The 144,179-nt window shown below is 36.6% G+C and overlaps 6 protein-coding genes, 1 long non-coding RNA gene and 1 pseudogene across 12 annotated transcripts; 4 read left to right on the top strand and 4 right to left on the bottom strand.

The window, feature by feature from the left end:
• The first annotated feature begins 50,084 nt into the window (after positions 1 to 50,084).
• Positions 50,085 to 67,162, top strand: LOC141672459 (uncharacterized). Of its 4 annotated transcripts, none has more exons than XM_074479066.1 (23): positions 50,085 to 51,201; positions 54,703 to 54,818; positions 55,502 to 55,710; positions 56,575 to 56,694; positions 57,776 to 57,904; positions 57,990 to 58,115; positions 58,728 to 58,783; positions 58,877 to 58,976; positions 59,070 to 59,187; positions 59,401 to 59,607; positions 60,049 to 60,385; positions 60,841 to 60,934; positions 61,106 to 61,214; positions 61,530 to 61,801; positions 61,953 to 62,080; positions 62,277 to 62,511; positions 64,029 to 64,217; positions 64,320 to 64,606; positions 65,574 to 65,790; positions 65,935 to 66,177; positions 66,533 to 66,612; positions 66,695 to 66,860; positions 66,957 to 67,162. In XM_074479066.1, exons 1-22 carry the CDS (start codon positions 50,384 to 50,386, stop codon positions 66,840 to 66,842), a joined length of 4,338 nt encoding a protein of 1,445 aa, XP_074335167.1. In that variant the 5' UTR covers positions 50,085 to 50,383; the 3' UTR covers positions 66,843 to 66,860; positions 66,957 to 67,162. The 4 variants fall into 4 exon arrangements, with proteins under 4 accessions (XP_074335167.1, XP_074335168.1, XP_074335169.1 ...); XM_074479067.1 differs by having other exon boundaries at positions 66,954 to 67,162; XM_074479068.1 differs by having other exon boundaries at positions 65,595 to 65,790; positions 66,695 to 67,162.
• A 1,845-nt stretch (positions 67,163 to 69,007) lies between these two features.
• Positions 69,008 to 73,752, bottom strand: LOC141674553 (2-succinylbenzoate--CoA ligase, chloroplastic/peroxisomal-like; annotated as a pseudogene).
• On the bottom strand, positions 69,405 to 70,055 carry LOC141674554 (secreted RxLR effector protein 161-like). The gene has a single exon (XM_074481263.1). It carries the CDS (start codon positions 70,053 to 70,055, stop codon positions 69,405 to 69,407), a length of 651 nt encoding a protein of 216 aa, XP_074337364.1.
• A 7,787-nt stretch (positions 73,753 to 81,539) lies between the features above and the next one.
• Positions 81,540 to 93,912, bottom strand: LOC141671281 (glutamyl-tRNA(Gln) amidotransferase subunit C, chloroplastic/mitochondrial). Its single transcript, XM_074477470.1, has 6 exons — positions 93,658 to 93,912; positions 93,508 to 93,548; positions 84,144 to 84,199; positions 83,336 to 83,387; positions 83,158 to 83,237; positions 81,540 to 81,836 (listed from the first exon to the last, which is right to left on the bottom strand). Exons 1-5 carry the CDS (start codon positions 93,880 to 93,882, stop codon positions 83,162 to 83,164), a joined length of 450 nt encoding a protein of 149 aa, XP_074333571.1. The 5' UTR covers positions 93,883 to 93,912; the 3' UTR covers positions 81,540 to 81,836; positions 83,158 to 83,161.
• A 1,021-nt stretch (positions 93,913 to 94,933) lies between these two features.
• On the top strand, positions 94,934 to 97,994 carry LOC141672123 (transcription elongation factor 1 homolog). Its single transcript, XM_074478617.1, has 5 exons — positions 94,934 to 94,999; positions 96,337 to 96,476; positions 97,236 to 97,306; positions 97,570 to 97,591; positions 97,684 to 97,994. Exons 2-5 carry the CDS (start codon positions 96,364 to 96,366, stop codon positions 97,784 to 97,786), a joined length of 309 nt encoding a protein of 102 aa, XP_074334718.1. The 5' UTR covers positions 94,934 to 94,999; positions 96,337 to 96,363; the 3' UTR covers positions 97,787 to 97,994.
• A 1,756-nt stretch (positions 97,995 to 99,750) lies between these two features.
• LOC141671476 (uncharacterized) lies at positions 99,751 to 111,011 on the top strand. Its single transcript, XR_012555145.1, has 5 exons — positions 99,751 to 99,940; positions 106,681 to 106,840; positions 108,464 to 108,553; positions 110,492 to 110,615; positions 110,711 to 111,011. It is a non-coding gene; the product is annotated as an uncharacterized LOC141671476 (long non-coding RNA).
• On the top strand, positions 99,947 to 104,548 carry LOC141671475 (uncharacterized). 3 transcript variants are annotated; one of them, XM_074477749.1, is made up of 3 exons: positions 99,947 to 101,934; positions 102,022 to 103,923; positions 104,028 to 104,548. In XM_074477749.1, the coding sequence occupies exons 1-3, from the start codon at positions 101,199 to 101,201 to the stop codon at positions 104,417 to 104,419; spliced, it is 3,030 nt and encodes a 1,009-aa protein (XP_074333850.1). In that variant the 5' UTR covers positions 99,947 to 101,198; the 3' UTR covers positions 104,420 to 104,548. The 3 variants fall into 3 exon arrangements, with proteins under 3 accessions (XP_074333850.1, XP_074333848.1, XP_074333851.1); XM_074477747.1 differs by having other exon boundaries at positions 99,947 to 103,923; XM_074477750.1 differs by having other exon boundaries at positions 99,947 to 103,923; positions 104,020 to 104,226.
• Positions 111,012 to 124,264: 13,253 nt separating the features above from the next.
• LOC141674552 (uncharacterized) lies at positions 124,265 to 124,651 on the bottom strand. The gene has a single exon (XM_074481261.1). It carries the CDS (start codon positions 124,649 to 124,651, stop codon positions 124,265 to 124,267), a length of 387 nt encoding a protein of 128 aa, XP_074337362.1.
• Positions 124,652 to 144,179: the final 19,528 nt, after the last annotated feature.

Here is a 144,179-nt window from a genome sequence, read left to right as displayed (position 1 = left end):
GAACTTACAGAATCAGTATCCTCTGATAAAATAACAGTGTGAGTAGCAATGGAGGTTTCAGCATCCTCGAATTGCTGATCTGGTTCTAAGTTCTGATCAACAGCCAAATCCTGATGCTCACCTAAAGTCTGATCATCAGCATCATGATGCAGAGAAGGTGTTGTTGATAACTCTGGAGTTTGAACAGCATCAGTAACAGGTGTTGTGGAAGGATTATTTGCTGTTGGAGCTTCTAAGAGAATTACTTCAGGCACAACCAAGTTTTGAACATCAATATCAGCACTTGTGCCTGGATCAACAGGAGACACAGATGGTGTGGTAGCCTTTTCAGAAACAGCTTCCTTAGATGGAGTTGATGGAGAAGAAGTGACTGGAGCAAATTCCTTGTCTTGTGAGATCCGAGATTCCTGATCCCCTTCCTTAGCTGCTTCCTCTTCATCATCTGAAACTGGCCTTTTTGCCCTCTGTTTCTTGTATCTCTTTGTTGATTTAGATTCCTTGGGAGTTTCAGGAACTGTCATTCTTCTAAGCCTTTTGAGAAGCCTAGATCCCCCAATTCCAGAATCCTTCTGAGAAATCTCTTTCTCAGCTTCACCTACAACAGGTTTCGAAGAAGGAACCTGTTCCTCAGTATCAGATTCATCTCTCAAGGCAATCCTTCTTCTCTTTTGAGGTGTTTGAGGAACAGTCTTTGTCCTCTTTGGCTTGGAGGATGAAGGCTTCACAGTAGATGCTGAGGATGAGGGTTGAACAGTCTGTGAAGTGGAGAGATAGGATTTGAGATATGTCCTGAGGGTAGGTTGAATAGAATGAGTGGTAGGTGCTGAGGATGATGGTTTTTGGGTGTTTGTTGTTGGTTGGACATCAGAGTAAACAGATCTATAAGTATCAGGATTAGCATTTACTAGGATCTGTTTTACAGACTGAGGAATCTGTAATGGTCTAACCACTGATTTCTTAGTGTCAGCATTTACCAGGTCATTAAAGTAGCGTTTTGCAACTTTAAAAGGTGGGGTTGAGGAACTGACTAATTGAGGTTCATCAGTACAAAAAGTATAAATAAGTTGACAGAATCTAGCAAAATAGACAACATTCCTATCCTCTGTCATCCTATCCCCAATAAAACCAATTATACCAGTTGCAAAATCAAAATGAGTTTGATTTATAATAGCATACCCTATGTGCTGACTCAGAATTGGGATAGCATCAAAATTTGAACATTTGTTCCCAAAAGCTTTGGTGATGCAGTCGAAGAAGAAGCTCCACTCTCTTCTGATATGAGCCCGTTTCAACTGCCCAAGTTTTGCCAAACTTTGTTCATACCCCAAATTTGCCATTAACTCCTGAAGAGCTGATTCTTCTGGAATTGAAAAAGTACACTCTTCTGGGAGATGTAGAGCCCTGCGTATTGTACCAGGAGTAACTGCATAAAATGAATCACCCACTTCGAAAACAATACTGGGAGTCCCATGTTTACCACCATCATCATAGTGCCCAGTCCGCCAAAACGTCAGAACTTGTTGGCTCGAAAAGACTGAAGGCTGGGTCAGTGCATACCCAATTTCACTGTGTACAAGAAGATCTTGCACAAAATGCAATTCACATGGAGCTTCAGCATGATCAAGAATTGCAGCATAGTTGTTTGGAACAAACTTAGCTCCATCAATGATTAAATCCTTAGGTGCCATGTGAAAAATTGAGATTTAAAAGTGCCTGTTAGGTGTTTGATAAAATGTCTGTATGAAAAATCAACGTCAGAGAAAGAGAGAGTAAAAGCAAGTAGAGAGAAAAAGTATGAAGGAAATAAAAGATTAAAGAAATCCTTTCTCTGTCGTACTTATACTCTGAAAAAAAATGTTATTGTTGGACACCTGTCAGACATGCAGTAATAACGGATAGTTACTGGGCGCGAGAAAACAGTAATCATTACTTGCCCACTTGCCTGTTTTCAAGGAAAAAACGTTCCATTTACCCAGATATTCCATTAATCAAGGTGAAACAGTTTTAATTCAAAATTGAAACTGTTCCCACTGATTTAATTATTTTTCACTGCATCATTAATATTCTGAAAAGAAATCAAGTGAAAATGACCAAGATAAATCATATGAGTAAGTACTGATAAAGGAAAGTCAGAACTTAAATTAAAACAGAATTTATATGGTCATCAGAATATCAATCAGGATTTATCAATGCATTACAAAATAACTTAGAGACAAAATCTTGAAACAAAAACAAATTTCATTAATATATCAAGAGAATACATTCATGAAATGGAAATTACATCAGTACTTATACAAGATTTCCCTAAGCTACTAAACCTAACATCAACAGCCTTAGTCCTAGCTAAGAAGCCTGACAAAGCTGATGATGAAGAAAAACAGGAAGAAGACGAGATTAAATCATTTCTTCTTCCTACTCTCGACAAACAGAATGGCGAGTCGGATGATTCACTCTTGCTGGCGGAGAGCTTCCAGCCTTTCCTCCTCCAATCGCTCCAGATGGCGATGGTAGTCCATATAGAAGAACAGGAGGTGGGTCAGTACCTCCTGTGGGACAGAGTCCCATATCTCCTCAGGAATGGCCGTGACGTGCCATTCCTGCTGCTAGTCGGCACAGCTTAGCTCCATATTGAAGTTTTGGTAGTTCAAAAACATGTTGTATCTGACCATTGTGTTTTTGAAAGAAAAAGTATGAAGGTAAGTTTGTGAGAAAGAGTTTGATGGGAAGGTGTTAGGAATATATGTGCATTAGTTTGATGATATGTTTAACAAAACACTTAAGTAGAAGTTTAGTGTTTGTAGCCTCAACGGATAAGACCACCTTGGCTATCTGTTGATGGTGCAGCTTTACTTAGAAATAAGTCTAGTGTTGTAGCACATTTCAGTCTCTGTATTTAAGATATAATTCTTAGAAGTTGAGAGAAAATATAAGTCATGTTGACTACTAGAAGATATGCAAATAGGAAGGCCAATTGTAAATATTTCATGCCTTGTAATTTTGTATAAATGAAGTGGTATCAACGGATGTCTTAAAGACCTTCAACGGATGAGAAACAAAGCTTCAACGGATGTCTCTAAAGCTTCAACGGATAGAGCTTCAACTGCTAACACATCAACGGATAAAGCCATCAACGGATGTTCTGTTAAATAGCAGTTGATAAGTGGTAGTTGTAACAGCAGACAGAGGCACATGGGTCGACAGAGATAACTGAAATGTGGAAGCCTAATTTCAGGAACATCAGAAAAAGCAGCCGTTCTACTCTAGTACAAAGAGGCAATAGTCAACAAAGTACTTGAGTGATATGGAGAAGAAACAAGTGGAGAACTTATTTTATTATTGTATTTTTATCTGTGTCTTCACTTGTACACTTGGTGATATATAAACCAAGTAGCAGCTAGTAATTAGATAAGAATTTTTCCAGTGCTGTTTAGAAAAATCTTGAGAGAAAAATTATCTAGTTTGTACTAGGATGCAGCTGTGATCAACATCTTGAATCACAGATTTTCTGAAATACCATCTCTGGTGGAACAACAATCCACCAGAAAAGTTTTTAAGGTCTGTTGTGTTCTTTACATTAGTGCTTGAATATATATCTGTCTGTATTAGCTTAAAGCAATTCACACACTTGTTTATCTTGAACACAAAGCCTTTAAAACTGCTCAAAATTTGAAAAAGTTTTGAGATTTACATTCAACCCCCCTTCTGTAAATCTCATTGTTAGTCCACTAGGAATAACAATTGGTATCAGAGCAAGCTCTTGACACACAAAGAGTTTAAAGGTCTTGGAAACTAACAAAGATGAGTAAGAAGGATATTGGAGTAAAAATCCCAGTTCTTGACAAAGACAGTTATCACCATTGGAAGGTGAAAATGCACCTTCATCTACTCTCCCAAGATGAAGGTTATGTAAACTGCATTGAGAATGGTCCTCACATTCCCCACAAAGTAGCCACAGTTGCTACGGCCACAATTGCTGTTGGTCAATCCATTCCAAAACCTAGAGCAGAATGGACAATGGAAGACACAGAAGAAGTCCAAAAGGATAAGAAGGCTATGAACATTTTGTTTAATGGTCTTGACAAGGATATGTTTGATAATGTGATAAATTGCACAACTGCCAAAGAGGTTTGGGACACAGTTCAGCTACTGTGTGAAGGTACAGAACAAGTAAAAGAAAACAAAATGCAGCTTCTCATTCAACAGTATGAGTATTTTCATTTTGAAGAAAATGAATCTTTAAATGACACATTCAATAGATTCCAAAAGCTGTTGAATGGACTGAAGCTGTATGGTAGAGTGTACCAGGTGAAGGATTCAAATCTTAAATTTTTAAGATCCTTGCCAAAGGAATGGAAACCCATGACTGTCTCCTTGAAAAACTCTCAAGATTATAAGGACTTCACTCTTGAAAGATTATATGGAATCTTGAAGACTTATGAACTAGAGCTGGAACAGGATGAGGTATTGGAGAAGGGAAGAAAGAAAGGAGGTTCAGTTGCCTTGGTAGCTGAAAACGAGAAAGAATGCAGACAAGAAACTGTGAGATCTACATCAAACTCCAAAGATGGCACAAGCAAATCAGAATCAAGCAAGGGTAAGGAGTAAGTTGCTGAAAATGAAGACAACTCCAGCCAAGATGACTCTGATGGTATTGATGAGCATCTTGCATTTCTGTCCAGGAGATTTGCAAAGATGAAATTTAGGAAAAACACTAGAGCCATTAAACCTCATAAGAACATGGTGGACAAATCCAAGTTCAAGTGTTTCAATTGTGGTATAAGTGAACACTTTGCAAGTGAGTGCAGAAAGCCAACTTCTGAAAAGAAGAAATTTGACCAAGTAGATTACAAAAAGAAATATTTTGATCTGCTCAAGCAAAAGGAGAGGGCTTTCATTACTCAAGAAAAAGACTGGGCAGCTGATGGAGAAGAAGAGCATGAAGATGTGGAATATGTCAACTTGGCTCTCATGGCTGATTCTGAGGAAAATGAAGTTAGTTCATCAAGCAACCAGATAATCACTACTGATTTAACACAGCTTACTAAAGAAGAGTGCAATGATGCTTTTAATGACATGTCTACTGAATTGTATCATTTGCGTGTGTCTCTTAAATCTCTTGCTAAAGAAAATAGTAGGATTAAAGAGAACAATCTGTTTTTAAGTAATAGAAATGCTGTGTTAGAAGATAAGTTGATTGATCTAGAGAAAACTAAGCTACATTGTGTATCTGTTGAAAATGAACTAGCTGAATCTGTTAAGAAAGTAGAAATACTTTCCAATCAATTAGAGAGAGAGCAAGAGGTGATTAAAGCCTGGAAGACATCTAGGGATGTTAGTGCTCAAATTTCCAAGGTCCAAGGAATTGAATCATTTTGTGAGACTGCCTGGGATAAAAACAAAAAGAAACTGGAATTAATTGATGGGCTGTCAACGGATGTGGAATCAACGGATGATGAAAGTTATCCGTTGAAGGAAGAAAAGGAGCATCCGTTGAAGGTTCCTCAATTAAAACAGGCAGATGTTTCTAAAAGTGAAAATCTAAAGAAACTCAACAAAAAGTTTGGTTCAACTTCCAAGAACTTTGTCAAAGGAGAAGCAAGCACATCCAAAGAATTCAGTAAGGTGAATATAGGACACATGACCTTAGAACAGTTAAAGAATAGGCTCAAAGTGGTTGAGGATAAAAAGGAAACTAAAAGGAAATCTAATAGAAACGGGAAGGTAGGGGTTAACAAACATAACAATTACACACCTGACAAGTATGCTCCTAGAAAAAGCTGTGTGCATTGTAGTAGTGTTAATCATCTATCTGCTAATTGCAAATCTATTAAGAAAACTCCCATACCTGTACCCTCTTCCATGTCTAATATGTCTGCATCACCTCTGCATGCTATGCCTGTTATGTCTCAACAGAATCCTTATGCACATTTTGCAAACATGCCATATTTTAACAATCCTTATCTTGCTGCATTTAGTATGCCTCAAATGCCATACAATATGCCAATATGGAATAACATGCTTGCACAATCCATGTCTTATCAAATTCCAAATGTGCTAAATGATTCTGTGACTAACCCTACACATCAACCAACTACATCTAAGATCAAGGTTGACTCAAAGTTACCTAAGTCTAAAGATGCAGGAGGAATGAAGTCTAGGAGAAAGGCTAACAAGAATGGACCCAAGGAAACTTGGGTACCAAAATCAACTTGATTGATTTTATGGTGTGCAGGGAAAAAGAAGAAATCTATGGTACTTGGACAGTGGCTGTTCAAGACACATGACAGGAGATTTCTCCCTGCTCACTGAGTTTAAGGAGAGAGCTGGCCCTAGCATAACCTTTGGAGATGACAGCAAAGGGTTTACTATGGGATATGGCTTGATTTCAACAAGGAATGTCATCATTGATGAAGTTGCATTAGTTGATAGTCTCAAGCACAACTTACTGAGTATCAGTCAACTATGTGATAGAGGGAATACAATTTCCTTCAATTCAGAAGCCTGTGTTGTCACCAGCAAGAAAGACAACAAAGTGGTTCTAACTGGAGTTAGAAAAGGGAATGTGTACTTAGCTGACTTCAACTCTACAGATGCAGAATCTATTACTTGTCTCTTCAGCAAAGCGAGTCCAGTTGAAAGTTGGCTATGGCACAAGAAGCTATCCCATTTGAATTTCAAGACAATGAATGATCTAGTCAAAAAGGACTTAGTCAGAGGAATTCCTCTTGTTGAATTCTCAAGAGATGGTTTGTGTGATGCTTGTCAGAAAGGCAAACAAAGGAAAGCATCATTCAAAAAGAAGCTTGAAACAACAATTGATGAACCATTACAGCTGCTGCATATGGATTTGTTTGGACCAGTCAATGTATTGTCAATTGCAAGAAAAAGATATTGCTTAGTGATTGTAGATGATTTCTCAAAGTTTTCATGGGTCTATTTTCTTGGATCAAAGGATGAAGCAAGTGAAATCATTATCAATCACATCAGGCAAGTCAATAATCATCCTGACTTGAAGGTTAGGAATATCAGGAGTGACAATGGAACTGAGTTCAAGAATTTGTCAATAAGGCTGTTCTGTGAAGAAAATGGAATCATGCATGAGTTCTCAGCTCCAAGAACACCTCAGCAAAATGGGGTAGTTGAAAGAAAGAACAGATCTTTGATTGAGGCTGCCAGAACAATGCTTGAAGAATCAAAGTTACCCACATATTTCTGGGCTGAAGCTGTTAATTGTGCCTGCTACACTCAGAATATTTCTTTGATCAATCAAGCTAAAGGCATGACTCCTTATCAGTTGTTCAAGAGAAGAAAACCAACTCTAAACTTTCTTCATGTCTTTGGATGTAAATGCTTTATACTGAGGAATCAATCTGACCATAAAGGAAAGTTTGATGCAAAGGCTGATGAAGGGATATTTGTTGGTTACTCAGCTGGAAAATCTTATAGGGTCTACAATCTAAGAACCAACATTATTATGGAATCTGTGCATGTTGTGTTTGATGATAAAAAGATTGATGGACTAACAGATGAGGGACACCATGAGAGACTCAAATTTGACAACATTGAGATATATTGTGATGATAGTGAAGAGGAGATTGATGGAGATGACATTTCAAAAGGGATTCAAAATATGCCCTTGGATAATGCACAAAATTCTGCATCCGTTGATAGAGGCAATGCAGTATCCATTGAAAGACATAGTGCATCATCCGTTGAAGTACAAAATGAAGCATCCGTTGATCATAGTTCATCAACGGATAATCGATTTACATCATCAGTTGATAGAACTCCAAATTCCCTGCAAAAGAACCAACAACTCAGGGGGAGTTTCAACTAATCAACACTCTGTCTCACATCATGACAATACTGAGGCCACCTCATCTAGAGCAAATCTTCCACCTCAAAGGAAATGGACCAAGAATCATCCCTTTGAACTGATCATTGGTGATGCATCATCTAAAGTGCAAACAAGAAAAGCTACTCAAGATGAATGTCTGTATAGTAGTTTTCTATCTCAGGAGGAACCTAAGAAAGTGGAAGAAGCTTTATTGGATCCAGATTGGATATTAGCTATGCAGGAAGAGCTGAACCAATTTGAGAGAAATAAAGTTTGGAAGCTGGTACCCAAACCAAAGAACAAGAGTCCTATTGACACAAAATGGGTATTCAGAAACAAGATGGATGAAAATGGCACTGTCATAAGGAATAAAGCCAGATTGGTTGCTAAAGGCTATTCTCAATAAGAGGGAATAGATTTTGATGAAACATATGCTCCTGTTGCAAGACTTGAAGCCATCAGAATTTTTCTAGCCTATGCAGCCCATGCCAATTTCAAAGTCTATCAAATGGATGTCAAGAGTGCATTTCTAAATGGGAAATTGGAGGAAGAAGTCTATGTAAGTCAACCTCCAGGGTTTGAAGATCCAAATTTTTCAGACTATGTGTATTATCTGTTGAAAGCACTCTATGGACTGAAGCAAGCACCTAGAGCCTGGTATGAAACCCTATCAAAATTCCTTTTGGAGAATCACTTCACTAGAGGTACTGTTGATAAAACTCTCTTCTTTAGAAATGTTAATGGCTCTAGTATACTTGTTCAAATTTATGTAGATGACATAATATTTGGTTCTAAAGATAATAAACTTTGCAAAAAGTTTGTTAAGCTAATGCAAAGTAAGTATGAAATGAGCCTGATGGGAGAACTAACCTATTTTCTTGGTTTACAAGTTAAACAAGTTAGTGATGGAATTTTCATTAGTCAAACTAAATATATTCATGATCTTCTAAAAAGGTTTGACTTAATGGAATGTTCATCTGCAAAAACTCCCATGGCCACTGCCACCAAACTTGAATTGAATAAGACTGAAAGGTCTGTGGACATTACAAGTTATAGAGGCATGGTTGGTTCAATTTTATATTTAACTGCCAGTAGACCAGATATAATGTTTGCTACATGTCTGTGTGCTAGATTTCAAGCTAATCCTAGGGAGTCTCACTTAATTGCTATCAAGAGGATTTTCAGATATCTCAAGGGTACACCAAATTTAGGTATTTGGTATCCTAGAGAATCTGGCTTTGATCTAATTGGTTATTCAGATGCAAACTATGCAGGTTGCAAAATAGACAGGAAAAGTACAACAGGCTCCTGCCAATTCCTGGGAAACAAGCTTGTATCATGGTTTAGCAAAAAGCAAAATTCAGTCTCTACTTCTACAGCTGAGGCTGAATACATTGCTGCTGGAAGTTGCTGCTCTCAAGTGTTATGGATGAGGAATCAACTCCTTGATTATGGACTTCACATTGATAGAATTCCTATCTTTTGTGATAACACAAGTGCCATAGCCATAACAGAGAATCCTGTGCAGCACTCAAGGACCAAGCACATTGATATCAAGTACCACTTCATCAGAGAGCATGTCATGAATGGTACAGTGGAACTACATTTTGTTCCAAGTGAACAACAAATTACAGACATATTTACCAAGCCACTTGATGAATCAACATTCATAAGATTGGTAAGTGAGCTAGGTATGCTTAATTACTCATAAAATTCATGTCCTAATTGCAATTTGAATTGAAGCCTGAAATGCATTAGTTGCTAGAACAAATTTGACTTCTTAACACAGATTATTCCATCAACGGATATCTCCTATCCGTTGAAAGTCAAAATTGTTCCATCAACGGATGTTCATTATCCGTTGAAAGACATATACATTTCTGGAATTTTTATCTGTCAACGGATAAAACTGTAGTACTTTTCAACGGATGACAATTTACCTTATCCGTTGAAATGTCACATCAGTCGATTCAGGTGTTTCACAGCCGTTGATTCTATTTTCTTAACCGTTGATACTCATACATACAGCTGTATGTATTTGTTTTAAAGGTAGTTTTTAGAATACTTACAGTTTATTCTTAAACGGCTGAAATTCACTAACATATATTTATTGTTTAATCTTTTATTTATACCTTTTAATTTGAGAAAGTATACAAGCCCTTCTGATTTTTCATTTTTACTTTACGCTTTCTTGAAATTTCAAAGCTTTTACCATTTTCTCTCTGCAAATCCTTCAAGTTATTCTCTGCAACCTCTACTTACAACAATGGCACATGTAGTAAAAATTATGTCTCAATCTGGGTTCATCTATGAGAAGAACAATTTCATAGCTTTGGTAGCAAAGAATGAAGCCCACTCAGATTATCACAAAATGATGGACTTCATCAAAAACTGTAAACTTAGCTATGCAATGCTGGAAGCCCCAACGATTTACTGTGAAGTAGTTGAGGAGATTTGGACAACTGCTGAGTTCAACTCCATAGATATGACCATCTCTTTCACTCTCAAAGGTAAAAATCACTGTGTTAACTGTGATGATTTACTAGCGTGTTTTAAATTGCCTGAGAACAATGCCATGACACCACACACTGATAATGATGTATCCAGCATGTTAAATTCCATAGGTTATTCTCTTAACTCTGCTAGTTTAGGGAGTATTAAAAGAAAAGGCCTTAGGAAAGAATAGAGTTTTCTTGGGGATGCCTTTATCAAGGTTTTCTCTGGGAAAATTAGTAATTTTGATGCCATAACTTCATCTCTTGTTAATATGCTCTATATGCTTGTTTCTGATAGGTATTTTAACTTTAGCAATTATGTTATGCTAGAATTGGGTACTAGATTAGGTAACAAAGCTAATAGACCTAATAACATCTATTATGCTAGATTCTTTATGTTATTGGCTAACCATGTTGTTGAAGGTTTGGTCATAACCAATGAGAATAATAAACTCAAGTGCTGGGCATAAGAGAAAAGAGTTCTTGCAGATTTATTGAGAATGGATCTCAACAGCAGTGTACCATTGGTATATTTACCAATCATGGATGCACCTCAGGTAAATGAGGTAATTGTTTCTACAATTCCTACTTCTTCCAACCCCTCTATGTCTTTATCTTCTAGTGTGCCCATGGAATCTGTGACAATGCCCCAACAGATTCCTATCAAGGTCACCAAAACTAAAATTCAAAATCAAAGACAAAGAAAACCACCTCTGTTGTTTCTCAAAAGACAACAGTTGTAAAACCTACCCTTAACCCTGAGGGGAGTGAACAGGGTGTGAGTGGTGAGGGGAGGGGTGAACATCAAAGAAACCCCCAGGATAAGGAAGGAGAGATAAGTGCTTCCCAAGCTAGCCAAGCCACAGTTTCTCAAAAAGCTGTGGTGGTTGAAAAGGTCTCTAGCATATCCCTAGTTACATCCTCCCAAAAGGATGTAACTATTGAAAATAGTTCCCAACCAGGAACACAGAACAAACGAGGGAGGGACACTGAAGCCAAACACTCGCCAACAAAAGCTTTTATTAGAAGAAAGAGGGCTAGAACCCAATCTTCTACACAGGGTGCACACACTGCACAGATACATCCATCTGTATCTATGCCTTCTCAAACTCAGTTTGATGTGGCTCCAACAAATGTGGAGTCACAGCCCCATTCTCTCACAATTCACACACATCAATCACCACACACTTCATCACCATCTCTGGATGTGGATATGTTATTCCCATCAATTCCTGATTCTCCCTCTTTACAACTCAGGGAGGAGCCCCACTCAAATACAGGTGATCATCATCTTTTAGATGATTTGTTGGATCACCCGCAAATTCTTTCAGATGTAATTGAAGGATCTGTGTCACCAAAACTCAAATCAATCCACACAAATTCAACAGTTATATCACTTTCAATTTCTACTTCTTTTCCTTCTTCAACGGATATCACTCATCCGTTGACAAGTGGTTGTTCTTCAACGGATAAGCTTAACAGCAGTTATCCGTTGATACCATCAGTGTCACCTTCAACGGCTATTCCATATCCGTTGATAGTCTCTACACACTCAACTGAAACAATTCCAAGTGTAGAAGACATGATTACTGTACAATCACTTTTAGGACTGAGGGAAGGGAGTGACAATTTGAGTGAGAGGCTGGGTTGCACCCAGGCAAAAGGAGAGATTGAGAGCTCAAATATGCATGCTATTTCTTCCAGCATGGCAAAAGTAAGTGAGAGGAGTACCACCTTAGTAGGTGAAGGTGAGGAAGTGAGGAGTGTGAGCCAGGGGGAGCCTCTGATGCAAGAATATAGAGAAAAAGAGAGAAAGGCAGGTACAGCAGATATAAGGGTGGATCCAGCCATTGCTAGTGAGTCAATGATTGTGGATGATGCTGAAAAGGAAAGACAATTTCAGCAACATTATAAAGCTGTAATTGATAACATTTCCTTGGATGCTGACACTTTTACTCATCTTGTGTCAGCCTATCAGTTGTTGGCTGCTCAGGGCAATGAGGAGGCAGAAAAGACACTACATCTAGTACATACAACAGAATCTCTTCAAAGGGATAAAGTTGCTATTAACAAGATGCCTTCTACAGCTGGTGAGTCATCTGAGGAATTTGGAGTAAATTCTGATGATGATGACTCTGTTTCTTTTGATGGAAGCATGAACTTAGGGGGAGATGAAGGCCCTAGTTCTATTCCAAATTTACCTGAATGGGCCTTGACAAAGGAGTCTACATCAGGGCAATTCAATGTCTCCTTAGTCAAACAAATCAGTACTATCCAACAAGCCATTCAGAAAACTTCACATGCTGGTACCAAGGCAATCCTTACAGCTCACCTGGACTTACTGCATCTCATGAAGTTGCAGCAAGTAAGACAGAATCTGAGTGTGGATGAACTCAAGAAGGATATTGCTGACTTAAAATCCTACAATTCTGAAAAATTGGATTCAGTCATGCCCTATGGTACAATGAAGGACTTATTGTTGAGATTGAAAAAGGATTCAAATACTGAAAAGAGGCTGGCTAAGTTAGAAGACAGAGTCCAAGTTATTGAAAATTCTGTGGCCAGCATTCTTCACAACCAACAATCTCAAACAAGTCTACTTATGCAGCTGGCAAAGGCACAAGGCTTGACCCCTCTCCTTGATGATAACAAAAAGGGGGAGAGAAAAAGGGAAGGGGAAGGAGAGCCATCTACAAAAACCCAGATATCTAAAGTGCTAGTTCCTGCCATCACTACTTCTCCAATTATGCAAATCAAAGGAAAGCCTGATGGAATTGACCTAATCCAGCTAGCAGCAGCTGAAATTCAAGTGAAAGAGCAAAGGAGGAGAATTGATGAAAGGGTGCAACAAGTGTTTGGCTCAACACAAGATAAATCAATATATGTGAAACATAGCACAAAGGTTGAACCAATCATTATGGAGCACAAGCCAGAAAGGAGGAATAAGGTTGGAGAGACTTCTTTCAAGAATCTAAAACCTATGGTTCTCAAGCCCAACACTAGATCCAGCAAGGACTCCACAAAGAACCCCTAGACTTTGCTCAGATGAAAGAAGTGGACTTTCCTCTTCCAAAGCCTGATGAAGACAAAGTTTTGTGTGCTAGCATCATAAAGTACAAGGAGACCAAGGACATAGTTGAAAGAATGAAAATGGCCATTATCTTTAGAGAGGGAAAGAGTATCTGTGTGATGCAAGGACATCCCAAATTTCCAAAGGCCAAGAGGGAAGAAACCAAAAGGTTGAAGAAAGAAGCTGAAAAACTCAAGGCTGACAAAAGAGCACAAGCAAAGCTTGAACAACAGCTAAAGTCAAGTCAAGTTGAAGGAGAGAAAGGAATTGAAGTCAGGGGTGAAGACAAAATTGCAAACCTAGATGAGGTTTTTGGGAGTATATTTGGTGAGAGTATGGAGGAAAGAGAGGAATGGCAGAAGGGAAACAGAAGAAAGGCCAAGGCACATAGAAGGAGTGAAGATAACACTGAAGAAACTAAATCAATATCTAAACCACTACCTTCCATACCCGAACCTTGTGTTGCTGATCCCACTATAAACATCCATGGTGAACTAATCATCCCAAAAGAGGAACCTATTGATTGGGACACCATCAAATTGCCTACCTTTTTAACCACTCTTCCACTACCAAAGAAACAGAAAAGAAAATCCAAATATACACCTCCCCTAACCTCTAAGAAATTCACTCAAAAACAAAAACCTAAGCCTAAGCCACCCATTTCTAAAGATGATTATGTTCACATCTGTGACATAAAAGAAATTTCAGACATTGAACTCTATCTGGATGAGCTGGAGGATGTAAGGGGAATAGCTGCCTACAGACAGCTACCAGAGAGATTGGTGTTCAGATACAAAGGAGTTGGGGAAAGAACATGGCCTCTCTACAGGATTCTGAATGAAGGCTACTCTACCTTGATCAGAGTCTTTTCAGCCATACAAAAGGATTCTGGCTTTACCAGGACTGCCAAGACTGAAATTCTCAACAAGATTGCCAACATAAGGAAAACTTGGAGGGAGCCCAATGCTTTGCCCAGAACTTTACTTATTCAAGAAAGGGGAATTACAATCCACAAATCACCTCATTGGTTGATGGAATTTAGAGATGATAAAGGAGTCAGAAGATTTTTCAGACTTGAAGACCAACTCAAGATTGCCAGCAATGAAACTCTCAAGGAAATGCAATCTAAGTTGGATATCAGTGATGAAGATGAAGCTGAATTCTACAGACAACTCCAACTCCAAATTGAGGAAAATGACAAAGGGCTAGGAAAGAAAACAAGGGAACAAAGAAGAAAAAGATGATTTGCTCAGACTAAAGGAGCACCCTTGGAAATTCTGTAAATCTTCAATTACCTCCTAGTACATACACTTTTGCAGCACTTTTAAATTTCTACTTAGTTTCAATTCATATATTTGTTAAGTGTTTTGTTATCATCAAGTTAACCCTGAATTTATGTCTACAATTCTTATAGACATAAATAGGGGGAGATTGTTAGGAATATATGTGCATTAGTTTGATGATATGTTTAACAAAACACTTAAGTAGAAGTTTAGTGTTTGCAGCCTCAACGGATAAGACCACCTTGGCTATTTGTTGATGGTGCAGCTTTACTTAGAAATAAGTCTAGTGTTGTAGCACATTTTAGTCTCTGTATTTAAGATATAATTCTTAGAAGTTGAGAGAAAATATAAGTCATGTTGACTACTAGAAGATATGCAAATAGGAAGGCCAATTGTAAATATTTCGTGCCTTGTAATTTTGTATAAATGAAGTGGTATCAACGGATGTCTTAAAGACCTTCAACGGATGAGAAACAAAGCTTCAACGGATGTCTCTAAAGCTTCAACGGATAGAGCTTCAACTGCTAACACATCAACGGATAAAGCCATCAACGGATGAATGCTTCAACGGATGTTCTGTTAAATAGCAGTTGATAAGTGGTAGTTGTAACAGCAGACAGAGGCACATGGGTTGACAGAGATAACTGAAATGTGGAAGCCTAATTTCAGGAACATCAGAAAAAGCAGTCGTTCTACTCTAGTACAAAGAGGCAATAGTCTACAAAGTACTTGAGTGATATGGAGAAGAAACAAGTGGAGAACTTATTTTATTATTGTATTTTTATCTTTGTATTCACTTGTACACTTGGTGATATATAAACCAAGTAGCAGCTAGTAATTAGATAAGAATTTTTCCAGTGCTGTTTAGAAAAATCTTGAGAGAAAAATTATCTAGTTTGTACTAGGATGCAGCTGTGATCAACATCTTGAATCACAGATTTTCTGAAATACCATCTCTGGTGGAACAACAATCCACCAGAAAATTTTTTAAGGTCTGTTGTGTTCTTTACATTAGTGCTTGAATATATATATCTGTCTGTATTAGCTTAAAGCAATTCACACACTTGTTTATCTTGAACACAAAGCCTTTAAAACTGCTCAAAACTTGAAAAAGTTTTGAGATTTACATTCAACCCCCCTTCTGTAAATCTCATTGTTAGTCCACTAGGAATAACAGAAGGCTGATGTGAAGTGGCTGCTTATATAGGCAAGAGAATGTCAGGAGATGTAAAAGTATTTAATGCTGACAGGTAGAATTAATTCTACCTCGTTTCCCAAATTTGGAAAAAAAATAACATTCATTGGAAGGAGAAAACATGGTTTAATGCGCACAAGTAACAAGTAAAAGTAGACTGTTCAAGTACGAATACCATTAACCCTAACCATAGTGACTATTAATCCTCCATTTCAACATATTCTAGTGTGAACCGAGACTGTTATCAAATTTTATCCACAGATAAGCCAAGTAAAGAATTAGACTGTAATATCAGAACTTAGACTTATATCAGAACTTAACAGTCATCAGAACATAATTTCTTAACTCGAAAAAGGAATGCCTATCTGAGTAAATCCTCATACAAGTTCTGAGTTATACTCTTCAGAACTTAATCGTCAGAATGTGCAACCAGAACTTGTCCTCAGAATTAGTGCAAAATGACACAATGACTGTTTGTCTAAAACAACATAGACCACCACAGTAATTTTCATCATTCAGATGGAGTGATTAGTGTGTGCATTAAGCTAAATTTCAGACAAGGAGTAAAGTTTGATTCACTTCAGTACATCTTAGAGATAAGGCATAACTAAAATTTTGCTAAAGAGCTGTCATTATCCTGAAACCTACTGATGAATGAGTTCATGCTTGAGTCCACCTCAACTGTTTTGTGCTAATTTTATGCATCTTTTTAAATTCTATTTTACAGTGGCTTCTCAGTGTAAGTGAGTCACGACTGCTTATCAGAATTTATGCTATTATCAGAGTATTTCTCCAGTAATCATAGAGTGTGAAAAGTTACCAAGAAAATATTTTGCTTTTCTAATGCATATTTACTTAATACCAGCAATGCACTTGGGTCTTCCCTTCCACATTTTTACTCTAGATCTCAAAGGAGTACCTGATTTTATTCTTTGATCCTTTTGATTTTTCTTGTTATAAGTGAGGTTTATCAGTACTTAGTACATTCAGCAGTTTTACTAGTATCAGAACTTAACAGATGAGTAGCATTATTCTAATTTGTGACTTAGTAATAAGATAAACAAAGTAAACTCCACTAAGCTCAATTATCAGAATTTGCTTGTGTCATAAAAATTCCACAGAAATAACTACTTCTTACATGGGATCATTTGTTTATTGAAGACTACTAGGTCAGTATCTAACACAATTATCCTCATAGGATTGAATGGTTACTTAGACAGACAGATCACTCATCAGAGTTTAGAAACATATATCAGACAACAGTCAGTACTTAAAAAACATTTATCAATTAATCACAGAATACACAAAGAGATTAAATTCTGTAAATACTGATCATAAAGTCTGATAATACAGAACAAGACTAAGCAGATTTAGAGAAAGAACCTGAAATCATTCCAAGTTCATTTACCAATCTTGTAAAAGTGGCTTCACAAAGTGGTTTTGTGAAGATATCTGCTAGTTGTTGATCTGTTGGAACAAAGTACAATTCCACTGTACCTTCATCTACATGTTCCCTTATGAAGTGATACCTGATGCTGATGTGCTTTGTCATAGAGTGTTGAACTGGATTACCTGTCATAGCAATAGCACTTTGATTATCACAGTAAATAGGGATTTTGAAATATGTTAACCCATAATCCAGTAACTGATTCTTCATCCAAAGAATCTGTGCACAACAGCTTCCTGCAGCAATATACTCTGCTTCTGCAGTTGATGTGGAAATTGACTTTTGTTTCTTGCTGAACCAAGAAACTAATCTGCCTCCAAGGAATTGGCAGCTTCCAGTTGTGCTTTTCCTGTCAATTTTGCAACCTGCAAAATCTGTATCTGAGTAACCTATTAGTTTAAAATCTGATTCTCTAGGATACCACAATCCCAGATCAGATGTTCCTTTAAGATACTTAAAAATTCTTTTCACAGCTGTTAAGTGAGGTTCTCTTGGATCTGCTTGAAATCTTGCACAAAGACAGGTAGCATACATGATATCAGGTCTACTAGCAGTTCGATAGAGTAGAGAGCCAATCATACCTCTGTAATCAGTAATATCTACTGATTTACCAGTATTCTTATCCAGTTTTGTTGCAGTGGCCATGAGAGTGGATGCACTTGAACAATCTTGCATTCCAAATTTCTTCAGCAAGTTTTTGGTGTACTTAGTTTGACAAATAAAAGTGCCTTCTTCATTCTGCTTGACTTGAAGGCCCAGAAAATAGCTAAGTTCCCCCATCATACTCATCTGATATTTTGACTGCATTAGTTTGGCAAACTTCTTGCAAAGTCTGTCATTTGTAGACCCAAAAATGATATCATCAACATAAATCTGGACGAGAAGTAAGTCCTTTCCATGGTTGAGGTAGAACAGTGTTTTGTCTATTGTTCCTCTATTGAATCCACTTTCCAGAAAAAACTGAGCTAAAGTCTCATACCATGCCCTAGGAGCTTGCTTAAGTCCATAAAGTGCTTTGTCAAGCCTGTAGACATAATCTGGATGTTTGGAATCTACAAAGCCGGGAGGTTGTTCAACATATACTTCCTCCTCCAATTCTCCATTGAGAAAAGCACTTTTCACATCCATTTGAAAGACAGTAAACTTTTTGTGAGCAGCATAAGCCAAAAATATCCTTATGGCTTCTAACCTAGCAACTGGTGCAAATGTTTCATCATAATCAATTCCCTCATGTTGAGAATATCCTTTTGCAACCAGCCTTGCCTTATTCCTTGTAATTATGCCATCACTATCAGTTTTGTTTCTGAACACCCATTTTGTACCAACGACAGATCTATTTTTTAGTCTTGGCACTAGGGTCCAGACTTTGTTTCTTTCAAATTCATTTAACTCTTCCTGCATTGCTTGCACCCAATCAGCATCTTGAAGAGCTTCTTCCACTTTCTTTGGCTCAGTCTGAGAGAGAAAAGAATTGTAAAGACATTCATTTGAAGTACCTGTTCTAGTTCTGACACCTGCATCAGGATTTCCAATTATCAAATCAGGTGTATGTGATTTTGTCCACTTCCTTGCAGATCGAAGGTTTTCTCTAGAACTGGATGCTCCCCCATGATCCATGTTGTCTTCATTTTCATATTCTGATGCTCCCCCTGAAACTATGCTCTCTGAGTTGGATTCTTCAGAATTTAGATTTTCAGCACTGGCAGAACTTGGCTTATCAGAACTTGACGAATCAGAACTTGAAGAGCCAGATGTATGTTCTGATATTTCTTGAGATGTGGTAAGATCTTGAGTATGCCCCCCCTGCATAGGTGCATCTTCCTTTGACGTAGTCACCACAGTTTCAATAACATCAGAGTTTAATCCATCAGAGTTTACAGTATCAGGACTTAGACTGTCAGGATGTTCAGTATCAGAATTTGAGTCTTCATTTTCAAATCTCAGCTGATCATGGTCAATGAAATCTTCAAGACCATTAATCTTCTTGTCATCAAAAGAGACATTGATAGATTGCATGACCACTTTTGTTCTCAAATTATAGACTCTGAAGGCTTTTGTGGAAAGTGGATATCCAACAAAGATTCATTCATCAGCTTTTAGATCAAACTTGGATAGCTGTTCAGGATGAGTCTTGAGAACAAAACACTTGCATCCAAATACATGAAAGTATTTCAGATTTGGCTTCTTTTTCTTCACCATCTCATATGGTGTTTTTCAATGCTTGTTAATGAGTGTTGCATTTTGAGTAAAACAAGCAGTCTGCACAGCTTCAACCCAGAAATAGGTTGGAAGCTTTGCTTCTTCAAGCATTGTACGTGCAGCTTCAATGAGAGTTCTATTCTTCCTTTCAACAACTCCATTTTGTTGTGGAGTTCCAGGAGCAGAAAATTCCTGCTTTATTCCATAGTTTTTGCAGAACTCTTCCATTATCAAATTCTTGAACTCAGTGCCATTATCACTCCTTAAAATTTTCACAGAATCTTTGACCAATTTATCCAGATGTTTGACATGATCAATCAAGATAGATGCAGTTTCACTTTTTGTGTGCAAGAAATACACCCATGTGTATCTGGTGAACTCATCCACTATAACCAACGCATATTTCTTCTTTGCAATAGACATGACATTCACTGGACCAAATAGATCAACATGTAGTAGATGATAAGGATCAAGAATTGATGATTCAGTCTTGCTCTTAAAAGAAGATTTTCTTTATTTGGCTTTCTGACAGGAATCACAAAGGCCATCAGGAGCAAATACTGACTTTGGCAGTCCTCTCACAAGATTTTTCTTGACCAGTTCATTTATATTGTTGAAATTTAAAAGAGAGAGCTTCTTGTGCCAATTCCAGCTTTCTTCAATTGATGCTCTACTCATCAGACAAATTGCAGAACCGTCAGTACTTGTTGAAAGCTTAGCTTCATAAATGTTACCATACCTGTATCCTTTCAGAACAACTTTGCCTTTAGATTTACTCACAATTTCACAGTGTTCTGCAAAGAAATCAACATGATAACCTCTGTCACAGATTTGACTTATACTCAGGAGATTGTGTTTAAGTCCTGAGACCAGAGCTACTTCTTTAATTATGACATTTCCAAGATTGATATTGCCATATCCCAATGTTTTTCCAATGTTGCCATCTCCATAAGAAACACTTGGGCCAGCTTTCTCCACAAAGTCTGATAGCAGGGCCTTATTTCCAGTCATATGTCCTGAACATCCACTGTCCAGGACTAGAATATTTTTCCTGTTGCCCTGCAATCACAAAGACCACTAATTATTAGTTTTAAGGACCCAGACTTGCTTGGATCCTTTGGCCTTATTAAGTTTGTTAACATTTGCAGCGGATTTAGCATCATAGTTTATGTTAACATTTTTCTTATCAGAACTTACACTATCAGACTTTGAATCAGAATTTACACTAGAAGGAACAATGGAAACTTTCTTCAAAGAAGGTTTTATTTGATAATAATCATAGTACAAACTATGATATTCCTTACAAGTATAAATGGAATGCCATAAACTACCACAATGAAAACAAGGATTTTGTGGTTTGTATCTAACAGACTGACTCTTAACTCTTGATTTTGAAGGTAAGGAGTTAATATTCTTATTCTTCCTGCAAAAAGAAGCCAGATGGTTAGAACTTCCACAGTTATGACATATTTTCCTAGAAGCATCAGGAACAGGTTTATAATCATTGCTTTTATTCATACCTTCCTTTCCATTCCTATTTTTCCTAGGTGATTTTACCTTGTTTGCATTCTTAACATCTTTCAGCTTATGCTTAAGCTGCTTCTTTGTCATTAAGCCTATGTTCACTTCAGCTGTCTTTTCCTGTTTTAGTTTGTCAGAAGTTAATTCCTCTTTAACTTCTGATTTCTCATTTTCAGACTTTACAGTTACAAACTTAACAGGTTTTAACTTTGGCTTTTGTTTAACAACAGGCTTAATTTCTTCAGTTCCTTTATCATTCTTATCTTCTCCATAACCTAAGCCCTCTTTCCAGTTTCCACTACTTAACAAATTTTGAGTTGTTTTGCCAGAGTTAGTCCAAGTCCTGATAATCTCTCTTTCCTTTTCTAACTTAGTTTTTAGAGATTTATTCATTTTTAGCACTTCAACCCTAACATAAAAAGCATCATCTTTATCCTTCTGAGTTTGATGGAACATGACTAACTCTTTTTCTAAGAAATCATTTCTTTTCTTAAAAGCAAGATTTTCAGAAGTTAATCTTTCACATGTTAAAGTTTGATCTCTATAACTGACAAACATGGTTTTAAGATATCTTCTCAACTCATTAATATCATCAGTATGAAAAGCATAAGTGGTCTGAGGTACTTTTGTTTCAGCAGCTTCAGAACTGCTCTCAGCACTTTTTTTATCAGCATTTGCCATCAATGCATAGTTCTCCTCACTTTCAGAGTCTGAGGTGTCTGTCCAGCTTTTCTGCTTTGTGACAAGAGCCTTGCCTTTGTCACCCTTTGCCTTCTTGCAATCAGGAGATATGTGGCCTTTCTCACCACAGTTATAGCATTTAACATTGGTATAATCTCCTCTGTCAGACTTTCCTCCTCTGCCTTCAGATCTTCTGAAATTCTTCTTATCAGAACTTATGCCTTTCCTGGAAAACTTCTTTCCCTTCCTGAACTTCCTGTATGCAATCTTTGTGATTCCTTTCACCATAAGAGCACACAGCTTCATCATCTCCTCATCAGCATCAGTCTCAGGCAAGCTTTCAGAATCTGAGTCATCATCACTTTCAGAACTTGATGACTCAGTTTCAAACTTTATAACAAGAGCTTTACCCTTGTCTTTCCTTGAGGAAGCTGCTTTGGGGGATTCTTCTTTAGCCTTAAGAGCAACTGTCCTTGACTTTCCTCCTTTCCTCTTGCTTCTTTGTTCCATCTCAAGTTCATGAGTCTTGAGCATTCCATAGATTTCATCAAGAGTTGTTTCATCAAGATTGTAATTATCTCTTATTGTTGTTGCCTTCAAATCCCAGCATTCAGGAAGAGCTAACAGGAATTTAAGGTTTGAATCTTCAAGATCATACTCTTTGTCAACCAATGACAAATCATTCAAAAGTTTGACAAATCTATCATATAAATCATTCAATGACTCATTAGTCTTTGAGTCAAAGTGTTCATACTCTTGAGTGAGTATTGTCTTCCTGTTCTTCTTAATTGTGTCAGTTCCCTGACACCTTGTTTCCAGAGCATCCCATATCTCCTTAGCAGTCTTGCAGTTGATTACCCTGTTTGACATTACATTATCAATGGCACTATGCAGTAAGTGTTGTACCTTAGCATCCTTAGCAATTGATGCTATATCTTCAGCAGTATAATCACTCTTCTCCTTTGGTACGGTCTTTGCTGCTTCACCTGCAACTGCAACTGCGAGCTTGGTTGGTTTGTGAGGCCCTTCCTTGATTCTATCAAGGTATTCTGGATCTGTTACTTCCAGGAACATGGTCATCCTTACCTTCCATATGGGATATTCAGATGGTCTCAGTATGGGAACTCTGATAGTCTCATACCGACTTTGAATTTGTGTCTTTGGAGGTTCTTCAGTTTTGGTAGGCTTAGTTGGAGTTTCTGTGTCAGACATGATTGTGTTTGGATCTTTAACTGTATGTGTGTTAACAGATAAGCTCTGATACCACTTGTTAGGTCACACACTGTAGAGGGGGGTGAATACAGTGTATAATACAATCAAATCGAACTTTAATATATTAAGTAACAGAAAACAAACTTTATTGAAACAATAAACTCTGTTACAGTATGGAACTGTTACCTCTCAGTGATGAACAAATATCACGAGAGCTGCTAGGGTTATAATGAATAATCTTCTCGAATATGATAACACTTATAGTGTAAACCCTATGTCTGTGTTTATATACTACTCAGTTACAAGATAATCGCTAATTGATATGGAATATAATTCTGCTTCCTAAAATATATCAATCAGATATCTTTTCTTCCAAGTATTCCATTCTTCACGGAACTCCTCCTTCATGCATATATCTTCTTATGTTTATCTCAATCTTCTTTCCTTTAATCAGCTACTGTCCTTATCTGATCGTCCTTCAGCACTTAAGTTCTGATATCTAACTTCTGATGATTATCTCCTGATAATATAAGTACTGATATCCTTAAGTCCTGACTTCCAGTATAAGTACTGATCAACAGTTAAGTACTGATTTGTCCTGTTAAGTAAGATCTGAAATCTAAATATAAATTATATTAGCCATGACATTATCAAATATATCTAACAAGCTTCATCATCTTTCTTCTTCAATATTTGATCATTAGAGCATTTGGACTTAACTATCTTCTCCCCCTTTTTGGCATCATTAGTTAGTAGGAGAGAGAGAAGAAGTTCAACTGAAGATTGGATCTCATCCAATTGAGCTTTATGAGAAGCTTGATTTTGCAAGACCTCAACAATTTGGGCATGTTGTTTCTCTTGAATCTTCTCAATGGCTTCAACCTTTTCAGAAATAGGTCTGAGAAACCTCTTTTTGTCAAACTTGGTCTCTATATCTAGCTTTTCAGCTTTTTCAAGAAGCTTATCAACCTTTTCCTGAGTAGCATAGTGTAGACCTTGAAGACTCTTGGTAGACATAGCTGTGACTTTGAGTTGTGTCTTGAAATCAGCATTTGTGAGCAACTCATCAGCTTTACCAATATGGTCTGTCAATATTTTAGAGCTTGGAATTAAATCAGTTTCATTCCACTTCGTGGTCCACTCCACACCTCTGTGAGTATCTTTCCAAGGAATAGGTGCAGCTTGCTCAACAAATTTCTCAATTACTGCCTTCTTTCCCAGAATAGGAGCAGGAGTATTAACAGAAACATTGTTTGCTGAACTTGAGGAAGACTCATTATCTTCTAACAGTAGTAAAGTGTGTGAAGCAACTGGAGATTCTGGAACAATCTCATCTAAATTCTGAGCATCAGAATTTATCTCCAGAATTGGTGTTGGTGTAGATGGTATCTCAGCATTTAAGATTGGAGAGTTGACTTGAGATGGCTGAGCTGTTGTAGGAGCTTCCAAATAAAGAATAGTAGGAATGTGCAGCCTATTGATGTCAATTTCAGGACTTAAGCCTGAATCTTCAACTGCAACATCTTCATGAAGAGGAGAGACAGGAGGTGTAACCATTGTATCCTGAACAATGTCTTTTGGTTCTGGAAGAGCTTCAATGATAATTGGCTCTTTGGTAGAGATTCCTGATCCCCTTTCTCAGCTTCTTCAATATCTTCTGATGGAGGCTTAGCCAAATGCCCTCTTAGCCCTCATTTTCTTCAATCTCCTTGCTAGTGAAGGAGTTGCTTGAGCATCAGAACTAGCAGTTCTCTTTCTTTTCAAATTACCTTAACCCTCAGCTTCAGCACTTATCTGTGGGGTTGACCCTGCAGCTTCTATTTCTTTCTGAAAAACTAGAGTTTCAGCTTCAACAGTCACAGATTCTGATGCATGAACCTGTACTTGTTCCTCTTCACTGTCAGATTCATCCCTGAGAATCATCTTTCTTCTCTTTTGTTGAGGCTGAGGAACAGACTTTGCCCTCTCAGGCTTGGAAGATGAAGGTCTGATGGTATGTGCTGTTGGTTGGTGTTGTGAGGATTGAGGTGATGGTTGGAAGTAAGTACTGATTGTTGGTTGAGTTGGTTGAGGCTGAGAGGTTGTTGGTTTTGTAGTTGTTGGAGGCGCTGATGGAGGTTGGGTTGGTTGGACATCAGGATATATGGTGGAATATGTGGCTAGATCAGAGTTTACTAAAAACTGTTTTACTGATTGTGGAATTTGGAGGGGTCTTAAAATAGTTTTCTTATTATCAGTAGATAATAAATCAGTAAAGGCTCTCTTAGCAAGTTTGAATGGTGAAATCAACTCACATGCTAATTGGGGTGCACCAGAGTTACAAAAGCTATAAATAAGTTGACAGAATCTAGCAAAATATACAGTATTTCTATCTTCTATCATCCTATCCCCTATGAATCCTAGTACAGCAGTAGCATTATCAAAATGAGATTAAGTAATCAGAGCATACCTAATTTGCTGACTGAGGATAGGAATTGCATCAAAGTTGAACACTTGTTTGCAAAAGTTCTGGTGATGCAGTCAAAGAAGAAACTCCATTCCCTCCTAATGTTGGGCCTCTTCAACTGTCCCAGCTTTGCCAAGGTCTTCTCATAGCCCAGAGTTTCCATTAGCTGTTGAAGAGCTGGCTCATCAACTGTTGAATATGTGCAATTTTCTGGCAGATGGAGTGCTTGTCGAACTGTGGTCAAAGTAACTACATGCTCATCTTCCCCTGTTGAAAAGATAATACTTGGGGACCCATGAGCACCACCATCATCATACATGCCACTTCTCAAAAACTCCAGCACTTGAGTTCTAGAGATGGCTTCTGGTTGGGTCAAAGCATACCCAATCTCAGAGTTAGCAAGGAAGTCCTAAATAAAGTGAAGTTCTGATGGAGCTTCACCCTTTCCAAGAATAGCCAAGTAATTGTTGGGAACAAATCTAGCTCCATTGAAAAAAATATCTTTTGGTGCCATTTCTGTTAAAAATCAAATGAGAAAAAGGGTGTTTGCAAGGTGTTTGATAAAATGCCTGTAAGAAAAAACAGCTTCAGAGAATATTAGTGGGTGAGAAAATAAGAGAGATGAGAGAATAAGAAAAGTAGGTAAAAGATTAGAAAATCTTTTAACTCTCTTATTTATACAGCCCATGTGATAACAGTTATATTTTTGAAGCATGGCAGACAATTTACACCTGGCAATATGTGAACAGTCAGTAAAAAGTTAAAGCAGGAGTTAGTGGGCACGAGAACTAAGCAGTAATTAATGTGCACATGCAGTTTTTCAAGACAAACACGTTTCCCACTTACTCAATGATTATGACTATTTTTATCTCACCTAATTATATTCTAATTAAATATGACCGTTTTAGTATTTACCTCAAATAAGTCAAGTAAATAAATAATGCCACGTAAGCATCAGACTTTGCATCAAGATTTAATATCAGAACTTGACTCTTATCAGATTTTAACAGTCATCAGAACATGGCTTTTGTACCCAAAAAGTGAATGTTTATATATGTGATTTTTCATACAAATACTGACTTGTTTCTTCAGAGTTTAATCATCAGAACTTCCATCAGAACTTGTCCTCAGAATTTATGCAAACGACACTTAACTGTTTATCTAAAATAACTTAATCACCACAGTAATTTTCATCATTCATATGGAGTGAGAGTGTGTGCATTTAGCAAAATATCAGATAAAGATTAAAGTCTGATAAACTTCAGTACATCTTAGAAATAAGGCATAACTAAGAAAAGTGCTTAAAATCTGTCATTAATAATGAAGTCTACTATAGAATAAATTTATGCAAGAATCCACCTCAACTGTTTGTGCTCATTTTATGCATATTTTAACATTCTTTTTCCCAGTGGCTTCTCAGTGTAAGTGAGTCATAACTGTTATCAGAATTTATGCTATTATCAGAGTATTTCTCCAGTAATCAGAGAATGTGAAAAGTCACCAAGAAAAATTTATTTGCTTTTCTAATGCATATAACTTAATACCAGCAATGCACTTGGGTCTTCCCTTCCACATATTTACTCTATATCTCAAAGGAGTACCTGACTTCAATTTTCTTTTCTTTTCTTTTTTTTGATAAGTGAGGCTTATCAAGCATGTGGTTCATCCTTAAGATTTACTGACATCAGAATTTGACAGATAAGAAGCAAGAATCTAGTTTGTGACTTAGAAATAAGATACATAAAGTAAATTTGACTAAGCTCAAAATCAGAATTTGCTTGTGTTAATGAGTTTCCACATAAACAACTAATTCAAACATGGGATTTTCAGTATGTTAAAGACTACTAGGTCAGCATCCAACACAATTATCCTCATTGGGTTGAATAGTCACAGAACATTCAAAACACTATCAAAGTATAAAGATCCACATCATATAACAATCAGTATTTAATATATTAAAATTTAAGCACAGATTACATGAAGATTAGACAATCTGTAAACACTGATCATTAAGTCTGATGCATGAGAACAAAAACTAAGCAGATTTAGAGAAAGAACCTAAAACCATTCTAAGTTCATTAACCAGTCTTGTAAAAGTAGCTTCACATAGTGGTTTTGTGAAGATATCTGCTAGTTATTGATCTGTTGGAACAAAATGCAATTCCATTGTACCTTCCATCACATGTTCCCTTATGAAATGGTACATAATGTTGATATGCTTTGTCATTGAGTGTTGAACTGGATTACCTGTCATAGCAATAGCACTTTGATTATCACAGTAAATAGGTATCTTAGAAAATTCTAACCCATAGTCCAGTAACTGATTATTCATCCAAAGAATCTGTGCACAACAACTTCCTGCAATAATATATTCAGCTTCTGCAGTTGATGTGGAAATTGATTTCTGTTTCTTTCTAAACCAAGAAACCAATCTGCCTCCAAGAAATTGGCAGTTTCCACTTGTGCTTTTCCTGTCTATTTTGCATCCTGCAAAATCTGCATCTGAGTAACCTATTAGCTTAAAATCTGATTCTCTAGGATACTATTATCCTAGATCAGGTGTACCCTTGAGGTACTTGAAAATTATTTTCACAACTATTAATGAGGTTCTCTTGGATCAGCCTGAAATCTTGCACAAAGTCAGGTAACATACATGATATCAGGTCTACTAGCAGTTAAATAGAGTAAAAAGCCAATCATACCTCTGTAGTTAGTAATATCTATTGATGAACCAGTATCTTATCTAACTTGGTTGCAGTGGCCATGGGAGTGGATGCAGTTGAACAGTCTTGCATTCCAAATTTCTTCAGTAAATTTCTAGTGTACTTGGATTGATTGATAAAAGTACCTTCTTCATTTTGCTTGACTTGAAATCCCAGAAAATAGCTAAGTTCTCCCATCATACTCATTTGATATCTTGACTACATTAGCTTTGCAAATCTTTCACAAAGTTTGGTATTTGTAGAACCAAATATGATATCATCAACATATATTTGTACCAAAATTAAGTCATTTCCATGGTTGAGGTAGAACAGTGTTTTGTCAATTGTACCTCTGTGAAATCCACTTTCCAGAAGGAATTGAGCTAAAGTATCATACCATGCTCTTGTAGCTTGCTTAAGACCATAAAGTGCTTTGTCTAATCTGTAGACATGATTTGGAAATTTTGAATCTTCAAATCCTGGAGGTTGTTCAACATATACCTCTTCTTCCAATTCTCCATTGAGAAAAGCACTTTTCACAACCATTTGAAAGACTTTAAACTTTTTGTGACCAGCATAAGCCAAAAAGATTCTTATGACTTCCAATCTAGCAACTGGTGCAAATGTTTCATCATAATCAATACCCTTCTGTTGAGAGTAACCCTTAACAACCAGCCTTGCTTTGTTCCTTGTAATTATGCCATCACTGTCAGTTTTATTTCTGAACACCCATTTTGTGCCAACTATAGATCTGTTCTTTGGTCTAGGCACTAGGGTCCAGACTTTATTTCTTTCAAATTCATTCAACTCTTCCTGCATTGATGTTGCAGTTCTAGTTCTGACACCTGCTTCAGGATCTCCAATTATCAAGTCAGGTGTATGTGATTTAGTCCACTTCCTTGCAGATGGAAGTTGTTCTCTAGAACTGGATCCTCCCCCATGATCCATGCTTTCTCCATCAGCATTTTATGATGCTCCCCCTGTAGTTATGCTCTCTGAAACTTCAGAATTTGAGTTGAATCCATCAGGATTTGAAGTATCAGAGTTTCCAGAATTATCAGAACTTGGCTCATTAGAACTTGATGAATCAGAACTTGAAGAGCCAGTGTCAGGTTCTGATGCTTCTTGAGAGTCTTGAGTTATGGTAGGATCTTCAGATTGCTCCCCCTGAACAGGTGCATTTTCCCTTGGAGTAGTTACCACAGTTTCAATGACATCAGAATTTAACCCGTCAGAACTTACAGGATCAGGATTTAAGCCATCAGAATTTGCAGAATCAGAACTTAAATCTTCATTTTCAAATCTCAGCTGATCATGATCATTGAAATCTTCAAGTCCAGTAATCTTCTTATCATCAAAAGATACATTGATAGATTCCATGACAACCCTTGTTCTTAAATTTTAGACTCTGAAGGCTTTTGTGAAAAGTGGATATCCAACAAAAATTCCTTCATCAGCTTTTAGATCAAATTTTGATAGCTGTTCCGGATGAGTCTTAAGAACAAAACACTTACATCCAAATACATGAAAGTATTTCATATTTGGCTTCTTTTTCTTCACCATCTCATATGGTATTTTTCCATGCTTGTTGATCAGAGTTGAATTCTGAGTAAAATAAGCAGTCTGCACAGCTTCTACGTAAAAGTAGGTTGGTAGCTTTGCTTCATCAAGCATAGTTCGTGCAGCTTCAATGAGAGTCTTGTTCTTTCTTTCTACAACTCTATTTTGCTGTGGAGTTCCAGGTGCAGAAAATTCCTGTTTGATTCCATGCTCTTTGCAGAACTCTTCCATGATTGAATTCTTGAACTCACTGTCATTATCACTTCTTATTATTTTAATAGAATCTTTAACCAATTTATCCAGCTGTTTGACATGATCAGTTAGAGTAGATGCAGTTTCATTCTTCTTGTGCAAGAAATACACCCAAGTGTATCTTGTGAACTCATCCATTATAACAGGGCCAACTTTCTCCACAAAGTCTGATAGCAGGGCTTTATTTCCGGTCATATATCCTGAACATCCACTGTCCAGAACTAGGATGTTTTTCCTGTTGCCCTGCAATCACCGAGACCACTAATGGTTAGTTTTAAGGACCCAGACATGCTTGGATCCTTTGGCCTTTTTAAGTTTGTGAGCATTTGCAGCGGATTTAGTTTCAGAGTTTATGCTAACATACTGTTTATCAGGATTTATATCAGACTTTGCATCAGACTTTACACTAGAAGAAAAAATACTAACTTTCTTCAAAGAAGGTTTTACTTGATAATAATCATAGTACAAACTGTGATATTCCTTACAAGTAAAAATGGAATGTCATAAACTACCACAATGAAAACAAGGATTTTGTGGCTTAAACCTAACATACTGACTCTTAAATCCGGATTTAGGAGGTACAGAGTTTATATCTTTATTTTTCCTGTAAAAAGAAGCAAAATGGTTAGAGTTTCAACGGTTATAACATTTCTTTCTAGGAGCATTAGGAACAGACATATAATTATTGCTTTTATTCACACCTTCCTTTTCATTCCTATTTTTCCTAGCTTTATTTACCTTGTTGACATTCCTAATCTCTTTCAGCTTATGCTTAAGTTGCTTCTTTGTCATTAAGCCTATGTTAACTTCAGCTGGTTTATCCTATTTCAATTTGTCAGAAGTTGACTTTTCTTTGACTTCTGTCCTAGACTCTTTCATCTTTTCAGAATCAGACTTTACAGTTTTTTCTACAAACTTAACAGGATTTACCTTTGGCTTAGCTATCTGCTTAACAACAATTGGCTCAATTTGTTCAGTTCCTTTTTCACTTTTATCATCTCCATAACCTAAGCCCTCTTTCCAGTTTCCACTGCTTAATAAATTCTGAGTTGTTCTGCCAGAGTTAGTCCAAGTCCTGATAATCTCTCTTTCCTTTTCTAACTCAGTTTTTAGAGATTCATTCTTTCTGAGTTTGATGAAACATAACTAACTATTTTTCTAAAAAATCATTTCTCTTTTTATAAGCAAGATTTTCAGATGTTAATCTTTCACATGTTAAAGTATGATCTCTATAACTAATAAACATGGTTTTAAGATATAATCTCTACTCAGTAATATCATCAGTATGAAAAGCATAAGTTATTCGAGGTACCTTCAATTCAGCAGTTTCAGGACTGCTATCAGCATTTTCCATCAAGGCATAGTTCACCTCATGTTCAGAATCTGAAGTGTCTGTCCAGCTTTTCTTCTTTGTGATAAGTGTCTTGCCTTTGTCACTTTTTCCTTTCTTGCAGTCAGGAGATATGTGGCCTCTTTCACCACAATTGTAGCATTTGACATTTGAGTTGTCTCCTCTGTCAGACTTTCCTTTACCTTCAGACTTTCTAAATCCTTTCTTATCAGAACTTCCACTTTTCATGGAAAACTTCTTGCCTTTTCTAAATTTCATGTAGGCTATCTTTGTGATACCCTTCACCATAAGAGCACACAATTTCATCATCTCTTCATTAGCATCCATTTCAGGTAAACTTTCAGTTTCTGAATCATCATCATCAGAATATGATAACTCTGAATCAGACTTTATGATGAGAGTCTTTCATTTGCCCCTCTTTGAGGCAACAACTTTAGGAGATTCCTCCTCAACCTTAAGAGGAACTATCCTTGACTTTCTTCCATGCCTCTTGCTCCTTTGATCCATCTTAAGTTCATAAGTCTTGAGCATACCATAAATTTCATCAAGAGTAGTTTCAGTAAGGTCATAGTTGTCTCTTATGGTAGTAGACTTCAAGTTCCAATTTTCAAGAAGAGCTAAAGGGAATTTTAGATTTGAATCTTCAAGATCATAATCTTTGACCACCAGTGACAGATCATTCAACAGTTTGACAAACCTGTCATATAAATCAGTTAATGACTCATCAGCTTTTGAGTCAAAGTGCTCATACTCTTGAGTGAGTAAAGTCCTCATGTTCTTCTTGATTCTATCAGTTCCCTGGAATCTTGTCTCCAAAGCATCCCATATCTCCTTAGTAGTCTTGCAATGAATTACCCTGTTTGCCATGACATTATCAATGGCACTATGCAGCAAATGTCTTACCCTTGCATCCTTGGCAATAGATGAGATGTCTTCAGCTATGTACTCACCTTTCTCCTTTGGTATGGTCTTTGTTGGTTGATCAGCAACTACAACAGAGAGCTTGGTAGACTTATGTGGTCCTTCATTAATTCTGTCAAGGTATTCTGGATCTGTATCTTCCAGAAATATAGCCATCTTTACTTTCCATATGAGATACTCAGAAGGTCTCAGTATGGGAACCCTAATAGTCTCATATCGACTGTGGGTTTGAGTGTTTTGAGTTTCTTGAGTTTTGGTGGGCTTGGTTGGAGTTTGTGCTTCTTCAGACATGATTGTTTGGATCTTTACTGTATGTGTGTTAATAGATAAGCTCTGATATAAATTGTTAGGTCACACAACACTGTAGAAGGGGGTTAAATACAGTGTTTACATAATCAAATCGATTTAACACAAGTATGTAACAAAGATGAAGTATATTGAATAAACTCTGTTACAATAAGAACTGTTTTTCTCTCTTAGTGATGAACAAATATCACTAAGAGCTGCTAGGTTACAATGTATAATCTTCTCGATAATGATAACACATACACAAGTTACAAGATAACTTCTAATTGATATGCAATACAATTCTGTCTCCTAAAATATATCAATCAGATATCTTCTACAAGTCTTCCAGTCTTCTAACTCTTTCCATGCATATCTTCTTTTGTTTTAGTCTAGATCTTCTACTGTAAATCAGCTTCCTTCCTTAACTGAAAGTTTTCCCGCACATAAGTTCTAACTTTCAGTAAGTCCTGATTTCAGTAAGTCCTGATTTCAGTAAGTCCTGATGTGTCATGTTTGTTAAGTTCTGAAAACTAAACACAAATCATATTAGACATGACATCTCAAATATATCTAACAGAGGTTAAAACTGAGAATGCAAGAAAGAAGAAGAAAACATAAATGGAAATATTAGGATAAACAAAAGCAATAACTTTATATTTGTTGCAGATGGTCCTGGAAAATAGTGTTAGAAATGTAGCTCTACAAATCACCTAACTCACCTTTGTAAAAAGGTTGTCAGTGAACCAAGATTAGGAGCATGCAAATATAATGAAGCAAAGACTGAACATCCCTATTCCTTATGTGATAAGTTTGATTACGTTCCTTGCAACATGAAAGTAATGACAAATTGCCACAAGCTGAGAGTAGACCTCAAAGAAATTAATATTGGGTCTACAGCCAAAAAGGAACATGCAAATTAAGCAATAAACAATGTTCTTTCTGAATCAACTCATTCTATTTCTGTAAAATCTGTTAATAAGTAAAAAGTACCCAACACTGCTTGGGTAGCTAAGAATACTTTCATTGTGTGCAGGGAAAAATGAAGAAAGTCATATGGATCATAGATAGTGGATGCTCAAGACATATAACAGGTGATATGGCTATGCTATCACAATTTGAGAAGATGGATGACCCGTTAGTGACTTTTGGTGACAACAACAAAGGTTTCACAATGGAATATGGCAGATTGATTTTTGTAAATGTCATCATTGAAGATATAACATTGGTTGTTGGCTTGCAAGTATATCTCCTAAGTGTCAATCAATTCACTGATAGAGGATTCAATGTTAAAGTTGACAAAGGAGAATGCTTAATCATCAGCAAAAAGACTAATGAAGTTGCTCTGAAAGGAGTACGAAAAGGAAGCTTATTTGTTGCAGACTTGGGCTCAGCAAATAAGGATGGAATTTGTTGCTTCTACACCAAGGCATCTGAAGAACAAAGCAAGTTGTGGCATAAAAAGCTCTCTCACTTGAATTACAAGACAATCAACACTCTAGTCAAAAAGGAGTTAGTGAGAGACATGCCAAATCTGTAGTTTGCTCAGAATGAGGTCTGTGAGGCTTGTCAAAAAGGAAAAATGAAAAAATCAAGTCACAAGAGTAAAACAGTGAATTCCATAAGTGCACATTTGCAACTTATTCACATGGACCTATTTGGATCAGTAAATGTCTTATTAATTGCAAGAAATAAGTATGCACTTGTGATGGTGGATGATTACTATAACGACTCGTACATTTTTATAATATTTAAATGTGTAATTATTGCGTAATAAGTTAAATAAAAAATTGTATATTGATTTTGATCTCTGTGCTCTATTTATTATTATTTTTATGCAATTGTTCGGTTGCGTGGATTGTTTGTATGATTATTTGTTGCACTATATTACTTTTGTTTCGCTTTTAAAAGTGATTTTATGGTAAACTTATTTTCAAAAATATTTGGATTGTCTCTAAAATTATTTTTATGATTTTATAATTTTAATAAGTATTCTTGGGATTTTATAAAATTTACAGATTAATATTTTGTTATTTTTTTTAAAATGATTTTCTGATTGTGTTTAACTGTAAAATCCATATGTAAATCTGGGATTTTTCAAAAATTATGAAACTCATATTTTATTAAGTTCATAATATTCAGAGAATTTTAAAATTATTTTGGTAATTTTCTGGATTAATTTTACCCATGCGTTGTTTCGCTTAATTGTTAAATGCGGATATTAGTTGCATTTCAAAAATGGTGTAAAAATCTTGAAAATTTTATTTTATTAACTTCCGAATATTTCGAGAATTTTGGTATAAAGTTTGTAATTTTTTGATATGTTTTAGTGCGCAGCTGGTACGTTATTTTAACCGGAAATGAACCAAATATTTATAAAGCACGGGCCTGGGACACATGTATATACTCAGAATGTAGTGTCGATACGTGTCTGGTAATTGAACTCGTGGCAGGCTGTGATTTTTTTTATTATTTTATAACCCCCCCCCCCCCGTCTTTCACCTCCTCAACCCTCCCTTCTCAATCTCTCTCTTCGAACTCTCTCTCGGTTCTCTCTTTGTTCCTCCTCTCTCCCCTGTGCTCTCATTTTTATCTCTTAATTTCTCTCCCTCTATATCTCCCCTTCTTCCCCTCCTTGTTCTATTTTCGGTGGCCGCCTTATTTTTCGGTGAGCTTTCTGGCCGTGGATTCGGTTGTTTGCTTCGATTGATTCCGGTATTATTTCTGTTAATTATGTATATATATATACATGCATATATATGTGTATATATCTTTTTGTGTGTGTGTGTGCGCGCGCGGTTGTGCTGTGTGTGTTGCGGTTGCTGTGTGTGATGGTTCTGTGGTGATGTTGGTGCCTGTGTTGTGGTTCCTGTTAGGCTGATTCAGTTAATTATTATTTTTCTCTGCAGGATAATTTGACTACTTTCATAAAATGAATAAATTTCTTTCATGCCAGAATTAATTTCGTAATCGGTGGAATTTGCGTTGGAAACCCGAAAATAATCGACTACCCGCAAATTTTACCGCCGTCGACGATGAGCTTCGGCAAGTCGACGGTGGACCGTGATGATACGTTCTGAGTCCTAAATATTTTAAATAAACAAATGATCGTATAAATTATTTTCAAAATGTAAATAAATATTTGTGTGACGAGTTGTATGGAGTATGAATTGCGAATTGTGAATTGTTGGGATTGACGTCGATTGATGTTTCGACGGGTAGGTCTATAAATAGAGGAGTCGCTGTCAAAATTTTTCTAAAAATTACTTTTAAATACGAATCGAGTATATATATGAAAATAAATATAATTGAACCCTATCTGCTACGTGTATATTATTACTATGCATATTTGTGCGAGTCGGGAATCGTATCATTGGGTAATGTGTTTAGTCAGGATAAGTCAAGCATAACCAGTCGTTTAACCCAGGTTGTTTCGATTCTGTAGGTTCAAGTCAAAGGACCCAGTAGTTAAATTCGGTTAGAGTTAAGCCAATGTTAGTGTAAAGCTTCGCAAGGCAAGTACCCCTGAACAAATCTTTTATAGTTCGGTATATATAAATGATTGTTGATTTAAATTACGTACTGGAACAGAAAGTTTTAAGTTACGAATTCTCCGTATTTAAATATATTTATTAACTGATGTTTTGGGGAAAAAGTAACTTCTGCCAATGCCTATCTCTAGATTGTGATTAAATTGAAAAGATTTTAAAATGTGTGCTGTGAGATAATTATTTATAAAGAGATAGGTGTAATTAATTTTAAAAACTGGATAAAAACGGATCAGATAGTGGATGGCTGCGTAAGAGGCCCGTAATGGCCCAGCATGGTTGCGTAAGAGGCTAGGTCGGTTGCGCATCCTATTTAGACCGCTTAGTCCAGCATGACAAAGACCTAGCTAGTCTCTGAGTTTCGGAACAAATTGTGGTGGGATAGACTGATCAGCTTTCCCTAGGATTCGTCCAATTATATATCTGATTTTGGTTTAGTGGTTCCTGTAACAGAACAAACGTTTTGGTGGTCCCCGTAACGGGAAAGATAATTTATGGTTCCTGTAATGGGACAGTGATTTTTGGAAAAGACAATAGCATGCTAAAATTGGACTCTGGTATTTTTACACAACACACTATAGATGATATTGTTTTTCAGAGCATGCTAGTTTTGATATCCAGTTTGTACGTGTTTTACTTATTTTCATAAACGAGATTTGATATTTGTTCTTATACTGTTTTTATACACACTGTTTTACTTGTTATTCATATAGTAGTACTGTTTCTTCTTGCTCTCTCCATCTTCTCTCTTGGTGGCTAGGGTTTTAGTAAAAATCTTGCACTCAAAATCAGCCACACAAGAGATATTATATAGAGAGCAGAAAAAGAATTATAACTCTTAAGTAATTATGAGTTATTATTAATTCGAAATTCCTTGTATAATAATTAAGTCACACTTAATAATTTAACAACTGAATTTCATAATTGATATTAGTAAATTTGAATATCATTATCTATCTAATTAATTAAGTCATACTTAACTAATATTATAAATAATTCAAACTACTTTAATTTAATTTAAATCCAATTTAAATTAAATAATCATTCAAGCATTCTTTGTGTGTGACCCTATAGGTTATTATTACGTTGGCAACGAATTTTAAATCTAATATAAAATCGTAAACAATGAGCGACATCTAGTAATATATCATTGCTACCCAAGTAATAATAATTGAATCGGTGATCGATTAAACCTTTCGTGAATAATGTATAATGTAATATAATCCCTTTAACCAAACATTATAAATTAAACTAGAGGCATGTAATGTGTCATCCTCGTCATAGTTTAGTCCAAGTTCCTTGATCAATGAGTAGACTATCATATCAAATCAATATTTAAGTGTGGCCATGCATTTCATAGTCTAGCTCACACAAGAGGTCAATAATATCACTCCTAAAATAGGATGGTTAAATCCCATCTAGATCACTCATATTTCTCATATGATTCATAATATACCCAATGTCCACTTTTATCATTACCCGGTCAAGGATAACTTTTAATGGAATCAATGTATATTAATTTTCGTATAGAAATATAATGACTTCAGGTCTAAAGACAAGGACCATTACATCATTATCACTGTAAAAATTACTTATGACACAACAGACATGTAGAATCTCACATCGGGTCTGTCCAGCACCATGTACATTTACATATGCCTGTATTATGACTTTAATATCACTATACCTATGATTAATGAGATGTGATCATCAGTCAACAAACACACCAGTCTTAATGCATTATTATTATCCCTTAATAATAATACTCGACTATGGACCTTTAGGAATATTGATACTATTCTCATAATCTCATTTCTAAGTCACGTACTTAGAGATATAGAATTGCATATCATATTCCAAGGATATTTATTAATCTAACATTTATATCGTAGTAAATTAAGAATTAATAAATTATAAAGGGAATAATCGATAGAACATAAATATTAATAATTCAAATGTCTTAAACTAAAACATCATAGTGTTGTCTCTAGGGCACAAACACTAATAATTGAAGCCCTGAAATTTGAAAACCTCAACATTGATAGTGATTTTGAGGATGAAGCTGAAATCAACACAAATCACAGAATAGACGAAGAGACAATTGAACAAGTGAACCATGAAAATGGAAGCTCATCTCAAACATCTGAATTTGATAGCATAAACGCATGGGGAGAAAGAGGAGAAAGTTCTGCAAGTCATTCCAATTGTGAAGAAAATGCAGAAAATTCAAATCAACAAACTCACACCAGGAAATGGGATAAGCGTCACACAAGAGAAACAATTACTGGTGATCCAACTGTTAAAGTGAGGACTAGAAGTGCAACTGCAAATGAATGTATTCATGCATGTTTTCTTTCACAAGTTAAGCCTAAGAAAACCGAGGAAGCTCTACTTGATCCTGACTGGATATTTTCTATGCAAGAAGAGCTAAATCAGTTTGAGAGAAACAAGGTTTGGGAATTTGTTCCTGCACCAAAGAACAGAAATATAATTAGAATAAAATGGGTGTTCATGAACAAAATGGATGAAAATGGAATTGTAACTAGGAATAAATCAAGGTTGGTTGCAAAAGGCTACTCACAGAAAGAAGGAATTGGTTATGATGAAACTTTTGCTCCAGTTGCAAGACTTGAAGCAATAAGGATCTTTCTTGTATTTACTGCACACTCAAATTTTAAGGTGTATCAAATGGATGTGAAGAGTGCATACCTTAATGCTGAGTTAGAAGAAGAAGTTTATGTACAACAGCCACCTGGCTTTGAAGATCCAGAATTTCCAAACTTTGTGTACAAGCTACTCAAAGCTCTCTATGGACTAAAGCAAGCACCTAGAGCTTGGTATGACACATTGTCAGAATTTTTGATCAAACATGGATTCACTAGAGGTACAATTGACAAGACTCTCTTCTACAAGCAGCATGGTAATGATTTAATCCTAGTTCAGATCTATGTGGATGATATCATATTTGGTTCTACAAATGAAAAGTTATGTCAAAGATTTACAAAGCTCATGCAGAGTGAATATGAAATGAGTATGATAGGAAAACTTAGTTACTTTCTTGGACTTCAAGTTATTCAAAGAAGTGATGGGATTTTCATCATCCAAACTAAGCATTTCAAGGATTTATTGAAGAAGTTTGGCATGGTTTATTGTTCACCTGCATCTACACCTATGTCTACAGCTACTTAGTTGGATGAAGATAAGAAAGGAAAAAGTGTAGACATTTTAGGTTATAGAGGAATGATTGGATCTTTGTTGTATTTAACTGCTAGTAGACCAGACATTATGTTTGCAACATGTCTGTGTGTAAGATTTCAAGCCATTCCAAAAGAATCACATTTGATGGTTGTGAAGAGAATTTTCAGATACCTAAGGGGACTCCAAACTTGGGATTATGGTATCCTCAGGGTACAAGTTTTGAAGCTATTAGATACACATATGCAGATTTTGTTGGATGCAGGGTTGACAGAAAGAGTACTAGTGGAAGCTGTCAATTTCTTGGATAAAGACTTGTATCCTGGTATAGCAAGAAACAACAATATGTGTCAACTTCCACAGCTGAGGTTGAATACATAGCTGCTGGAAGTTGTTGTGCTCAAGTGCTTTGGATTAGAAATCAGCTAATGGATTTTTGCGTAGTCTAACACAAAATTCCAATTATGTGTGACAATACTAGTGCTATATCTATTGTGGTTAATCCAATTAATCATTCTAAAACAAAGCACATTGATGTAAGGTACCATTCTATTAGAGAACAAGCTGCAAATGGTACCATTGAGCTAAATTTTGTTCCAACAGAAAAACAATTAGCTGACATTTTTACTAAACCTTTGGATGAAGCTACTTTCACTAGACTCGTAGGTGAAATTGGTATGCTTAATTTTTCATCCTAAAGGCAAGAACTCAGCTAATGTTTTGCAGCAGAATAATTTTTGATAAATCAAAATCCATTTAATTAATTGGAAATTAAGTAACATATGAATTATAAATGTTTCAGATTTCTATGCATATTTATTTTTCATTTTACTTATTGCCAACTTGGAATTTCTCAAATTCTAAGTAAACTGTTTCTTTGTTAATTCATATTGTCAATATATGAAGTTAATAAAAGATAGATCTCAAAAGCAACAATAGTATATAGAGAACTGAGTTCTCGATAAGTATAAATGACTTCTCGATAAGTCATTTTGAGACTTCTCGAAGTAGTTCTCGATAAATCAGTTTGGACTTCTCGAGTTAGACATCTTGATAAGTCATTTTGACTTCTCGATAGAGTTCTCGATAAGTCTTTGTTAGACTTCTCGTGGACATCTCGATAATTTATTATGACTTCTCGAATAAGGTCATTACTATACTTCTCGAACGAACATCTCGATAATCACTCTATGGCTTCTCAATAAGTATTATAGAGTTCTCAAGTACTCTACTTTGAGTTCTTTAACTCAGACTGAAATAATATATTTAATAAATTATTTTCATTATGATACTTTTGATAAAATTTATTCTGATTTTATTTTAATTTATTCAAATAAAAATTGGAAACAATTCAGTCCATTCAGGACAAACTGGGTATTTATTTGACATCTCGATAAGTGTTATTTTATAGTTCTCGATAAGAGTCAGGAAAATGATATATCTATATGTATCTATTCTCTAAATATGACTTCTCGATAAGCAAATCCCAAACATCCATTTTTAGTTATCGACAAGTCATTTATTTTTTACTATAAGTACCCAGACATCTCGACATACACCTCTTTACGCCTTCGAGATCTCTAAGTGACCTAATTTTTCCAATTCTCAACCGTTCTCTCTCGTTTCAAACTCTTTCTCTCTAATTTTTCTTACACACTCAAATTTACTCCTCTAAAATGGCACTAAACAATGTTAGAGCTACAATCCCCAATGATAGAACCAACTATCTCGCTTTTACAGATGCTAATCAAGATCCTGACAGTATCAAGGGGTTTGTTAAGTTTTTGTCTGAATCTTATCTTGCAGGAGTTCTAACTGCCAATCTCATCCTTTACTTGGATGTTCTGCATGAATTCTGGATAACAACTATAGTGAGGATAGTTGTGCATGACAACTCTATGTCTATAGTGGTGAACTGCTCTATTGGAGGCCAACAGGTTTTTAATGAGCAAGATGTGAATCAAGCTTTGGGCATTCCAACTGAAAACTTGGTCGAGGTTCCAACACAGGATGAGCTAGGTGAGTTTATGGATTTCATCAACTATAGTGAAAGAATCAACCTGGTTAGCCTGAACAAGAAGTACCTAAGGAGGGAATGGTCTTTCTTGTTTGATTCCATCATAAGGGTTTTCACTTGCAGAAAGACGGGATATGATAACATATCAAATATGGTCTAGAAACTGTTGTTCTCCATAGCTCACAATAGACACTTGAATGTTGGTCTATTGATCCTGGAAGAACTGAGCACTAGGCTAACAATGCCCCTAGCTACAAGAGGTAAGGAAATTTTCTTTCCTAGATTTATAATGTCTACTTTAAATGATAAAATGCATGACATTCATATGTTAAATGGTATAGATAGAACACAAATAGGCAACTGTAAGCAATTATCCAAAGTGCTATTTGGTTCACTTATTACCAAAAATAAGGTACCTGTAAGTCTTAGAATCACTCCATTTATGTTGGAGAGATTCAGGACTTACCCTTACCCTATGCTTGACTTGAGGTCTAGTATTGAACCTACTGCAACAATGACTCATGTCCCTGTGGAAGTACAAGCACAGGACAACCAACAGGGGCCTTCCCAAGCTGAGACCATTTCTTTTTTACCATTAGAAGCTAGGAAACTAACCACTTCATCATCTCAAAAGGGTGAAGTGAGTAAAAAATGAGAAAGCAGGCACCATTAACAGTAATAAATGAGAGTGGTGAGGAACAAACAGAACAAGAATCACCCTTGGTCAAGAAAACAAAGAAGGTGAAACAAACTGAGCTAACCACTCAAGCCACCTCTGCATCCTCCCAAAAGGTTGTAGTTGTAAAACAGGGATTAAAACAGACTTTAGGGGCATCCTCTCAACATGGATTAATCACCTCTATCTCTATTGAAAAGAGCACTCTCCCTAGTGCATCCTGTAAAGAGTCTGCACCAACACTTGAACAAATTCAAGTGTATGAGAGAAGAAATAAGGATGACACACACAAAGAGAGCCCAACTTTTGAAGTTCCCTCATCTACTCAAGGGGAGCTGCCAACACTCAATTCTGAGATTCAGCATCTAATTTTTCAAATTTCTTCTTCATTTAACCAAACTCTTGAATCTAATTCTCAAGAGTTACCAACATCAAGTCACATGGTTCAAGAAACTGTGCTCACCATCCAGGAACTAAATTTAGTTGGTGAGAGGCTACATGTTGGGGTAGACCTTGATGTCACCAACACAAATACAGGGGTTTCATCAGTTTTTACTGAAAACCCTGTCGTGGTTATAAATGCACCTTCATGTACAAATCAACATTCACTGGTTGTAAGGTTTGAGGGTAGTACTCCTGAGGGGAGCTATCTAAATCCTTTTCAATTCAATTGGAGTTTTCTCTTGCAGGAACAACTCCCCTCCAATTCCAATGGAGGTTCCCACCATAAGTGGAGAAAAAAAACTGTCATAACCACAGTTCAACCTGTGAGTCAAACTGTGACATCTGTCACATGTAGTTCTATTGAATCCCTTCCTTCCACCTCAAATCCAAATGACCAACCCTCAATATTTAATCCCACACGGCAACCCTCTCACCCAATCTAACAGTGATTACAAAATGTTCAATCCCAGCCAAACACTATGGATGATCTTCTGGTTAATCAACTCCCAGGCCTTGCAAACATTACACATCATCTGCTCACTACAGACATGACAAATCAAGACTATCAGACAATTCTGCTCACTTATAATGAAGATGTTGAAAAGCAAAAGCAGAAGATAGTGAATGAAGCTGAGCAGGATGGCAATATGGATGCTTGGCTTTCTAAGGACTTCACCTTGGAGATGGATGAGTTCTTGGCAAGGTTTATAGAAGAATATATCACCATTTTGGGGAGTAATACCAAGATCCTCACTCCACGGGAGGTCTATGATGTAGTCAATGAAGTCTACAAGGCTCAAATCAAGGGTTTTCACCTTTTTAGTAAAGCACTACAAGTGACTTTGACTGGTCATCAAGACAAAATCAGGAAGATGGTAAGGGAAAAGATGGATGAAATTATCCCCTCACAAGTTGAGATCTAATAAAAATTCAAGACCTTTACAGATCAAATGGCAAGATTTGATCTAACTTCAGTAGATGCCAATGTCAAAAATCTAAGGCAATCTTTTGTGGCTCTGCATGAGGTGGTTCAACAACACATTGCCAATTCAAATGACACTAGACTAAAGTTGAATAAACTTTATCAAAGCAGATATGAGCCTTCATCTTTGATGATGAAAGGTATCAAGGAAGCTGTGCAAGCAACTTTTGGCATTTCTCTCACTTCAAGCTCTCAACAACCCATCTCCACATCAACCAACTTATAGATCCAAACTCTCCAAACTCAAGTCTCCACTCTGCAATCAGCTAATGAGTCCTTGACAAATCAAATATCACAACTCACAGCGATGGTGGCAAGTCAACAGGTTGATATCCAGACCCTGGTGGACTCTCACAAGCACCTCCAAATTCAAAACTCAGTGTCTTTGGGAGCCATCATGAGTGCACTCAACATCCCACTGCCTGCTCTTTCAGAAGCTGTGAGGCCTGAAATCCCTACACCTCTCATCTTGCCTGCTAATAAGACTAAGGGGGAGATAGAGGTTAGGTTATTAAGATCATCTACCTAAGCTGTTCAAGCTGCTAACAACGACAAATATCATGAAGTTAATGTTGGAATTGAGAGGCTTATCAAAGCAGCTGAGGAACCTAGTCTGAGCAGGGAATTTGATGAATTGCTCAAGGCTCTCAGGGCTTCTCTAAACAACAACTTCTTCACATATAAGAAGGCCTTGGATAAGATAATAAATTTTATAAGGGTGATCTTGGTAACAAGGGATAATTTTAGGGAGAAAAGAATTGTGGTCAACATAAATGACTCAGGGGTAGACATGTGTATACAAGTGTCTCTTAACTATCTCATAACAAGAAGGGCATCTGAGTTGGATATTCTGATAAATAAAGTCAAAAAAGTGTTTCACGAAAACACTTTCTTGCTAACTGAATTGAAGAAAGCTCAAGTAGCTGCTTTTCCAGAAGCATACTCACAACCAAGAAAATGAGTGGTATACATCTGTCCTACTACCAAGCATTGCAAACACTTTTAAATTCCTAAGCAATGTGTCATGACAAACAAAAAGCTAATTATGATTTTGGAGACAGACTTGAAAACTAAGCAGTACAAGACTGTTGAAGATGAAGAAATGATCAAGCTGTTGGGGATATATTTGAGAGATCCTAAAGCCAATTTTCCCAAAACTCAAATCAATAAGGATGAATTGGATGATGACGGGCAGAAGAAAGACGATCAAAAACCTTCTGCCTTAAATCCAAGTCAATCCTCTAAGGAAAATGGCAGCAAAGTAGGAGACAAGAAAAGAGATGCCAAAAAGAGACGAAATGATGAGAATAAAGGTGATGAGAGAAGAAGGAAGATGATTCAAGAACCAAGAAAAATGTTCAATCAATCCAAATTCAACTTGCTCAAACCTTTAAGCCATCAAACTCAAACACTTCACTACCTTTAACCTCTAAGCCCAAGTTCTTATACAAACCAACGGCAAACACCATACTAAAAATACCAATCACTTTCAGCCAAACTTCTCTAAAGAAAATTTCAAACCTATCTTCTGTCAAGCCACCAATCAAAATTCACTACAAATCTGTTGGAAGAAAATCAAAGAAACTCCAAGTTACTGAGAGGGCTATTTGGAACTGCTTCAATCAAAATGATTTTCTACCTCTAAACTGGTGCATTATAAATGATGACTACATTCAACAATTAGCTGAAAAAATGGTCAAAGTTTGGGTTGTATCATTGAGGGAATTAAGAGTCTACTATCAAGATGGATCCTACACTTTACTTGGCAGAAATTTAATGGATATACAACCACATAAATCAAAAGGGTGATTAGCTTACTTAAGGATAAGGATACTGGCACAATGGCATGAAGGTCTGTATTGGTTGTATGGTTGGTAGTAAGGGAAGAAAGAAGAGCAAAAGAAAAGGCTGAAAGAGAGGAGAGGGAAAGAAAATATGTTGAAGAGATAGAAATTTTTGAGCAAAGATTTGAAGAACTCGAGGCAAAGGGGATGAGCAGAATCTCCAAGGATGGACATTTTCTGAACATTAAAGTTGGCAGATTCTCAAGAGTCAGAGTTGGTTACTTGAATAGTTATTCATTAGATGATTGGCTCAAGCTTGTGGAAGCTCTAAGAGGGACATAAATCATAGAAGAACTGCAAGTACTTGTAGACTTAAAAGACCTCATTAGAAAAGAAACAGGTTATGAAAAATTTGTGTGATGAATGTACTTATCAAACTTATGTAATCACTTAATGTATAAAGGTTGTACTTCTGTAAATTCTTTATGAATGTTCTATTTTTCATTATAACTTGGGGTTAGTCTTGTTACCGGGCATGAATTTGTGATAAGCAATCTTCTCACAAATTGGGGGGAGATTGTTGTGCAAGACATGCCTGTATCATAACAAGACTAAGTCAAATTGACATCCCTAAGAATTAGTTGTATGATAATCTAAATTTGTATTTTGTACTGTATTATTTGAGTCTGTAAAAATGTCAAAGATTAGACTTGAGTATTTTTCTGTAAATAGTCTCAAGCCTAAGAATAAACTCTGGATGAAGATCAAAAAGATCATGCCTCAGAGAAATTGTGAAGAAGCATGAAGTTGAATAAATTTGTTCTGGAAAAAATATTCTAAGTCAAGATATCTACAAGTCACAGATCAAGTCACATAGAGAAGTCATTCGAGAACTCCCGAATGACTTATTGAGAAGTCCAAATTGGTCTATCGAGAAGTCCCAGAGATATCGACAAGTCAAATGAAGATATAAAGATTGGAGATATCGACAAGTCATTTCTGCATATCAAGAACTAAGAGATATCGACAAGGCAAATGAAGACGTGAAGATTAGTGATATCGACAAGTTATTTCTACATGCAGAGATTTGGAGACCTCGACAAGCCAAGTTCACTTATAGAGAACTCAGAGATCTCGACAAGTCCCTATCGAGAACTCAGAGACCTCGACAAGCCAAATTTACTTATAGAGAACTTAGAGACCTCGACAAGTCAAAACACTTATAGAGAACTAAGAGATCTCAATAAACCATTATACTTATCGAGATGTCAGTTCTCTATACTCCAAACTAGAGATCTCGACATGAAGCTCAAAGTACAAAATGCAGACAAGTTGAATATTCAGGATTATCAATCAACAAATGATCTAATCACTTCGATTAAAAAGTCTATAAAAATTTTGAAGAGTACAAGATCAAAGGCCAAGATTAATTGACAAAGAATCATTATGGATTCAGATTGACTCAGTGAGATTGGTAAAAGTTATAAGGACTATAAATTGTAGTTAGTTATCTAGTTAAACTCTTATTTGCAACTGTACTTAAATGTTTTTGACATCATCAAATCTATTAACTTGTATATTTTGCATAATTTACAAGTTGTGGGAGATTGTTAGATATATTTGAGATGTCATGTCTAATATGATTCATGTTTAGTTTTCAGATCTTAACAAACAGGACATATCAGGACTTACTAAAATCAGAACTTACTGGAAGTCAGAACTTAATATCAGAACTTAAGTGCGAGAAGACTTTCATATAAGGAAGGAAGCTGATTTACAGTAGAAGATCGAGACTAAAATAAAAGAAGATATGCATGGAAATAGTTAGAGGACTAGAAGACTTGTAGAAAATATCTGATTGTTATATTTTAGGAGACATAATTATATTCCATATCAATTAGAAGTTATCTTATAACTGTGTAATATATAAACACAGACTTAGGGTTTACACTATAAGTGTTATCATTATCGAGAAGATTATACATTATAACCTAACAGCTCTTAGTGATATTTGTTAATCACTGAGAGAGAACAAAAGTTCTTATTTGTTATGTCCCAATATATTTGTAGAAGGGGGGGTTGAATACAAACTCTACCGTTTAATAGAATTTAATGCGGAATAAAAAAATGAAACAAAATTCAAGTTAAATAAAACTATTATTAAACTTGAAAGATGTTACAACAACGGTATCGTTTACAAGGGATTAATCTCAAATAAATTATCACAAAAATAGTATAAATTCAACATGAACTTTTTCTATTTTTGCAATAAAAAGGATCAAATGCTAGAAGCAATTTGAGATTAAGTTATAGGGATTTTGATCCACTAGATAGTTACACAAGAACAAGAGAATGATTTCTAGTGGTTTCGATTTAACTTTAATTGCTAGAAATTAATGGTCTTGAATTTGCAGCAGTGAGAGATGATATGCTTCTGCAGCTGCTGATGTTTTTGTTCTTGAGTAGATGAAGTGTATTCAATGTTGTGTTGAATGTCTGCTGTTGTTGTCTTTTAATAATTCAATCAACAGAGATCAAATGAACTGGCAAGACAATCGGTGAGACAATATGTTGAACTAGCAAGACAATCGGCATGACAATCTGTTGAACTAGCAAGACAATCGGTGAGACAATCATTTGAACTAGCAAGACAATCCCATAGCTGGTAGAACTTTCGGTATGACAATCCATTTGAACTAGTATGACTTTCGATATGACAATTGATTATCATACTGGTTCAATTGATTGACATGCTGAATTAATATTGAATATAAATTCAAAATCAATTCTGAAAATTCATAATATTAATTTAGAATTAATTAATCAATTAATTCAATTAATCAATAAATTAATCTTTGTAGATATAATTTATTTTCTTAATTAAATTATATGGCTTAATTAATTAATAGAGAATTAATACTACTCTTGAACAACAACCACTCTTATGAAAATCTTCTGAAAATCACTGAAAATTATGAATCAATTCCACCACTTCAATGTTGACACTCGATGTACTGTCTGGTTCATGAGTGACTAACTTCCGTGACGTTTCTTCATGTCTTGACTTTGATAACTTGATTTTCTTCAGATTAAATCCTGTAATTGTTTAATACCCTGACAAGATCTCTGTCACTTGATTAAATCCACAATCTTGATTTATATCACTGAGGCTTGATCAATTTCTTGAACTTCTTCCAGTGAAGTAATTCCTCAAGTCTATAGATGAACATTGTTTCTGAATCCTTTGACATATGTTACTTTGAGAGATCTCTTTAACGGTAGATCCACTATTTACTTGTTACATTCTTATTTGAGTTGAGTTAAATCCTCGAATAAACAAATAGGCTATGACATATGCCTTTCATTATTGTAACAGAATTTATTCAATATACTTGATCTTTGTTACATACTTGTGTTAAATCGATTTGATTGTATAAATACTGTATTCAACCCCCTTCTACAGTGTTGCGTGACCTAACAGAAACATAAACCCTAGTAATATCAGTCGTTTTAAGCCCAAATCAACGCACTTTGGTGATTTCTTCGATCACCGCAGCATATTTTGATTCCGGCCGCGAATCTCAAATCTTTCTTAACCAAATTCCTCCGTTAACAGTAGCTAATCTTAATGAACCTCCAGTTATTATTCTTGACGAGACATTCATTTGGGATAATAACTAGAAGCATAAGTCTTTTAAGATTAGCGCAACTTAAGAATATATCAATCCAAAATTAATTCAGATGGCGAAAAAGTCAGCTTTTGAATGAGATATTGAGCGAGACAATACACACATATAAATGAACATAAAGTTCGATTTATTGTTGTTTTGCTTTTAAAATTGTTTATAAGATTATTAATCTTATTTCTTTAGAGAAGGAAAATGGGATTCATACAATTATTTATACCATCTCTTTTAAATTGCATTTACAAATATAATCAAGAAAAATTTCTTAAATTTACTTGTTTTATCCCTGTAATTTCACTTCGATTTAGGTCGAATAATAACCTACAATAATCTATGTCTAAATAATAATAAATTATTTCTTAATATAGGGAATTTTAATTTATCAAGTACTTGCAATGACCACATGTAATGTGATTTTTATTTTATCATGATAACATTAAAAGTTTATTTGTATAACACAATTGTACTAGTTATCAAACGGTAGATAAATGAAGCTATTTAACAATATCACCGAAAAAATATATATTCGGTTAATATAATATTATCAATTTATTATTTCAAAAAAGTAGCTGTTGGCAACTAAAATTAAACACGTAAATAGCTCCACGCGTATACCTTTATTTTACGTTATTTTTTTATATTTTACGATATTTCTATAAATAGGTGTCAGTTTTGTCATTGAAACCCCCGGTATGATAACATTCTTGGTAGCTATTCGAGCTATTTTACAATGTCAGGTAATGTTTAATAGTTATCCACTACTTCATTTTTTGAAAATAATACGCGTGTCCAGAAATAATATCGGACACGTACACGTGTCCATTAATTTTAATATCAATTTTATAAATAATTTATCGTTTATTGCTTTTTAACCTCCATTTCCTATCATTGTAAAGTATTTACTATTATAATATTTATTCTATAAAAATAAGACAATACAATAATTTGACAAGATTTCGCAAATCATAAGTAAATATGAACATAAATTGTTGAGATATCAAATATAATAAATTTTAAATGTATTTATTCACTAAACACGTAGAATGACTGCGAGTTTATAGTTTCAAGATATGCTAGTGAATAAAATCTTGAGAAATAAATTTCCTGAATCTGGATAAATGAGTCCCATTATTGTAATCAAAGATTAAGAAAGTACATAATAAATCAACTTAGTTGTAATTAAAGCGTAAAAAATTAAGAAAGTAAATAAATAAAGTAACTTTAAAAAGAGGAAGTAAAATAAAATAATGTAAAGAAAAAGAAAGTAAATATAGTTTTATAATCTCCACTCTCTCTACTCTCTCACCTTCCTTCATCTACTCCCAAATCACTTGCCTTTCCTAATTTCACCCAATTCACAATACAGGGAAAAGGGTTTTTCAATATATACTTACACCATTCCCTGTATCTATATATCATCTATAAATCATCTATAAATTATATATATAAATTATAATTATAATCACCTCTTCTCATTTTCACACACACTGTAAAATTAGGGTTTTGTTCTACAAAATGCAATTCAAAGCTCTAGATTTGGATTTCACTATGTAATCATGCTATATAGATACTGATTGTTATAGATTATATGTGAATGGCGAGTTTAAGTGTTGTATCGGTTGTGTTTGTTTTGTTTATGTGGATTACAAACCCTAGCTTTTTTGTAAGTGATGTGATTGCGACAGAAGATGAGTTTTCGATCTCGGATATGAGTTTCTTTCACCAGGATTATTCTCCGCCTTCGCCACCGCCTCCGCCTCCACATCCGCCTTCCGTGTCGTGTGAGGATGATCTAGGTGGAGTAGGTTCGTTGGATACTACTTGTAAGATTGTTTCCAGTGTTAACATATCGAAGAATGTGTATATAGCAGGGAAAGGCAATTTTTATATCCTTTCGAATGTTAGTGTTGCTTGTTTGGCTGTTGGATGTCAGGTCGCGGTTAATGTTACGGGTAATTTCAGTTTAGGGGATGATGCTAAGGTTATTGTGGGTGTTTTTGACCTTGAGGCTGATAATGCGACGTTTGGAAATGGTTCGGTGGTGAATACGACTGCGTTGGCAGGGTCTCCACCGGCTCAAACGAGTGGGACGCCTCAGGGGATTGATGGAGCGGGAGGTGGACATGGAGGGAGAGGGGCTTGTTGTTTGATTGATAAGGAGAAGTTACCGGAGGATGTTTGGGGCGGGGATGCGTATTCGTGGAACTCGTTGAGGACGCCTGATAGTTTTGGGAGTAAAGGGGGGACGACAAGTGAGGAAGAGGATTATGGTGGTGGTGGTGGAGGAATAATTAAGTTGATAGTTAGAAATTATCTTGAGGTGAATGGTAGTTTGGTGGCTGATGGGGGAAATGGAAATCCTAGAGGCGGGGGAGGATCTGGAGGCAGCATTTACATCAAGGCTCATAAAATGTAACTTCCTTTCTTATTGCTTGATATTTTGTTTAGAATTCATTTGCTATAAGCTTGTCACCAATGAGTTGCAATTATATTACATGCTTTAATCAATTATGCAATCTATCATGTAACACATGTTGCATATTTGTTGGTGCAATTGCTCAGTTTAGTTGCTGGAGCAGGGTCTTGTCTTGGGTTCCAATAATTCTAGAGTGTTTTAGCATTTTCAGGATTTTTTTTTTTAAATTCAGTATCAAGTGTCTATTATAAGATATAAGATGTACATTGGTAGGTTATATTGGAATTTGATCACAAGCGTAATTTGATTACTAGGTCGAAACTTGAATCTTGGCGATGTACCTAATAGCGACTTAAGCTCAGTTTTTTAAGATTTAAGATATAAGTTTATAGTTTCTATGACTTCTTAATGAAGATGGAAGTATTTAGACAGGGGCGGGTTCCATTTGTCGTCATTCTTTCGAATAGGAACTTTCAAACATAAGAATTTTTTAATGTGCTGTTAGGTCAGGGAAGTTTATTTGCGTTTTTTAGCCATTAAAGAATGATAAGTAAGTTTGCGTTTGTCTTTGAGATAGGAAATGCGGCTTATCTCTGCATTCATAATTTTGAATGATAGCCTTAGTGCTGTAACAATTTCGTAGATATGCAACCTCAAGAGGAAGAGAGACCTCTAGGAGTTAGGTCTTTTCCAGACACTTTATTTCTTTGTTAGGTCATAGGTCTGTTCAGTATATGTGCATGTATTGCTTTTTATTGTGAAGAACCTAGTCTATATCTATCTAGAGGGCAACAAAATGAGAACAAAGGAGCTGCTGCACATTTCATGCTTTGGGAGGCTTTTATCTGTCTTTGGCAAGCTTACGTTTCCTATTTTTTGTTGTACACAATACACAAATATAATAAATACATGATAAGACCAACTGAATATTTAAGTAAATAATTGTATTTTATTAAAAAAAAAAATTAAATGTGCTTATCAGCTGCAAGTGTTACATTATTTAATCTTAACATTGAAATGTTCTGTTAGTTAGGAATTTCACAGGGGTTGTTTGAGGACCTTTAAATGAAAATCTGACGACCTGTCATGCCGTGTCTTTACTCGTATCAGAGTTTAAAGTTTATTTCCAAACGAGATTGTTTGAGGACCTTTTAATGAAAATCTGACGACCTGTCATGCCATGTTTTAACTTGTATCAGAGTTTAAAGTTTATGTCCAAATGACTGTTTTTAAGTCTCCAACTTCTAAAAGTAGATGCTGAAACTTTCCAGCTAAAGTTGGTATCTGCTTATCTTGATTGTTTTGCATAATCAGTGGAGAATGACTTTATAAACATTTTAGATAAGGGTGGTGATTGGTAAGGCTACCAGGTGCGGTGTTTAAGTAGTATTTCTATATTTGAGTGGTGATATGGTGGTCTCAGTGTTGGACATGTTGGGGGTAAGAGTGGTTCATCTTTGTAAGGTATTGAGAATAAGCATAAGATGATCACTGATGACTTGCCATGACTATATATAGAGACACACACACACATAATAATCTTGAAAAAAATCAAGACATAATAAATGAAGTAAATGAAACAAGGATGAAGCAAAAAAAGTTTGAAATATAATTGAGAAGTGGTGATCAAAATCGAATTATAAACAAATTCAAGTTCCTAAACTAAAAAGAATTGAATATTAGTTATAAACCTGTAGTTGCAATGTGTGCTGATAATAAATTATTTGTCACCTTTTCATTAAACTCGTAAATACATCCTGATGAACCAAGTTACAGATTACTGTAACACAACTCTTTATCTTTTTTTACTACGATTTTTAACACCTAGCCAACTAGCCTTGTGACTAAACAAACAGTTATGAAAATTATTTAGAGGAAGAGATGAGTAGACATCGTAACAAAATGGGATTAATGGCAACAAGATGAGTCTTTTCTTGAAATTGCTTGAATTTCTCTATATCATCTATATTTATGATCCTTGAGTTTTGTGTAATGTGAATCATAGACACTGTGCTGTGTCCAAGTTATTGGCTAATTTAAATAAATATGACTTCATACCCAAAAATCTCAATATTAAATCCTTATAATAAAACGGAATCGACTTGAGCCGTGGTTACTTAAATTTGCCTATGAATTAAAACTATGCCTTGATCTTTAAATTTTGTGTGTGAATCTTTGGGGAATTTCTATTTCTTACTCCCTATGTAGCAATGCCATTTTTGCTTATAATACTCCATCCGTTTCATATTAGTAGTCCACTTTTGAAAAAAAATTGCTTCAAATTAGTTGTGCACTTCAACTTTCAATTGAAGTTTTTAAGTAACTTCCTAAAACTACCCACCCGTTTATATTTCCAAAATCAAACTTTATTTCACATACATCTAGTTTATATTTCCAAGATCAATTCTACTCCACATTATATTTAACTAATGCAATTAATATTGATACAAATAAAAAATTTCACTGAACAATAGATGTTCTTAATATGCGTGAATTTTTGAAAGTGGACCACTAATATGAAATGGAGGGAGTACTTCATAAGCCTTGTGGATGAATGCGAGCATGTTCTAAGTAGTGTTATTAAAAGCACGCATATGCGCTCGCATATGCGAGATGCGAGTCTAAAGCGCTTCGCTTTTGTTATGCGATGCAACTTCAGTGAAGCTTGCGCTTCTGTGCGCTTATGCGATGTGCAAGAAGCGCAGAAAAAGCGTGTTTTGTTGTTGAGTGTGTGCGCTGTTGGCTGGAACGTTGGGTAGTTTTTAAGGAATCAAGTCATAACAAATCCCTGAAACCCAAGTCAGCCAACAGATACGCATTACATGAATGAGACGATTCAGACATACAAACAGATATATAAAGACACGAATCATAAAATGCAGGCAATTAACCGCGAATGATGTTAGGATAGTCAGGATGAAGATTTTGAAAATCTTCAAAAAGAACGTGGGGATGAATTTTTGCTATGTTAAGTTGTCAACTGTTCAGAAGACAAGAACCAATCTATAGGGCTTGTAGTTGATGCTCTATCTTTTTTTTGTTACCATGACTTCGTATTAGTGCCTTGAGTTGGAATCTGGTAATAATTAACATGTTTTATGACAATGGTAATAATTAACATGTTTTATGAAAATGAACATCTATTGAGTTGGAATCTGGTAATACATTTGTTCTGTATTTGCTTATCAGAATTTCTACCTGGTTGACTATGCGAAAAAATCTTTGCCAGGTAGATGGTTTCTTTCCTCGTGTTTAATTAGTGGCGTAAATTTGCTCTGATAGATGGTAGCTCCTTGAACATTGGGTTCTTGTAAATATTTGAAATTATTTTAGTGCTGTAAGCAAGCAGGCAGCTGAATTCAATTTTTATGCTTATCAGGATGCAGTTGAAATGTCCATATCTATGCTCTTACTTTTATCTGCTTCTAGCATTGTATCCACACCAGTCATCAGTTGCCTTGATATACTGATGCATCAATTACACACTCTGTCTACAGGATTGGCACTGGCATAATAACTGCTTGTGGAGGTGACGGGTTTGGTGGCGGTGGTGGTGGAAGGGTCTCTGTCGACGTGTTTAGCAGGCATGAGGATCCTAAAATCAAGGCTCATGGTAGGAGCTATTATCTGCAGTTGTGCACACACATACACATGTTATATACATAAGTTTTAAAATTGGTCATAATTATTACGGAGAGCTCGCTTGGCCCAATTTTCCTAGTCTATTAATAACAAAGCTTTTTTCCGGCTTCACTGAAGGAAGTTCCACAATATCGGTGGAGCTCTATAACCTTGTGAAACAGTTGTCTAAATAGAACGACTTCATATGAAGTATAAACTGTATAGTATGTTCTGACAAAAGATTAACTCAAATTAAATTTTTATAAAAGGTCACATGTCATATATATCATAAAATTTCAAGTAGGTTGCACTTTAGGTCTCGTTACATTTATAACGATTTTAAGGCATTTTAGTAGTATACTTTGATAGATCATCATATCCTTTAGTTCTCTGCTCGTTATGATTAGCTCTTCTAATCTCAAGACTCAATAAAAGGAGACTGGAGCTGCGAGTAAGATAGAACACATATTTAATACTGCTGTAATATATGTACGTTAGAAAATTTTGATCTATTTCTTTTTTGGGGAGTAGATGTTCTAAAAGCATTACCGTTCTTTCTTCTTTGAGCTGTTACAGTGTTGGCTTTTTATATTGCTTACTATTGTTTGTCAGGTATTTCAATTTTCAGTTTGTGCAAGTTATAGCAGCTGAAAAGCTTCACATTCATGTTTGCAGGTGGGAGCAGTCTTGGTTGTCCTGAAAATGCAGGCGCTGCAGGGACTTTTTATGACACTGTTCCACGGAGCCTTTTTGTTAACAATCATAACAAATCAACAGATACCGACACCCTTCTTTTAGAATTCCCGTACCAGCCCCTAATGACAAATGTTTATATTGAAAACCAAGCTAAAGCTGCTGTTCCTTTGCTCTGGAGTCGTGTACAGGTCAGTGATATATGGATAAAATGAATTCACAACTGGTTTTGAATTGAAGAGTTCAAAATTTTGGTGCATGTTCATTAGGATTTGACATTTTTGTGAATGCTTAGTGCTTACAGCATGACAAACTATGTGAGTCTTTGAGACTATAAAATTATAGTCTGATATCAATACTCTTAGTGTTTAACTTGCTTCATGTCTCTGAAGTCTGAATAAACCTTTTTACTTCCAAAACAAAGAAATTTTTGGTACAAGATGGGAGTTTATTTTGAAGAATTTGGATTGGGGTATACACTTAAACAAGAGGCCCCTTAAGTTTTATTGTGTACTAAATCTAGGCATATGTCAATATCAATAAATAATATAAGTAGTGATCTTGGAGGAAATGAGATATCAACTAAAGCTGCCTGTTTTGGTAATGTAGTATCACAATGGCAAGTGTCCTTCCCAACAACCCTCACCCCTAAAGTTTTTTGTAAACGCGCATATCCTATCTGGTTATGCAAATCCTATCTGGTTATGCCATATCAATTGTTTCAATACCGCAGTTGAGGACTGAAGTTCATTTCTATTTCGTTATTTTTTTGACAAGATCATTGTTTGTCCTTTTAATATTAAAAGTGCATCTGACTAGATACCTCAATCATGCATTTCAACTTTTTCAATTTGCCAATCAATGATCACTGGCCCTGTACAAATGAAATTTAGCTGTAAGCGTTAAGATTTGCAAATGTTTCCACATCTGCATCTGTAAGACGGATCCATTTATTTATCCGTCATTTATTTATTAACGTATTATCTATCTTCTGTGGAATATATCTCTTGTTAGTCTGTAATTCAGCTAAATCTGTGCTATATATTTGTTGTCAGGTCCAAGGACAAATTAAACTTGTAACTGGTGGAGCACTGAGCTTTGGGCTAGCACATTATTCTCTATCAGAATTTGAACTGTTAGCAGAAGAGCTGTTAATGAGTGATTCTGTAATCAAGGTATGCATTAAATCTCCTTTGTAACTGCTCTATTAGTAGCATGAATAATTTTTATGTGATCCTACATTGTGATGTTATTTGTTAAATTTAACTAGCTTAATTTTATGATTTTCTTATTTATGTTCTTAAAAAAAATTCTTCATATTTTGTGTTTTTTATTTTTTTTAATTTTAATTTAATATCATATATGGAAATATTATTATATTATAGCTCTTTTAGTTACTCTATATAATGAAAATGGTTGAATCCTCTTTAGTTCGACTTTAATATAACAATATAGATAAATATAATCATATATAAATGTGTGTACGTAGTACAGCTTTATAGATTTATAATTTGACCGGGACTCATGATCAGCTGTAGCGTTCATCCAGTAGAATAGGATTATTATCGTGGTTTGCTAATATGTTACACCATATTTACTGATATGGGTTTGATACATATAAACGGCCTAATTTATGTACTACTGTTGGACTCCGAATTATTCTTATGTTCAGTTATATACAATAATATAGTAATGATGTCTTTAGCCAACCTGTATGGTCTCCAAATATTGTAATATCATTATACAGAACTTTAAAAACTTAAATCTGCAGTAATTGGGTCTTACACTTTGTTCGAACCTCTTAACTTTCTTATATAGAGAATATTGATTAGAACATATTTACCCATTTTCCAGCCAACTGAAAAAACGTATCAGTAATTGGAAATGGTTCTGAAAAAATCCATGTTCTATTGTATGCAATTAACAATGTAAAAATATGTTTAGGAGCAATTTATTTTGCACTGTATAATAATAGATTATTATTTTATTTCCCGTTAGCAGTCTGATTTTTACAAGAATGTTAGAGCAACTACTCTTTATATTAAGCAATAATGTTGTCTAGACTGATTTTTTTAGGATAGAAGAAATGGTATACTTATAAAAAATGGTTCGTAAGAGAATTAGAGAATTATTTAGTCTGATCATAATTCTGAAATAAAATCTCCCTTGCAAGCAGTGACATGTTCTGTGCTTCCGAGTTTTGTTTTATGTGTTTCTACTCATTACTGTTCCCTGATTTGTTTGCATGCTCTTTAGGTTTATGGTGCACTTCGGATGTCTGTTAAAATCTTTCTGATGTGGAATTCTGAACTGCTAATAGATGGCGGTGGAGATGCAAATGTTGAGACATCCTCGCTTGATTCTAGTAATCTCATCGTTCTGAAGGTGCTCCACCGTAATGTTAATTATTGCCATGGACGGTTTCTTGTTCTGTCTACATGTCTTGAATTGTAATCAATCAACTCTGCAGGAATCTTCCCTCATACATTCGAATGCAAATCTGGGTGTTCATGGGCAAGGTTTATTGAACTTGTCTGGACCAGGAGACACTATTGAAGCACAACATCTGGTTTTGTCTTTGTTTTATAATATCAATGTAAGTGGATGTCTCTTTTAACTCTCTTTGTTCATTTTCTCTTGTGGCCAAAGGATGTCCAGATTTTACTTCTGTATTTTTTTGCACACTTGTATATTGCGGCTTCACAGAAACCTTTTAGTCAGTTTTTCTTTGTATGTGCTTTTTTCATGCTAAAAAGCTTTTTAATTATAAATTTAATGAGTAACAGGTCATATGTTTAAGTCTGATGGTGGTAGTAGTGATAAGATTACATGCGGTTGCTGTGGCATTGCATCACTTTCAATCTAATTTTTTTACATGAATTTTTGTGGCAATCATCACATATCTAACTCAGGTTTTGTCTTGATGGATCACAACGTCAAAATTTTTAGATTTGTTCCTTGTTTGTTAAGTTAAATGATTCACCGGATAAGCCTTCATTGTTCGTGCTAAAGTTAATAATACCATCTGATTCTTGTCTGTCTTGTGACCTTGCACATCATATGAATCATGATCGGTTTACATCTAGTTAGTATATTTAGCGAAATTCACAATTACTACATGCTTCAAGTACTTCGCGAAGTAGGCTTTACCAGATCTGCTTCTTGCATAATTATCTTGACTATATGTCTTGTTTCTTTTGGCATGAAGGTTGGCCCTGGATCTACTTTACGGGGTCCTCTAGAAAACGCCACCTCAGATGCTGTGTAAGTACTGCTAAATTTTTTGTTTTGTTATAATATCATCTTTTATATTGGGACAAATTGAGATTTACCATTTTTCCGTAAAATGTATGACAGGGTACCAAAGCTGAATTGTGAAAGTCAAAAATGTCCTGCTGAACTGCTTCATCCACCTGAAGACTGTAACGTGAACTCTTCACTGTCCTTTACTCTTCAGGTGTTTTTTAAAATAAAGTACTTGCTTTCCTATTTACGCCTAAATTTTTTCAAAGAGGTAAAATAATCTTTGTTGTATTTTTTGCTTCCTTAGATATGTCGAGTTGAAGATATCCTTGTTGAAGGTCTCGTGGAAGGATCAGTTGTTCATTTTCACCGGGCAAGAACTATTGATATTCAGCCTTCTGGAATAATCACCACCTCTGGGATGGGTAAAGCATACTTTACTACTTCAAGTTCTCATTAGAAATAATTATACATCTGTTATAATGTGCCCGGTAATGCTTTTCTTTATCTATAATATTTATCACCTTCAATTACCAGCCTGAAAGGAGAATTTTGCTTTTAATGACACATTTTCGGGATGTGTATTGTTATGTATTAATATTATGAGGAATCATTATTATTTTATTATGTCTTCCCAGGTTGCATTGGTGGTGTTGGTAGAGGTAAAATAGTTAGCGGTGTTGGCAGTGGAGCTGGGCATGGCGGGAGGGGTGGTATTAGCTGTTACAATGATAGCTGTATCGAGGGTGGTATTGCGTATGGCGAGGCTGATCTTCCTTGTGAACTGGGCAGTGGAAGTGGAAATGACAGTGCAATAGGTTATACAGCTGGTGGCGGTATCTTAGGTAAGCTTGAGTCTTAATTACTTAGTCTTGTCGAGTAAGAACATCAGATTTCAGGTTGGGTTCTATTTCATGCAATTGCTGCTAGTCACACAACCTTTTGTCACTTTCTCTTTTTTGTGTCTGAAATTATTGGACTCTGGTTAGCTTAAATGCAAAGCTCAAAGAAGTCAAGTCATGTGATATTTAGCTAATGATACATTTAATTTTCAGTTAATTTCTCTATCCTTGATGATTATTTTCTTAAATTTAGTGATCAGACATGTAAGAATGTAAGAATGTGAGAGAGCGATGTTTCAGTTGTATAAATCTGTACTTATATTACACATTGACTGGTATGCACTTCAGTTCGAACATTTTAATTTTCGTAGGTTGACAAGTGTCTTTGCTTTGGTTTGGATATTATTTTGTACTTTCATCGCTCGTGATGTTTTCACTATGCAGTGATTGGCTCATGGGAACAGCCGTTAACAAGCTTATCAGTAAAAGGTTCACTGAAAGCTGATGGGGGAAGTTTTGAGGAGAAGAGTCACATGAAAAACTATTTTGGGTCGGATAATGTGAATGGTGGAATTGGCGGTGCATCTGGTGGAACCATTCTTCTGTTCTTGCGGACACTTGCTCTAGGTGATGTTGGCATTCTTTCAAGTGTTGGGGGTCATGGTAGTCCAGATGGGAGTGGCGGAGGGGGCGGTGGTAGGATTCATTTTCATTGGTCAGACATTTCTACCGGAGATGTGTACCAGCCTGTAGCTAGTGTGGAAGGAAGTATACATGCTAGGTTTGTATATATCATTCTGAATATCATCAGTTCTTGTGCCCTTCTGCATCTTTATATATTAATCTTCTCATTTATTTAACCTAATTTAGTGCCATCTCTAAGTACTTAACTTTTTATGGAATTTAGACATGATATACTAGTTTGAACCCAGGTATTTGTCCTTAAGCAATAAAAGAATTTTGAAATTGCCCCACTCGTGAGTTTCAAATGCCACGTCTACAATCTATAGGGGTCAGACTCTTAATGGCAAACTGCACATTAATATGTCTCATTTAATAAATATCTCATTTTAAATGAGTGATTGCTTTTTCATATATTTTGTCGCAAGTATATACCTCTTACAGATTTGTTTTTTACGATTTCAAATTTTTGACCAGTTGTAAAAATTGTATTTCACTGGCATTGTACACTTTTTATCAAATCCACCTCACCGTTCGATGTTAATTACTATATAGCGGAGGCCTGGGTGGGAAACAAGGTGGTGCAGGGGATAATGGAACGATAACCGGAAGAGCTTGCCCAAAAGGGCTTTATGGTACATTTTGCATGGTAGGCACACTCTAAGTTCTTCAATTTCAGTTAATTGTTGTAGTCCATACTGTTCTCAACTATTACTTGGAGGAAGATGTGAAATTCCAGACGCTTAAATGCCAAAAGGTTTTGAAAAAAATTGCTCGTTAGTAATGAGATTGATATGTTTTCATATTGCCTTATTTGCAGGAATGTCCTGCTGGTACATATAAAAACGTAACAGGATCTGATATGTCCCTTTGCTATAAGTGCCCATCGTCTGATCTTCCCCGGCGTGCATTTTATACTGCTGTTCGAGGTTATCATACATAATCTTTTTGTTTATTTTTATCTATTTTCAAGTTACAATGTGAAAGTATGACTTCTAAGAGAATTATTAGTATTAGAGTGTGAATAAGTACAATTTGCTATATTCTCGAATATGCTATTGTTGCTACGGCAATAGTACTACAATCCTATTGACATTTAATATTTACAAAGGTTTTGTCACTTGCATTTTGTAATGGTTCAGTTATTATGGATTACCATTTCTTGACACACCGTTTATTATTGCCTCCTATATTATTATCCATGATTGTTGCATCTTTTAACTATGACCTTGCTGTTGTAACAGGCGGTACTGCTGAATTACCCTGTCCTTATAAGTGCGTTTCCGACAGATATCACATGCCAAACTGTTACACAGCGCTGGAAGAGTTGATATACACATTCGGTGGTCCGTGGTTATTTTGTCTCATTCTTTTAGGGCTTCTTGTACTTTTAGCTCTGGTGCTTAGCGTTGCTAGAATGAAATTTGTGGGTACTGACGAATTGCCTGGTCCCGCCCCTACACATCAGGGGTCTCAAATAGATCACTCTTTCCCTTTCCTGGAATCACTGAATGAGGTTATTTTTTCATTCATCATCAACAATAAATCTCCCGAGAATTTTGGCCAACATCTTTATTGCCATTATGGACCCATATGTGACCGGGTCTTTGTTTTATATATTATTATTTTATCTTTTCATTCTCCTTACCGTAAATAATTCATATTAGGTTTTGGAAACAAATAGAGTTGAAGAATCACAAGGTCATGTACATAGAATGTACTTTATGGGATCTAATACATTCAGCGAACCTTGGTATCTACCTCATACACCTCCGGAGCAGATAAAAGAAATAGTGTAAGCAGTCCAGCCTTTTGTTGTTCTACCTGGTGTTTCTGTTTTATTTTAATTGAAACAGAAGATCTTTTTTCTGCGAGTTCTATGCCAGTGAAAAACAATGATTTCATGGGTTAGATGCCTTTATTTATGTATATATATACACTATATATCCATCTCTAACTAGTTTTTAATAAGAGTATTGAAAATGTGACAGATACGAAGATGCCTTCAATAGATTTGTGGATGAGATAAATGCCATATCAACTTATCCGTGGTGGGAGGGATCGGTTTACAGTATTGTACGCATACTAGCATATCCTCTAGCGTGGTCATGGCTACAGTGGCGGCGTAGAATTAAGTTGCAAAGACTACGTGAATTTGTGCGATCAGAGTATGATCACGCATGTTTACGCTCATGTCGCTCACGTGCACTTTATGAAGGGCTGAAGGTATTGGATTTTTTTGGTAATTTTAAAAAATCATAAATATGACTTTTCATGTAGTAAAATACGTCAAGCAGCAAGCAGTCCTAGTTATGTAGTAAAAAAAGTACCTCCCTTTTCTGTAAATTTACTGCTTTTGTACTTTGTTGGCCTCCCAGTAATGCCCTTGTCTATAAATTTATTGCTTTTGTGCTTTGTTTACCTCCCATGTAAATTACTTATCAAAACTTCATAAGGTTAAAGTAATCTAACCTGCTGCCTAATTTGAGGGGGATCTGCTATTTCAAAATTAGTCAAATTTTCCACTTGTTAAAGCAAGTAATGTGCCATCATAAATGTTTCTTGAGCTTTGTGGTTTTAGTCAGAACTTGTTTGTTGCGGCTATTCTTTTTATTAATACATGCTGCGTGTGCCAGTCAGTTAAATTAAATCTACATTTTACTGAGGAATACCAAGGGCAAAGCCAATGGTGTTGTAAAAATAGGTGCACCTATTGCTATAATTTAAAACCAAAAGGGGATTTTTGGTGCTAAAATAACACCACGTCTCCAATGGTTGGTTTTTATATTTAACTAAATTGTTTCAAATTTAACTGATTTTTCTCTTTATGCGTATAAACCTTTTTCACTTTTACTTATTCTCTCTTTCCCTCTTTTTGTAACTCTTTTGTGATGAGGCAAATATAGCACAGTGCTATATTTAGCACAAACTATAGAACCGTGCTATTAGCGCAGTGTTTACACCACCATTGGATTGTCAAAGTTCACATTTTGTGCTATATTATAGATATAGCACACCATTAGACATGCTCTAAGTAGATTTAAGATTGAGACCCAAGCTAAAAATAAGAATCATCACCCAAGCCTATGTATTTTCTTTGTCTTGCTATTATTAAAATTACTCTGCTGTGTGCTGTTGTCTTGCTATCCGAATAATACAACAAATGGCCATATTAGTGAGGTGCAGTACTGGTAAGAGCAAGATCCACCATAGTTGATGAGAAATTTATCTAAATTATTCTTTTGGATTTTGCAATTGACCTGTCATCATATTTAGCATATAAAAAAGTGTATGGGCAGTTTTTTTAGCAAACTTCGAAATACTTTTAGTAAAAGAAAAAAGTAAATAGTAATGGAGTGACCGCAAATAAATTTTTATATGAATGTACTTTCTCTTAGGAGGGGTTGACGAGACTCCTAATTTCAATCTAGGCCGATCCTTTGTCTTCTGTATATCAAAATGCAACAGGGTATCTCCTAAAATGCTAATGAAGTAATTCTACTGAGATCAAGTGCAGGAATATACCTCCACGCGTAGTTTGAAAGCTGTATTATTTTGATGTTTGGATTCATGAAAATTCTTCTAAGGTTACTTGTGTATATTTTAAATGAAAATTACACACATGCAGACTCACATATCTTTATTATCCTTTGTACCAGTATAGTATGTTTTGGTATATGTTGTACAAATTGAAACTAAAATTCAAGGTTCCTGTAGCTAATTAATTGCATACAATACTATAGGTAGCTGCGACTCCTGATCTAATGTTAGGGTACGTAGATTTTTTCCTTGGAGGTGATGAGAAGAGGGTAGATCTTCCTCCTCGTCTTGGTCAAAGATTTCCGTTGTCTTTGCTGTTTGGAGGTGATGGAAGTTACATGGCACCTTTCTCGCTTCACAGTGACAATATTATCACAAGTCTCATGAGCCAGGTTTTTACTATTAAAACTTACTCTTCGATTAGCTTGGTCATTATAACTTTGATAACCATGGTTTGGATATATATGCTAATTAGCCGACTATGTCTCTATCAGTCTGCTCCACCTACCACTTGGTACCGGTTTGTTGCTGGGTTAAATGCACAATTGCGTTTAGTACGCCGAGGTCGCCTTCAAACAATGTTTCGAGCCGTTCACAGATGGCTTGACACTTATGCGAATCCTGCATTACGTATCTACGGTTTGCGGGTTGATCTTGGTTGGTTTCAAGCTACCGGAGGTGGTTATTGTCAGTATGGACTTCTGGTGTATGCTGCAGATGATGCGAATCATGCATCCTTTGGAGATGTTGACCATGCAAAACATAGTCAGCCACACTCACGGTAATAGTTTATCAGTCTTACGCTTCTATAATTTGGAAGCATGGATAATATGTTATGTGATTAAGGTTTTGTGCATGTGCACATGTATTTGTATTATATACATTAAAGCATTGATACTGTCACTTTCAGAGGTTTTTTTTGGGGTCAATGCTGTCAAGGATGTCTCCCTTGTTTACGCAATACATTGTCACCTTTTACTAGTGAAATGCTAAATTATGAACATGAGGCAGCACTTTAGTCTTAAAAATGTTTTTTTGTCATCCTTTTGTGTATTTTTTCATTATGTATTGACTCATGTATTCCTTATCTTATCATATATTGTTTTTCTTAAAAGAGTGTTTTCTGTTGCATATTTGCCTCACATTGCAAGCTTCCTCCTGACATGTTTTGGATGTAATCGTAAAAGGCTTTAAGATTTTTCAAAGATAGGATTAAATCTACCCAGTCTTCTTTTAGGCAGATTTAGCTTAAGTGTATGCCAGCCGCAAGGATGGAGCTTGTGAGATTTTGTATTTCATGCCTACTATTTAATAATTACCTGCCTCTCATATCATGTTGGTGTACTGATGCTACATATTTTTTGGTACACATAATTGTGAGTAGTTGAGTTGTAGTAATATGGTAGATCTATGATGCTGAGTGCTACATGTTTCTTGGGCGCATACGATTACATCCTGGGTACTTGTCATATTATTTATATTTTTACTATAAAAAATGGACTATGCAAAGTTCTGTTGGTGGAACCATTATGGCACCTTTTCAGAAGTTACTTCTGAGCACAGAATCAGTTATAGCCTGAAATGTTGGTGATTTGAGTTTTGCTTCTTTCCTTGGTAATTTCAAATTATTATCTAAGCACCGGCCTACTTTCTGTACAATTGAATTAAAAACTTATTCGAAATTTCTAAATCATACTGTTACTAGCCTTCTTACTGCATAAATAATTAAATTTTCCTCTCATTGTTAGTGCGGATGATATAATTCACAGAGAGAATCAATATGGCCATCCGAAAGAAGAGACAACCTTGATCCAACCTCCCATAGTTGATGAAAGTAATATGAGACCAAGAAAGATATATGGTGGAAATGTAGATGCTAACAGCATAGACGTGCTAGACGAGAAGCGGGATGTATTTTTTCCTTTCTCTTTCATCATTCATAACACCAAACCCGTAGGCCATCAGGTAAGATCTCCCTCCCTCCCCTCTCTCTCTCTCTCCACCTCCCTCTCTCTGTCCCCCCCTCTCCCTCTCACACACACTTACACACGATGTCATTCGTAAATTTGTTGTCTGCTTACATCTTATCTAATAAGTGATTTGATGTAGGATCTTGTTGGGTTGATTATCTCAATGCTGCTACTAGGAGATTTTAGTTTGGTATTGCTTACTTTGCTCCAGTTGTATTCTATTTCGTTGGCCGACGATTTTCTAGTTTTGTTTATTTTACCCCTCGGGATCATACTTCCATTTCCTGCTGGAATTAATGCTCTATTTAGTCATGGACCAAGACGCTCTGCTGGGCTTGCACGTGTCTATGCTTTGTGGAATATCACTTCTTTGGTTAATGTGGTAAGAAATTTCCTTTCATGATAGTATCTCTAAATGTTGAATAAGATTATTATGAATATTCTTTTCGCTACCCAGTGCTGTTCCCTAATGTTTAAATGTAGTGATAACTTATGTTCTCCCAGTTCTAAGACACAAAATGACAGTTTCTGGTTACAAGTGAGTGTCACAAAACTAAGTGCTGCTTGCTTGTGCCCGGACACATGGATTGTGAACCCTTTTGAAAATTACAGTTTCTACACATTGATATCTATTTAATTATATACAGGGAGAGCTTTTGGACATTGTGTTTAAGATTCTCATTTTTGTTCATTTCTGTTTCTTGTTTATGCATTGATGTACTCTAATTTTTTACTAGGCGGTTGCTTTTATTTGTGGATATTATCACTACAGCACCCAGTCAAGTAAAAAAGTACCTTATATTCAGCCGTGGAACATGTAAGTTTTTGGCACTCTAGATATGTAGTAGAGTGGTCAATATAAGAATTTATATGCTCAACTTGTATTACCTTTGTTGCAGGGATGAAAGTGAGTGGTGGGTTTTTCCGGTTGCACTAGTTGTTTGTAAATGTATTCAGTCCTGGCTTATAAATTGGCATGTAGCAAATTTGGAGATTCAAGATCGTTCATTGTATAGTACTGACTTTGAGGTGTTCTGGCAGTCGTGATATTTAACCAATCAAAAAGTCAGTTTTTCATAATCTCGTTTGGTCTACTTTGATCCTGTCTTTTTTATGTTTTACTAGTTTTTTTGCCCCGCTTTAAAGATTTTAGTACAGCAGGAGTTACCTATGCCGGCAGGTTAGAAGTGAAGAGAAATGGAATGACAGAAAAGATGAGGAAAATATTTTGGACCCCTCATTTGACTTATAGTATAGTTTTCCGCACCAGTGTAAATATTGCCTTAGGAAATCATTTAGGCATGTAATCTTTTGGTATTTATTATAATGTTATGGTCCACTTTATAAATATATATTATTTTGGTAAATGACAAAGAATGCAAGTTTAAGGCTCACTGTTTTGTGATGACATTTCCCCTCGCTGTTTAAGGCTCACTGTTTTGGTAAATGACATTTCCTTAACAAGCTTGGGGAAGATCAGGATCACCGTTTTTTTAATCTTTGTTGAGAATTTTCACACTATTTTGAGGAGCATTCAGCTCATCTCATCTTTCCTGTTTTGCGAGATTAGACTTTTAGAGGGAGTATTCGTTCTAGATTTTATAGGATTAATGTTGGATTCCAAAAGTTCAGGATATGTTGGTAGGTACTTGATAGGGAAATTAAACCATCCTTCAAATTCAATTATGATGTATTCAATTCAGATTCTAATTTTTTTTAGGAAAATTCAGTTTTAGGAAAATTTTGATATTCAACTCAGATTTTAAAAAGTTTAGGGAAATTCAAACCTCATTCAAAAGTCTTTTAAAATGGTATTCAAAACTTATTATTATTGATGAATTCAGTGGATTTTGTAAATTTAATGGTGTATTTTAGTTTGTTTGAAATTTCACTGAGAGATTGTGCTGGATTTAAGAAAAAATATATACTAGAATTTATGCATATCAATTATGTTAAATTTTATTAAAATTTCTGAGTCAGTAATCTGTCAAAATTTGAATTAAGTACAACCCTTTAAAATAGTTGTAAGGCTTCTATGGAAACGCACTGTACCCAATAATTTTCATGATAATTATAGGAGATAAGGGTCGATTTCGGTAATAATATGCATTTGTGACTTTTTTTTAATAATGCATTTGTGACTGTTCTTAAAACATTTCAAAATAGGCTGCTATAGTTAAAAAACTCACAAATTTTCTTAAACAGAAGCCAAAAATAACAAGGGCGGAATATGTATACTGTTTTTATAATGACTAGCTTATGGCCCGTTTATATATTTTCATTTCTATTTTGGGATTAATTTTATTAAAATTTTGTGTAAATAATTAAATAGTAACTAATGATTATATAATTATAATTTCATTGTCTATAATTTCAGGTTAGGTTCAAATAGTATAAATAATATATGATTGATGAGATATTATTCATAAATAATATTGTAAATGTTTGTTGTTGGTATGCTTATAAATTATATAAATATTTGTTGTTAACGAGATTCGAAAATGGCTCTCAATATTTGATGAAAAGATGGAAAGGGACAGTTAAAATGACAAGTTAACCAAATTACAAATTATACTATTCTGGTTATTATAATATGGCATTAGTATGTCTATCTTATTTATATTTTTCACTGTCTACTTTTATAAGTTTTATTTTTTAATTAAAAAGAAGGAAAATGACATTTATGATCGGGATTTGAAGAAAGTTGGTGGAATGTTCACTTTTTGTGTCCAAAAGAAAAATGAAACATTTACCCTCAGTTATCGAGAGAACTAATAGAACGTAAAATATGTAATTGTTATGTCTCAACTTACGATAATTAAAAAAAATTCCCATTCTTAAAAAAGTCTATTTAAAAAAAATGGAAAAAAATATAAATGTAAAAATGTGACAAATAACCTTTTAAAAAAATATAAAATGAAACTTAAATGCTAACGGTTCTAACAAATCCACGTACAAAAAGAAATAAGTCATGAATGTTATAAACCTTGAATTGAAAATATTAGTTATGTTTAATGTAAAGGAAGTATATGAGAATAGAAGATGGAGAGAAAAGTTATATTTTATTTCATTAGCTAAATGAGCTATTTATAGTAGTTGGTTTACAAGGCTTAAGGAAGACTTGTAAAGCTTATTGAGGAAGTTTTGTAATACTTAATAAAGAAGATTTGAGAGACTTCCTTGATACATTTTGACAATCACTTTATATTTATTCAAATATTTTAACACTCCCCCTTGATTGTCAAATGCGAGTTATTGCAAAGATTGACTGCCTCGTTAAAATCTTGCAAGGAAAAATCAAGTGGGATAAAAACCTTGACGAAGGAAAAAGAGTACAGTCTCCCCCTGAATAAAATGTCTCACATTCTGACATTTTGATGTAGCAAACTTTTTAACCTCCGCATACCCATATTATTTCTCAGCTTCTCAAATGTTGATGTAGGTAGTGACTTTGTAAGTATATCCGTCAGATTATCGCATGAGCGAATTTGTTGAACATCAATATCACCATTTTCTTGAAGTTCATGAGTGTAAAAGAATTTTGGCAATATGTGTTTTGTTCGGTCCCCTTTAATATATCCTTCCTTAAGTTGTTTGATGCAGGCCGAGTTATCCTCGAATTAGAAAAATAGGACTGTCTGAAATACTTGATAATCCACATGATTCTCGAATATGTTGAATGACCGACCTTAGCCAAATACATTCTCTGCTTGCTTCATGAATTGCTAGTAATTCTGCGTGGTTTGATGAAGTTGCAGCCATAGTCTGTTTTGTAGACTTCCAAGAGATAGCAGTATCACAATATGTAAATAGGTAACCTGTTTGTGATCGCCCAAAATGAGGATCTGACATGTATCCAGCATCTGCGTATCCAACTAGCCGTGATCTTGAATTGTTTGGGAAGAATAGTCCAAGATCGATTGTCCCTCGAAGATATCTGAATATATATTTTATTCCATCCCAATGCCTTTTAGTAGGGTCAGAACTAAATCTTGCCAACAGGTTCACTGCAAATGCAATATCAGGCCGTGTGTTGTTTGCAAGATACATGAGAGCGCCAATTGCACTGAGATATGGAACTTCAGGTCCAAGAGTCTCTTCATCTTGTTTTCTAGGACGAAAAGGATCCTTTTCAACCTCGAGTGATCGAACAACCATTGGTGTGGTTAGTGGATGAGTTTTGTCCATGTAGAACCGATCAAGAATCTTTTCAGTGTAGTTTGATTGATGAACAAATATTCCTGAAGATAAGTAATCCATCTGTATACCTAAACAAAATCTTGTCCTTCCAAGATCTTTCATTTCAAACTCATTTTTCAAATAGTTAGCAGCATTAGTAATATCTTCAGTAGTACCGATAATATTCAAATCATCCACATATACAACAATAATAACAAAACCAGTTGATGATCGTTTAATAAAAATGCAAGGACACGCTTAATTATTAACATATCCATCATTCAATAAGTATTCACTAAGCCTGTTGTACCACATACGACCAGATTGTTTCAAACCATACAATGATCGTTGTAATTTAACAGAATACAAATGTCGAGGCTTAGTGTCCTCAATATTTAACCCTTCAGGAATTTTCATATAAATATAACTATCAAGTGATCCATATAGGTATGTTGTCACAACGTCCATCAAACGTGTTTCCAGTTTTTCCATACAAGCCATACCCATTAGAAAACGAAAAGTAACTCCATCCATCACAGGAGAGTATGTTTCCTGGTAATCAAAACCAGGTCTTTGAGAGAATCCCTGGGCTACTAGCCGGGCCTTATATCTCACAATTTCATTTCTCTCATTTCGTTTTGTACAAACACCCATCTATTCTAATCAGACTTTCTCTAGTTGATTGACGTCTATATTCACCCTTACAGTCTACTTGGCAAAAGCTGAGTTGAGCCATAACTTCTGATCTTACCCGGTCCCTTCGTAATTTTCCTAGTTGTCAATGGTAATGATTTTGTCTATATTATACAATATTTAGGTACTTTAAACCCGTGGAAAGGTATAAGAAAGGCATAAATAACTAAGTAGTGTAATTATGTTCAAGTTTGGCATTATGCCCCTTCAGATATAGGATAAGTTCTAGAGAGATACTGTGTTAAGTTCTGATCTTTGCAGAAATTCTGGAGTATCTCACTGGACAGGCATTGTTAATTGTCTTTAGCCGAGGGGTTTGAGCAATAATTGGTCCACGTCCACTTAGGTTTTAGTTGAATACAAGCAACTACTATTTCTGTGAGGCGTGTGTCTGGGAGTCCAATAACAACAGCGCGGGAAACTCCAGGGTGTTCCAGCAGGACAACTTCTACCTAAAAAAGCCAATTAAAATGAAATGGAAGAATTTGAGCATATCAGAAGGTCTTTTAGATTTCTTATTTACATTAACAAAAGTGTTTCATTCCATTTCATGCAGCTTGCAAAGCAAGAAAACAAGTGAAAGTGAAAATTATATGCTCACCTCTTCTAGGTACACGTTTTCTCCTCCACTCTTAATCCTTCAATTTGTTCGTCCAATGAGCCAGACATTTCCATCATTGTCTAATCTCCCTATGTCACCGGTATCAAACCAACCTCCGTTACAAGGAACAGACTCTTTGGTGGCTGGTATTAGACCCCAATAACCAAGCATCATATGAGGATCCCTTACTAATATCCGTCCAGATTGAGAAACATCCTCAGAATTGATCTCTAGTTCAACGTGAGGAGCAGTCTTTCCAACACAAAATCCACGTGGTTCATGCAAATTAGTTTTTTCCATTCATGAAGGACTGGACAGAATTTTCTTTTGTTAAATTATAGAGGGTCATAAAGGTGAGAGAAGAACATGCCTGCAGATAAAACTGATAACTCAGATACAAAATAGATATGGTTCTTTTCTGGATGACGTCTAATTTAAGAACGCTAATGAAGAAAAATGTATGATCTATAAGTAAGCTTAATGTACAGCCAGAGCACTACACTAATTTCTAAAGCAACTCCACTCTTTTTTTTAGAAATTGCTCTGAAAATAGAAGTAATGCTTTGGATTTTCTGCAACATGTTGCCAATTAAAATTTTAACTTCATGGAAGGAAAAAAATTTGTTTCACAAGTTCATAGCTAGTCATGTTCCCAGTTATATGGTATTAGTCTAAACCATCTAATCCTAAGATAAATCGTATTAACCATGTAATCAACACTAATTTGCTAAAATGAACATTTAGTATTCGTTCATTACATGTAGTTCTCGTCTAAAAGAGTAACTCGGACAATTACTAAACTTTTAAACAGCAGTTGGCAAGAGCATGATTCAACCTAAGGACCTATAGTTGAACTAATTTACCTTAATCATGTCCAGAGTGCATATTTTCTGTAGAGTGATATCTCAGATGTAATGCTCAATATATTCTTTCTAAAACAAAAGTTGCACACTAATTGGATGATGATTTTCTCTGCTTTTCTCACCTAATCCCTAGACCTTTTATTTTGTGATACAATGCAACCGAACTCTTGGCTATTTAACTATTTGCCCTTGGCTGAACTTAGGATTGATATATTAATTCTGAAGATCACTGGAAGAAAACCCACCATAAGCAGAGATAATTTCGATCTTGGAAAAAATTTAATTGCATCTTTGAGTAACTCAACCAAAAGATTCCCACCTCCATTAAAGATTTTATTTACAGATAATAATAGTCACATGTTTCTGTTGTCCTGTCAGAAGCTTCCGATATGACCATAAATTCAATCAACACAAGTGCGGACATTGAAATTGTCCAGTTAGGGGAAGAAGAAAGTAGAACACATAAAAATAGAGTATTAATGCTTCAAATTGAATTCTTGTTTTCTGCATACCTGACTACAGAGACCATGTCAGCCAGCATTGCAGGAACAGTTATAAGGGATGTCACTTCATGTTGTTTGATGGCTTCAAGAGCCAACCTAGCTTCAAACTTGGGCATTAAAACATGACAGCCACCTACCTTTAGCATGGCCATGGCTGATGATAATCCACCAATGTGGCACAGTGGTGCAGTATGCAGATATACCTGCAAAATTATGTTCGAGTAAACAGTCTCATTTTCCTTTACCATTATCAAGTCAGCACTCAGCAACATTCAGAAAATTCACTATAGTAAAACATCCATGATAACGGAATACATCATTCTCACCTTAATCAACAGCTGCTATCTTTGCTAGGGATTGTATAGTAAGAGCTGAATGGCTTAAAGTAACTCCTTTTGGCCTTCGGGTGGTTCCTATAGGGAGGGATGAAGATTTAAAAACAAAAAAGAACATCTTGTAAGGTAAAAGAAGAGACCTCTTAATGTCAAAGAAGTGAACCCGCGATACTTGTTTATTAAACACTCGACCACATTAGAACATAAAAATATGATCACAAAACAGTAATATAGAGGACAAAGTCTATATTTTACAAGAACTGAACAAAATTCTTTACCTGAAGTGAAGCATATAATGGCAGCACCATCAGACCCCCAGATGTACTTTGATGTTATGCTTGACTTCTTAAGCATCTCAGTAGTTAACATCGGGAAAGAAGGCACCCCTAAGTAAGACGATAAGCACACAAGTAAAGAGCGTGTATGGTAACTTCATATTATTTAATTATTTATGTTAAAGGTTAGATGAAGATAACTACCATTTGTCAAGCTCTACTGAGTGATCCATCAGAACATGCCACTTTATAGAAGAGAAATGATAGTATCAGCTTGAAAGTTTTAGGGCCAGTAAGTAGAATTTACATCTGTCACCAGTAATATCGGTCTCACAACTTCCATTGCTGATTTTGCCTCTTCCAAACTCTACATGCCGAAAAATGCCATAATTACAAATAAGCAAGCCTCCGGCTTATATAAAGAAAGGCAGGACAAGAAAATTTATCTTCATTCTTAATTTCGTGTAGTAACCCTTGAACATAATCTCGCCACTAAATTCCCACACATCTTATTGCAATTCTCAAACAAAATTAAATTTGTACCACTTTATTCATAAGTAGTTAACTAAACGAAATTACTGACTCCTGGAAATCACTAGTTTCGACACATATTAGCCATACACATGGTATAAGTCACAGTCACAGTAGTATAAATCACTGGTGTCACTAACACAAATCACCAATTTGTAATATGAATATGTAAACTAAATTAATTTGTATCGAAAAACACAGAAACAGATGTTCTCACAAGTCATACACATACATACCCATCTGTAATTGAGAGGAGCACATATTCCACCAATGCTTTGTATATATGGGTAAATTTAGAGAAGATGAAGAGATAAGCAGAGACTCTGTATGAATTATGGATTGCAGAAGGCATCGTAATGCCAACTGACAAAAGGGAAGCAGAAACAATGATGGAAGTGACTGAATCTTATTTAGCAGAACTGGTGCACAAGAGTATGGTTCAAGCGAATTTTGAAGAAGTAGAATCATCGCTGAGAAAGTTCAAATCTTGTCGTCTTCATGACCTCAAGAGAGACATGCCTATATCTCAAGCAGAACATGAAGATTTTTTGAAGGTATTTGATATTCGAAAAGGAAACAGTCATTATCTCCAAAAATCTGTGGATACCTTACCTGGCACTAGACGGTTTGTAAACTACTTGAATGGTGGAAAACCCAAGTGACAAAGCTACTGTTGGAAAATATGGGTATAAGTGTCATGTTGGTAAGTCATATTTTTGAGCATTATGACTAAAAGATGTGTGAGATATGATGATATTCTCTTAATAATGGAAATTATTATTTTCCATTAGAATTTGGCTCAAATATTATGGCATAAATTAATTTTATTTTGTTTCAGATTAATTGATATGGTGTATGTCTTGATATATTTAATCTGATTCTGTTTCAGATTATTTATGGAATAGAGTAGCTTGCAAGTATTACACCGATTCCATAATTAATGATATTTAATTATGGAAAAGAGTAGCGCACAAGTCTATCTACACCTATATAAACACCTCTAAGGCGTTAGGGTTAGACACACCAAAAATATATTCGTCTCTAAACACAAATCTCGCTCTCTCGGTGATAGTTTCGTGCCCGTTCAAGCTCGCTGAAGGTGCTCGTTATCCGTAACGCCGCCGCTACCTCGTTTTATCCTGGGAGGCTATCGACTCGCACATACGGTGAGAGGCGAAATAGCTTTAAGGAGACAGTTTCAACTGGACTCGAGGATCTCTCTTCTGTTTATATCTTTTCTTCCTCCGTTTGATTTCGTTTACTCACGCACACACTTGTTTGATTATTTGTATTAATCGCAGATTGTTTTCACAATCTTAAAGCTATTTATTTTATATACATCTGTGACTGATACATCTGTATCTGCTTGTTTTGTTGAGTAACAGATCGATGGAGAACCAAACTGTGAACGATTCGATGAACATGACGGCTGATCCCAACGCATAGATCACTGGATCTGATGGGGTTCACCAGCAGCCGATTAACCCTAACGCACGGATCGTACGATCTGATGGGGGTCAAACGCCTGTTGGACATGTGCCTTCGGGACATGTGCCTTCGGGACATGTGCCTGTGGGACACACTGTCATTGGACAGTTTAGTGTTCCTCTTGGACAGATATCGGCAGGATTCACTCCTCCGATCATACCTGCGGTGCCTACTGGTGTGCATACACCTGTAGTACAGACGCACGTACCATCTGTTCCACCCGTGGTGCCTGCTGCACCTGTTATGCCAACTGTGCCTGCTGCACATGCTGAAAAACCTGAGAAGTTCAACGGAACGAACTTCAAACGTTGGCAACAAAAGATGCACTTTTATCTGACCACGTTGCATATGGATCGCTTCCTTAAGGAAGAACCACTGTTGCTCACTGCTGAGAGTAACATGCAGACTGTGTATGCTGCTGATGCTTGGAAGCACTCCGACTACATCTGTCGGAACTATGTGTTAAATTGTTTGTCTGACTCGTTGTATAACGTATACAGCACAAAGCCAACAGCTAAGGTCTTATGGGAGTCACTTGACCATAAGTATAAAACCGAGGACGCTGGGGCAAAAAAGTGGATTGTTGGCCGCTTTCTTGATTATAAGATGGCAGACTCTAAGACTGTGGTCAGTCAGGTGCAGGAACTGCAGGTGATCATTCATGACATTCATGCTGAGGGAATGGTCATAAGTGAGTCTTTGCAAGTTGCTGCTGTTATTGAAAAGCTTACACCTGGATGGAAAGATTTCAAGAACTACCTTAAGCACAAGCGAAAGGAGATGTCTATGGAGGATCTTATTGTTAGACTTCGTATTGAAGAAGACAACAGAGGGTCCGAGAAGAAAGTTAACGTTGCCACTGAGAAGGCAAACATGGTGGAGCATGCTCAAAGCTCCAAGCCCAAGAAGGATAATTCTGGTAAAGGGGCAAAGCTGGCACCCAAGGGAGGGATTTCGAAGTCGAAATTTCAAGGGAAGTGCTACAACTGTGATAAAGTTGGTCATAGGTCTTCTGACTGCAAGAAGCCCAAGAAGCCCAACAAGAAGAAAAAAGCAAACATGGTAGAGAATATCTCCAAGGAGATGGGTGACATAGACCTCTGTGCTACGGTCTCTGAAGTGAACCTGGTCGGTTCTAATCCACGTGAATGGTGGATTGATACTGGTGCTACTAGGCATGTTTGCTCAGACAAGGCGGTTTTCTCTAGCCTCAAAGCTTCCGATGCTGGTGAGAAGCTCTACATGGGGAATTCAGCAACTTCTACCATTGAGGGTGAAGGCACGGTGATCCTGAAGATGACCTCTGGGAAGAATCTGACTTTGAAGAATGTACTTTATGTGCCTGATATTCGCAAGAACCTTGTGTCTGGTTCTCTGTTGAATAAGCATGGCTTTCGCATTGTAATAGAGTCAGATAAAGTTATTTTGTCTAAGAGTGGTATGTTTGTAGGCAAGGGTTATTTAACTGATGGGCTTTTTAAGCTCAATGTAATGTCCGTTATGGACGATAATGAAATGAAGAATTCTTCTGCTTACTTGCTTGAGTCTCCTAATTTATGGCATGCTAGATTAGGACATGTAAATTATGACACTTTACGACGTTTAAGTGCAAAAGAATACATACCTAAACTTACTATCGATCCAAAACATAAGTGTGAGACTTGTGTTGAGGCAAAATTAACGAGATCATCATTTAAACGTGTGGAAAGGAACACCAAAGTGCTAGACCTAATACATAGCGACATATGTGATTTAAAATTCGCTCCAACAAGAGGAGGAAACAAGTATTTTATTACATTCATTGATGATTGTACAAAATACTGCTATGTATATTTGTTGAAAAGCAAAGACGAAGCTATAGATAAATTTAAAATCTATAAGGAAGAAGTTGAGACACAACAAACTGAGAAAATCAAAACGATACGAAGTGATCGTGGAGGTGAATATGTTGAACCGTTTGGGGAATTCTGTTCACAACATGGTATAATCCATGAGGTCACTGCACCATACTCCCCTCAGTCAAATGGTGTGGCTGAAAGGAAGAATCACACTCTGAAAGAGATGATGAATGCGATGTTGTTAAGCTCTGGGCTCCCACAATCGATGTGGGGAGAAGCCATCTTAAGCGCAAATAATATTTTAAATATTACGATGCGCAAGAATAAGGATGTAAGTCCTTATGAAATGTGGAAGAAAAAGAAACCAAGTTACCAACACCTGAAAGTGTGGGGGTGCCTTGCAAAGGTACTGATCCCTACACCGAAGAAGGTGAAGATAGGTCCTAAGACTGTGGATTGTGTCTTCATCGGATATCCTCCACACAGCACTGCATATCGGTTTCTTGTTCATGAATCCAAGATTCCTGATATTCAAAAGAATACCATTATGGAATCAAGAAATGCCTCATTTTTTGAGACGATGTTTCCCTGTAATCCAGGAAACCAACAACCTACGACGTCTAAACGATCTCATGAGTCTGTAGATGACGAAAGTGAAGACGAAAATGTGGGGGTAGTGAGAAGGAGCAAAAGACAACGAACGGAGAAATCCTATGGGTCTGATTTTATGACCTATTTGCTCGAAGGAGGTGACCCAAAAACTTATAAGGAGGCGGTTACCTCACCTGATGGGCCTATGTGGAAAGAGGCCATCAAGAATGAAGTTGATTCAATTATGCAAAATCATACTTGGGAATTAGTGGACTTGCCAACTGGTTGCAAACCATTAGGTAGCAAGTGGGTTTTCAAGAAGAAGTTGAAAACTGATGGCACTATTGATAAGTATAAGGCCAGACTTGTAATTAAAGGATACAAGCAACAAAAAGGTCTTGATTACTTTGATACATATTCTCCTATAACGAGAATAACGTCCATAAGGATGATGTTTGTTATTGCTGCAATGCGTAATCTAACTGTACATCAAATGGATGTGAAAACAGCTTTCCTAAATGGAGACATAGATGAAGAAATCTATATGGAACAACCTGAAGGGTTTGTTGTCCCAGGACAAGAAAGGAAAGTGTGTAGATTGGTGAAATCATTATATGGTTTGAAACAAGCGCCTATGAAATGGCATGAAAAATTTGATGAGGTCGTGCTGGCCAATGGTTTCAAAATCAATGAATGTGATAGCTGTGCCTATTACAAGGATAACGAGAACAGCTATGTCAAGGAGAATGACAATGGCTATGTCATGATGACACTATATGTAGATGATCTACTTATTACTGGAAGCAATGATAAAGTTATCAAATCTACAAAGGACATGTTGAAATCAAGGTTCGACATGAAAGATATGGGACTAGCAAATGTAATTCTGGGAATTCAAATTTCTAGAACATCAGAGGGTCTCGCATTAAGTCAACCACATTATGTTGACAAGATCCTTGAGAAGTTTCTTAAGGATGACTTTGAGAAAGCTAGGACACCTGTGGATATGACTTTGCACCTATCCAAGAACAAAGGTGTAGCTGTTTCCCAATTGGAATACTCGAGGATAATTGGTAGTCTGATGTACCTCATGAGTTGTACAAGACCAGACATTGCATACTCAATTAGCAAGTTGAGTAGGTTTACGAGTAATCCGGGAGCTGATCACTGGAAAGCGATTATAAGGGTACTAAGGTACTTGAGGGGAACTCAAGACTATGGACTGCACTATGGCAGATACCCAGCAGTATTAGAAGGATATACTGACGCAAATTGGATATCTAGCAAGAAAGCACTTAAGTCTACGAGTGGCTATGTGTTTACATTAGCTGGAGCGGCAATATCATGGAAATCCTCAAAACAAACGGTGATAACTCATTCCACGATGGAAGCTGAGTTTGTGGCACTAGATAAATGCGCCGAAGAGGCTGAATATCTACGTCAGTTTCTGGAGGATATTCCAAGATGGCCAAAGCCTGTAACTGCAATAGGGATTCACTGTGATAGTCAATCCGCTATTGGCAGAGCACAGAGCACGATGTATAATGGAAAGTCTCGTCATATACGACGACGACACAGTTCCATTAGATAATTGATCTCAACCGGAATTATCACTATTGACTATATACCGTCAAAGGATAATATCGCGGATCCACTAACCAAAGGGTTATCAAGAGAAGTGGTTGAGAAATCATCGAGAGGGATGGACCTTAAGCCTATTGCTTAACGGCATCATGGTGGACACCCAACCATTGCTGACTGGAGATCCCAAGAACTTGGTTCAATGGGACAACTAAATCATGATGACCAAATCACTGTGGGGGTAACCCCTGACCTGTTCCTATGATGAGGAAACAGTGAGACCCGTAAGGTACGAGGTTAAGCTTTGAGCCTTTAATGATCTTTGATGAATACATGGAGCTCAGGAGTGAACGCATGGAATTCAGTTGAGTAAACGCGGGTTACTCTATAAGATAAAGATCACCTATGTGGGAGAGAAGTGGGGCCGCTTCAAAGGAGAATTGCGAGGCACAATTCTTTAGAAACTTCTGCAGAACCAGGACGATGTTCCATGGCCAAAATGGACATACTCATGAGAGCTGAACGAGTCAGAAACGATATAGTGATAAGTATATCATCGTTTACATAAACGGTCGAACAGTTCAAGGACAAGCACGTCTACTGTCTACCAGTAAAGTCGGTATGCTTACTCGAGCGAAGGTTCAAGGAGCATTCTCTACCTATCGTATGCTATATCTGATCGAAGAAACTATCACCAAGTCAAACTCCGTGTTTGTCTGTCTGTCTGGTGTGTGCTACTAAGATCACCAATCTCACCCATGTGGGGGATTGTTGGAAAATATGGGTATAAGTCCCATATTGGTAAGTCATATTTTTGAGCATTATGACTAAAAGATGTGTGAGATATGATGATATTCTCTTAATAATGGAAATTATTATTTTCCATTAGAATCTGGCTCAAATATTATGGCATAAATTAATTTGATTTTGTTTCAGATTAATTGATATGGTGTATGTCTTGATATATTTAATCTGATTCTGTTTCAGATTATTTATGGAATAGAGTAGCTTGCAAGTATTACACCAATTCCATAATTAATGATATTTAATTATGGAAAAGAGTAGCGCACAAGTCTATCTACACCTATATAAACACCTCTAAGGCGTTAGGGTTAGACACACCAAAAACATATTCGTCTCTAAACACAAATCTCGCTCTCTCGGTGATAGTTTCGTGCCCGTTCAAGCTCGCTGAAGGTGCTCGTTATCCGTAACGCCGCCGCTACCTCGTTTTATCCTGGGAGGCTATCGACTCGCACATACGGTGAGAGGCGAAATAGCTTTAAGGAGACAGTTTCAACTGAACTCGAGGATCTCTCTTCTGTTCTTCTGTTTATATCTTTTCTTTTTCCGTTTGATTTCGTTTACTCACGCACACACTTATTTGATTATTTATATTAATCGCAGATTATTTTCACAGCTACTCCCCTCCATGTCAACAAAGCCAATTCAAAACATTTACGATCAGTCTTATACATTGATGAGTATCAGGTCTCGCTGTTGTGTATACTATGTACTATCAACATTTGATGGTGTAATTTATTGTATTTGCTCAACCACCATCTTCCACTTGAATTGTATCGTCTGTGTTATCTTTAAGCCAAGATGGCTTCAAGCATCTTAGTGATCAAGTGTAAAACATGTGAATTGAAACAATTTGTTGAAATCTGCTGACCGAGAGCTCTTGAATCTTCTATATAATATGTCCATTTTCTTTCCTATATACTTCGTTATATATTTAAATTCATTATCTATTTCTGCACCCGACATTTGTATTCTACCTATACAACTTACTCACACACAGTTACACTTTAATTTTCCTCATCACATCACCTAATCCTATCATATATTTAATTCAACTAAGCAAGTTGATTCTATTCAAAAATCAAGCAATGGAACACAACCGACCCATGGCTATAACCATTTTACCATTGCTCTAAACAACATGTTTATATTACTTCACGTTAAAAAAAACTCACCAAACGTAACCAAAACTTTTTGGTTTTGATTTTGGAACCGTGTATATCATAAGACTACAACTCCAATTAACAGAAATGAGAACACAGTTCAATTACATTTTTATATTGGTATCTTAATTCCAATCATATTAACCAGGTTGGAATCTTATCGTCCACACGGCACCTGTTTTCAACCTTCAGTTGTTTTCTGTTATTTCTTTCTTTTGCCACCCACGCATATTTTTTTTCTTGATGGGTGCACCCATATATATTGATTTACCAAACATAGCCTATATAGTAAGTCCAGGTTCAAATAAGTTACCTACTTTGCTGTCACAAACAAATAAAAAAGTTCAACTGTATTCTTTTATGTCATATCCTAATGAAATAAAGAAAAGCCAAGACATGCCTACAACAACATATATGCAAACATTGTTTGGTTCGAATATATTGTTGATCCAAGAAAATTTGCATTTTAAGATTTCAATTTATCTAATGTAGATACAAGCAACATTTGTATTCTCCTTGCATGCTCTGAAAACATGACCGCGACAACCAATTCACTTTCTTGGGTCTCAATTTGTCATTGCATTTACTGTCTGAAGCTGAGAAACAAGGAGAAATCTGTAAGCTAATAATAATTAACTAAATGCTTGATGGGGTGAACTATCAAACTGTAATGAGCTGTTTAGTTTTCATGACATTACTAATGAGTGTATAATTTGGATAAAATAGGAATTATCAGTTGTGAATAAATTATAGGTGAAAAGAAGATGCAAGATTGAGAAAAATGAGTACGAATTTTTTTATCATGATATTTGTGAAGAAAATGGGTACAAATATGAATGAAGCACTAACAAATTTGTGAGATTGAGCACCAAATTTTATTTGAATAAATATTTACCTACAAAGTACAAAATTCATTCCGTTTGACCAAACAGAAACAGAACATAAGAGATATGAAAGTCACAAACTTCTTCCAAACTAGCGAAAACTTTATATTAGTGTCATCACATTGAACAATACAAACAGTACACATGAAAAAAAAAGGAGAGAGAAAACCAAAGACAGCAGTGACATATACACTAGTATCTACTATTATATTATTAGGTGTTTTCACGTAGTTAATTCTGTAGGGAGTCTAGGGACTAGGCATTTGTTCTTTTCACGTCTTACCGTTCATTGCTTGGAAGGGATTGATGGTGAATTAGGGAGCAGAAAGGTCCAATTCTAATCAAAGTCGATCATTCATATAACTAAGCTGCTGAACGACTTCTGGCCTATCAAAATTCTGCATTGTGTGAGGTCCTAAAAGTCTGAGCAGAATTTGTCGAAGTATTAAATGTGGTCCACTGAATCTTTATTCCTTTGTATGCATGAATCCTAGATGTTTGATAACCTTGTTTTGATTTTCTTCTAGCCTGATGATGAGAGAAAACTATTATCTTTCCTTCTTCTGGACATTCTCCTATCTAACAAGTTTATAGGTAATTTTTGTCAAGCTTAATCCGAGGACACTGGTATTACCCAGGGCAAGGGTACTAGCTTTTTCCTCACTTTTTTTTGGCTTGAAGGGGGCCTTTCCATGCCACATGGCGCATGATAAGCCTCAAAGTCTACTCACGCTCCATTAGGTGGGTTCAAACCTTAATCCTTGGGTTAGTGCTTACATATACACACATAAAATGTACACCACTGATTGTGAGATATAATCACTAGTACGAGTTGACAGTAGAGAAAGTAGAAATAAAACAAAATATGTGAAAAAGGAAGTGCAAAGGTAAATGCAGTTGTAAAGTGTGTCTTAATAGGAGAGTAATGTGCAGAATATGGTAACTGAAAATCCAAAACTTGGGTAAACATCATGACAGAAATAAGAAAAGCAAAAGCTTGGGTAATTTAAAAGAATATGCAAAGATGACATACTGATCTATTCTTTATTCAAGACTTTTGGGACTTTTATGTATGATTCCTCATAATTTGGAACAGCAGCTACTATGGCATCCCTATGGAAGCAGAAAGATTAATCACATTAAAGGTTTGTTCATAAAAGAACCCACACCATAATATTCTCATAAAATAATTTAAAAGAAAGAATTAATACCTGTTCTCAAAAATTTTAGGCAAATCATCACGCCAATTGCTCCCTTCAGTATCTGCAGAGTCGCCAGAGCATCTTTAGCCAAAACTATCTAAAACTTCTACATATCATCATAATTATGTGGAAAATATAAATGCAACTACATCTGGACAGATAGGAGACAAGACAACCAAGTCAAGATTTAATCCAGGTACAAGAACTCAAGAAAAGTGTAAATCCACAAAACTGATACACACCAGATATCCATACACAAAGTTAAAAGGTAATAGTGTATCCTCTAGTAAAATAAGCACTTCCAATCATTATCCACTACGTAACTTCAGTGCAAGCAACTCATCTCTCTAACAACATCCAGAAAGAAGTACTAATCTATTACGTAAATCAATTATTTAATGGAATAACTTCACCAATTCCTTTACCGCGCCACAATGTACATAGAAATGTATAGAAGCACACACAATCAGACACAGGTGAACATAGGAACACTTGTATATATGTTCTGTGTATATCGTTTCAGTATGCTCATCTAGACCTACTTGGCCGCACTCGTATGAACCAAGACTTCACCTAGTTGAAATACTAGATGTTACACTTTTCACCGTATAGTAACAATATTTTCCAACACATCTGGCTTCTGGTTGTGCATATGACAATTTAAAGCACTAGACATCACTATTAAGTTTTGAGATTTCAGACTTAAGCTCCTAGCAATATGCACACAGAAAACATATATCATTATGATAGATGAAGTAATTACGAATTCTCTGGAACTTCTTGGTAAACAAAAGGCCATATAAAATTACTCACATACCTGCCCTAATAGCTGGTTCAATGCTCTGAAGGTCTACGTTTTGAAGTTGTCCAAACCTGATTTGAAAATATAAAATGTGAGAAAACAATTTTTGAACAAGGTAAAATCTTAAAGAAATCATGAGAAAATCTATGATACGAAACTTAAGTTATATAGGAAAAAATAGTTATTTAATAACTGGAAGGTAAGTAATCCAATAATCTCTAAAAAAAACCTGTACAATTTAGTAGTCACAGAGGAATATAAAGCATAGCACTTTTCACTAGATTTACGTATCAAAATGAGCAAGGTTGTAGAAGATAAAATTGAAAACATATGTTTGTTTAGTTCATTGTTGATAGAGTTGTAATGTGAGAAAAAGGGGGGGGGGGCAATACATATAGTTGACAATTTTTAAGATAACAAGATCATCTTGAAGTAACATGTTTGATTGTTCGGTCGACGACTAAAAATAGCAGGAATAATTCAATAAAACTTTAGAACAGGAGCTTACTACAATTTAGTGGTGAGTGCTACATGAAGCATCTTACAAGGATCTTATATTATATTCCAACACTCCCCAGCTAAACAAACTATTAAAATCACGCCACTTCACAGACCATTATTAGGTGTTCCGGATCCGAAATCTGTCCCTGGACTTTTGTCTGCTGAAGTTAGGGACATTCCTGTTGCCAGATCTCTTGCTCACATTTTCCTGAATAAGGATTTATTTCGTCTTCAAATGATGTCGCAACATGAATTGTAGTTGACCTGGACTTGGGATTCTACCATTTCAATAATACCAAAAGGCGTGGACACTATATGTGATGCAGGACAAGAATTCAGAAAGATGAATTATATTATAAAACAAGAACAAAAGGATTAAAGCAAAGAATTATACAATTCCCAAGAATAATTAATCAATATTATTCTCAAGAAAGGTGTATAATCAAAGCTTCCTAGGGGATTACATCACTTATATAGACTATAAAACCCTAGTACTAAATCTAATGGACTAAGGCCCGTAACAACTGGGCTTTATTATAAATAACCTCTTTAATTAATAAACTACTATCCCCACATAAAACACAAACAAATAATTTTTATCCTCTCTAATCTAAATACATATAAACTCATGAATAACATATATAAACATTTTCCACCCTCGTTCCTCATCATTCTCCCCTTGTTAGAGAAAAATCGACCACGAGTTTTGTAAAAATCAACCGAAAACTCACACAAGGATGAGATGTAACCAAGATGAACTTTAGGCTGTTTTAAAAGAAACGGTTGAGGTGCAAAGAACTTTGGCAAGCAAGAAAAGGAAGCTTAGGCAAGTACTCTGGAATTTTGAAGTCTATATGCTCAACCTTAATAATATCATCAACTACTTGCTTTTAATGAACAACTAAAACTTGCTCCAAGTGAGATTTTGCATCGGAAAAATCTTCATTAACATTTTCTGTGCAACTCAAAGAATCTGGTACAATCACATCATCCTCGTTTAACTGATTTTCTGTATCACAATCTTCAATTTGTTCGACATCAATTTCCCCTTTTACCTTTTTCTCATTCTCCAAATGCATAAGACGTTCCACTTGAGATTTGAGAGTCTCAAGAGTCCTTGTTGCTTTCTCAAATTCTTGTTTTAGTTCCTCACGTGCATGTTTGCGCCTTTCTTTACCCAACCCAATTTTGTACCTCTTTTCCAATCTCTCAAGTTCATCATATTGCTTATCTAACTCCTTCAATGTAAGCCCATATTGAAGTAACCAATATTAGCGACAACAAACATAGACTTTGTAGTAGAACTCATCAGTCATCACGTTCACGCTTAAGAAAATCTATGTTACCCGGACTCGGGTATGGGTGTTGGACACGGGTTCGAATCCAAGTGTCGGACTCAGCAATATTCTGAAAAATTTACATGTTTTTGTCCTAAAATAAGTGTACAAGTGTTTATACCCATGTCCGAGTATCCGACACGGGTACTCGAGCCAAAATAAATATCCAAGAGTCTGGGTAACTAAGAAGAAAATAAATATTATCTTCCACCATATCAATTTGACGCTTAATAGTTAATATGAGCAGACATGATTCAAAACATGGAAAAATAATTGGAACTGAAGAACAGACCAAAACTCAGAATGAGCAGATTATGGAAATTCAGGGGCTGAATTATACTTTTTGGAATGTTCAGCGACTGATTTGTAATATCTGGAAACCCTTCATTTCTCACGCTAAACAGTAGGAAAGCATCTAATTTTCAGAACGATAAGATGCAACTGTTGTAGTGACGCAAAAACGCGCAGCGGCGTGAACTCGAGCAACTAGTGACAGAATTCCAAACTCAGGCCTGTCCGGGCGCGTTCTTCCCTTCTCCAACTTGATTCTACTTCGTTTCTGGTGTGTTCTTGAAGACAGAGATGAATAAAGTTGTGGCAGCGGTGGTTAAGGGTCTTTTTTTCGGTTTTAGGGTCCAAATCAGATTGGGGTTGGGGTTATTTCTGATTTGAGAAGGGATTTACAACCGGGTCGGGTCGGATCTGGTTGCAATTGGGTCCGGGCTGAATTAGGGATTCACAAATTGGGATTAGGGTTGCAGCGGCAGCGGTTGGTGTGAAAGATGGTGTTTGGTGCAGGGGATGGTGGGTGATTAGAATTAGGGCTCCGGCAGATGAACATTAGACGCGACTGTGACTGTGAACAGTAAACGGCTGTGAACAGTGACACATGAACAATGAACTCGATGAACAGTAAAAATTCCAGGATTTAGGCTCTGATGCCAATTTGATGCAGGACAAGAATTCAGAAAGATGAATTATATTATAAAACAAGAATAAAAGGATTAAAGCAAAGAATTATACACTTCCCAAGAATAATTAATCAATATTATTCTCAAGAAAGGTGTATAATCAAAGTTTCCTCATAATGTGGGGGATTACATCACTTATATAGACTATAAAACCCTAGTACTAAACCTAATGGACTAAGACCCGTAACAATTGGGCTTTATTTTAAATAACCTATTAAATTAATAAACTACTATCCCCACATAAAACACAAACAAATAATTTTTATCCTCTTTAATCTAAATACATATAAACTCATAAATTACACATATAAACATTTTCCACTCTCGTTTCTCATCAATACGGGGTTCTCCCGAAGAAGGTTATTATCCTGGCAAAAGAAATCAAAACAACAATGAAACTCAAACTCCTGACCAGAGTGAGGAAGCAAACCATGCTTATTGAGGAAGGATAATATCGTTGGGGCTCGATCGGGCAAGAGGCGGCAAACACTGCTGTTGCAGTGCTTAAGTGGATCAACTTTAGTGATGTCGTAAGGGTAAAAATGTTGCAAATAGTAGCTTCAGTGATGTGTAGACGGAGTATCAAGAGATAGGGTACGGTCACAGTGGTATTAATGCTGTAGCAGAAATACAATGTTTATAGAGCTGATGAAATCGTGGAATTGCTTCAGTTTGCTGCTCCAAAAATTATTGGCACGTGGCAGTGCTCATTTTTCATATGGGATAGCTGAAAATTTGGATGATCCAAAATATGATCATTACAAATATTGGTCCAACCCATTGAAAACAAAGTTGCCAAATGCTCCTGAAATGGAAATATTTACAATGGAGTTGGCATCCCAACTGAAAGAGCATATGTCCACGGTCTCACACTGTTGAATATATATACTTCAGTTGCTGCAACAACCATGCTGGAATTCAGATATTGTCTATAATTTCTTAGTTAATATAAATGTTTAAATAAATAACTTAGTAGCAGTTGTAGGATTGTAACTATCTAGTAGTTATTGTTGATTTTAGGAGGAAGTTATAGGCAGTTCCTTATCTTTAGATTAACAGTTAGCATATTATTGTATAAAAGTTCAGTTCTGCAGATTTAAAATTATGAAGTCTATTCATAAAAATTTGTTTCTCTTCTCTTCTACATTAACTAGTTCCTTATTTTCTACATAAAACTCCATCAGAATGGTATCAGAGCCCTCTTCTTGAGGGACCTGTGATTGAAAATTTTAGTTTTATTTTTTTCTTCTTCCATGGATTCAGAAACCCCGTTTACTTCATTAGCACCACCGGTTTTCAATGGTGAAGGTTACCATGTTTGGGCAGCAAGAATGGAGGCTCATCTAGAAGCCAATGATTTATGGGAAGCAGTGGAGGAGGACTACGAAGTTCCTCAATTAACAGATAATCCAACCGTGGCACAGATCAGGTTACATAAAGATAGGAAATCCAGAAAATCGAAGGCAAGAGCAACGTTATTTTTTGCAGTCTCGGCTGAGATCTTTGTCAGAATTATGACTATGAAATCAACTTTTGAAATATGGAATTTTCTGAAAAAAGAGTACGAGGGAGATGAGAAAATGAAGGGAATGAAAATCCTAAATCTAATCAGAGAGTTTGAACTCCAGAAGATGAAAGATTCTGAGACCGTGAAAGAGTATTGTGACAAACTACTTGGTATCGCAAACAAAGTAAGATTACTTGGTAATGAATTTTCAGATTCAAGATTAGTCCAAAAAATTCTTGTTACTCTTCCAGAAAGATTTGAAGCTACTATTTCTTCGTTGGAAAATACAAAGGACCTGTCAAAAATTAGTTTGGCATAATTGATGTATGCATTGCAGGCTCAAGAACAACGCATGCTTATGAGATCTGAAGGGTTTGTTGAAGGTGCGTTACCGGCCAGTGTTCAGTCAAACCAAGGAAGACAATGGACAAGAAATGATAAGAACAAGAATGGAACTGCATTTTTTGATTTTTCCAACACAAGGGACCAAAATATGATTTCCCTCCTTGTAAACATTGTGGCAGAAAGGGTCATCCACCTTTTAAATGTTGGAGAAATCCTGACCAGCAATGTGAAAATTGTAAGAAAAAGGGACACCATCAAAGAATTTGCAAGAGTAACATAATGTCACAAGTGGATATAAAGCAAAAGAACGCTGCTCAAGTTGCTGATGTGGCTGATGAGGAAGAAGAGGAGCAACTTTTTGTAGCATCTTGCTTTGCAACTAGTCATTCAAGCGGCAAGTGGTTAATTGACAGTGGTTGTACCAATCATATGACGTTTGATCGTGAGCTTTTTAAGGATTTGGATACTTCAGTAACTTCAAAAGTGAAGATTCGAAATGGAGAATATATTGCGGTCGAAGGATAAGGCACAGTGGCAATTGAAAGCATTTCAGGTACAAAATATATTAAAGATGTGCTATTTGTGCCTAACATTAGTCAAAATTTGTTAAGTGTTATTCAGTTGACTCAAAAAGGTTTCAAAATTATTATTGAAACAAATCAATGTGTAATTAGAGATGCAAATAATAACGATTTCTTCAAAGTGAAAATAAAAGCGAAGAGTTTTGCACTTGATCCTTTAGAGGAGCAGACATAATTTCCTGCAACACAAGTCAATGCAGAAATTTGGCATAAACGACTTGGCCATTTTAATCATAAAGCCTTGATAATTCTGCAAAGGAACGAATTAGCTCAAGGTTTGCCTTGTCTTGCATCTGAGATTTCTAATTGTAGAGCTTGCCAGCAAGGAAAACAAGTTAGACTTCCCTTCAAGCAATCAACTTGGAGAGCCATTGAAAAGCTGCAGTTAGTACACACTGATGTTGCTGGACCTCGCAGAACTCCATCACTAAATGGGAGTAGGTATTATCTAATTTTCATTGATGATTATACCAGAATGTGTTGGATATATTTTCTTAAATTCAAGACAGAAGTGGCTGGTGTGTTCTAGAAATTCAAGCAATGGATTGAAAAACAGAGTGGGAAATACATCCAAGTATTAAGATCTGATAATGGAAAAGAATATACATCAGATGAGTTTAATTTTTTCTGTGAGGAGGCAGGAATCGATCATCAACTCACGGCTCCGTATACTCCGCAACAAAATGTAGTCAGCGAGAGAAAGAATCGTACCATAACAGAGATGTCTAGATGTTTGTTGTTTGAAAAGAACTTGCCAAGGGAATATTGGGCAGAAGCTACACACTGCAGTTTACCTCCTCAACAGGCTGCCTACAAAAGCTGTTTCCGGAAAAACTCCATATGAAGTGTGGTATGGTTCCAAACCTTCTTTAGAAAATTTAAAAATATTTGGATGTTTATGCTTTGTGTATATTCCCCAAATAAAAAGGGACAAGCTTGATAAAAAGGCCGAGGCAGGAGTATTTATTGGCTATAGCACACATTCTAAATCTGCTTATAGAATCTTCCAACCAAATACCAAGAAGATTTTGATAAGCAGAGATGTTCATTTCATGGAAAATGATGAATGGGACTGGAAGGAAAAACAATCAGTTCAGTTTCCAAACCAAGTTTTAAAATTGCAGCTTAATGAAGATGAATTGGTTGATGACATTCCTGTTCGAGGTATGAGATCTCTTTCTGATATTTATCAAAAATGCAATGTTGCAATACTTGAACCTGCAAGTTTTTGGGAAGCTAAGAAGAATCTTGAATGGATTAATGCTATGCATGAAGAGATCAAGATGATTGAAAAAAATGAAACTTGGACCTGGGTTAAAAGACCAACTAACTGGAAAGTGATTGGAGTGAAGTGGGTATTCCGAACAAAGTTAAATCCAGATGGCTCGATCAATAAACATAAAGCTAGACTCGTTGTTAAAGGGTATGCTCAAATATTTGGAGTTGATTTTTCTGATACTTTCGCTCCTGTTGCGAGATTAGATACTATAAGGTTGTTACTTGTTATGGCTGCACAAAAGGGCTGGAAAAAAAAATCATCTTGATGTTAAATCAGCATTCTTGAATGGTGTTTTAGAGGAGGAGATATATGTCGAGCAGCCCGAGGGATTTGTTGTAAAAGGAAAAGAAGATTATGTGTACTTGCTTAAGAAAGCCTTATATGGCCTTAAACAGGCCCCTCGAAGTTGGAACAGCAGAATCGATGAATACTTGATGCAACTCGGTTTTAAGAGAAGCTTAAATGAAGCTACTCTTTACGTTCAAGGTGATGAAATTGATTTTGTCGTTGTTTCATTGTATGTGGATGATTTATTGATTACACTTGTAAAGATGTTCAAAGAGGATATAAAGCACACCTTTGAGATGACAGATTTGGGAGAGATGGCTTATTTTTTGGGAATGGAAATAGAGCAGAAAAAAGGAAAAGTGTTTATTTCTCATCGAAAGTATGCTAAGGAAATTCTCAACAAATTCAGAATGGATGATTGCAAGAGTGTAGATACTCCAATGTCCCAAAAAGAGAAGTTGATAAAAGAAGATGAAGCCGAGAAAATTGATGAAAGTTGTTACAGAAGTCTAATTGGTTGTTTGATGTATCTAACGTCTAAGAGACCTGATATATTGCACTCTGTAAGTCTCTTATCTAGATTTACATATTGTGCAACTGAAACACATCTTAAAGCTGCTAAACGAGTCCTTAGATATGTGAGAGGGACGCTGGATTATGGAATCAAGTTTCGAGCAGATCAAGACTGCATTTTGCAGGTCTATTCGGATAGTGATTGGGCAGGTTCACTTGATGACATGAAAAGCACCACTGGTTATTGTTCAAAGTTGGGTTCAATGTGTTCTCATGGTGTTGCAAGAAGCAGAATACTGTGGCACAGTCAACGGCAGAAGCCGAATTCATTGCTGCTGGTGTTGCTGTAAATGAGGCTTTGTGGTTACGAAAAGTGTTACTGGATTTAAATATGAAACAAGAAGGAAGGACAGAAGTGTTTGTTGATAATCAAGCAGCAATTGCTATCTCTCACAATCCTGTTTTTCATGATAAAACTAAGCACTTCAACATTAAGTTATTCTTTCTTAGAGAAGTGCAGAAAGAAGGGTTAGTTGATTTAAAATATTGCAATTCTGATCTTCAGCTAGCTGACATATTTACAAAGGCTCTGCCAAGAAGTAAGTTTGAGTTTCTTAGAAAGAAACTTGGAGTTTGCAACAGCCAAAGTAAGAAGGAGTGTTGAATATATATACTTCAGTTGTTGCAACAACCATGTTGGAATTCAGATATTGTCTATAATTTCTTAGTTATTATAAATGTTTAAATAAATAACTTAGTAGCAGTTCTAGCATTGTAACTATCTAGTAGTTATTGTTGATTTTAGTAGGAAGTTATAGGCAGTTCCTTATCTTTAGATTAGCAGTTAGCATATTATTGTATAAAAGTTCAGTTCTGCAGATTTAAAATTATGAAGTCTATTCATAAAAATTTGTTTCTCTTCTCTTCTACATTAACTAGTTTCTTATTTTCTACATAAAACTCCATCACACACATTCAGCAAAATGCCACATCTAGTTTGAAATTGATTGTTAGAAGATTGTGCAGAGAGCTCTTTGGCAAGTGGAGTTTATACTGTAGACGGAGATGAAACTGTGCCAACTTTGAGTGCGGGTTACATGTGCGTGGAAAAACTAGTTTCAATCCTTCTGGTATTAAGACTTACGTTAGGGAGTATAAACATGCTCCCCCAGCTACTTTACTGGAGGGTCGCAGGACACAAAATGGTGCCCCGACTTTAGGGATGCCGTAATGGGTAAAAATGTTGCAAATAGTAGTTGCAGCGATGTGTGGACAGAGTATTAAGCTTAAGCTGTTAGAGGAAGGCTCCATATGGATCTTATATGATATTCAACAGGACATACCTAACCACAAAGTCGAATAACCACCAAATGCACTTGGTTAAATCAAGGTGATGTAATCTTGGAAGATTTGGCTAAAAAAGAGCAGAAGCTAATTGTAAGGAAGTAACACAACAACCTCATCATACTTTTAACATATATAACATTGAAAAAAAGTTACATTAACTATCTATGCTGATAGTATAGAAGGTAATAAGGCACCTTTTTTTTGAACAAAGTTCTAGCATTATTGAGACGATAAATTATTTGAAACCCTAAATAGTATCTTAAATGAAAGGCACTTGGACCTCAAATAAATTCCAGAGAGTCCCAAAAGAGTACAAGAGGCATGGGTTTGGATGTGTAAATACTTTCCAAATTCTTTATTCCACAGTTGATTTTTCGGACATATCTTTCTAGAAACACTTAAATTTATCAAGATACAGGAAAATCTTTAAAATCAATACCATCAGGACCAAAAAGAATTCCATTAATTAACAGAGGCTATTAATTAATCGAGGTAGAATATACATAAAAACCATTATAAATCAGGACCGATAGAAAATGAATAACTAATTGAGGTAATCAAGCAATAGAATATATTAAATTTATTTAACTGCGGTTTTACTTTACTCTTAATGCTAGTTACTAATCCACATAGTTAAAGCTTGTCAATTAAATATATAGCAGTAGTCAGAAACACAGTGCAGATAGATACAGTAACACAACAATCCATACCAATCCACAACTTGCTGAATTTTGGGAGAAAACTCTTCAACCTAAACAAACACAATTAAAACAAACAAAAAAAAACTTAAAAATTCAATATAAAACAAAACTAAGTAAATTAAAATCGAAAACACGAAAAATGTAGCAATTTCATAGTACTTGATTAGGAGTAAGAGAGATACGAGCGGTTTGAGCCAAACGAGTCAAATCAGGAGGCTCCAGACTACACCTAATGCCGCGGCGTTGCTGCACGTATGCGGAGGACTTACGGTGATTTAGCGACGGCGAGTTAATTGGCGGCACCGCAATAGGTGTGTATGCAGATTTAGATAGAGATAGAGATAGAGACGAATATGAGTGTTTTAACATCATTCTCGTCCCCATTTTGTGTCCTCACCCCTCTACGTGTATGTATGTTTATAGGAAATGATAAAACATAACAGTAAAACTTTTTTGGGAAATTAATGATTAATAAATTTATATTTTACGGTTAATTTATATCAAGAGCGCCCGTACATATTCAGGCTCTGTTTGGGATTGCTGTTAAAAATTGCTGTGCTGTTAAAAAAAGTGCTGCTGCAAAAAGTGCTGTTGTATACTGTTTGGTAATTTTTTTGATTCGTATATGTTTTGATGCAAAAAATTAAATATAATGATGTTTTTGGTAAGGTTTGATGGTGAAATCAGCATCTGCTTCCCGCAACAGCTGAAAATCAGCTTTTTCTAAAAGCATGGGGGACTTGCTTTCTCTAACAGCAGCTTTTAAGCCAAAAACACTTTTCAGAAAAGTAGCTTTTAAATTTTACCAAACAGTTTTTTAACAGCGAAAAGCTACTGTTGCTGTCTGCAACAGCAATACCAAACACACCCTTAATCTCTGTGGTCTTAATAATATTAATTAATAACTTTTACATATTTTAATGTATATCATATTATTTTATAATTTTTTTAATATCGATAATAATTGATCAAAGATTTACTATGATCAATATAATAAATCAATTAAAATAGGTAAATATAGTAAAATAATAAAATAATGCTAAATTTACCAACATTATAATAATTAAAAGAATCCAAAAAAAAAAGATTAATTTATGAATTAGTTAATTAAATTGAGAATTTTTGGAACAGGATTTTCGAAAAAAAAAGAATTTTTAGAACATCTAATATTTATTATGAAAATGCAGTATTACAGATTTCGAAAATCGTTATTATTGGGTTGAGGTACCGATTTACAATTTATCGAACGATTTTTTAAAAATTGGATGTTTTATCGGTGATTTATCGGAACGGTCAAATTATACAAATATTTTCGACCGATTTATTGGCGATTTTTGTGAATGGTGTAAACAAAAATCTTCTAACGCAAAAACGGTGTCGTTCTATATCATGGTCGTGAAACTTCATTCACGTGACAAACACAGGGCTATAAATAGGAGCAGGGTGTGTTTTCGTACATTTTCATATTATTATCATTGTTTCTCCCCAAAAAAAACTCGAGGTACGTACGTTTTCTACTAATTTTTTTAATTTGTTATTTTATGTTTCAATTTTTCTTTTTGTTGCAAGTAATTGTTGTTCGCCCATTTCTGTTGTTTACGTTTTAATTATTGTTGTGCATCGTTTAATTTGTTGTGGTTTCTAGGGTTTTTTTAATCGTAAGGGTTATGAAAATCATTTATTTATATTTTGTTTGCTGTTTGATTTATGTATCTTTTTATGTGTATGTATGGTGTGTTAGTATTCAAGCTTTGTTTTTGCAACTATTGTATGTTACAGGGTTTGAAATTTTTGTGTATTTTGTCCCCTTTGTATATTTTTTGCCCCCTTTGAAATTTTCTTGCATTCATCGTTAGTGTTTTCAGAGGGTATACTCATATGGTATTATATAACGGATCTGGAAAATGTTGCATCATCGATTCTTCCCACGTATTATTAGTTTAATATGTTCAAGTTTTCGGTGAAATTAGAGAAAGTACCGATTTGGCGGTTTTTTTTCTTTTCTATTAGATTTTGTTGGTAGTTAGTTAATTGATTTCGTGGTGCTGTGCGCCGATTTCTATTATAAAATGAACTAAATTGTACTTCTTCCGTTCGTGTTGATTAGCTTTCCTATTATTGTTTGTTTTTAATATAGTACAGAGACGATTTGCTCTTATTTTTCTTCCGTTCTTTCTTGTTTAGGAGCGTTTATAATGTATTACCAGGGATATTTTGGTTCTTTGGTGTTTCTATCATCTATTTAACTTTGATATCGTGGTAATCAAAAGAAAGCCAGCGTTTTACACATAACATCAGTTTCTTTTAGTCGTTAGAAAATGATAAAGAATAATATTAAATAATGAACATTCTTGAGCTTTTATTTAGTTATATACAGTGGGGCAGTGTAATAATTATTTCCCTAGTCCGATGAGAGGACATCTTGCCCGCTGCATGAGTGTCAGAAAACTTTTTTTATAGCTAAAAATGATCAGTTTGTATCTATAACCTCACTTCCTGAATAGATTATGTTTTGAAGGGGATTTGATAAGGCGGGTTAAATAGTAAAGTGTGAAGATCTATTATTGTGTAACTTGCTAAGAGTTCCTTAATTGGATGTTATCACAACAATAGCGTTAAACTATTTACTATAGATGCCGTTTACAATACGTTGGCACATACTCGCCAGGGTTTATCGACTGGCGAGATAGGGCTGTCTATTTGTTTGGTCAGTTTTGATACTTTAAATCGGTCAAACGATGTCCTTTTATATACTTGAGCATATTTGCATGGAGTTTATACTTACGTACTGTGTACGGTTATACAATTTCTTATAAGTTGAACTTCTGATGATGACAGTGAAAAGAATACCCAAATTGTTCAAAAATGGGCAAGAGGAAGTCAAGGGCGAAGCCACCACCCAAAAAAAGGATGGACAAACTCGATACTGTATTTAGTTGCCCATTCTGTAATCACGGAAGCAGTGTGGAATGCCGTATGTAAGTGTTTCAGAGATGTATATTATATGCTATAGTTTTCATGCATGGCCAAGTAGTTTTTAACTTTTGACTGCTAATATCTAAAATCCTAATATGTTTTGGAGTTGTAATTGTTGATAAATAGGGAACTTGGTTGAATCACACGGATAAGAAAATTCTGTACACATGTCCGCAGTATATATTCATAGAGCCGAAAAGATTGGTTGGCTGTTATTGTAATTGTATTGACGAATAGATTGTAGAGATAAAGTTTTCCTTTTAGGAACTATTTGGAAGTAAAATTAAATGAGAAAGCAGAGTGTTGAAAGATTTTTCTCCTCGGTTGAGTTTATGTCTTGTACATAGTTCCACACCTCTTTCTAAATGGCAGGATGTTTCGGAATAAATTGTGTAAGACAGCTTCACAAAAATAATTAAATAAACGTGTCCTGTTGATGCAGTGAACAGACGTGCAGTATACATTGTAGGTTTTAGTTTAATTTATTTTCCTTGTTCTGGTTGGCCGATCTAATAGTTCTACTTTTGTTGGGCCGATCTAATAGTTCTACTTTTGTTGTCTCTACATATATCCCGGTTTACTTTCTCGTGAATTGTTTTATGTCACTTGCTTCTGTATTGTTTCCGTTGTCAGTTCTGATATTTTGAGTGCTTTATGCAATTAAATGTTTGTATGCTGATGTAGGGTTGCCCATTAAGGAAAACACAAGTTTATGTTTTTAATTCCATTGCATTCTAACTGAAAAATATTACCTGTTTCAGCGATATGAAGAATTTGATTGGTGAGGCTTCGTGCAGGATATGTCAAGAGAGTTTTAGCACAACTGTTACAGGTAACTGTTAGATGATTGTTTGTTTTACTGCATTCTGTTATCTTTCTTAATGCAGAGAGAGATCTGACTGAATCTTTGTTATTGAGTTGGCAATTTAGGAGTTCTCTTTAGCTTTACATTGTTTGTTGATTGACCACTTGTTAACCTTTTTATGCTACATGACATATGTCCAGGGTCATGCAGGATAGAAATTTTAGTTTGTCTTTTCAGCCTGCTCAAATGTTCTTGGATAGTGAACTAATATATTTTAATTGTGTTTGCAGCTCTGACTGAACCTATCGATATGTAAGTAAATTCTCTGGAAAATTTTGAAATTAACTGCTGTTTCAGTTTGTTTTTCGAGAGGTACAGTATATAATTAAATTTTGTGGATACAGATACAGTGAATGGATAGATGAATGTGAACGTGTGAACAACCCTGAGGACGATGGCAAAAATCTTGAGGATGATGAGGAAGAGGAGGCTTATGAGAATGTTTAACTGCTGTGCACTCATGTGTCAATCATAAATTCCATATGTTCCTACCAGTAGTTGGGCATGCCAGTCTCTGTTTCCTTAGATGTAAGAAGATATAACAAATCTTGGAAAGACATGGGCATGTAACTTATGTATGCTTTCTGGTGTGTGGTGGATGATTGCGGTTATTCTCTAAATCTATATTTTGAATTAGTATTTTAGCTGACTTCAATCCTTCAATTGTTGTTAATTGGTGGCATGCTGCTTTTAAATATTTTGCTGTCCGAATCTTAGTTATGCGTCCTCAATTTTTCCCCCAGTCTTTGAGTTTCTTAACTGGTAATCAAAATCAAATTAGCTTATAATGATTTATGTTTTTGCATGTTTCCCTCCAGTAAAATTTTTGTACTTAAAATGTTGTGTATATCCAATGTATTCCGACGCCAAAGGCAATTCTTCAGTATAGTTGAAGAATATGGGAGATGGTGTATTTACTATATTTACAATTTAGGGGAGACAAATTGGAGAGTTATGAATCTTGAAGCTCTTGAATAAACCAAATACATTTGCAAAATTTTGGTATTATCGTCGTCCCTATGCATTGGTACTAAAGTGTAAGTTGAAAGTTCGTTTCCGTTTTTGGCTGCATAATCCCTGCTTTGGTGAAGTCTTAAGTTCAAATTTGATGTGGACTATATATGAATGATTGAAAAGGCAGTGAGGAGATAAGTTAGGAAGATGAGATTAGTGTAATGTTAGAGAAACAAGTGTCTAAAGCAACCTGTGCAAAATCAATTAGTATATGAGTAGAAATTTCATACATGTACGGGGTTGTTCTGTTGTGATCTGTGGAGCCTGCTTTTAAGTGGAAATCAAAGTGAGATGTGAAGAAGGCCGATGATACTAACAACCTGAATCACTATAATTATCAACTAGTAATTTGTAAAACCAAACTTTGGACCCAGTGCGCGTCTGCTTAATCCAAATACCTTTGCAAGTGATCGCACTGCAACAGACGATAATAATGCTCATAACTTTTTTAAACACTGTTAAGTTTCTTCCACCTCTTGTTTATTAGCTCGTAACGTAACCCAGTGTAGTTTTTGTTTCAGTTGTAATGTTTCATCGACATCTTTTAATCAACCCTCACAAACATTGTATTGTGTCGTCATCAAAACTAAATGATTGAAGAAATAATATTAAACTTCACTGATTGTTTGGTTGACGCACCAGTGGCACCCGACAACTATACAACCATGGGTCCCTAGTTCAAGAAGCTCCCTCCATATGTTATATAGTCAAATTAATTACATTTTAACTAATAATTAAAATATATATATATATGTATTATTTTAAAAAATTGAAAAATACATTTTAAACAAAATTAGATATATTTTCTATGTAAGTTTTTAAATTTATTTAATAATAACTTAAGCAGTCAAAATTTTAGATTATTAACTAGTCAAAACTGAACACATAACATGAGAGAAAAAATAACAAATTTAGTCTATTTTCACCAAAGTTGTACTAAAATAACCGTTTCTCAGATAATGACCAACTTTAGACTTTTATATCTGCCTTCTATACATGCGTAATCAAACTATTATATAACCTATTTGAAGAAGATATACATACGGTACTAGGAGTGAGCAATGTTCTCACCTTAGCATCGTTTTCCGTGAAAACCAAGTCCCCATTCAATAAAAAAAATTGATGATACGCAGATACTAATTGCATATTCTCTTTGTGATTGTATTAGTTACGCAAGTGTAAAATTCTTATTAAATGAATACCCTAATATAAATTGCGTCTGCTATAAAAATTAATTAGTAATACTCCATCTGAAATTACGTAATAGCATTTTACCGGTTAAAATTGACCAAAAAATTTAAGACCGGTTATTTTCGTCAATTTTGATTAAAAAAGGGGCTAAAATTGTATTATTGAATACAATTTATAAATAGCTGTGTATTATACCATATGTTTAGGTAAGTTTCTTGGTCCAGTTATTGTATTATTCTCGATCACCATTCACCATAAATAACAGTTTATGTACATTACTGCTATTGCTAACACCTGTGAGGAGCTTAATCATAAGACCTACAGTAGGCTTCTTCAATTCTTTTGATCCAACAAGCTCCTCGATTCCACACTGCGACATAAATCACTATTAATTGGGTAAGTAAACAATTTAACAATATTCAGTATCATTTGGTTTCTACTGATCTTGTCTAGACTAGACCTGACTGAATTTGTTTGACTTACAAATTCATGGACGGTCTAACATAATGAGTATCACTTGGTTTCTACTGATCTCGGCTAGACTAGACTTGCCAGAATTTGTTTGACTGATAAGTTCAGGGCCGGTTCTAAGAACTTGGGGCCCAGGAGCAAGTCCAATGCAAGATGCAAAATAACTATACTTATTACTATAATTTGACATCAAATATGTCTTTTGATACTAAAACAAAACTCCAACTCCAATGCTAGATGCATTTTGAAACCAAATATTTTCTTATTTACCTAAATTTTGTCACTTTGCCCTAAGTTCCATTTAAAGTACAAAAGATGCATCTCATTTGTACTATTATGATGATGTGGCTAGATGCATAAATGCATCATTGGTTTCAAATTTAGAATTAAGGATGCATTTATGCATCCAAGTATAGAACTCCTTTGGAGTTGAAATTATTGGCATTTGATTGTAAATGATAGAAATGGCGTCACTTATAGCATTGCATTGGACTTGCTCTTATAACATTGCATTGGACTTGCTCTAAGCCAACCTGAAAATTTGAGGCCTAAAACTAATTTATGTTTAACCTATAACAAGAAAGACGGTTTCAAATAATGTTCTGTGTTAGTTAATATCTAGTTACTTGATTCCTACACTACACAACTCATGTTCAATGTTGTATTTCAAAATATTAAACTAAATTTTCACACATGCTGCATTCCAGTCATCACCAGTACTGTTGGAGACAAAGACATCCCTAACATTCCATTATAATTTTCACACAAGCGGTAAATGCTTGACTTATAAAGTCATCTTTTGATCGTGTTCAGCGAAAATACACTATCAACTGTCAATAACTTAATAGTGACCATAAGAATTCCCCCTTACCTAACAAAAGTTGATAACAAATTATTAACAAAATGGTGTCAAAACATTAAACACTACAAACCACAGACTTAGGTCATAAATAATCGGAAGTTTCTTGCCTATATTGGTGGATAATACAGCTTTCTTCATCGATATTGAGTATCATTTGGTTTCTACTGATCTTGGCTAGACTAGACCTTCCTGAGTTTGCTTGACTTATAAAGTCATTATTTCTCGTGTAGTGCTGTTTAGCAAAAACTTTGAATATTGAATTAATTAGTGATCATAAATATTCCACTCACCTAAATTTAAGGATTATGTTTTGCTATTTGTATGTGCACTACCATTACCAGTACATCCCCCTCACCAATTTCTCATTTTCATCAAACAACCATGATGTTTCAATTCATCATTCTCTCTATTCTAGTATTAACATCAAAAATGTTTGTATTTGCGTTTCTAAACAATGACACCGATCAACAAGCGTTGCTTTCTTTTAAGGCTTCAATAGAAGATAACCCGTTGGGTGTGCTGGCCTCGTGGAACAGTTCCATCCACTTCTGTCACTGGACAGGCGTTACGTGCAGCCACAGAAGAGAGAGAGTAACATCACTAAATCTCACCTCACAAAACTTGGTGGGTACATTGTCTCCTCATATTGGAAACCTATCCTTTCTCAGGGAAATTTACCTCTACGAAAACAATTTTCATGGCTCAATCCCAAATGAAATTGGTCGACTGTTTCGCCTACAACATCTTTATCTAAATAACAATTCTTTTCAAGGTGGTTTCCCTCCCAATTTGAGTCATTGTGTCGATATCAGGAAAATTTTTATGTATAACAACAATCTAAGAGGAAAACTACCGACGGAGTTTGCTTCTTGGACTAAGCTTGAAGTGATTGACCTTGGAAAAAATCATTTTACCGGATCAATTCCACCTTCAATAGGTAATATGTCATCTCTTGGTATTCTTTATCTGGATCGGAACAATCTAGCGGGCATACCTTTGGAAATTGCTCATCTTGCAAAACTGGAGGTTCTTTACTTGGATTCAAACAATTTTTCGGGTATAGTTCCTCAACAACTTTTCAACTTTTCATCCCTGTATCTATTCAATCTATTCGGGAATGACTTAGAAGGAACACTTCCACCAGATTTTGGTTCCTCCCTTCCTAAGCTACAAGAGTTCAACTGTGGAGGAAACAAAATATCAGGCCTACTTCCACCATCAATAGCTAATGCGTCGGGTCTCATTTTATTTGACATCGCAGGAAATAATATTACTGGTCCTGTACCAAATAATTTGGGTAGCCTTCCCCATCTTCAAATTCTGAATCTGAATCACAATCCACTTGGAGACAATATGGGTCCCGATGACTTGGGCTTCTTTAATTCTTTTGTCAACTGTACCAATTTACAGCAACTTGGATTAGAAGAGACTGGTTTAAGAGGGAAGCTCCCGAACTCTATTGTGAATCTCTCCATTTCTATGGAGCGGCTATATCTGAACAAAAACCACATATACGGGAGCATACCCCGTGAAATTGGAAAACTTGAGAACATGAAAGTACTTTCGTTGTTTGACAACTTACTAACAGGGACCATTCCAGAGTCAATTGGAAAGCTTTCAAAGCTAGGCGCACTAGATTTACAGAAAAACAACATATCAGGAGTAATTCCAACTGCCATCAGCAACATTTCTCAATTAAGTGATCTCTACTTTAGTAATAACAAGCTCCAAGGGAACCTTCCTACTGAATTGTTTAACATCTCAACTATACAATATATGTTAATTGCTAACAACAGGCTTAGCGGTGTAATACCCAAGGAAATTGGGTTTTCTTCCCAATGTATTGGCCTTGATTTGTCCCGGAACTTATTCACTGGCCCACTTCCATCCAACATTGGAAGATTGAAACATCTGGGGACACTAGATCTCTCGTACAACAAATTAACAGGAGATATACCCGCCACTCTTGATGGTTGTGTGATGTTGGAGGAACTGTACTTGGAAGGAAATCTTTTTCAAGGTAGAATTCCATCTTCTTTCAAGGCTTTGAAAAATCTTGCATTTCTAGATCTTTCAAACAATAATATCTCCGGGAGTATTCCAAACTTTTTTGTTGGGTTTCCTCTAATTGTGTTCCTCAACCTGTCGCACAACAAGCTTGGAGGTGAAGTGTCGAGAGAAGGTTTGTTTTCAAACTCAAGTGCTTTTTCAGTCGTTGGAAATTTGGAGCTCTGTGGAGGTATTCAAGCATTGCATTTGCCTGCTTGTCCTGTAAAAGTCTCAAGGAATAAGAAAAAAACATCTGCCATGAGAATAAAACTACTCCTTATTCTTATTCTTGTACCCTTTGGTATCTTGTTAGTATGTCTTGCCTTAATTTTTTATCGACGTCGAAACTCCAAAAAGTTGAATAACCCTGTACTATTGACGGACCACCAATATCCCCAACTTTCATATCAAGATCTTCTACTAGCTACAAATGAGTTTTCTCCAAAAAATTTGCTAGGTAAAGGAAGATATGGTTCTGTGTACAAAGGAGTTCTCGAATCAGTGGAACACATAGTTGCTGTAAAGGTACTACACATTGAAATACGTGGAGCTAACAAGTCTTTTTTGGCAGAGTGTGAAACACTGAGAAATATTCGTCACCGCAATCTTCTCAAGATCATCACAGCATGCTCTACCATTGATTTTAAGGGCAATGACTTCAAAGCATTGGTCTTTGAGTTCATGACTAACGGGAGTGTGGACAACTGGTTGCATCCAAGTCCTTATGAAGAGTATGAAAGAAACTTGACTCTAGTCCAGAGGTTAAATATTTCAATTGATGTTGCATTGGCAGTGGACTACCTACATCATCACAGTCATGCAAGTATCATTCATTCTGACATAAAGCCAAGTAATATTCTTCTTGACGAGGATTTTGTTGCTCATATTGGTGATTTTGGTTTGGCGAGGTTTTCTTATGCTACTATGGATGATACCAATCAACCAAAAATGAGTTTGTCAACTGGTGTACGTGGAACAGTTGGATATGTTCCTCCAGGTGATTTTCAATACCAAAATTCTCCGTCAATATTTGGTAATGCTCAATAGTATTGTAAAATGTTACTATTTTTTTGCCAATTTCTTAACCCTTTAGTTGTGCAGAGTATGGAATGGGTGGAGAGTTATCTCTACAGGGAGATGTGTATAGCTATGGGATTCTTTTACTAGAAATTTTCTCGGGGAAACGGCCTACAGAAGATAGCATTTTGGTAGACGGTGGTAGTAATCTTCATAACTATGTGAGGAAAGCACTTCCTGAAAGAGTGATGGACATTGCTGACCCCTGCATGGTAGTAGATCAAGAAGAACATGGCCTGACTGGAAATCAGTCATACAACAAGACTGCAATGGAAGTATGCTTGGCATCAATATTTGAAGTGGGAATATTATGTTCAGAAGTGATGCCACAAAAACGCATTGACATTAGTGTTGCTTTAAAGCAATTACAGGCGGCAAAAGACATATTTTTGAACCGCAGGCAGCAACCTGGGTGAGAGTGGTAATCTTTTTTTTGCTAGTAGAGTGGTAATCTCTTTACTTAGTCAATAAAGGCATTTCGATATATACAATCCTGATGTGAGAAGGAAATATTGGTACCTATGTATTTACCAAATTTCTTACAATTTGCATTTGTAAGTTTCGATCTGTGTGTTACTTGAGTTGAAGCCTTGCTGATTATATTACCATTAGGTTTCCTTGTTATTATATGCAAGAAACCAAGGGAAAATATGACTTATGTGTTTCCTTGTACATGTGCTTATTGGTACACTCTCGGAATGGAAATCTTAGTAATAGTAGGCATAATTAAATTAAGATTTTAACTTATTTAATTAATTTAGGTTATCACTGTTACACTCTGACTAATTGTGGTTGGGATAATTGAGGGAATATATCGGATATTTTGAAAAAGATGAATTTACTTTGAATAAAGCCTTTTACATGATGTTTGGTTTGTAATTCATGTTGTTACATGTTGATCATTGTTATCACGAAGACGACTAGTCGACACGAAGGTACTCGGGCGAAGACGACTAGTCGACACGAAGGTACTCGGGCGCCGAGAGTCTTGAAGCCTGACTTGTCAACAACTAGTTGTTGTAAAGGTAATCGGGTCGACGCCCGACTTGGAGCGATTGTGGTGTGCCATGACTCAATCAAACCCTTGACAACACATAAGAAAGATATGAAAATGAAAATGATATTAAGATGGATAAATTTGCTTGATATTCATTAAACTTATGTGACATGTCTTTATTTGATTGCATGTGTTTGATATTTGCAATATGCATGATATTATGCAGTGACTATGCTTATTCGAACTTACTATTCTATTACTTTTGATTTAAATTATGGGATCGACATGTTTAGTTATGTGATATATTAAATCTAGTAAGTATATATATAATGAGCATGTAGTCGACTTTTTACGACTAGTCGAGCGACTTGTCGACTAGTCTTCTCGAAGGTACTCGGACGTCGAGGCTCGACTTGGCGCTGTAGTAACCATGATGCTGATTAACCTGTACTATAAACCTTACTTGTTTGCTACAAGGGTGGGGTAAGTTCCTTTTTCTAGTATGTAACACTGGCATTTTGCCGCATTTTCTGTGATAGACAGTCGATGCACCAGCATAGTTATTGTTCCATTTTGCATCAGCCTGTCGAAATCTGTTTGTAATTTTACCACACAATCAGACTCCACATCAAAGGCATTTTTGGTTGCTTCCTAACAACTGCTTATTCTATCGTTTTTCCTTGATCTTCGCTATTTTGTTACCAGCTCTTGAAAATCAGTGGAGAAATGGCAGTGTTGGTTTATAATATATTATTCAATGTCTTAATTTACTATTCTACATGCTGCTCCTGGAACGGTTTATTTATGATGGCTACTTGATTCTTGAGAGGCCTAATCCAGGTATTGTACTTGGTACCAGTGCTCGAGCCTATGCAGTCGTTAAGCTACTTTATGATTATCTTGATGATGATCACAACTTGGATTTAGTATGTATGCAGTTCATCTTGAATGATTCTCGATTTAATTGATTATGTCCATTGTTTTTGTTGTTACCACCTACTTTTAATTTTATGTTTTCTTGTCTTCTTGTTGAATAAATGTTTTATTTGGATTTTTTCTATTTCTCCCAAATACTTAACTGCCTAGATGTTCCCTGTGTCTTTTATCCTACTTTAAGACATGTCCACACACATATACATAGATGGTAGAGTCAAGGTGAGTGATTATGTTCGATATAGTGCACTATTTATTAAGTTCGTAGAGCTATGATGAACCTTACATATTTTTGCTTTATATTTAAAAGGATTTACCAGATACTTCTTTGTGATTATTATGAGATTTACCAGTAATTTGCTTTAGTTGTGATCATTATGAATGCCTGTCCACCTTCCCCCACTCCTTTCCTATATCATCCCCAACATCAGTGTCAGAGAAGGCGAGGGAGAGAATAGAAGCCTGAAGTTGCAAAAACTTAGACCAACCACTGCCTTCACAATTCACAACTGCAGTAGTTGCTGTATTACTACATTACATAGGGATTGTTAAACTCTCCACATCAAACATAGATCAACACCATAAAATGAAGTACAGTTCAGAAGTTGATGTGATACTTAAGTAAAGTGGTTAGTGGTTTTTATGTTACCTATGATAGAATATTTCCCAATATATGGGCTTACATATTAAATACAATTACATTTAATGTTTATTCTACATTTGGACTAATTAAGTGGTTCTGATTAGGGTTAATGGGTCCAATTGGACTACTATATAAAGAACAGAATAGGGTCTTGGTCCCAAGACTATTCACAACCTCTACTCCCATCGGTTTGAGCAAGATACAGCTAGAGGCCGAATCAAAATCAAGTCTGCGGAAGATCAAGTCCCACCGTCATGAAATCAGGTACGCTTCCGTATTACAGGTTTTATGTAGCTTTGATAATATCGCATAAGATGATCCTGATTATGTATTTAGATCTAACAACTTATGCAATTTATGAAAGCCAACGTTACATCCGATTTCAGAAAGTTTTCACTAAAGCTCGGGCCTCTCTTTCTCTTACTCTCTATGCCTCTATTCTTGTGAAAGTTATAGAACTTTTGCTTCCTGGTTATTAATTGCAGATAAAAATGTACAAAATGGCTTTGGATACAGACATTATCTGAACTAGTACCTATGATGTCCATTATTTTTACAGCTAGAATCAAATTTAAGCTGTTCAGCAATCTGGACGACACTGTAATAATAAATTTGAATTGCCTAGATTTTCTAGCGTTTAATGTTAATTTAAGCTTTAAGCATCTTGAAAGCCAAATGTTATGGATTTGTACGCCTTTATTTATTCACAAGCAATTAGAAGCACCAATTACATAAACTCACACGCCTTAGAGTTTGAACTAAGAAAACACTCACCAACGGATTTGTTTTATGCAATAAAACCTTGGAGTTATTGTATGTAAATAAACTGTAGGTCATTGGGATTCACAAAAATACACCATTTTTTTGTTACAAAATTGATATCTTAACAGAGTGAATGGTGCAAGCAGCTGAACCAAGTCACTTAAAAAATGCCAATCAGAGATGCTATACTTGAGATCAGGAGTCCCAATGCGGCATACCACATTTGGGAGAGACTGCCGGCTTCACAGTAGGTTCTATATACTATAGTTAGATGTCGATTTCCCGTGACCCCATTCCTATCGCTACTTGTTAAGATAAACACATGGCTTCTGGTTAATGTTAAAAAATTGCAACTATTTAAGCATCCATACTTAGTATACTCATTTTGAGATAAAGGAAGATGAAATAAGTCCTGTTTACGAGGGTTCCGGGTGCAAGTGGATTTGATGCAATTTTTTCTATCACCTAAGGTGGTACCAGCACCACCATTTTAATGAGAACTCGGAACTTTGAAGCTCAGGTTGCATAACCTAATCAATTGGAGACCTTTCTAGATTTTAGGTGTTACAGATATAGAGGATTCAACTCAAAAGAGGAAAAAACACAAATGAGCAACACAAGTCTGATTCTCAATCTGGCGCCAAAATGCAGCAAAAGTTAGTTACAAGAACATCTGTGGTATGATGTTTGTCAGTTAAACAAATTCTGTTGAGAATTACAGATCGATGTATAGAATCTAGAATCTAGTAGTAGTTGTCCAGCTTAGTACATAAACATCATGTCCTTGTAAATTCATTTCTTAAGCTTCATAATAATAACAAACTCTCTCTCTTCAATGTTGCATCTCTGTAGTTTATGGTTTTTAAAGATCCTTCATTGCAACTTTGGGGCAATTGAATCATTTTTAATGACGTGTACATCTTGGTTACATGATTTTGGCTTCTTTATATATATATTTATGTACACGTAGAGAGAGTTGGAGATATAACATGGCACCACAAGTAGATATGTACATTCTGTATTCTCTCTAATGGCCTTATATTGCCATGCTATAGTTATGGATAACTTTCTCTGATAGATGTATCTTTTATGAGCTTTATCTGATTTGAATCATGCATGCTGCAGGACTAAACTTTTGTCTAAAGATTTTGAATTGGCGTTACATCTTTAGTGCACGACAGGAAACAGCGAAGCAATTTTGAGGTCTTTTGGAAGGTATGTGACTAGTAGAATCCTTCTTAATGTAGTATGCTTGGTAACATGAAAGGCTACACTGAAGTTTTATGTTTCTTGTTTGATTCTTAATATCATGAAATTTAAGCTTTCTATGCAATATTTGTTGGCTGAAGAGATGATTTTACTTTCCATGGAGGAAAACTAGTGTAAAATTTAAAGACGGATGCAAAAATTTCTTCCCAGCTATTTTACTCAACTCTCTGGCATGTGATTTATTTTCCAATACAACTACCTTTATATCCTTTAGTTTTGGATATGTTACACATTTTCGTAATGAGTTTAGCTGCAATGAAGATTAAAATGTATGACTAAATTTCCTCGATTATACATTTTATGCTGGCTCATTCACAATTTGAAGGTAGTTATCTTGTCTCCATATAAAATATGCTTGTTTATAAGATTTTAATGATTACGGAACAATTGAAAAATCGAAATATTGATTTTCTAATTCACCTCCATCTATAGGTGCTCTTTATAAATGTACTTGGCCTATTCCAGTATTGTCCTTGTTATTGCCATATTGTGGAACATTCCCAGTGGCACCATATTAAGAAATCTGAAGTATAGTACAAGATTATATACAGGGAGTGTAGTCTAAAGTAGTAAAGTGCCTGTGCCCTTTAATACCCTGTAATGGAGCAACATTTATGGTAGATAACTGTCTGGCAACGATTTGGATTTGCTCTCGCAGAACATCTTGCTTTCTGATAACTAATTTGAAGATCTTGTTTACACACATTCCTGTCTAGTTAATTTACTTAGCGGACCAAAGGTAGACTACTCCCTTAAAGCCTCTTTTTTTAAAAAAATGAAATTTTCCTCTTCTAAAAAAATGTTTAAGCCGTTCTTTTAGAACCTTCTTTTCCAAAACTCAATCCAGTAAGTTAAACAACATTTTATTAGAAAACATTATATAAAGACTATCCCAATATATGCTCTCTACCCGTTCCACAAATCTTTTTTTTTGAAAGACCAATGACATTGAAACAAGCTCCAATTGTAGCGGGAGAAGACTCGATACAGGACTGAAGGAAAGAAAAACACAGTGCAATAGGCTAACCCCTGCTGCCACCAGGGATACAAGACACAGCAATAACCTAAAACTGAAAATAAAGACGATGAAAAACTAAACATAGAACTGCAGCACAAACAGCAATGAAAACAGCAACTTCAACCAACAGCAGCAACATCCAACAACTCCAACCACCAGAACCTAGACTTGTTTTTTTAAGAAAAGATCAAATAAATCATCCTCATCCTCCTCTGAGTCCACCAAAATCTCCTTTTCAAACACTACATTTGCATCTGAGTCTGATCCTCCAAGAGGCTGCAGCACAAGGTTCTCCATGAACGCATCAGCCAACACCCCAGCACCATCCTCCATAATTTCTTCGAAAACATCCAACTCTTCCTGAAACAGAGGGGCTTCCAAGAACTGGGGAGCCTTAGGTTGTATTTATGGCTGGTAGCCTGAGTAACTACTTAACTATTCATAACTGTGCATATTTCCTGTTTACATCCTGCAAATCAAGATCTTAGATAAAAGATGCTGAAATTACAGTTGTGTGTACCTATACTCGATTATGCACATTTAATAGTACATTTTTCTACCTATATGTGGTTCATAATTTAGATTGTTTACAAAATTTAGTACATGCTCTCGTTTTGTATGAACGTTATAGTATAATACTTGTAATTACATATTTAAATCACGATTGTTTACCTAAGAATCTCCGATCTACAAAGCTAATCTGCTAATCGAAATTAGAAGCACATGACATAATTTAAACCCAACACAAACACACAAATGTGATATGACTAAATAATAAATATTGACAGAATCCGCAACAATATAGCATTGTTCAAGACATACAACTTCTAAGTTCTAATGGTATGACGTTCATGGTTTGTCTACAGATGATAGTCGACAGAAGAGTTATGCTGGTGCCTTCTATTTTCTGTTAATTAAAATTAACAGTCATGATTTAAAGACTCAGATCTAGTGTATAAGTTATGCTGGTAGCATTTGACCTTCTTTAAGGTACGTTTGTGCTTATTGTTTACTTGTACTTTTCTCTAGAGTTCATTCATTCTCTAAGCTTTATTATTGATTTACTAAATCTATTTGATTCTTAGAATTTTGAAGTTCTGGAGTATGTTAGCTATGTGATAACTAAAGTGCAACCAGAAGGGCGGCAAGACTGTTAGAAATTAAATGTCTGTATTTGTGTTTTGTGCATAAAAGTGATGGTTGGATTGAGGTTCTTGTTATGTTATGTTTTTAATGACAAAACATGCCTTCCAAAAACTCAATTAGTTAGCCACTTATTCTGCTTCTCTGGAAAGTTTTGCTTCTACTTTGTATAGACATTGTCTTAAAAGTGCTTAGTAAACTGACTGTGTATTGTGATTACTTGCCGTATCATGTAATTCAGGAATATAGCATGTCTACATTTGTGATTACATATGTTATTGTTTTGCTTGCTATGTGTTGACGGAGGAATTTGGGAGCAACAAAACTTGAGGTTCGTAGCCGGAAACAAGATATGTGATGACGGTTCTTCGTCGGAAACGTGAACAGTAATCGGTGGATTCAATGAACAGTATTCGTCGGAAAAGATGAACAGTGTTTGGTGGTGGTGATTATTGGGGGCTGAGATTGCTTAGGGTTAGTGGTGGCTCATTTGCGCTCTCGCTTCTGACCCCTTACAATTTGCCTACGTACCCCTATTTATAGGGGATCAAGCCCACGTAGTTCTTGGGGAACAAGAAACCTAATGGGCTTAGATTTCTTATCCCGATGCCCAGTAGGAAACCCACTGAAAACCGTCTTCTACTAGTTTTAGGAATGTCCGCCGATGAGGCCCAATCACAAAGGCCCAAGACTCGTCCGCGGCTTCGAGACTTCACGGATGAGGCATCTCCCTAGCCAAGGATAACCCTCCGCTACCAGCTGTTTCTCTAGTCTGCGGACGCAGATATAGCCATGGTTCACCCCAAATGTTGGACGCATCCTTGTCCCCCGATAAGGAGCCCCTACCAGATTGCAGGACCAATGATCCCAAGCTTTTGGGTGCAAAGTGCAGGATACTCCGAAGTCTCCCAACGAGGACACTCGTTGACTACAGAGACAGAGCTCCCAAAGCACATACCAGATTTCACCCCACATCCCCAATGAGGACACCCATTGACTACAGGAGGAGGCCTTCAGTCCAGGCATACCCCTGGAGGTCTCTGACCACAGACACCGCCTTTCCTGTAGATATGCTACAGGAAGGAGTTCTTCAATAGAGTACCTGCATCAAATAGGTCAGTAATAATAATCTCCATCTTCTTTGAATCTTCCACAGAGCCCGTCCAAGTAATCATGCTGAAGTCTTCACAAGGTCTTTTGTTCCTTTAGGGCGCGCCCTAAAGCTTATCATAGGAGGAGATTCAATCAGGAAATTCCCCACCTTTCCTTAGTAACTAGGTGCGCCTTCCCCCTACGCTGAGGGCGCGCCCCTTTATGTATGGGGTCAAGCAACAACAACTCCATCAACCATCAAAACACAGGGCGCACATTTCACCACACAGGGCGCGCCTACTTTCCTTCCGCAATGTAAATTACCTTATCTGTTCCGTAATTTTAGGCATTTCTCCCTCAATTTTGACTGTTTTATCAATCTTAATCTGAATATTGTTTATACCAATTTTTGGGCATAACTACCCCAAATTCCATATGCCATTGAAAATGGGATTGGAATTTTTCTTCACCTTTATCAAAATCTGTATAAACAAATCTTCCAATACTTTTTACAGGCGCGCCCTGAACAGTGCCCGCCTTCTAGCTTTTCTTTAAAATTCAATATTGTCATAACAAGATACGACGCGCCTTCATGAGGGCGCGTCCCAGGATTTGAAATGATTTGAAAACGGTTACCCTTATTCCTCGGGAATCGTGATTGACGTGATTGATTTTGACAGCTGTCCTCTTTTTACTATTAATACTAGTCACAATCAGTCATTTTCTTTTACTTTTACTTTTACTCTCCCTTTTTTTTTACTTTCTCTTTCTACCCAAAAGCTCCAACCCCAGCGGTATTGTTTTGCTCAGAACCAGCCTTTTCTGTTACCATTCTCCAAATCTTTTCCAGTCAACTTCTTCTCCATTCGAAAAGGTACGAAAAGCTTCTTGTATTTCTGAATTTCGTTAAGTAAATCACGTTGCATGTCATGTTACCTTTTCATCTCCCATTTCTGTTCTTGATAATATACATAGTATGATGTATGTATCTGTGTATATGTGTAATTTTGAATTTTTGCTGTTTTAGATCCAAAATCATTGGGTCTAACTTTTAATTTTATGTTTCTAGGAATCCCAATCGTTTATACTTAAAATTAAAAGCATATATCTTACGATAAGGCGCGCCTTCACATTCATACAAGGCGCGTCCTCTTTATTTTCCGCAACGCCATTGTTATATAACCTTCATACTTCATAGCAGTCTTTATAGATTCTATAATTGATAGGACGCGCCTTCTTAGTGTATGACCCGTCTTGGAAAGGAGCTAACATAGATCGTAGGAAATACCATTCTCTTAATTCTACCCCTACTTTTTCTGTTTCCTTTGTACTTTCGTATCTCATTCTTTCGAATTGGGCGCGCCCTCAACATTTCTTTTGGTTTTCTTGACAGCTGGAAGACGAGGGCGCGTCCTCTCTTTTTCACCCTTTCAAGAATTTCCTTATAAATTTGGGAATCTGTTAGGTCCCAATGTGTTTGTAGAAGGGGGGTTGAATACAAACAGTACCGAATAATCGAATTAAATGCGGAAATAAAAAATGTGAAACAAAATTCAAGTTAAATAAAAATATTATTAAAGTTGAAAGGTGTTACAACAACTGTATCGATTACAAGAAATTAATCTCAAATTAATTATCACAAATCTAGAATAAATTCGACATGAACTTTTTCTATTTTTGTAATAAAAAGATTCAAATGCTAAATGCAATTTGAGATTAAGTTTTAGGGATTTTGATCCGCTAGATTGTTACACAAGAACAAGATAAAGATTTCTAGTTGATTGGATTTAACTTTACAATCTAGAAATTGACCTTGAAGTTGCAGATGAGATGAAATATTTATGTCTGCTTCTTTTTCTTTGTTCTCGAGTTATGTGTTCTTGATTGGATGATTATTTTCTTTCTGTTGCTTCTTTGTCTTTTTAATTCATTCAACATAATTGAATTGAACTAGAATGACAATCCTATAGCTGGCAAGACTTTCGGTAGGACAATGGATTGAACTAGCAAGACAATCTGATTGAACTACAATGACTTTCGGTATGACAATCAGTTGAACTAGCAAGACTATCTCCTTCCCAGTAGAACTTTCGGTAGGACAATTGAAATGACTTGGCATGACAATCGGTATGACAATCCTGATTGTCATGCTAGTTCATTTTCAATTGTCTTGCTGATTTAAGACTGCTTTTAATCCAATTTAAATTCTGAAAATCCTTAATATTAATTTTGAATTAATTAATCAATTAATTTAATTAATCAAATAAATTAATCTTTGCAGATATAATTTATTTTCTTAATTAAATTATATGACTTAATTAATTAATAGAGAATTAATACTAACCCTGAGCAGCAACCAATCTTCTGAATATCTTCTGAAAATCACTGAGAATTATGAATCAATTCCACCACTTCAACGTTGACACTCGATGTACTGTCTGGTTCATGAGTGACTAACTTCCGTGACGTTTCTTCATGTCTTGACTTTGATACTCTGATTTTCTTTAGATTAAATCCTTGTAATTAATGATACTCTGACGAGATCTCTGTCACTTGATTAAATCCACACTCTTGATTTATATCACTGAGGCATGATCAATTTCTTGAACTTCTTCCAGTGAATTAATTCCTCAAGTCTGTAGATGAACCTTGTTTCTGAATCCTTTGACAGATATTACTCTGTGAGATCTCTTTTGACGGTAGATTCACTATTTACTTATTACATTCTTATTTGAGTTGAGTTGAATCCTCGAATATACAAATAGGCTATGACATATGACTTACAATCTCCCCCTATTTGTTTGTTAGACAATAACACACAAATACCTAGAGGATAACTCAACTAACAAATAAGAAAAAGATATAAAAAGAAATGCAAAGTAAATAGTAGAAAAGTTCTGGACTAGATTTAACATTTTCCAGATTCCAAGTAGATGTTCCTCTAGACTGAACATATCTTCAAGTAGTTCCATCTTCATTTGTACAACTACATTTCCTGTTGAGAAGCGCATATCTGTCTTGCTTCTCCCCCTATGAGAATCAACTGATTAAAGAAGATCACCTTCGTTTACCACCTCTCCCGTACAATAGGATCCGCAGATAAAAACCAATGGTACTCCCCTTTTGAAAACAGCTTCTTCCCTTACTAGAAAATCACCTTGTGTTTACCACCTCTCCCGTACAATAGGATCCGTAGTTACAAATAACAATGGTGTGGTGTAGTGTACATATGATCTTTTTCTTCCTCCCTGCTATTTCTCCCCCTTAGTTGAGGAATCCTCCAAACTATTACTTAAGCTCTTATCTCCCCCTTAAAGAAGGAATGTATGCCGTCGTCTGAAGGAGTTCTCATATTCACTTGGTTGGAAAAGAAATAACAAGTAGTTTCTCTTTCTTCCTCACTGTGAGTGTGTGATTCTGTTTAGTGTACCTCACATGTGTTTCACTCTTCTCTCCACTCGTGTTTACACTCATTCTCACAAGTGTATCACTCTTCTCTCATAGCTTCATAATCCAGCTGTACCTGCAAGAAAAATCACCTTAGCCATCCTTAAGGAGGTCACAGGTGGTGCAATGGGAGTTCACAAATCCCCATCCTTGTTAAACTCGTCAGATGAATCTGAGTCATAATCTACAAGTTGCTAGTTTCCCTTTTAGGGTTCCAGATTTGAATTCTGGGAAGGTAAACAATGATCCAAAGAATTTAGCATAAAGATCAAGGTTCCCTTCTAATGTTTGTGAAGACATTTCCTTGTGACTCATCAGGTAATATCTGAATCATTGTCAACAAGTTGCCGATCTGCACCTATGTCAGATCCACTATCCGCAGATGCATCCAGGGGATTTAAGCCTGGGGAGGTAGACACTGACCACTGACATATGGCTTTTGGATCAGTATCCTCTCCTAACACCTGTAAAGGTAATTGGTCCATTAACGAAGCTTGAACAATCGAATCTGACCTTAAAATGGTCGAAACTCTTATTTCTGTCAACTCATCCTTTGTGTGTGTGACATCTCCTTGTGCATCAAGAATTGTTTATGTTTGAAGTGGTGACACTACATCGGATACCTTGGCCGACAGGCAAATTTCAATAGACGCACCCTGTTGAGAGAATGAATCTAGTAACTGTTTTTGTGCCTTTTCAGCCATTACATCTTTTGAGAAGATGTATGGGGGCTAGCAGTTGTCTCGGTTTAAATACTACTCATCTATGTAGGAGACAGAGCTACTGGGTTGACTACAGAACCTTCCTTATGTGGTGCACTAAGGCACTATCTCCCTCACGCTCATTCATACTACATTTAGTGGTAAGAGAGTGTTGGTTGGTTCTGTTTCCGTGTTTGTCTTTACAGTCTGGGATAGACGTTGTGGGTTTTCAACCTCATGACTGTCAATGAAAGAAAGCCATTGGACTGAACCTGTATCACAGAACATAGGGCAATATAGAGAGATAAAATGTACTTAAGATCTATGATGAATGAAAATTATACATTTAATCTTTTGAGAGTAATGATGTACAATAGTGATTTCAAAAGATTTTACATGAAATAAGAAATCACTAATGTAGAAAGAAGTTTGATTTACTCCTAAAACTCACTGCACATATAAAACAATATGATTGTGCCTAGTGATTAGAGAGTTATAAATATGATGATTGCTTGAGCAGTACACTAGTTCATACCAACCTGAATTGAGATTGTGAAGAAGAGATTGCATAGTCCAATAGATCTGCAACTGCAAAGTCCATGAACTGAGGTGCATTGACTTCCTCTTTTGACTCACCAACCAGGAGTACACTTGTACACATCTTACTAGAGTCCAATTCCAAGTGTCATGTACATCAGGTGCCTGATATGTCGTAATATTCTCAAGTCTCGTCACTGGTGCTATATGTTAGATACTGCTTCCTGATAATAACCTAGCACACTATACAAAATTTCACTGATAACATATCCAGCTTGCAAACAACCATATCCCTCAGATAAACCTTTGCTGTTATCTCCAAAGGTAACCAGGGGGCAACTTTCTCAATCCACATTTGATAGCAGGGCTCTATCTCCGGTCATATGTCTTGATGATCCACTGTCAAGAATCCACACTACCGGTTACACCTGTTTAATGCCCTGCACTACAAATGGATTAGACCTTCTTCGGAACCCAAACTTGGTTGGGCCCGGCATACTTATAGAACTGTCCTTTGTCAGGCAAAACAACATTTTTAATTTTAATTACCTCAACTTTCTCAATGACTGAACATTTGACCTTGTAAACAGCCTTAACAAATTTCTGTTTAAGCTTAGGCACAAATGTCTCCTTTCTAGCCTTAGAAGGACTAGCAGTCTTAGACCTATCATGCTTCTTGTTATTCACATGCTGACGAGGAGTAGTCTTATCATTAGAAACATGCTTACCATTAAAATAAGCATACATCATATTAAAAGCACAAGACATACAATTAGAAACACCACATGCTTTATGAGAGTGATTAATAGTAGGCAATTTATGCATGACAGACATGGCATTTTTGTTATCCAACTCATGTGTGTCTGAGTTAGTCTCAGTTGCTTTCACAACTTTGACTGGAACTTTCGACACACTTGACTTGGAAACAACCTTCTCATTAGCATGATCTTCAGCACGTATTTCTTCCTGAATAACAGAAGAGGCCGCATCAAATGGTTCAGCAATTGATGGTTTATAGAGGGGTTCATCAACACCCTTAAGCACATGTGGTACTTCCCACCCTTTAGCACAGACACGAGGAGGGGAGTTTATGCCTAATTCTCCAATAGCAACATTGTAATCATAACCTATTCCAGATGTTTGATTAACAGATTGCTTACTGTAGAACTCTTTAGCCTTCGAACAAGAATTGAAGTAGGCTCTAACCTTAGTCTCAAGACCGGTGATCTTGTCTTTGAGAATAGTTTCGAGTTTTCTATAACAGTCAACTCTATTCTCTAGAAAAGATACTTGTTCTTTTAATTTGTCTTGATTAATGTGCACAAGTCTTAATTCATTGACCTCTTTCTCAAGGTCTGTGATCTGTAAACTTAACAGTTCATTATCACGACGTGCACAATCTAAGTTACCTCTTAGATGATAAACATTTCAGCATCAGAAAGTTTTACCTCTATTCTTGACGATGAAGCTTTTCCATCAATAGCCATAAGAGCAAGATTTCCTTCATCTTCATCTTCACTGTCAGTATCATCCCAGCTTCTTCCCTTTGCCAGATAAGCCCTTTCAGAGTTCGTTCTTACTTGCTTTGGCTTCCTACATTCTGTGGCAAAGTGTCCCAACTCATTGCAGTTATAGCATCTAATGGTGCTCCGATCAACCATCCCTGTTTTGTATCCACCACTGCTGGTGTTAGAGGATGAAGATCCACCTTTCTGGAATTTGTTGTAGTTGGACTTGTACTTAAGCTTGGGATTCCTCTTGAATCTGACATGGGAGAATCTCTTGACAATTTGGGCCATTGACTCGTCTTCCAATTGCTCCAGCTCTTCCAAGGAATAAAAATCATCACATGATTGATTTGTAGTAGGAGGATCATATTCTGCTACTAACATATTTTCCTCAGCCTTGGAACACTGTACCATTCTCTCCAATTGTTGAGATTGCTGTTGTTGTTGACCTTCAGCTACAAGTGCAGTAGATGTGCTGACCATTCTATCCTTCCCGTAGACTTCCTTCTGTTGAATCTGCTCCAACTCATAGGTTTTTAACACTCCATAGAGCATGTCCAAAGAAATCTCACTCAGATCTCTAGCTTCTCTAATGGTAGTGATTCTATGTTCAAGATGAGTTGGCAGTGTTAAAAGGAACTTTTTGTTGACCTCTCTGATTAAATAATATTTTCCATTTATGTTTAGGTTGTTGATCAACGCATTGTACCTCTCAAACACTCCAGTAATTCCTTCTCCTGGATTTGATTTAAAATATTCATACTCAGAGGTTAGGATCTCCAATTTGTTCTCCCTAACTTCCTCTGTGCCTTCATTGATCACCTCAATAGTTTCCCACATATGTTTGGAATTTTTACAGTTCATCACATGTCTGTTCATCAAGGGATCAAGGGAATCAATTAAAATTAACTGAAGGCTGGCATCCAAGGAGGCTTCATCTTTTTCAGTAGGAGAAAAATCCTCAGGATCTTTAGGATAGGTTCTGGCTTTGGTGATCACAACATCATCTACTATCACCTCCGGTTCAATAACCTTCGGAGTTCTTATCCCCTTCTTTAACAAGTTTGAATATTTGAGATTTGCCACTTGTAAAAATAAGAGCATCTTCTTCTTCCACATAATATAATTCTCTTTATCAAATTGTGGAATTTTAACGGTTCCAACTTTTTATGAAGTCATTATGAATTTTTGAATGAATAAAAATTCAAGGAGTTGAAAAATCACAAAAGTCTAGGATCTTGATTTGTTCGTTAATCAGAAGGCTCTGATACCAATTGTTATGTCCCAATGTGTTTGTAGAAGGGAGGTTGAATACAAACAGTACCGAATAATCGAATTAAATACGGAAATAAAAAATGTGAAACAAAATTCAAGTTAAATAAAAATATTATTAAACTTGAAAGGTGTTACAACAACTGTATCGATTACAAGAAATTAATCTCAAATTAATTATCACAAATCTAGAATAAATTCGACATGAACTTTTTCTATTTTTGTAATAAAAAGATTCAAATGCTAAACGCAATTTGAGATTAAGTTCTAGGGATTTTGATCCGCTAGATTGTTACACAAGAACAAGATAAAGATTTCTAGTTGATTGGATTTAACTTTACAATCTAGAAATTGATCTTGAAGTTGCAGATGAGATGAAATATTTGTGTCTGCTTCTTTTTCTTTGTTCTCGAGTTCTGTGTTCTTGATTGGATGATTATTTTCTTTCTGCTGCTTCTTTGTCTTTTTAATTCATTTAACAGATTTGAATTGAACTAGAATGACAATCCTATAGCTGGCAAGACTTTCGGTAGGACAATGGATTGAACTAGCAAGACAATCTGATTGAACTACAATGACTTTCGGTATGACAATCAGTTGAACTAGCAAGACTATCTCCTTCCCAGTAGAACTTTCGGTAGGACAATTGAAATGACTTGGCATGACAATCGGTATGACAATCCTGATTGTCATGCTAGTTCATTTTCAATTGTCTTGCTGATTTAAGACTGCTTTTAATCCAATTTAAATTCTGAAAATCCTTAATATTAATTCTGAATTAATTAATCAATTAATTTATTTAATCAAATAAATTAATCTTTGCAGATATAATTTATTTTCTTAATTAAATTATATGACTTAATTAATTAATAGAGAATTAATACTAACCCTGAGCAGCAACCAATCTTCTGAATATCTTCTGAAAATCACTGAGAATTATGAATCAATTCCACCACTTCAACATTGACACTCGATGTACTGTCTGGTTCATGAGTGACTAACTTCCGTGACGTTTCTTCATGTCTTGACTTTGATACTCTGATTTTCTTCAGATTAAATCCTTGTAATTAATGATACTCTGACGAGATCTCTGTCACTTGATTAAATCCACACTCTTGATTTATATCACCGAGGCATGATCAATTTCTTGAACTTCTTCCAGTGAATTAATTCCTCAAGTCTGTAGATGAACCTTGTTTCTGAATCCTTTGACAGATATTACTCTGTGAGATCTCTTTTGACGGTAGATTCACTATTTACTTATTACATTCTTATTTGAGTTGAGTTGAATCCTCGAATATACAAATAGGCTATGACATATGACTTACAGAATCTATTCGCCTCCAAACACTTACTTCGATCTTCAGCCTCCAAACGCTCACCATACCCCTGAATTTCTGAACCGGGTGGCGCGCCTTGTTCAAGATTTCAAAAAGGGTATCTTGATGGCAGACTCTTCAGACAGTTCTTCCACGGACAACATTCCTTTATCTCGTAGCCATGGGAAGCAGAAACTGGTCCAAAAGGATAGATCCCCAGCCCCAATTAGTACAGAACTAGACGACGATGACTGGTTCGAGAGTTTGAATGCCGACAGGTATAGGGGTGTTGAGAGGGGTGTCAACGTAGGTGCTGGGCCTTCCAAAGTTTCCTACAGGGCTGTTTCTCCAAGCCTATCTCCTCAACAAACACAGGGCGCGCCTACTTCTCCTGTCTCTGAGGGCACGCCTGAAGGAAATGCATCGCCACTTCACGATGAAGCAAATTTCTTTGATGAGGACTCCTTCCAGTTTTCCACCTCTCCTGAACCTTCTTCAATCCCCTTCCAACACTGGGAAGTTTCTGACAGTGAATTAGACTTTGATTCGAATGAATTCGAACCGTGCAACGAAGCTGTGAAGAAACGCTTCAGGAAGGAGCATGGGAAGCTTTTCTGCGTGGGCCTATCCTCAACTTGTTCAGATGAGCAACTAGGATGGCTCATGGAGTTCTATGATATTGAGGGCATATGGGCGCGCCCTTTAAGCATGATGCGGCCCCATATCTTTAATTATGGGAGGAACTTCAAAATCCCTAGGATAGTAACCAGCCCTAAGCTGGTATCTTTGGGTATAGGCACCCCCCTACATCCCTATCTTAGGGAAGTGATAGAACTCTATGACGTGGCTCCACTCCAACTCTCTCCCAATAGTTACAAATTTATTCTGGCCCTGTTCATTCTCTACACAGACATGGGTTTCCCTCAACCTTCCATGGCCGAAGTCACTTATTTCTTTAACCTGAGAAAATCTGACCATGGGTACTACTACTTGGTTGTAGACAAACAACATAATAAGAAAGGTTTCTCCTCTGGCAAGCTTAGCCATGAAAAAGGATGGAAGAAAAATTTCTTTTATTTGTATGACGTTCCCAGATTAAGGATAAGATTCAACAAGTCACCAAGTAAGGGCACGCCCTTTCTTTCCTTTTTTCCCATTACTGTGCTTATACTCCTTTTTCCCCTTTTTACATCCTTATTCTTTTCAGACAGACCTGTGGCCAAGACACTTAAGGGCGAGCCTAAAAAACGAGCCGGAGCCCTTCTCAGAGTGGCTGCTGACAGGTGGAACCTAAAGACCTTAGTCACCCGGACCAATTTGATGCGAGTCGGAATCCTTTCTGACCAAGTAGAGACGAAGTGTAAATATGTAAAATTTAGGAAAGACGCCCCGGTTTCCCGTGTCATTGACCCATATAGTGAAGAAGAGGCTGAAGAAGAAGAAGAAGAAGAAGAAGAAGAAGAAGAAGAAGCAGAAGACAACTCCTGTCAAGGCCAAGATCCTTCAGGTTCAACAATTGCAGAGTCTAAAGGCGCGCCCTCCTACAATTGGCGCGTCCTAGCTTCTTTTCTGTTAGCTTTTGTATTAGCATACTAGATATAAATTCATGTTAATGTGGTTAATCTTTCCGCCCCTTAGGGCGTGCCCTTTCACTCTAGGCGTAGCAGTTTACACATATTTATCAATGTTATCTTTATCAATTGCCTTTATTTATTGCTTTGTTTAGCACACCTAAATGTCACGTTTAATTAACATGTTCTATGTTTTACGCAGAAATGGCTCCTCCAAGAATCCCCAAATCCTTCGGGGTGCGCCCTAGTGACAAACCTAGGCCTAAGCCAAAGAAAGATGATCCTTCAACACAGGCATCCGTCCCAACTTCTACTCCCATTCCTCAAACAACACATGTCCCTAAAAGGCCCATAATTGATCTTACAGAGAAACACGGCGCGCCTAAAAGGCATAGAACGGAGGGCGCGCCTTCAGGCTTATCTGCTGCTTTGAATTCTCTTGGCCCCATGGGTTCCCTTCATGTTTCAGATGAAGAAGTGGAGCAATGGCAAGCCATGGACTTGGAAGAGTCCACTCGTGCTTCTATAAAAGCATCCTGCCAATTGTTCGCCCACTCCACCTGAGTGGTGGTGGACAAGCTTCTTGAAGAGAGGGCGCGCCTAGAGAGGCTGCAGGGTGACAATAACATTTTGAAGAATACCCTCAAAGACAAGGATTTTCTGCATGCTAAGGATATCAAAGCCAAGGACGGAAATCTCCTTTCTCAAGGATGATGTGGCCAACCTTACTTCTCAACTGGAGATTGCCAACAAAAAGGCTACCTCTCTCCACGCTGAGCTTGGTGGATCCAACTTGAGGATTGAGTATCTTGAGGAGCAACATAAAATGGGCTGGCCTGATGAGAAGAGGGAAATGGCTGATGAAGCATTTGCCAATGGTTTTCACTTCTACAGGGTTGGTTTTGTGGCCAATGACCCTGATTACACTTTCGAGAAGTTTGGGGAAGAGACGGTTGCTGAGATGGTGGAATTTAAGAAGGAGCACGCTCCTGAAATCAAGGCGAGGAGGATAGAACTTGGGTTGGAGGAGGAAGAAGGTGAGGGCGTGCCACGAGAGGAAGCCCCAAGGACGCGCCTGAAGCCGACCCTACTGTTCCTCTTCAAACCATCCCCTCAACGGAGAAGTCTCAGGGCGCGCCCTGATTTATGTTTTTCTTTTATTCGTACTTAAGTTTCAAATACTTCTGAGGAGCCAGCCCTCTTTTGATGCTGTGCAAAGTTGTACGACTTATTTCTTGCTACCCTTTTTTCTTTGCATTATGACATTTCGTATGACACAATATGATTTTATCTTTTTCAGTACGCATAAAAATTTGTTAAGGCACTCCGACTTTTTCTTCGCCATTTTGTATTTCCGAAAATATGAGACTCATATTTTCATGATGGCGCGCCCCTATATCATGTTTCCATAAGTCTCTAGTCAATTCGTTATGACTTATGTTGCTACAGGGCGCGCCCTTTGATATTTAGAGTATATTTATTTAGCACATTTATGGGTGTTTTTCTTTTAATGTAATTTCAAAGTTGTCCCCATATCATTGAGATCTATAGACTCCTTTCTCGTATCATTTGGTAATACCCTGACTTAAGTGCGCGCCTTATTTCTTTTATCAGTAATACCCTTACTTAAGTGCGCCCTATGTTGAGGCGCGCCTTAAGCTGTAGGACTTTTACCTTAGCTTATTTGACTAGCCATATGCTTTTAGGGCGCACCTTTCCATGTATGCATACTATGTTATCTTGATTATGAAGCAACAGTTATTAGATAGGGCGCGCCTCTGATGTTTTTCAAATGAAAATTTTCATGTCAAGCAGATAAAGCAATTTGAAGTAACTTTTCCCTTTTATTGATAATACGCTTGAGTGTATAAATTACACCAGTCTCATGGCTACTATGCTCTATGGGGAAATTATTTGAAAATTTTCTTCCTTCTGCTAGTTCCAAGGTTCGCAGTCACATGTACTACCCCCTAGGCTAGGAGGAATTTATTTGCTACTAGTCTATTACATAGGAATTAAACATGAAAATAAGGGGGACACAACCACACCCTACTGATAATACTTCCGTAAATGTTCCGCATTCCACGCTCGAGGAATAAGTTTACCATCCAGATCTTCCAAGCGATAGGTTCCCTTCCAGAGTATAGCTTTAACCTTGTACGGTCCTTCCCAATTAGCTCCAAGCACCCCGTGCTGAGCTATCTTAGTGTTAGGCATAACCTTTCGCAACACAAGATCTCCAACTTTGAACGGCACGAATTTTACCTTTTTATTGAAATACCTTGCGATTCTCTGCTGATATGCAGCAAGCTTTAATTGAGAGTTTGTTCGGGCTTCGTCTAACAAATCCAAGTGAAGCCTCTGGTTAACTTCTGCATCTTCCTCAACAAACACGTCTCTCCGGAGGGATCCGGCGCCTACCTCCACGGGAACCATGGCCTCATACCCATAAGTCAGCAGAAAAGGGGTTTCTCCTGTGGTCGATCTAGGGGTCGTATTGTAAGATCAAAGGACCATGGGCATCTCCTCTGGCCAATCTCCTTTTTTCTCTTCTAACTTTGCCTTCAAGGTATGTTTTATGATTTTGTTTATAGCCTCCGTCTGACCATTACTCTGCGGATGATAAACTGCGGCAAAGTCCTTTTTGATTTTCAAGTCCTCACAAAGCTTCCTTAACTCCTTACTATCAAACTGCTTCCCATTATCCGAGATGAGTTTGTAGGGGATACCAAACCTGCATACTATGGAATTGAAAACAAAATCCCTTATCTTCTTTGCAGTGATCGTGGCTAGTGGCATAGCCTCTGCCCATTTGGTAAAGTAGTCCACAGCTACCACGACGTATTTCACACCCCCCTTTGCTTTGGGCAACTCTCCAATGAGATCAATTTCCCATATGGCAAAAGGCCAAGGACTTGCCAATGAGGTAATGGTAGATGCCGGGGCGTTGGAATAGTTGGCGAATCGCCGGCAACGATCACAAGCCCGGACAGAATTGAAGGCATCCTCTCTCATAGTTGGCCAGTAGTATCCTTGTCTGAGCACTTTTAATGCCAAAGAACCACCCCCCGAGTGATTGCCACAAATTCCTTCGTGCACCTCTCTGAGAATATAACTTCCTTCTTCCATATCCACACAACGTAACAGTGGCTGGTTAAATCCTCTCTTGTATAATATCCCGTCATATTCAACATACTTTGCAGCCTGGTACCGAAGGCGTCGAGCCTGTAGTTTGTCTTCTGGTACAGCTCCTGTCTGAATATAGTTATGAATGGGGTTCATCCAGCTTTCTCGCGGGACTTCTTGCGTCTGAAACACCTCTACCTCCGGAATACCTGAGATTTCTTGGATTCCCAAAGGGATTTGTCCAAATTGGACGATGTCCATCTGTGACCCCATCTTGGCCAAAGCATCCGCATTACTATTTTCTTCTCGCGGAACGCTTTCTAGCCTAGCACTTAAAAAATATTTCAATAGGCGTTGCGCACATCTTATATATAACTTCGTTCGCGGTCCCCGGGCCTGGAAACCTCCGTTGACCTGATTCATAACTAATTCGGAATCACTCTGAACTATCAGATTCATGGCCCCCACCTCCAGAGCTAATTTTAGACCGTTGATCAAAGCTTCATACTCAGCATCATTGTTAGTAGCATAAAACTTGAAATGGATAGCGCTCATCAAACGGTGCCCCTCCGGAGTGACCAAGACAATCCCGACACCTGATCCATTGTTGTTCACGGCCCCAACGACATGTAATATCCACCAAGGGTGTGGGAGTTCCTGCCTCTTTTCATCATGAGAGCTTCCTTGCGAGGTAGGTTCCGCCAACACTATGGCCTTGTCATCAACTTCTGCATGGAACTCAAGTATGGAATCAGCCATCGCTTGTCCCTTGATTGCCGTGCGAGGACAATACTTCAAATCGAATTGTCCTAGCTCTACTGCCCATTTTAACATTCTCCCCGACGATTCGGGTTTATGTAGAATATGCCGAAGCGGATAAGCGGTGCGAACTTCTATTCGGTGAGCCTGAAAGTATGGTCTTAACTTTCATGCCGCAAGAATAAGAGCGTACACCAGTTTTTCCATGTTGGTATACCTGGTTTCCGCATCCAACAACCTTTTGATCACATAGTATACGGGCCACTGGTGGCTTGCTTCTTCCTTTACCAACACCGCGCTGACGGAGTATTCAGATACCGCCAAGTAAAGAATCAATGTTTTTCCGTCTTCTGGCTTGGCCAACATCGGAGGATTTCCCAACTGCTCTTTGATTTTCAGAAAAGCCTCTTCACACTCAGGGGTCCACAGAAAATCCTTCCCCCTTCCTTTAATTGCCTTGAAGAATTCCTTGCACCTATCTGATGACTTTGAGACAAATCGATTTAGGGCCGCAATCCTTCCTGTCAGGCTCTGTACTTGTTTGACGCTGGTGGGAGATTTCATGTCTAGCAAAGCTTTGATTTTTTCCGGGTTAGCCTCAATCCCCCGGTGGTTGACCATGAATCCCAAGAATTTCCCTGATTCCACACCGAACACACACTTCTGCGGGTTTAGCTTCATCTTATATTTTCTCAGAATATGGAACATCTCAGCTAAGTCGGCGATGTGGTCTTCCGCCCTTTTAGAATTTACGAGCATATCATTTACATATACTTCCATCGTTTTCCCAATCTGCTTCTTGAATATTTTGTTTACCAATCTTTGATAAGTGGCACCGGCGTTGATCAGACCAAATGGCATTCCGATATAGCAATAGAGTCCTCTATCAGTAATAAAAGAGGTGTGCTCCTGGTCGGGCTCATACATAAGAATTTGATTATACCCGGAGTATGCGTCCATGAAGCTGAGCAAGGCATGTCCTGCCGTGGCGTCGACCAACTGATCGATTCTTGGTAAGGGAAAACTATCCTTTGGACACGCCTTATTCAGATCAGTGAAATTCACGCATGTTCTCCATTTACCGTTGGGCTTTTTTACCAACACCGGGTTTGCTAGCCACTTTGGGTAGAAGGATTCTCGAATTAGTCCGACGTCCAGGAGTCTCTCTACTTCCTCTGCTAGGGCTATAGCTCTCTCTCCGCTTACGGCCCTGCGTTTTTGTCGAACCCCTTTATGCTTGGGATCAATATTTAAACGGTGGCACATTACCTCTGGATTAATTCCTACCATATCAGAATGGCTCCATGCAAATACATCAAGGTTCGCCAAGAGAAATATTGAAAGACCCTCCTTCAACCTTGGTGCCAACTGAGATCCTATTCTCAAAACTTTACTTGGATCTTTTTCATCGACAGGGATTTCAATTGTATCTTCTGCTGGCCCCATCTTCTCTGTTGGCATCGATATTCGGGGATCTAGGTCGGGCGAATCATGGATTTCATTGTCCTGTAGAGAAGGCGCATCCCCTTTAGGAGGAGCGTCGACTTCTTTAGAAGGCGCGCCCTGCATAGCAAGGGCATCAACTTCCTTGATATGTTTTGCGGGTAACGGCGCTCCTTCAGGAAGAAGGGCATCTACCTCACGCTCATCCTGTTCGAGGCTTTGCAAGACGTCAAATCTTCCTTCTAACCGTTCCCCATTGAAATCTGTTTGGACTATGGTGTTCGATGCCTCCTCTTCTTCCAACATCTCAATTCTGATTGTGTCTTCCAAGAACAACGTTGTTGGGGGCAGCCCGGAGGGATGTTCATCTTCTTACTCGATATAATAATGGACTCGGATTTCCTCGATCGGTTGCTCAATGCTCTTTTCTTGATCGTCGTCTGATGTATCTTCGGCGTGGGAGTCTTTTCTAAAGCCTCTCATAGCTTGCCTGTAGCACTCCCGAGAGTCATACTGAGAACAATTTATACTCCCCACCCCATTTGGCGTTGGAAATTTGATGGTTAGGTGGTGGATTGAAGTAATAACCCTCATCTCCCGCAGAAAATGTCGTCCCAACAACACGTTGTAGGACGATTCCTGATTCAGGACCTTAAACTCGAACATCTTTGTTACCGACAATGGGCTTTCCCCCAAAGTACATGGCAGCCGAATTGATCCCATGACTCTAACTCTGCACCAGAAAAGCCATAAACCCACGAATCTTCCCCCCTACATATCCCGATCAGGTAGCCCCATCTTCTTAAAGGTGCTGTAGTAGAGGATATTTGCTGAGCTTCCATTATCCAGGAAGGCCCTATGGACATTTTTGGTTCCGATCTGGATGGAAATAACCAGTGCATCATTGTGGGGATGATGTACCCATCGGGCATCTTCTTCTCTGAAGGTAATATCCATGGACTCGTCCTTAAACACTTTGGGCGGTCGAGTTTCCACCCTATGAATGTCCGTGAGAGGCCTGAATCGAGCTTCCCTAGCGTATCTTGCCAAGGCTCGGTTACTACATTCCATCCTGGGATCTCCCCCGTAGATTATTCGGATGCTACCATCCCTGACGAATTTATTTTCCTCCAGAGTATCATTGTTTGACCCGCGCGGGGCTCGCCTTTCTTCTTCCTTTGCTCTATCATCCTTGTGCTTCCTTACTTTCTTGACTACACATTCACCAAGGTATCCTTCCTTGATAAGCGCTTCGATTTCATCTTTTAAATGTCGACACTCATGCGTGTTATGTCCAGATGATTCATGGTATTCACAATACTTTTTCTTGTCTTTGCTTTGCCATGATGATAAAGCTTCAGGTTTTCTAAATAGCCCTCTATTTTTGTTTACTTCGAAGATATGCTCGATAGATGCGACCAAAGGCGTGTACCGGCTTGTTCTGTAGTCATAGTTTGAGGGAGGACTCCATCCCCCCCTCGTGCTCGCGATATTCACCAGGTCTGGGCTTCGACTGCTCCTTTTGTACCTTGGGCTTGGAGACCTATCTATCTTCCTTGCTTTGTTTCTCTGACTTGCCTGTGAAGTCGGTTGCACCTCTGCCAGAGATTGTTCTATAGCTTTAAACGATTCTGCCAAAGCAAAGACATCTGCTAGAGTAGCCGGGTCTTTCCCTTGTAAGCGCTTCCAAAAATCCGAGCCAACCCTTAATCTTGCGATCAAGAAGCTTTTCAGGGCTTCGTCTGATGCTCCCCTCACGCTGGTAGATTCAGCGTTGAACCTTTTGAAGTACGATGTCAAGCTTTCATTTTCCCTTTGCCTAACATTGGCAAGAGTTGTGACAGAGGGCGCGTATCTTACCGCGGCTTAGAACTTGGCTAAGAACAAAGTTTTCATCTGATCCCAGGAAGTGATCACTCCTGGCCCGAACTTTTGAAACCACTGCTGAGCACTTTCTCTAAAGGTTGCCGCCAAGAGACGGCATCGAGCCAAGTCCGGGACTTGGTACACATCCATCTCTATATTAAAACGACCCAGGAATTCCACCGGATCTGAGTTTCCGTGGAAACGGAGATCGCTAGTAGTGTTGCGATACCCGACCGACAACTGTGCCTCTCTTACCGCCACCGAGAATGGGGAAGGGATTTTAGCTGTGGTCGTCACTCTGCCTTCCAGGTGGTTAAGTAACCTTTTTAGATCTCCCACATTGAAAGTTTCCACACATGGAATGGTCTGCATTTGAGGTTGCAGACCTTGGGGTTGTAATGAAGGTACCTCTACTTGATTCCCCCCTGGAGGGGCTTGCTGCTGGTTCGTGTTCTGGGTGTCTTCGGGTATCACAATTACTTTGGGGTTCCGACCTTGATTTCTTCCTTGATTTTCTTCTTGACCCTGGCCGCGGCCTCGAGTCATACCGCGATCATAGTTTTCCACATCTCTGTGATCATCATGTTCCGCATAGTCATAGTTGTCTGCTTGGTTATGCCAGCGGGAATCAAGGAGACCGCGGTAATTGTCGCGACGGTATCCCTCTAAGTATCTACCTCGGCCTCCACCTCTTCCCCTCCATTGAGGCCTTCTCCAACGATCGTTTTCATACCCACGACCATATCGATCCAGCGATCTGCGGGGAGGAGCTCTCTCATGATCGCGGTGTCGCTCCCAATTTTCCTGGGAATTCAGGGGCACACGCGTTGTATCATGGGGCGTCACATCTCCACGATCAGCTTCTTTCTGCCATTCAAGCAACAACATTCTTAAATCATCATCGCCCAAGCGGATCCCCAAGCGATCTTTCAAAGCTGCGAAGCCCCGTTGCTGATTCTCCGGCCTCGACTCCGCCTGTCGGCGTTCCTCGAGACTACGTCCAGACCGGTGCGGATGGGTGGTTCCCTGGTTATCCGCCCGCAGAATTTCCCGACCATCATCATCTTCTTCCACTAGCTCGATGATTGGGGACGTGTCATTGGAATAGTCCAGGCATCGCGGGGTTATCGGCACACGCCCTCCTCCGGTGCGGCCGTGGCCGGCTGAGGCATCCCTATCAGTCATGGGTGCTTTTCCAGGTGCATGAGTTGCACGGCTGCGGCGAAGACCCCTCCTGGTCTTGCGTCGCTCCACGGTGCTCAACCTTGAATCGAAACCATTCAAAGCATCGCCCATGCGATACAGTTGTTCAAACAAGTCGGCGTTGCTGATGAGCACAGGCGGCTGTCCCCCAACATCCGGCGTAGGACGATCAGTCATTGGCGGAACGTAGGGTTCATGTTCATAGCTGTGATCAGAATCTTCCTCAGAACTTCCATCATAAAAACTTCCATCACGATATTGAGACATCCTTCCTCCTAGATGCAGATCTTGATTAGCCCCTCCTTCTAGCGCCAATTTGTTGACGGAGGAATTTGGGAGCAACAAAACTTGAGGTTCGTAGCCGGAAATAAGATATGTGATGGCGGTTCTTCGTCGGAAACGTGAACAGTAATCGGTGGATCCAATGAACAGTATTCGTCGGAAAAGATGAACAGTGTTTGGTGGTGGTGATTATTGGGGGCTGAGATTGCTTAGGGTTAGTGGTGGCTCATTTGCGCTCTTGCTTCTTACCCTTTACAATTTGCCTACGTACCCCTATTTATAGGGGATCAAGCCCACGTAGTTCTTGGGGAACAAGAAACCTAATGGTCTTAGATTTCTTATCCCGAGGCCCAGTAGGAAACCCACTGAAAACCGTCTTCTACTAGCTTTAGGAATGTCCGCCGATGAGGCCCAACTACAAAGGCCCAAGACTCGTCCGCGGCTTCGAGATTTCATGGATGAGGCATCTCCCTGACCAAGGATAACCCTCCGCTACCAGCTGTTTCTCTAGTCCGTGGACGCAGGTATAGCCATGGTTCACCCCAAATGTTGGACGCATCCTTGTCCCCCGATAAGGAGCCCCTACCAGATTACAGGACCAGTGATCCCAAGCTTTTGGGTGCAAAGTGCAGGATACTCCGAAGTCTCCCAACGAGGACACCCGTTGACTACAGAGACAGAACTCCCAAAGCACACACCAGATTTCACCCCACATCCCCAATGAGGATACCCGTTGACTACAGGAGGAGGCCTTCAGTCCAGGCATACCCCTGGAGGTCTCTGACCACGGACACCGCCTATCCTGTAGATATGCTACAGGAAGGAGTTCTTCAATAGAGTACCTGCATCAAATAGGTTAGTAATAATAATCTCCATCTTCTTTGAATCTTTCACAGAGCCCGTCCAAGTAATCATGTTGAAGTCTTCACAAGGTCTTCTGTTCTTTTGGGCGCGCCCTAAAGCTTATCATAGGAGGAGATTCAATCAGGAAATTCCCCACCTTTCTTTAGTAACTGGGCGCGCCTTCCCCCTACGCTGAGGGCGCGCCCCTTTATGTATGGGGTCAAGCAACAACAACTTCATCAACGATAAAAACACAGGGTGCGCCTTTCACCACACAGGTCGCGCCTACTTTCCTTCCGCAATGCAAATTACCTTATCTGTTCCGTAATTTTAGGCATTTCTTCCTCAATTTTGACTGTTTTATCAATCTTAATCTAAATATTGTTTATACCAATTTTTGGGCATAACACTATGTAACACAAACAGATGTAAATATAACTTTTTTATGAAGTTGACTTCACACTTGCATTCTCTATTTCTCCCTGTACGATGCTTATACATATAGTACTAGTACTTATTTTGCGAAGATTGGTAGATTATGTTAGAATATTAATATTTAGAGGAAGGGTCCTTATCAGGATTTTATAGGTCGAAGAATGGATTACGGGTGACTATCTTTGGGACATAAATTTGCATTTCGTATCCATAATAAATTTTGAGAATGTTGGGGTGACAAAGAGTCGAACCTAGTCCTCATGCCAGTCTACTGCCAGTCTAAGTTCTGATACCTTATCAAGGAACCATTCACCGAGGAAGGTCATTTCCAGTATCTTATATTATTAATAGTGCCTTTCCCCGGGCTACGCACCTGTATAAAATTTATTTAATGATAATAAAATAATTTATTAAAAAACTATTTCTAATATGTGTAAAAATATTAAATGAATAATCATAAAATCATATCTAAAAAAAGAAAAAGAATTAAAATTTAATGTTTGTGAATAATAGTGACAACATTTTTTAAAGATCCGTGAAACTTAAAAAAAACTTGGCCAAATTTTTGCTGCTACATCCTTTTTCCTTGTGGTTAATATAGGGTCACTTTGATAAACTGACCACTTATGAAAGTCTGGTTTTGAATATGCACTCCTTAATTATTTTCAAATGGTACAATTTAATATAAGGTAATCTTCTGATGAGAAAGTAAGGCTTGCACGTATGGAGGTCCATTTGGAAAATGTGGTTTTGTCATTCTCTTTTAAGTGTTATGGTAAGGAGTATAAAATTTTTATAAATAAAATCTTTTTACACTTAATATTTATACAAAATTTCTAGGCATATCCATACTTTTTTTGTCAAAATTTATTGAGCCAGTTTAAAAAAAAAAATCTCTCATATAAAGTTCAAAACATTAGCTACATATATGGTTCTATTAAAATCACTTGAAATTTAATTATGTGTATTATTTGCTGCTACATCCTTTTTCATCCTTTTTCGGTAACTATGGAAACTTGTCATTTATAAAAGTGATTTTAAATATGCACAACTTTGAGGAAGTGAAGCTTGAATTATCTAGGTATGGAGGATTATTTGTGAAATGTGGTTTTATGATACTCTTTTCAAGTGTCACGTAAAGGAGTTAAAAGTTTTGATGAACAAATATTTTCTACACTTGATATTTATACAAAATTCCTAGGCATATCCGTACTGTTTTGTTAGAATTTACCAAGCCAATTCTTTTTATAAAAAAACTCTCTCATATAAAGTTCTAAACAGTAGCTACATATATGGCTCTAGAGAAATATATAACATACATACTATAACACATAAAAATGATGTAGCCATATGTATGAAAATTTAGGGAGAACTCAGTTCAACCATCTTATAAATATATATTAGTTGTACATAATTTTTTATTTTTTTAATGATATAAAATTACAAATTTTAATTATTAACTTCAAAAAATGAAGTTTCACCAATTTTTACTACAAAAATTATTGAGAATTAATTAAATAGTTCAAGGTGGTTATGTAAAAAATCACAGTTATTCAAATTTATTTAAATCAATATTTTTTTCAAATTGTAAGAGATGAAATTTTTTTAATGCTCAAATATAATAATTATTATTATTATATATTAGCATCAAATTTTATATCTTTTTTTAAAATAAAATTTTACAAAATCAGATGAGATTCTATAATTAAATCAATTATTCTGCGTCGTCCTCCATATATGTATATATGCCAATCATGCTTATAGAATTAAATTTTATATTTTACAATTAATACAAATTTTCATTATATAAGTCTATTGTGTTAAAAATTATATTGTGAAATGTGTTTTTATTATTTTCTCTTATATCATTGGTTGAAACTGTATAATATTTTATTTAGGAAAAAAGAAGAAGAAATTGTCAACTTTTTAATACTAATTATTATCTATATCAATTAATACTAAATATTTTGAAGTGATGGATAACATTAGTCAAGTAATTAAATGATTACTTAACTTCACTTTTTTTTTATTATAATTTACAATTAATATTTTTTTAATCAGTTTAAAAAAGTACCTTTTCTATTAAAAAGTATATTATAAAATGATTATATAGAACTTATTTGAAATTATCTATTTTTTGATTGGTCCTTATGCTAGACAAAACCTGATTATTTTAACCAGAGTGTTTAACTACTTAACTATTTATTGGGTGGAATTCTCTGACTGCTAATTGGCTTCTGATAATGCAGCCTCTTGTACCATTTGGTTTCTAGTGATCTTGGCTAGACGCCTAGACCTGCTTGACTTTGATCGTCTATAAAGTCATTGTTTCTGGAGTGTTGGAGTTAGCATAGGAAAGTTGTACTTGATAGTGAACATAAAAATTCCACTCACCTAGAATTTGTAAGGATTATGTTCAAGTTTTTGTATTTGTATGTGCACTACCAGTACCAGCACTTGATCCGCTCCGCTCACCTTTTCGTTTACATTGTACAACCATGAGTTTTTGATTCATTGCTCTCTCTCTCTGTTCTGGTTTTTAACAAGCAACATAAACCACTATTATTTGATAAGTAAACAACCAAGTCAACAATGCAAAAATACTGAATTTTGTTTATTTTTATCTAGTTAGTTGATTCCTCCTCCTCCACTACACAATTCATGTTCTGTGTTGTAATTCCATACTTTCAATTGAATTTTCACAGAAGATGTAAATGCTCGACTTTGCTTGACTTATAAAGGTCATCATTTCTCGTCTAGTGGTGTTTAGAAAAATAAAACACTATGAATTCTAACTGTTTAGTGAATATGGAAATTCCAGTCATCTAAATTTAAGGATTATGTTTTGCTATATGTATGTGTAGTACCAGTACCACGTCTTCATCCCTTCACCAATTTCTTATTTCATCATTCTCTCTGTTGTAGTATTGACATAAAAAATGTTTGTATTTGCGTTTCTGAGCAATGACACTGATCAACAAGCGTTGCTTTCTTTTTAGGCTTCGATAACAGATGACCCATTGCGTGTTCTGGCAACATGGAGCAGTTCCATCCACTTCTGTCACTGGACCGGCATTACATGCAGTCACAGACGACAGAGAGTAACATCACTAAACCTCTCCTCGCAAAACTCTCCTCATATTGCAAACCTTTCTTTTCTCAGGAGATTTCACCTATATGAAAACAACTTTTTCGACTTGGAGACAATATGAGGTTCGATGACTTGAGCTTTTTCGATTCTTTGGTCAATTGTACCCATCTACATGAGTTGGGATTATACCAAAATGATTTAAGAGGGGAACTCCTGTTGTAAATTTCACTAACAAATATTGCAACATATAGACAAGTATATATAAAATTTAGCAAGTTCAGGCCAAAATCACAGTTAACAAAACAAAGCGTGCATGTAAATAAAATTAGTAACTGAAATAACGAAGAGAAAAACGAAGATGTACCTGAAAACATAGCTTTCAAATGTGTCTGAAAATAATGGTGCACAGATACAAAACGCCAAGAAAATACGATGACAGCTGAGTCACCAGGCCTTACTCGAAGTCCTGACTGTTCTTGAAGAGAATATTGCCCCTACCTGCTACGTTTGGGATGCGTGCAATATCTCCACCAGGATAAAACAGCTCGGAGTTTATGTTAACAGCAGCAACAAAACCTCCACCTCGACTAGCACCTCAGTCGCCGGAAAAATAATAGCACTTCGAACTTGTGTTTTTGGGAGAGAAATGCAGAGAGGGAGAAGAGAAGAGAATGTTGTGTGGTGTATATATTACATTCACTTTAGCCTCTATTTATAGGAGAGGAAAAGTGAAACTGCCCACACAATTAATATATGAATTAAACTGCTCCATTAATAAATAAAATCAAAATTGATCAGATTTTGAATTTAAAATATTTGTAACAGTTTTTTCACTTAACACCCTCATTATTATCAGATTTATATTTTAATTCAATATACTAGTTACTGATCAGATCTAAGCCCACCTAACAAAGTGACTTAGCCCAATTCAGTATCGAACCCAGCCCAACAATTATAATAATAATAATAATCCAGTCACTGATAAATAAATTTGAATTAAAATTAATTCTCAAATAAATAAAATCCTCGCCCAGGTCGCCTCGCGTACGAGAGACGCCGAGACATTCGCCCAAATCGTCTTGCGACCCGGTCCGGTGCGTGACATGGCGGGGCGGGGCGGCGGCGTACGCATGTATGTGTGTGCGCGTGTGAAGCACACAACAACATATTGGACCATCACACACCTTAGTAGTTGTATACTACTCATGTGTGTGATACCATATAAAGCACACAACCCCCTTTATTTATTTCAATGTGGGACAAACATTCTCAAAATTCCAAGTTTTTCAAAGCTACTTTCAACTCTCATTTCATATGGATTTCATTAAGAAAATTCTTAAAATCATACATGAAAATTTAAGTTCAAATATCATTGAACAATTTCCAATCATTAGATTTTAGGATTAACATCAAGAACATAATTAAATTAAGCTTTAAAATCCTAATTTTCTAACAATCCCCCACAAATCCATATAGAAATGCGATTAATTTTCCATCATGACTTGTTTTTTCAAAGTTGGTACCCTTCCGGGTTTGAACCCTCCTAATTCTTCTACTTCAATGGCTATCGGATTCAGATGGAATGTTTCACCTTGAATCTTAATCCGTTTAGTATAACCATATTCCATAGACGACAACAAGTCAAAGACTATGGTGCCAATCTACGGCTTTGAGACATTAATGGTCATGTCTCGATCCTGTTCGTCGAATGCTTCAAGGATTAACCTTATCCTCTAATTGCGACCACACAATTACATTCGCTTAGCTGGGCATCTCCAGAGATATACTGCCTCTATCTCGTCAAATGACTTGACCCCATTCAGAGTTTTAACACTCTTGCTTTTCTAGCAGTGTCGGTACCTTCTAGGTTTACAGGGGATAGACTCAGATACTATAGTATCATCTATGTAGCAAAGGTACTACTAATTCATCCTTACAGCTTGTTATTACCCATTGAATACACTTCAAGGGATCTCCTTTATGTGTATTAGGTTCCCACTGTTGATGAATTATGATGGGTTGACAGTCCCATCCCCAACCTTGACTTCAGGACCACTGCAGGTTCCAGTCCTTTAGTAAGAGGATCAGCTATATTATTCTGAGTTCCTATGAACTCTCTAGCTATGATCCTATCAGTGACTAAACCCCTTATAGACTTGAGTCTAACTTGGATGTGTCTCTTAGTTTTAGCATTATGTTTTTTACTGCTAATCTTGTCGATAGTTGTTCGACTATCACAGTGAATATCAATAGCAGGAAGCGGTCTGCTTACTACAGGTATCGCAGACATAAGTCCGTGTAACCATTCAGCCTCCGTCCCTGTGGCATCAAGTGCACACAACTCAGCCTCAAAAGTAGACCGAGTAACTATAGTCTGTCTGCTTCACTTCCAGGATATTGCTCCACCAGCCAAGGTGAACATGTATCCAGTCACTCCATTGGAACCAGACTTCTTAGCTATCCAACTTGCATCACTGTACCCTTCAAGCACACCAGGGAATCTCCTATAGTGTAAACTAAGGTACATTGTGCCTTTCAGATATCTAAGTACTCTATCAAGAGCATCCCAATGAGTTCTGTTTGGACAGCTTATATATCTAGCCAACTTAGACACAGAATATGAAATATCTAGTCTAGTACAGTTAGCAAGATACTGCAAGCTCCCAATAATCTGAGAATACCTTAACTGAGACACAGGCACTCCTGAAGTATTCTTGACAAGGGCAACTTTCGAATCATATGGTGTACTAGTGATTCTACACTGTGAATAACCATATTTCTCAAGTATAGATTTCTCTATATAATGAGATTGAGTCAAGGTTATTCCTTCAGTGGATTGAATCAGTTTGATTCCAAGAATCACATTTGCCTCACCCATATCCTTCATTTCAAAGTGCCTTTTCAAGAATTTTTTAGTCTCGTTAATAATCTCAATATTGGTTCCAAACAATAAAATGTCATCCACATATAGGCACAAAATAACACACTCATTATCTTTAACTTTAGTGTAGACACACTTATCACTTTCATTAATCTTATAACTGAAAGGCAATATAGTTTCATCAAACTTTTTATGCCAATCTCTGGGAGCTTGTTTCAAGCCATAGATGGACTTGATCAACTTACATATTTTCCTTTCATTGCGAGATGCAACAAATCCCTCAGGCTGATCCATATAAATCTCTTCTTCAAGTTCACCATGAAGAAAAGACGTCTTTACATCCATCTGATGGATGATAAGACCATGGACTGAAGCCAATGCTATAAGCATTCGGATTGTTACCATTCTTGTAACCGGAGAGTATGTATCAAAGTAATCAATTCCTTCCTTTTGCTTAAAACCCTTAGCTACCAGTCTAGCTTTGTACTTGTCTATTGAGCCGTTAGTGTTCAACTTCCTTTTAAAGACCCATTTGCACCCAATAGTAGAACACCCAGGAGGGAGATCAACCAACTCCCATGTTCCATTAGAAATAATTGAGTCAATTTCACTCTTAACAGCGTTCTTCCATTGCCTTGACTCAGAAGAATCCATAGCTTGTCGGAAAGTTAAAGGTTCGTCCTCGATATTGTAAGTGATGAAATCACCTCCAAAATCCTTGACTACCTTTGCACGCTTACTTCTCCTTGGTTCCTCTACTTCCTTAGGAATAGAGCTACTACTAGGTTCCACCCCCATATTTGTCATCTTTTCTACATGATCAGGAATAGAACTTGATGTGTGAGTAGGATCTTCCTCAGAAGTCGTTTCAGGTATTCCAGTCTTCATAGGGTAGACATCCTCAAAGAATGTCGCATCTCGAAATTCAACTATCGTGTTTGCCACTATACCATCTATGTCAGATTTTAACACTAAAAATCTCATAGCTGTAGTGGTTTCAAGATAGCTCAGAAAGATACAGTCAACAGTCTTTGGACCTAGTTTCTTTCTCTTGTGTTCAGGAATAAGCACCTTAGCAAGGCACGCCCAGGCACGAAGATACTTAAGACTAGTCATCATGCCTTTCCATAACTCCAAGGGTGTCTTATCCATGTGTTTCAGAGGGACTCTATTCAAAATATGGCAGGCCGTATTTAGAGCCTCTCCCCACATGTATTTAGGCAACCCAGAGTTAATAAGTATACTATTAATCATATCTTTAAATATTCTGTTCTTTCGCTCAACAACCCCATTAGACTCAGGTGTGTATGGTGGAGTAACTTCATGAACTATACCATTGTTTGCACAAAATTCATTAAAAGCATTACTCGTATACTCACCACCTCTATCAGATCTCAACCTTTTAAGTACTCTACTAGTTTGTTTTTCTACTTCAGTTTTATATATAATGAATTTACTAAGTGCTTCATCCTTATGTCTAAGTAAATAAACATAACAGTATCTACTACTATCATCTATAAAAGTAATGAAGTATCTAAACTTGTCCTTGGTCAACACACCACCAAATTCGCAAATATCAGTGTGTACTAAATCTAACAAGTCTGAATCCCTAACAACGTTATGAAAAGGTTTCCTTATTTGTTTAGCAGACACACATACTTGACATTTAGAATTCTTTTCTATGGTATGTTTTGGAATCAACTCTAAGTTCATCATGTTCTTAAGAGCACCAAAGTTTAAATGACCTAGTCTAGCATGCCATATATTTGATGATTCAATATAGTTAACAGAAGGAATAACATTATTATTCAAATTTCCGAAAACGGGAACCGCATTAATAACAAATAAACCATTTGATAAGTAACTCTTGTCAAAGAAAGTACCAGTGTGAATAAGAACTACTTTATTATATTTGAACGAAATTTCAAAACCACTAGAAACTGAACAACTTCCACTTATTATATTTCTACGCATGTCGTGAACATGATGCACTCTCGTCAGAGATAGAATACGTCATGAAGGGAAGTTCAGATCCACGTTTCCAATTCCATGTACTTGAGCAGCACTAGCATTCCCCATCTTCATAGTCAGGCTATGACTCTGTTGATAAGATACAAATAAACTAATATCAGCACAAATATATACATTAGCTCCAGTATCTATCAACCATTCATTTGACAGATAGGTAGAAAATATTACAGGGTTATAGGATACATACCAGTCATCATTCGTTTCAGAAGTCGTAGCCTCACCAACAACCATGTTCACTACAGGCCCACTTGCGGTTCCAAACACAACATTTACTTGCACTACCTCGGTTTTTTTCGCTTTCTTCGTAGGGTAGTCCTTACTCTAGTTCCCAACCTGCCCACAAGCCTAGCATGGTTTGTTTTCCTTGGGTTTCTTGGCCTTGTCCTTGTCACTCTTAGGTTTATTACTATTAGCTTTCTTAGCAAAAGCCTTCCTCTTCTGTCCTAAAGTTGCTATGTTTACCTTCGAGGTAATGTGTTCAGTTGGCATCACATGTCCCTGTTTGGACTTGTGTTGTTCTTGCACCGAGATGTCCAGCATAAGGTTGGTCCAGGTGATCTCTCCTTTCTGTCTTTTCAGGAAGAGAGAGAACTCTTCCCAAGACTTCGGGAGATTTTCAATTACACTCATCACCTTGAACTTCTCCGGGAGGTCCATTCCAGACTCCTTCAAAGCATGCACTATCATCTCAAACTCATGCACCTGCTCAGTCATGGACTTATTGTCCACCAGCTTGAACTCGAGGAACCTTGCCACATAATACTTTTCTAGACCTTGTGAGTCAGTATTATATGTCTGGTCCAGCTTCTCCCATAAGAGTTTTGCGGAGTAGGAATCAGAAGAATAGACATCAAATAAAATATTTGTTAGTGCCACCAGAATGGCCGCCCTAGCCACTCCATCCTTCTCAGTCCACTTTGCAAAAGCCTTAACCGTGTCAGCCTTCTCTTGATCCACTGGTTTCTTATATTCCACAACCGGCCACAGACCCTTTATAGTCAGCCACAACTTCATCCTTTTCTGCTAGCGAGAAAAGCCAATGCCACCGTTGAATTTCTCCGGTAAACCGGTTAGTTCAACAACTTGTGGGAAACTATAGGTGGTCCAATCAATGGCCCCAGCAGTTGCACCCGAACCGCTACCACCACCAACGATAACCTCACTTCCGTTAACCATTATGCTAAATTCTAAATAACTAATATTCTCTTCAAGAATATTGTAAATTTCACTAACAAATATTGGAACATAGAGGCAAGTATATATAAAATTTAGCAAGTCCAGGCCAAGACCACAGTTAACAAAACAAAGCATGCATGGAAACAAAATTAGTAACTGAAATAACGAAGAGAAAAATGAAGATGTACCCGAAACCATAGCTTTCAAACGTGTCTGAAAAAAATGGTGCACAGATACAAAACGCCAAGAAAATACGATCACAGCTGAGTCACCAGGCCTTGCTCGAAGCCCTGGATGTTATTGAAGAGAATATTGCCCCTACCTGCTGCATTTGGGATGCGTGCAATATCTCCACCAGGATAAAACAACTCGGAGTTTATGTTAACAGCATCAACAAAACCTCCACCTCGACTAGCACCTCAGTCGCCGGAAAAATAATAGCACTTCGAACTTGTGTTTTTGGGAGAGAAATGCAGAGAGGGAGAAGAGAAGAGAATGTTGTGTGGTGTATATATTACATTCACTTTAGCCTCTATTTATAGGATAGGAAAAGTGAAACTGCCCACACAATTAATATATGAATTAAACTGCTCCATTATTAAATAAAATCAAAACTGATCAGATTTTGAATTTAAAATATTTGTAACAGTTTTTTCACTTAACACCCTCATTATTATCAGATTTATATTTTAATTCAATATACCAGTTACAGATCAGATTATATATGTATGTCTAGGTTCAATGAATTAGACTAAGCCCACTAACAAAGTGACTTAGCCCAATTCAGTATCGAACCCAACCCAACAATTATAATAATAATAATCCAGTCACTGATAAATAAATTTGAATTAAAATTAATTCTCAAATAAATAAAATCCTTGCCCAGGTCGCCTCGCGTATGCGAGACATTCGCCCAAATCGCCCTTCGACCCGACCCAGTCCGGTGCGGGGCGGCGGCGCACGCACGTGTGTGTGTGCGCGTGAAGCACACAACAACACAATGGACCATCACACACCTTAGTAGTTGTATACTACTCGTGTGTGATACCATATATAGCACACAACCCCCTTTATTTATTTCAATGTGGGACAAACATTCTCAAAATTTCAAGCTTTTCCAAGCTACTTTCAACTCTCATTTCATATGGATTTCATTAAGAAAATTCTTAAAACCATACATGAAAATTTAAGTTCAAATATCATTGAACAATTTCCAATCATTAGATTTTAGGATTAACATCAAGAACATAATTAAATTAAGCTCTAAAATTCTAATTTTCTAACAACTCCCACATTCCATTGTGAACCTCTCTATCACTTTAGAGGGGTTGTATCTTTACGAAAACCAAATATACGGGAGCATACCTCGAGAGATTGGAAACTTGTAAACATGAATGTGCTTTCATTGTTTCGTAACTCATTAACGGGGACTATTCTAGAATCAATTGGAGAGCTTGCAAAGCTCGGCCAACTATCTTTAGAAGAAAACAACATATCAGGAGTAATTCCAAGTTCCATCCACAACGTTACTCAATTAATTGGTCTCTTTTTAGATAATAATATTCTTCAAGGAAACATTCCTACTGAATTGTTTAACATCTCAACTTTACAGCAATTGTCCGTAAGTAGCAACAGGCTTGGAGGCGTAATACCGGAGGATATTGCATTTTCTTCCCAATGTATAGTGCTTAATCTATCCCAAAATCTAATCACTGGGCCACTTACATCCAAAATTGGAAGTTTGAAGACATCTGTCTCTAAATGGTATTCACTCTTTCCTTTCTATTCAAGACATCTGTCTCCAAATGGACCTTATCTGTTTGGTAGTTAACTAAACCTCCATAGCTCATAATCAATTATGACCCGAATTCATACCTTTGAAGCTTAAAACGCAGTTGCTACTTTTCAACTCTCCGCAGACACATCTTCAGACATTCAACTTAGTCTTCCTTAGTCTTTGAATGAGCGAGGATGTTATCAATAAATATAATTACATTATTCAAATATTCTTTATACACTATGTTCATTCAATCCTCAGACTTACGACTTCTGATAATCAATGCGTAACTTCATACCTTCATTCTTTTTTTTTCCATGACCACTTTTGTGCATAACGTGAAACACTCCTTATCTCATTATTCCTTCATTCCATATTCTTGAAGTTTCCTTAACTCATTACTTCATCTTTACTGGACCATACGATACTGGGCTTTTGACACCAGCTCGACTTTGTGCAGTAACCAATGAAAAATTTCACCGTATGTTTAGAGGTAACCTTGGTAAATCATCCGTTAAAACCTTCGGGACTTCATTTTAATTATGGAAAATTACGATATGATATTCATTATAACGTTCTTTTCTAACAGATCGCCACTAATACCTTTGTTTAATCTTCCCTGTTTACACGCATTCTTTGAATGAAATTCCTATTTTCAATTATCGGCGTTTCACTTCATTCTCCTATCAGTTCTGGCATAACTGATGTTCACAACTTGCATATATCCTGGACTATTTTATAAAATTTCTTTACCATCCTTTTGATTCCACTTTTTTTAATTAGTTCTCCCTTCTCATTATTCATTATCTCTTTTAACATAAGGAATGTATTTTTCTTGATAATACTAATATGTTCATTATTAGATAAGCCATTTCTGAAGTTAACAGTGGAATAAATGCTTTTATTTATAATATTTAAATTCTTACTAACATAATTATTAAAATTCATCGATAGCTATTTTCTTAGCCTCGCTTAACTTATCACTGCTTGAATACTTGGCTTCCCCCCCAATTGATTAACATTTCTTTTTCATGAATTCACATGCGGACTT

Source organism: Apium graveolens, chromosome 7, assembly GCF_009905375.1.
Source record: "Apium graveolens cultivar Ventura chromosome 7, ASM990537v1, whole genome shotgun sequence".
NCBI lineage: Eukaryota > Viridiplantae > Streptophyta > Magnoliopsida > Apiales > Apiaceae > Apium > Apium graveolens.
The sequence above is the reverse complement of the archived record's forward strand: the minus strand, read 5'-3'. Positions and strand labels throughout refer to the sequence as shown.

Bases quoted from the DNA above. Each gene is read 5' to 3' on its own strand.
- LOC141672459 (XM_074479066.1), top strand. From the start codon at position 50,384: ATGGCGAGTTTAAGTGTTGTATCGGTTGTGTTTGTTTTGTTTATGTGG. The intron at 56,695-57,775 runs GTATGCATTAAA...CATGCTCTTTAG, and splicing joins TGAGTGATTCTGTAATCAAG to GTTTATGGTGCACTTCGGAT. The intron at 57,905-57,989 runs GTGCTCCACCGT...TCAACTCTGCAG, and splicing joins GTAATCTCATCGTTCTGAAG to GAATCTTCCCTCATACATTC.
- LOC141674554 (XM_074481263.1), bottom strand. From the start codon at position 70,055: ATGGATTACTTATCTTCAGGAATATTTGTTCATCAATCAAACTACACT.
- LOC141671281 (XM_074477470.1), bottom strand. From the start codon at position 93,882: ATGGGGACGAGAATGATGTTAAAACACTCATATTCGTCTCTATCTCTA. The intron at 93,549-93,657 runs GTACTATGAAAT...GTGTTTGTTTAG, and splicing joins TCTCTCTTACTCCTAATCAA to GTTGAAGAGTTTTCTCCCAA. The intron at 83,388-84,143 runs GTATGTGAGTAA...GCGACTCTGCAG, and splicing joins TGAACCAGCTATTAGGGCAG to ATACTGAAGGGAGCAATTGG.
- LOC141672123 (XM_074478617.1), top strand. From the start codon at position 96,364: ATGGGCAAGAGGAAGTCAAGGGCGAAGCCACCACCCAAAAAAAGGATG. The intron at 96,477-97,235 runs GTAAGTGTTTCA...TACCTGTTTCAG, and splicing joins AGCAGTGTGGAATGCCGTAT to CGATATGAAGAATTTGATTG. The intron at 97,592-97,683 runs GTAAGTAAATTC...TTGTGGATACAG, and splicing joins CTGACTGAACCTATCGATAT to ATACAGTGAATGGATAGATG.
- LOC141671475 (XM_074477747.1), top strand. From the start codon at position 101,199: ATGTGCACTACCATTACCAGTACATCCCCCTCACCAATTTCTCATTTT. The intron at 103,924-104,027 runs GTGATTTTCAAT...TTAGTTGTGCAG, and splicing joins AGTTGGATATGTTCCTCCAG to AGTATGGAATGGGTGGAGAG.
- LOC141674552 (XM_074481261.1), bottom strand. From the start codon at position 124,651: ATGGTTCCCGTGGAGGTAGGCGCCGGATCCCTCCGGAGAGACGTGTTT.